General features: G+C 48.4%; 7 protein-coding genes across 15 annotated transcripts; 4 read left to right on the top strand and 3 right to left on the bottom strand.

The window, feature by feature from the left end:
* The first annotated feature begins 3,431 nt into the window (after window positions 1-3,431).
* Window positions 3,432-11,425, top strand: EMILIN1 (elastin microfibril interfacer 1). Of its 2 annotated transcripts, XM_061433022.1 has the most exons (9): window positions 3,432-3,622; window positions 3,853-4,084; window positions 5,023-5,148; window positions 5,586-5,806; window positions 7,142-9,061; window positions 9,439-9,555; window positions 9,933-9,950; window positions 10,101-10,238; window positions 10,665-11,425. In XM_061433022.1, the coding sequence occupies exons 2-9, from the start codon at window positions 3,915-3,917 to the stop codon at window positions 11,000-11,002; spliced, it is 3,048 nt and encodes a 1,015-aa protein (XP_061289006.1). In that variant the 5' UTR covers window positions 3,432-3,622; window positions 3,853-3,914; the 3' UTR covers window positions 11,003-11,425. The 2 variants fall into 2 exon arrangements, with proteins under 2 accessions (XP_061289006.1, XP_061289005.1); XM_061433021.1 differs by having other exon boundaries at window positions 3,432-4,084.
* A 339-nt stretch (window positions 11,426-11,764) lies between these two features.
* Window positions 11,765-24,939, top strand: KHK (ketohexokinase). 5 transcript variants are annotated; one of them, XM_061433040.1, is made up of 9 exons: window positions 11,769-12,401; window positions 15,751-15,867; window positions 19,769-19,903; window positions 20,105-20,239; window positions 22,078-22,150; window positions 22,984-23,130; window positions 24,176-24,264; window positions 24,408-24,565; window positions 24,652-24,939. In XM_061433040.1, exons 1-9 carry the CDS (start codon window positions 12,310-12,312, stop codon window positions 24,735-24,737), a joined length of 1,032 nt encoding a protein of 343 aa, XP_061289024.1. In that variant the 5' UTR covers window positions 11,769-12,309; the 3' UTR covers window positions 24,738-24,939. The 5 variants fall into 5 exon arrangements, with proteins under 5 accessions (XP_061289027.1, XP_061289024.1, XP_061289026.1 ...); XM_061433041.1 differs by lacking the exon at window positions 11,769-12,401 and adding an exon at window positions 12,422-13,451; XM_061433043.1 differs by lacking the exon at window positions 20,105-20,239 and having other exon boundaries at window positions 11,765-12,401.
* Window positions 24,940-25,982: 1,043 nt separating this feature from the next.
* CGREF1 (cell growth regulator with EF-hand domain 1) lies at window positions 25,983-42,444 on the bottom strand. Of its 2 annotated transcripts, none has more exons than XM_061433033.1 (6): window positions 42,343-42,444; window positions 29,116-29,206; window positions 28,009-28,074; window positions 27,861-27,931; window positions 27,597-27,721; window positions 25,983-27,102 (listed from the first exon to the last, which is right to left on the bottom strand). In XM_061433033.1, the coding sequence occupies exons 2-6, from the start codon at window positions 29,193-29,195 to the stop codon at window positions 26,656-26,658; spliced, it is 789 nt and encodes a 262-aa protein (XP_061289017.1). In that variant the 5' UTR covers window positions 29,196-29,206; window positions 42,343-42,444; the 3' UTR covers window positions 25,983-26,655. The 2 variants fall into 2 exon arrangements, with proteins under 2 accessions (XP_061289017.1, XP_061289018.1); XM_061433034.1 differs by lacking the exon at window positions 42,343-42,444 and adding an exon at window positions 37,405-37,513.
* Window positions 42,445-46,502: 4,058 nt separating this feature from the next.
* ABHD1 (abhydrolase domain containing 1) lies at window positions 46,503-53,603 on the top strand. 2 transcript variants are annotated; one of them, XM_061433037.1, is made up of 9 exons: window positions 46,504-46,785; window positions 50,926-51,086; window positions 51,702-51,881; window positions 52,101-52,146; window positions 52,305-52,417; window positions 52,549-52,722; window positions 52,892-52,940; window positions 53,039-53,204; window positions 53,336-53,603. In XM_061433037.1, exons 1-9 carry the CDS (start codon window positions 46,672-46,674, stop codon window positions 53,545-53,547), a joined length of 1,215 nt encoding a protein of 404 aa, XP_061289021.1. In that variant the 5' UTR covers window positions 46,504-46,671; the 3' UTR covers window positions 53,548-53,603. The 2 variants fall into 2 exon arrangements, with proteins under 2 accessions (XP_061289022.1, XP_061289021.1); XM_061433038.1 differs by lacking the exon at window positions 52,892-52,940 and having other exon boundaries at window positions 46,503-46,785.
* On the bottom strand, window positions 53,560-57,687 carry PREB (prolactin regulatory element binding). Of its 2 annotated transcripts, XM_061433035.1 has the most exons (9): window positions 57,291-57,682; window positions 56,294-56,486; window positions 55,886-56,106; window positions 55,616-55,696; window positions 55,391-55,515; window positions 55,031-55,204; window positions 54,828-54,900; window positions 54,481-54,640; window positions 53,560-54,303 (listed from the first exon to the last, which is right to left on the bottom strand). In XM_061433035.1, the coding sequence occupies exons 1-9, from the start codon at window positions 57,423-57,425 to the stop codon at window positions 54,209-54,211; spliced, it is 1,257 nt and encodes a 418-aa protein (XP_061289019.1). In that variant the 5' UTR covers window positions 57,426-57,682; the 3' UTR covers window positions 53,560-54,208. The 2 variants fall into 2 exon arrangements, with proteins under 2 accessions (XP_061289019.1, XP_061289020.1); XM_061433036.1 differs by lacking the exon at window positions 54,481-54,640 and having other exon boundaries at window positions 54,250-54,303; window positions 57,291-57,687.
* A 977-nt stretch (window positions 57,688-58,664) lies between these two features.
* On the bottom strand, window positions 58,665-61,250 carry PRR30 (proline rich 30). The gene is made up of 3 exons (XM_061433039.1): window positions 60,892-61,250; window positions 60,762-60,813; window positions 58,665-60,481 (listed from the first exon to the last, which is right to left on the bottom strand). Exon 3 carries the CDS (start codon window positions 60,117-60,119, stop codon window positions 58,923-58,925), a length of 1,197 nt encoding a protein of 398 aa, XP_061289023.1. The 5' UTR covers window positions 60,120-60,481; window positions 60,762-60,813; window positions 60,892-61,250; the 3' UTR covers window positions 58,665-58,922.
* Window positions 61,251-76,431: 15,181 nt separating this feature from the next.
* TCF23 (transcription factor 23) lies at window positions 76,432-80,666 on the top strand. The gene is made up of 3 exons (XM_061433020.1): window positions 76,432-76,852; window positions 77,556-77,798; window positions 79,671-80,666. Exons 1-3 carry the CDS (start codon window positions 76,631-76,633, stop codon window positions 79,848-79,850), a joined length of 645 nt encoding a protein of 214 aa, XP_061289004.1. The 5' UTR covers window positions 76,432-76,630; the 3' UTR covers window positions 79,851-80,666.
* The last annotated feature ends 26,268 nt before the right edge of the window (window positions 80,667-106,934 follow it).

Raw genomic sequence — 106,934 nt, 5'->3', positions numbered from 1 at the left:
CAGGACTAAACAAAATGCAACCTACGGCCATTATATCTCAAAGCCCACATTTTTAACTTGACACACTTAAGATACAACAGATTTTTTAACTTGAGGGGACAGGCAAAGGAATGGGTGACAACTGGGTGGTGACAAGATGGCTGGGATGACTTCAGGTTGCCAGAGGCTGCTGGAGGGGAAGCAAGTTGGCTTCCTACCGGGGCCAGAGGCCGGGCCTAGAACTTATGTGGAGACCAGGGACAGAGCCGCAGCCTTCCAGTGAAAGTGACTTTGAAATCAGGACCTTCCAAGATCATTTCCTTCAAGTCTCCCTAGGTTTGGGCCCCTCACCTCTAAGGAACATCCACAGATTTCCATTTCTAATGGTTCCAGTGTTTGCTTTCACCATCACGTCTTTATGGCAACATTTCTGCCAGTCATCAGGATCATATTCTGGGCCAAAGGACCCCAGGGGTGCATCATGAAGAGTCACATTGACACGGTGGCACCCATTCTCATGTATGTGCTAAGTCTCTTCAGTCCTGTCCAACTCTTTGCAACCTTTCGGACTGTAGTACACCAGGCTCCTCTGTCCATGAGATTCTCCAGGCAAGAATATTGGAGGGTTGCCATGCCCTCCTCTAGGGGATCTTCCCCACCCAGGGATTGAACCATGTCTCATGTCTCTTGCATTGGCAGATAGGTTCTCTACCACCAGCACCACCTGGGAAGCCCTACCCATCCTCATAGTTTCCAACTATTGCCCTACAAATGATTCTCAGAATGAAGACCCGCTTTGCTAACCATCTCCTTTGGATGTTTATTTCCATCAAGATGTGTTGTTGTTGTTCAGTTGCCCAGTCATGTCCAACTCTTTGCGACCCCATGGACTGCAGCATGCCAGGCCTCCCTGTCCCTCACCCCCAGAGTTTGCTCAAGTTCATGTTCATTGCATTGGTGATGCTGTCCAGCCATCTCATCCTCTGAAGCCTTCTTGTCCTCCTGCCCTCGATCTTTCCCAGCATCAGGGACTTTTCCAATGGGTTGTCTGTTCACATCAGATGACCAAAATACTGGAGCTTCAGCTTCAGCATCAGTCCTTCCATTGACTATTCAGGGTTGATCTCCCTTAAGGTCGACTGGTTTGATCTCCTTGCTCTCCAAGATACTTTCAGGAGTCTTCAGCACCACAGTTGCTGCTGCTGCTAAGTCACTTCAGTTGTGTCCAACTCTGTGTGACCCCATAGATGTCAACCCACCAGGCTCCCCCGTACCTGGGATTCTCCAGGCAAGAACAATGGAGTGGGTTGCCATTTCCTTCTCCAGCGCATGAAAGTGAAAAGTGAAAGTGAAGTCACTCAGTGTCCCCATGGACCTCAGCCTACCAGGCTCCTCTGTCCATGGATTTTCCAGGCTACAGTACTGGAGTGGGGTGCCAGCACCACAGTTCAAAGGCATCAGTTCTTTGGTGTTCTGCCTTCATTACAGTCCAGCTCTCACAACCATACGTGACCACTGGGAAGATCACAGCCTGGTCACTCTCCTCTTAAACTTGGAATGCCCAAACTAAGATCATCTTTCTTCCCTTCAAACCAGCTCCTCTTCTCAACTTTCCCATCCTGGCTCAAACCCTGGAATCTTCTTCCTTCATCTGGTCCCTCATTCCCCAGGCACTCACCAAGCAGCCACAACCTGCTCTCCCAGGTTGGCATCACTTTGCAATATAGAATTTGGAAGGGACCTGAGATGACAGACGGATAGCAGACCCACAGTGGAGTCAGGGGATTTGTTCAAAGTGATAACACTATTTGGAGGAGAAGCCGGAACCAGCATTCTTGTGCTCTAACACTCAGTCCATTGCTCTTGCCGAGAATATCTTCTGTGTGTGTGTTCACCCCCATACTAAAAACTTGTAACCCAAGCTCTTAACCAGTCTTCTGAGGCTCTCTCTGATTTTTTTCACAATTGACTTTCTGACACAGAGAAGAGCTAACACTTATGTAGCATTTACCACGTGTCAGGCACTATTCCAAATGCTTTACATGGATTAACTGAATCCTCACAAAACTAGGAAGGAGGAGAGTACTATTATTCCCATGTTACAGATGAGGAAACTGAGACAGACCGCTTTTGCCAACCTGAAATCTCTCCCCTCCCCTTTTCTCTGTGGTTCACTTTTCCCTCCAACATGGATCAGGTTCTCTTTCTTCAAACAGCTCTTCTCTGACTCCCCGAAGCAGTCAGCTGTCTTTCTCCTCCTCTTAACCGGAGCGCAGTACCCATCTGTCTGGCCCCCTGGCCTTCTGTCCGTCCAGCCTGTGTTCATTCTCTCTTGTGTCCTGTCCACCAACAGGACCAGCTCCTTACTGAGTCCTTCGTGGGCCTTTGCTCCCTGGGCACCTCGTCAGCGCCCACACCCCGCACTCTCCTGATTTCAGTTTAGTACTTCTGCCTCTGTCTCCCAAGTGGCCCACCGTGCAGGGAGACCTGGACAGAACACAGTGCAGAGGGCCAGATGGTGAGGGGGGCCAGCTGACAGATTCGGACATCTCACGAGGAGCCTACCGCACAGGCTGGTGGTTGAGTCAACTTCCTTGCCTGCCTCAGAGGCTATCAGACTTGGCTCCAGAGTAGGGAGTGACTTCCTTTAGGCTAAACAGATAGGGCCCAACTCATCTCCCTGCCTCCCCTCCCCCACTCATGGCTTTCACCAGGACAAGCCTGACACTCATGATCTCTTGGCCTTTGGAGAATGAAGTCTTTCTCCTCTTGCCCATGTCCTCTCCATGTTTGACAGAAGCTGCTCTCCATTGCCGGACTCCTTTCTTCCTCTGGCTTCTCTGAATTTCCTGCCGGCCTCAGTGGAGTCCTTCTCCTTTTGCTCCCTGGTCCAGTAGCTTTTGCTTCTCTCCTCCTCTTTCCTCCCAAGCCTGGGTACTATTTAGATTCTAATCTGAGCCATGCTCTTGATTTGCGGTGTTACCTTGGACAAGTTACTTTCCCACTCTGGGCCTCAATTGTCACATCTATAAAAGGAGGCAGCTGTACTAGATGGAGAGTGGCGGTTCTGCTGAGCCCCTGCAAGTTCATGCTCCCTTTTACGGCTCTCCTCTCCACCTCTCCTAGGGCTCCTCTCCTAGGGGGGGCCCTGCCCTGGCCCCAGGAGAGCTGTGGTTCCAGCTCCCGTTCCCTGTCTAAGCGACCAGCCCTGGGCCTCCTCCCCAGCTCTGGCCCCGGCTCTGCTCCATGTGGCCTGTCTGAGAGGCTGGCCCCAAGCCCGGCGGCAACTCCACATTTCTCTGTTTTTCCTTTTTTTTTTTCTCTCTCTTTCCCGGAGTTAACAAGAAGCAGATGTGGCGCACGATGGTTGGAGAGGTGGGGGGAGGAAGAGGGAGGCTGGACCGCCAGCCAGACAGGGGGGGAAGGGAGGGGAGTGAGGGAGAGAGAGGCAGGAGGCCAGGGCCCGCCCCACAGCCACTCTTGCGCCTCTGAGCAGCCACAGGGGCAAAGCCCTGTCACCCCCAGGATCTGGTCACTGGGGAAAACCGACAGCAGAGACCAGAGGAGGGCCAGATGGAGCGAGGGGGTGGAGGCCCAGGAGGCAGCATCTGAGAGAGCCAGGGACCAGGCGCAGGAGGCCAGGGTGTGTGTAGGGGGGGCACAGAGAACAAACTCCCCTCAGAAGTGGAGAAGAGGAGAGCGGAAGGAATCGAAGGAGGGACAGACAGGAGCCTGAGGAGGAAAGAGGAGGGGGAGAGGGGTCAGGCCAGGCAGCCAAGGAGGAGGCGTGTGGCTGGGGGCTGCCGGCAGGAAGCTGGGGACAGGACCTGCTGTCCCTCAGAGCAGCGGCATCCCCCCCACCCCTCGCTCCAGGCAGAGGCGCCAGTGGTCAGGCCAGGATGTGCCTCTGAGGGCCGCCGCGGAGCGCCCCCACCATGGCCCCCGGAACCCTCTGGAGCTGCTACCTCTGCTGCCTGCTAGCCACCGCCGTGGGGGCAGCAAGCTACCCTCCTCGCGGCTACAGCCTCTACACTGGGAGTGGCGGGGCCCTCAGCTCTGGGGGCACCCAGGCCCAGAGTGCCCCCCGACCTGCCAGCCGCCACAGGTAGGAGTCTGGGTCTCAGCCCAAGGCTGGAGGTAGGTGGGAGGGTGGGTGTCCTGGCCCCTGCCCTGGGTACATTCTTCTGGACTGTCCACACTAAGGCAAAGGAAGGGGGAAGAGGAAACCAAGCCACCAGGTGGCTCTTCGAATGCCCGCCTTCCTTCAGGGCCCCGTGGAGCCCAGGTACCCCCCCACCCCATCTAACCTCAGGGGGAATCACTTCCACGTTAGGTGCCCAGGGAAACTATCCTGAGAGCCACGGGCTAGGCCTTCCTGTCACTGCCAGCCCACACCAGCCTGGGAGTCTCGGCAGACCTCTCATCCCACGCTAGGGCCCCCTCAGCCCCATGCAGTAACCCACGCTTCCCACACCACTTCTCTGCTCCTTTCCTTTCTCCAGCGGACATGGACTGGAGGCTGGTGGGGGGAGGAGGGGGGCCAAGAGTGTAGAACTGAAAGCCCCAGGGTGGGCAGGGCTCATCAATGGCTTATTCTCTCCTTAACCCTGAGCTGGACCCCTGCCTGCTCTGACCACTCCCCTGAGGGGTGAGGAGAAGCCAGGGGATCACCAGGGAACCTGGCCAGCGAGCTCACGCAGGCCACGCCAAGCTGGGGGTTGAGACAGAAAGGGACATGAATGAATGCGTGAATTCAGACGCTCCCCAGGCGCCCCAGCCATGAAGATCAACATCCCCGTAGTTGTGGTTTTGACTTCTGGGCCTCCTGTTCCCATCTTGAAAAGTCTTTATTGCCTCCTACTACACGGGAAGGCGTGGGGGGTGGGGTGGGGTGAGGAGCTGTCCCTGCCAAAGCCCTAGCTCCCCCTGGTCCCCAGAGGCCTTTCATCTTGTGACCCTCCCTCAGCCCCTCTGGTAGCCCCTAGACCTCCCCACGGAATGTGTGTCTCTGGCTCTGAGACCCAGGTGGGGTTGTCCCTGCAGGAACTGGTGTGCCTATGTGGTGACCCGGACAGTGAGCTGTGTCCTTGAGGATGGAGTGGAGACCTTCATCAAGCCTGACTACCAGCCCTGTGGCTGGGGCCAGCCCCAGTGTTCCCGCAGCATCATGTGAGGATGGGTCCTTGGTGGGGCCTGGGCTAGGGCCACCAACCTGGGGGATTTGTACAAAGCAGGTAGCCAGGGGCAGGACCAGGGGCTCCGCTGAGAGCCATTTGAGATGCTGAGGCAACTCTTTGGCTGGTGGGATACTGAGGGCAAACTCATTTGGACCACCCTGCCAGCCTTGGGAATGCATCTTCTGGGCCTGGCCACATTCAAGGAGAGGAGTTCAAAGCTCCAGCACAGGACAAGGGGAGGAAGAATAGGGATTTGGCCTTTGGCCAACCGGCTGACAACTGTCAACTGAGCAAGGCCACATGCTGGCCAGTAAGGGGGACCTAGCCTGAGGGACAGACCTAGCCCACGAACAGCGGCCCATCTCTGAGGACAGGGGCCAGCATCACTGACTGCAGGAGGAGTAAGGGGCCTCCCTCTGCCTCTCCCAGGTACCGCAGCTTCCTCCGCCCTCGCTACCGCGTGGCCTACAAAACGGTGACAGATATGGAATGGAGGTGCTGCCAGGGGTACGGGGGCGATGACTGTGCAGAGGGCCCTGCCCCGGCGCTGGGCCCTGCACCCACCACCCCGCGGCCCCGGCCCCAGCCCGCCCGCCCCAACCTCTCCGGCTCCAGTGCAGGCAGCCACCTGAGTGGGCTGGGAGGGGAAGGTGAGTATGGGAGTCGCTGGGGAGAAGAATGGGGACAATGCTGGGGAAAAGCACGGGGCCAGGCTGTTACAGGGAGACCCCTGCTCCAGGTTAGGGCTGGGGGCTGGGGGTGGAGGAATGCGCAGAACAGAATATAGTTAATGAGATCCCTGAGGTTCCTTTCCATACTTGAGAGCAAGAGACAGAGAGAATGTCTGTGTGTGGGTTGTGTGTATGTGTGTGTGTGTGAGAAAGAGAGATTGAGTGAGACCCAGAGAAAAGGAAGGCAGAGAAAGAGAATGTGCTCGCACACGCCCACGTGTGGCCAAGATACTTCCTAGTTGGGAACAGCTGCGGGAGGAAGGGGGAATTCCTCAGACAAGCTTGGTCCAAGGGGATAGACACTTGGGACTACAAGTCCTAGCATGCACTGCAGCTGACTACAGGTCCCAGGCACCCCAATGGCCTCTAGAGACTGTAGGTCCCAGAATGCAGCAGTCCCCGTTGCCCAGCACTGCAGATGTGTTGTGTTGCCTGCCAGGGAGATAGCTGTGCTGTAATTATGGAAACAGGAACTGCTGGCTGACTCTTCCAACACCCAGCCAGATCCCCTGCAGCTTGCTTCAGAGTTGTGTTTGTCCCTGTGGTGGTGTGAAGAGGGGCCTCCCACATTCACATTTCACTCACCCTGCTGAAGTGATGCATTGTCAGTTCCTTTTTTTCAGCTGCAGAAACAGTTTACATAAAGTTAGAAGGCATTCCGGATGATAGAACCATATTAAATTTGTAATCCATGGCCCAGTTAATTAACCTCTCTGGTCCTCTATCTCCCAGTCTACCAAATGGGAAGAGCTAATGGGTTTCCCTGGTGGCTCAGATGGTAAAGAATCTGCCTGCAACAAGGGAGACCTGGGTTTGATTCCTGGTTTGGGAAGGAAGGAATGAGGAGGAGGAAATGGCAACCCACTCCAGTATTCTTGCCTGGAGAATCCCATGCACAGAGTAGCCTGGCGAGCTACAGTCCATGGGGTCACAAAGAGTTAGACATGACTGAGCGACTAAAACACACAGTCGTATTTGTGCAATGCAGTTGTTGTAAAGGGGAAGGAGCCATGGTGAATATTTGACTTAGAGGCATTCAGTGAATGGAGTTTCTTTGCATCTTTTCTTTTTTGGGGTTTTGTTTTGCTTTCTCTTTCCTTCCATCTTTTCTTGCCCAGGTCACCCAGCTAAGGAATGGCCAAATCAGCTGGGACTCTGCTCTTTCGCTGGAGCTGGGGAGAGAAGGTCCCTAGGAGGTAGGCACTGAACTCTGTGGTCCAGCCCCTCAGCCTTATCCCTCCCCTTCTCTGCCAGGTCCTGGGGAGTCCGAGAAAGTCCAGCAGCTGGAAGAGCAGGTGCAGAGCCTGACAAAGGAGCTTCAGGGCCTTCGGGGTGTCCTGCAGGGACTGAGCGGGCGCCTGACCGAAGACGTCCAGAGGGCTGTGGAGACGGCCTTTAACGGGAGGCAACAGCCGGCAGATGCAGCGGCCCGCCCGGGTGTGCACGAAACCCTCAATGAGATCCAGCAGCAGCTGCAACTCCTGGACAACCGTGTCTCCACCCATGACCAGGAGCTGGGCCATCTGAACAACCATCACAGCGGTGGCGGCAGCAGCAGGGCTCCGGATCCCACCCCGGCCCCTCCTGGCCGCAGTGAGGAGCTGCTGCGGGAGCTGGAGCAGCGGCTGCAGGAGTCGTGCTCCGTGTGCCTGGCGGGGCTGGATGGCTTTCGACGACAGCAGCAGCAAGACAGGGAGCGGCTGCGAGCGCTGGAGAAGCTGCTGGCCTCTGTGGAGGAGCGGCAGCGTCACCTCACGGGGCAAGCCCTGGGCCGCTGGGCCCCTCAGGAATGCTGCCCTCCAGAGCTGGGCCGGCGACTGGCCGAGCTGGAGCGGAGGCTGGATGTTGTGGCTGGCTCGGTGACAGTGCTGAGTGGGCGGCGAGGCACCCACCTGGGAGGAGCATCTGGGCAGGGTGGCCACCCACCAGGCTACACCAGCTTAGCATCCCGCCTGTCCCGCCTGGAGGACCGATTCAACTCTACCTTGGGCCCCTCGGAGGAACAGGAGGAGGGCTGGCCGGGGCGTCCTGGGGGGCTGGGCCACTGGCTGCCTGCTGCCCGAGGAAAACTAGAGAAGCTGGAGGGGCGGCTGACCAATGTGAGCGGGGAGCTAGCGGGGCGGCTGAATCAGCTGGAAGAGCAGGTGGCAGGGGCAGTGCAGGCATGTGGGCAGCTCTGCTCTGGGGCCCCTGGGGAGCAGGACTCCCAGGTCAGGGAGATCCTCAGTGCCTTGGAGCGCAGGGTGCTGGACAGTGAGGGGCAGCTGAGGCTGGTGGGTTCAGACCTGCACAAGCTGGGAGCAGCTGGGGAGGCCCAGCAGGCCGCGCTGGAGCAACTGCAAGGGGCGGTGGGCCTGCTCCATGGTCGCGTCGATGCATTGGGCGAAACAGCTGCAGAGTTCGCACTGCAGCTGAATCTCACAGCTGCACGGCTGGGCCAACTGGAGGGGCTGCTGCAGGCCCGTGGGGAGGAGGGTTGCGGTGCCTGCGGAGGTGTACAAGAGGAACTCGGCCGCCTGCGGGATGGTGTGGAGCGCTGCTCCTGCCCGCTGTTACCCCCCCGGGGCCCTGGGGCCGGCCCTGGGGTTGGGGGACCGAGCCGTGGGCCGCTGGATGGCTTCAGTGTGTTCGGGGGCAGCTCAGGCTCAGCCCTCCAAGCCCTGCAAGGAGAGCTCTCTGAGGTCATTCTCACCTTCAGCTCCCTCAATGACTCGCTGCATGAGCTGCAGACCACCGTGGAGGGCCAGGGTGCTGATCTGGCTGACCTGGGAGCCACCAAGGACCGCATCATCTCTGAGATCAATAGACTGCAACAGGAGGCCACAGAGCACGCCACAGAAAGTGAGGAGCGCTTCCGAGGCCTGGAGGAGGGACAGGCACAGGCCGGCCAGTGCCCCAGCCTAGAGGGCCGATTGGGCCGCCTGGAGGGAGTCTGTGAGCGGCTGGACACGGTGGCCGGGGGACTGCAGGGCCTGCGTGAAGGCCTTTCCAGACATGTGGCTGGGCTCTGGGCTGGACTACGGGAAACCAACAGCACCAGCCAGACACAGGCAGCCTTGCTGGAGAAGCTGCTGGAGGGGCAGGCCGGCTTGGGCAAGCGGCTGGGTGCCCTTAATAGCTCCCTGCTGCTGCTGGAGGACCAGCTTCACCAGTTCAGCCTGAAGGACCTCACCGGTGAGTGGGCAAGAGGAGGCACTGAGGGGAGCGGGGGGAGGACCTTTTTCAAGTCTTCTCTTTCTCCTCCCCTGACCCTAACAACAGCCTAGCCTTAACCTCGTTTACTTGCTCTTTGCCCTGCTCTGCATGAATTGCATACCCACCGCTGTCCCAGGGCTAGGCTTGTCCACAAGAGATGACCCAAGGTCCCAGCTCCCCACCCTCCTTGATGGCTCAGACAGGCCTGTGGGTGGAGGTGGGGTGCTGCTCTGCCGCCTACGTACCCAGTGTGGGCAGCAAGGGGGCCCATCACCCTGTCCCTGGATCCACCACCTTCCTTGTCTTTTGGAAACTCGTTTTTATGGCTCCCCTTCAACCCAGTTTTGTCACTGTAGGGCCTGCAGGTGAAGCTGGGCCACCAGGGCCTCCTGGGATGCAGGGACCCCCTGGCCCTGCTGGGCCTCCAGGACCTCCAGGCAAGGATGGACAAAAGGGGCCCATGGGGCCACCAGGTGAGCGGGCTGAGATTCTTGGTGCAGCCAGGGCTGCCACCCCCCTTGGCAGCCCTGGGCTTGACATTCTACTCTGAACTTGACAGAGAAGAGGGAAAAGGGTGAGGAACTGGGGCTCCTACGTGGCTCACATTAACTAGGAAAGTAACTAGGAGATAGGATAGTCAGCGTGCTGGCCAGTTGACTGTGGGTGGCCTCCCTGCTGTGTTGAAGGCTGTGGCTGAGCCTACAAGGTTGAAGAGAATAGATCCCATCTGTCTCCCCATTTCTGCTTTGGGGGACTGCATAGCACCTGGCACAGTGGGAAAGCAGGTGTTTGCTGAGTGACTCAGCGAGAGCTGCCCTAGTTCTCACTGCTCCCTTTTCTCTCCCCACAGGTCCCCAAGGTGAACAGGGTAAGTTCCCCTCATTCAGCGCTGGAGGGAGGGGACCCGAACCAGGATTTGGAGGATGGAGGGCCTCAGGCAGCCCTGGGTGGGGTGGAGACCGAGGAGTAGAAGGGGGCTGCACTGAGCATCCACTCTGACACCTTCCCCCCACCCCAGGACCCGAGGGGGCACCAGCAGCCTCTGTGCCCCGGGTAGCCTTTTCAGCTGCCCTGAGCTTGCCACGGTCTGAACCAGGCACGGTGCCCTTTGACAGAGTCCTGCTCAACGATGGGGGCTACTATGATCCAGAGACTGGTGAGCCTAGAAGCGGGGAGCTGGGCACTGGGGGGATCGGGGAGGCTGTGTGGTGACATGTCCACATTCTTGCCCTTTCAGACAAGCTGGATTCTTTCATTCTCTGGTTTGGGGAGACCCTGTTCTCTCCTTCATTTATCCCTTCACACCATAACTTGGATTGAGGGGTGGGTGGGGAGGGGAAGAGCCTATCCTTCCACAGCTCTTTCTGGGGACCTGCTATTGCCCAGGCACTCCTCAAGTGCTGGGGATGCGGAAATGAACAAAAACACCGACTTCCCTGCCGTCTGTGGAGCTCAGGTCCTGGTAGAAGAGAGGCAGAAAAGACCCAGAGGGTCCCTCCGTAGTACAGTTCTGGAAGGGCTCCCGGACGCCTTCCCAGCCCCTGCCACCTGTCCCCCTCCTCACTGTCACTCTTGTCCCCAGGCGTGTTCACGGCGCCACTGGCCGGGCGCTACTTGCTGAGCGCGGTGCTCACGGGGCACCGGCACGAGAAGGTGGAGGCCGTGCTGTCCCGCTCCAACCTGGGCGTGGCTCGCATAGACTCCGGTGGCTACGAGCCGGAGGGCCTGGAGAATAAGCCGGTGGCCGAGAGCCAGCCCAGCCCAGGCGCCCTAGGTGTGTTCAGCCTCATCCTGCCGCTGCAGGTCGGGGACACGGTCTGCATCGACCTGGTCATGGGGCAGCTGGCGCACTCGGAGGAACCGCTCACCATTTTCAGCGGAGCCCTGCTCTACGGAGACCTGGAGCTCGAACAGGCGTAGACGGCGGGGTGGGGAAGCTGGGGGGATCGGGTCCCACCCGCTCGAAGTGTCTACGCGACCAAACAGCCAGCCAGGGGGCGGGCTCCCCGGGGTCGCGCCTGGGACGCGGTGCCGACCCCCGGGGAGCCGCAGCAGAGGCGCCCCGAGCCGAGCGGCGTCCTCCCCATGGTTGGAGTGCACCGGGTCGGGGACTCTGGGGTCCCCTCGTCCAGACCGTTGGCCTGATCGCCGTCCCTGCAGGACCCAGACTGCGGAGGGGCCCATCCTGGCACCCTCTGCTCCCCCAACTGGCCTCCAGGCCGAGTCCCTCGGCTCCAGGGCTCTGTCGAGGGGGATCCGGCCCCCACCGCCATACTAAACTATTCAGGAATAAAGACACTTGGTTTTTCTAAAAAAAAAACAAAAAACTAAACAAGCCGTCTGCTCTACTATGTGTTCATGGGTCGACAGGAGTACACAGGGGACGGAGTGAGGGAGCCCCCGACCAGATTCGCGCCCTCAGCTCGGGCCGGAGTAGCTCTGCCCGCACCTGCTCTAGACGCGCGAGCGCGAAGCAACTCCTCCGCTTAGAGCCCCAGCCAGGCCCTCCGCCTGCTCACGCCCTTTCCACCCGAATCCGCCAGAGGGCGCCGGGACCCGCGACCTCGGCGCCGCTGGGCGGGGTCTCCCGTCACGTGACCGCCGCGGCCCACCTTGCGTGCCCCGGCTGCTCCGCGGCAGAGGCGAGGCCTCGGCCTGGGATTGGCCCGACCTCGGAGGCGGGGCGGGGCAGCCGGGACAGCGCGAGCCGCGGCTGGGGATGCTTGCGGGTCAGGCCGCAGCTGCGAGGCCCGACTCAACCCCGCGGGCTTGGAGTCCGGAGAGAGATTGGCTGGTGCGGGAGCGGGCGGCTCACGGGATGCTTTTCTGCTGTACTTTCTCTTGGCGTTCAGGAGGTTGCCTAGCTACGCTTTAGAGAGCTTTGCATCAGCTCCGAGTCCATCTGACAAGTGAGGAAACTGAGGGCAAGAAGTGGAAGACGTAGCCATCTCCTGGGCCACGCAGACTGCCAAGGAGAGGCCGGGTACCGAGACCTTGGGGTCTGCGCTCCCAGGTCCTCTGGAGTGGGTGGTCGTGGGGAGCAAGGGCCCGGCTCCGTCCCCTGCACCCCACGGCACCCCTCGCCGCCGCCGGAGGCTCCCTGGAGGAGGAGTTCCGAACGCGGAGGAGGAGCCAGACTCTGGGAGCCGGGACACCATTCACCCGGATAGGAGGCAGAACCAGGGAGGAACCCCGTCAGCCAGGCAGAAAGCTCCGGGAGCAGCTTCATGGAAGAGAAACAGATTCTGTGCGTGGGGCTAGTGGTGCTGGACATCATCAATGTGATGGACAAATACCCAGAGGAGGACACGGACAGCAGGTAGGGGCGCCCGGGCCCCTTGGTGACCCCAGGGGCCGCTGCAGCCCCGCGTTGTGCCATGCGGCCAAGACTGCAGGGATGCAAAGCCGGGGCCCCGCAGCGAGGTTGTGAAAGTCGCCTTGGGAGCCCGTGTCTCATGCCCTCTGCCCGGGACCTGGGGAAAGAATTGAGGCCTTTAGTATTAAGTTCCAGGCTTTGGATAGCATTGTGTTCTCCACTTCCCATTTCCAACCCTGGGACCTGTCAGACATCATTATCCCCATTTTACCAAGTAGACTAAGCAAGTAGAGACCCTGAGAGACACAGTGACTTAACTGAAGGGCACACAGCTAGGAAGGTGCAAAAGCAGTGCCTTCCTTTTTAACAAGACCTGTGCACGTGCCTATCACCAGCATTTACTTCTAATTTATTTACCACTTATAGATCTCATCTGTTTCTTTTAAAGTGTTTTTGAGGTAGCTTACAATAAGAAGTACGTGCAGTTAGACTGTTCAAAAACATTGAAAACCATGGTCTTTGAGCTTCATCGTATCTCAGGGCTTGCTGGCGCTGCAGGCAAATTTGGAGATGCAATGAGTTATGGTCCAGCTGGTTCATAAGCCATACAGACTTTTTCCTTGTGCTGAATTCCAAAAGGAGCTTACCAGAAGTCCTTTTTACAGTACTCAGTGAACAACATAATGGAAAACATCCTTCATGGTTGTCTGGTGGAAGTTGAAGAGTCATTTTTTGGTTCCTGTGTTTACTCTTGATAAGAACTGCACCATTACACGTCATCCTAAGACACTCCAGTGCAGTGGAATCTGTGACTTTCTCTTGGGGTAGTCTAGTGCTTAGAATACAGAGAAGAATTGCTTCTTGGCTCTCAGTTGTCAGAGCCAAGAACTGGATAAAAGGCGAGTTCAAGACTGAGCTTGGGAAGATGCTGCAGTGCCAGTAACCATGAGGCTCACTGAGGGAGAGCGCCGGGAGTTCTTCAGGCCTTGGATCCATACAGCACTATCACAGGCATTATTACATGCTTTCCTCACAGCAGCCCATGGGAAACATGTAAGGATCAGTCCTGTTCTGTCTTTATAGATGAGGAAGCTAAGGATTTGGAGAAATGAGACAGTTTTTGTAAGGGGCCACATAGCTAATGAGTGGCAGGACAGTAGTAAAACCCACGTGTCCTAATTCTAGGTCTCCAGCCCTCTACCCTCTCAGGTGCTCCCTGTTCCTTTGTTGCTGCCCATCTCATGGAGGTGACCCTTTGCTTTGGGCTGTTTGTTTGCCAGACGTTAGAGCCTCCAGCAAAGGGTGAAGGCACAGTGGGGGCTGGGCACAAGGGTGTGCTGCTATATGTACCTCACCCACCTGCCAAGGTCAAGTCGGCCCCAGGACTTGGTTCACAGTGAGGGATAGGCTTACTCTCAGGAGAACAGTGAATTCTAGGGCTACAGGTTCTCCATGAACTGTGGGGGACCTCAGGGGAACCTAGAGTGCCTGCTTCACTAGAGCTGAGTCCCAGTCCCTTCGAGCTTGCTTGTCAGGAGGCTGGGACCAGAACCTACTAGTCCCCCTGATGGGGGCCGGTTCCGAAGATGGGCACTAAGCAAGGTGCCTCTCTGAAGAGACCCTTCCCATGTCCTCCACGCCCCCTGCCCTTCAGGGGGTGCCTCCCCATCCCCCAGACCCATGGTTCTGCTCCTTTGTGGAGCAGTCTGCTTGTCTTCAGGGCCTCTCTCCCATGCGCCCATCCCACCCAGCCCAGCTCCTGGACTCTGTTGTGCCTCCCAGATGGGCAGACCTGAGTGGGAACCCAGGCCTTCCTAGCGTCTCAGCCCCTCCTGTCCCAGGCTCTCTCCCTGGGCAGTGGAGAACTCTCAGGAGGTGCTACCTGGAACTCGGCCAGGGCCCTGAGGAATGGCCTGGCCTCTCAGAGTCCAAGCATAAAGGCCCTTCCAGAAAGCATCTTCACGCTCAGCAGAGCGTTTCTGCACAGAAAGTTGGGCGTCCGTGTGACTTTGAAGGGTTTCCACAGAGTAAAGCTATAGCCCCTTTCTCTGAAACCTCCTCAGGCTGGGACCCAGTCAAAAATACAAAGCATTTGGAGTGGTTTGGGATCAGGAGACCTGCATTCTGGTATCAGCATTGTCCTTAACTGTTGGTGTGATTCTGAGCAAGTTCAGTCCCTCCAGGCTTCTCCTCTCTTCGCAGCATGAAAATTTCTCTAAAGCTCATAGCTTGAGAAATGTTGGATCCTTTACAGATTAGTATCCTTTTCTCATGGGATCATGGCCCCCTTTTCCAAAGGCTAAAGGGAACTTCAGTGTTAAGTTTTGTGTACAAATATACCTTAGTCTAAAAATTCTCCTTCATTTATTTCTCTTAATCAGTGGTTCTTTGGTGCTTGTCCCCCTTATGGTAAGCTACCGAGTTATTATTGTTATCCTTTTTGAAACTGGAAGAATAGAAACAACAGCCTGCACTGTTTACCTCACAGTATTATTGGAACACAAATGAAAAATTGTTCCAGTGATTTGACTGTATATGTGTGTTATCATTTTTGTTGATGATGACAGCCCATCAGGTGTATCCTGACTTCGTTTCCTTTTGCTAGATTTTCAGTAAAGATGGAGAAAAACAAAGGAAAATAAAAGGCAACTATGTGCTGGCATGGATGTGTTAACTAACCTTATTGTAGTAATCATTTCACAGTATATACATACATCAAATCATCCCTCTCTTCACCTTAAACGTACAGAATGTTATATATTAATAACATCACAATAAAGCTGAAAAAAAGAAAAACAAAGATGGAGAAACACTTGTCTTCACTCAACAGTCTGTTTAACTTTTGACAAGTAAAAGTTACCATGCAACGCCCCCACCCCACCTTCTTAAATGATCACAGTGTCCAGGTTTGCTTCTTGTCTTAATCATTTTAGTCTAAATTGTTACTGAAATGGCCTCTCCTAAGATAGGAGCAGCAGTAGATTTGCCACCTTTGGGAAGAGGCAGCTCTCAAGGAGGAGGCTTGATGGGAGGAGGGGGAAGGTGGGGAACTGGGTCACTGTTACAGAGGAGGAGGTAACCTAGAGTCAGTGGAACCCTCAAACTGTGGTGACACCAAGGGAGTGCTTTCCTGATGTCATAAGAATATTGGGAGACAGATATTAATCACTGTGAGCTTGAATTTAGCCTGGGCTGGGGAACAGATCTCGTCCTCACCTGAGCCTCTTCCCTTCGCTGAGCCTAAGGCTGGCCCGGATGCTTTCTGAGGGGGACCTCCTGGCTTTTTCATTCTGGGGGCCCTACCCAGGGCTCAGTCTGCTGGAGCTGCAGGGACCCTCCTTGTGTTTTGCAGGTGCTTGTCCCAGAGATGGCAACGCGGAGGCAATGCATCCAACTCCTGCACTGTCCTCTCCCTGCTTGGAGCCCCCTGCGCCTTCATGGGCTCGCTGGCCCGGGGCCACGTTGCTGAGTGAGTGGTGGGAGCAGGGAAGGGCGGCCCTCAGGGTGGGGGCAGAAGGAAGCCTTGGCTAGTTTTGGACAGCCTTGGACAGTCTCTGAGAAATGGTTTGTGACCTCTAGAAATGGGTGGTGGTGCGGGGGGCGGTGGGGAGTGGAGGACCAGCATCCCAGACTTTCCCTGGTGTGGCTTATCTGCTGCTCAGTCATTAATGTTGCTCTTGTCAAGGTTTCATTTTCACAGCCTGTTTCCTTGGCCACTCCCTGGAGCCTGCTTCAGCTTCCCACCTTCTCCTTCCTTGCTTCCAACAGACTCTCTGTGGTGGATATGACTTTGCCCTTCTCCTGCCTGTGCTTGTGGCAGAAGGCGGTTAGGGATGTGCTGTACCCACCCTCCCTCCAGGATGTCCTGCATCCGTGGTCCCAGGGTCCAGGCCCACGGTTTCTTTCTTAACTGAGGGGGCAGGGCCAGTGTTTGTGTCCCTGATGTTCACTGAAGCAGCGAGAGCTCCCTGCCCAAGGACACCCTGATGCCACGTGCTAAAAATGGGCCCAGACCCATGCTTCCATTGGCCAGAAGGCTGCCACCCATAGTGGCCCATGCACTTGCTCTGTGTTGGCTGCTGCAGGGACCCAAGAGCTCTTTGACCCCTGGCACTGCCAACTCAGCAAGCGCTTATCAGGAGGTGAGGCCCACACTTTGCCCACTGTGGGCACAGGGGCAGGCTGCCAGGTTGTTGGCCTGGAAAGCACAGCCCTTTGAACGCTGTTAGAGCCCAGCCCCAAGTTGCAGCCAGGTTCCCTTCCCTAGGAACCGGCATGGAGCAAATAATGGGGCTAGAGCCTGCCCTCTGGGGTGGGACAGAGGGACCCAGAGCCAACAGCTGCTCACTTGCCAACCCTCTTCAGCAGCTGCCTTTCCTCCCAGCTAGAGCGAGACCAGCCCTACTTTGAGTAGCAGTCATGCTGATAAGTGTGCCATTCCAAATTCTCCCCACATGCTCAGCAAACACTGTGTGAGTACCTCCCGTGTCCCTGGCACTGTGGGGACTAAAAGGTATGTGGCAAACCAAATCCTATATTCCATCCATGCAGTAGAAAAGTGTCAGTCACTCAGTCACGTTCAATTCTGCAATCCCACAGATGGTAGTCCCCCAGGCTCCTCTGTCCATGGGATTCTCCAGGCAAGAATACTGGAGTGAGTTGCCATGCCCTTCTCCAGGGGATCTTCCCCACCCAGGGATCAAACCTGGGTCTCCTGCATGGCAGGCAGATTCTTTACCATCTAAGCCACCTGGGAAAGCTACTGTTTAAAGGATCCTTAAGGTGTAAGACAAAGAATGATGCCCTGATATGGTACCTTTATACCAATCTGTATTTTCCAGCTTGGGTGTTGCTGAAAGTGGGGTCCAGTCATAGTGAGAAAGGCCAGGATGGTGGCTGCACCACTGGGTGTAGTTGCCAGCTCCTGGTGACAGGACTCTGCATTTCCAAAGAGCTGGGAGGGGCGGGGTGGTCTCCTTGTTTTGCTGGTGCAGTCTTCCTGAAGGACTGCCCCCACACCTCGTTCTGATCAGAGGGGATTCTGAGCAGGAGTTCTGGACCCATACTGAGGGACCTCAGGCACTGGGTGGGCTCACCATCGTGGAAGGTGAGGGCAGTGAGTGGGCCCCCGGCCCCCACCAAGGCAGCACCACCTCCTGGCTGGGCATCATGAAGGCAGGTGTGGAATGAGAGGAATCACATGAGGACAGGAAGGACTTCCAAGAGAGGAGTACCGGGGGATGGGCAGGCAGAGGGAACCGGGGGACAAAGTTCAGTTCAGTTGCTCAGTCGTGTCTGACTCTTTGTGACCCACGGACTGAAGCATGCCAGGCCTCCCTCTCCATCACCAACCCCCGGAGCCTACTCAAGCTCATGTCCATTGTGTTGGTGATGCCATCCAACCATCTCATCCTCTGTCCCCTTCTCCTCCCACCTTCAATCTTTCCCAGCATCAGGGTCTTTTCAAATGAGTTGGTTCTTCACATTATGTGGCCAAAGTATTGGAGTTTTAGCTTCAGCATCAGTCCTTCCAGTGAATATTCATGACTGATTTCCTTTAGGATGGACTGGTTGGATCTCCTTGAAGTCCAAGGGACTCGAAAGAGTCTTCTCCCACACCACAGTTCAGAAGCATCCATTCTTTGGCACTCAGCTTTCTTTATAGTCCAACTCTCACATCCATACATGACTACTGGAAAAATCATAGCTTTGACTAGACAGTCCTTTGTTGATAAAGTAATGTCTCTGCTTTTTAATATGCTGTCTAGGTTGGTCATAGGAGAAGGCAATGGCACCCCACTGAGTACTCTTGCCTGGAAAATCCCATGGATGGAGGAGCCTGGTGGGCTACAGTCCATGGGGTCGCTAAGAGTCGGACATGGCTGAGCGACTTCACTTTCACTTTTCACTTTCATGCATTGGAGAAGGAAATGGCAACCCACTCCAGTGTTCTTGCCTGGAGAATCCCAGGGACGGGGAGCCTGCTGGGCTGCCGTCTATGGAGTCACACAGAGTTGGACACAACTGAAGCGACTTAGCAGCAGTAGCAGCAGCAGGTTGGTCATAGTTTTTCTTCCAAGGAGCAAGTGTCTCTTCATTTCATGGCTGCAGTCACCATCTGCAGTGATTTTGGTGCCCCCCAAAATAAAGTCTCTCACTGTTTCCATTGTTTCTTGTCTATTTGCCATAAAGTGATGGGACTGGACGCTGTGATCTTTGTTTTCTGAATGTTGAGTTTTAAGCCAACTTTTTCACTCTCCTCCTCTTTCACTTTCATCAAGAGTTATTCACTTTCTGCCGTAAGTGTGGTGTCATCTGTGTATCTGAGGTTACTGATATTCCTTCTGGAAATCTTGATTCCAGCTTGTGTTTCTTCCAGTCCAGCGTTTCTCATGATGTACTCTGCATAGAAGTTAAATAAGCAGGGTGACAATATACAGCCTTGACATACTCCTTTTCTTGTTTGGAACCAGTCTGTTGTTCCATGTCCAGTTCTAACTGTTGCTTCCTGACCTGCATACAGATTTCTCAAGAGGCAGGTCAGGTGGTCTGGTATTCCCATCTCTTTCAGAATTTTCCACAGTTTATTTTGATCCACACAGTCAAAGGCTTTGGCATAGTCAATAAAGCAGAAATAGATGTTTTTCTGGAACTCTCTTGCTTTTTCCATGATCCAGCGGATGTTGGCAATTTGACCTCTGGTTCCTCTGCCTTTTCTAAATTCAGCTTAAACATCTGGAATTTCACGGTTCACATACTGTTGAAGCCTGGCTTGGAGAATTTTGAGCATTACTTTGCTACCGTGTGAGATGAGTGCAATCATGTGGTAGTTTGAGCATTCTTTGGCATTGCCTTTCTTTGGGATTGGAATGAAAACTGACCTTTTCCAGTCCTGTGGCCACTGCTGAGTTTTCCAGATTTCCTGGCCTATTGAGTGCAGCACTTTCACAGCATCATCTTTTAGGATTTGAAATAGCTTAATTGGAATTCTGGGGGACAAAGTATCACCTTGTAATTATTAATACTGCCTTGTCTTGCACGGTGCAGGCCACAGTGCCCTCACCTGCTTGGTTCAAACAGGGTACATATCCTCAGTCCCAAAATCCACCCCATCTAGCGAAATCTTTCCTGCTTGAATCAGACTGAAGGCCAGGGTCAGTCAGGATCTAAAAGAATGTCCGTGAGGGTTTTCCTCCCTGAGCTCTAGCCATGCTCTCCCACCTCTCCTACCCCCCTAAGCCTGTGACGAACCCCAGTCCCTTCCTAGCCTCTCCACTTGCACCCCAGGGCCCCTGGTGGCCCCACCACCTACCCTCTAATCCCCAACCCCCCGCCGAACTGCGCCTCCCCGGGTTACTCCGCCCTGGCAGTTTTGTCCTGGACGACCTTCGCCGCTATTCTGTGGACCTCCGCTACATGGTCTTTCAGACCACGGGCTCCGTCCCCATCTCCACAGTCATCATCAGCGAGGCCAGCGGTAGCCGCACCATCCTACATGCCTACAGGTTTGTACACCTGTCTGCACCCTGCCAGCTGCTGCCGCCACCATCACTCAGCCCCCAGAGCAGGACCCTCCTCTCCAAGGCCTGTGTGCTCCCTAGTGGAAGCGCCGCTCCCCACTGGAAGGTCTGGAAGGCCCGGGCCACTTGGAGTCTCTAATCTGTGTCTCCTTGCCCTTCCCTTGGCTCGGGCTCCCCCCCACCAAGCTTCCTGGTGGCTGACTTCAGGCAGCGGGGCGTGGACGTGTCTCAGGTGGCCTGGCAGAGCAGAGGGGAGACCCCGTGCTCTTGTTGCATCATCAACAACTCCAATGGCTCCCGTACCATTGTACTCTACGACACGTAAGGCCCCCTGGCCTGGCCCGCCATAGCCCACCAATCAGCCTCCTCACCTGCCACGCAGGCATCCCAGTTGCCTGCCCTTCGTGGCCTCCCTCTTTGTACCAAAAATTGTCCCTATGCCATACTGTTCAGTGATTTTTGAATTGTTTTCAATTAGGGGACAAGTGAGGTGGGAAGGGGTGAGCTTTGCTCTGCCTGGTGACTTAGCTTTGGTCAACACCAAGGAGAGGCAGGCAGACCTATACAAAACGTAATTTATGATGTGATTCCTCCATAATTAGCCAATCAGAAGCCTGGGTGTGGGGGTGGGTAAGTCGTTCTGAGGGCAGGGGGATGGGAGATGTGATTCAAACCATCTTGATCCCTGAAGGGGGCACACTGGAGTTTCCAGGGTTGCCAGCCTGCAGCATGGCACCAGGAGCTGGGGTTTGGGTATTCAAAAAAGATGAGCCACTCCCAAGGGTCCAGCATAATAAGGCTAGACCAAACGCCACATACCATCCACAGCCATTGCTGAAAGAGGGAAGAGGGACATTGGGTCAGCAGATAAGGGCCATCTGATGATTTGCTTACCTGGTGGCGCGGGGCGGGGGTGGGGGGAGGTCATTTTAGGGTCACAGGCTGCCAGGGAGAGACTTATCTCTCCCAGATTCCCTCCTGAAGAATCTCAGAGGTTTAGTTTCCTGAGAACCTAGTGTGTGTGTGTGCCAGGTACTCTGTTAGGGCTGAGATGGCCCAAGCCCAACTGCCCTGGGGTTCCGGCTGACCCTATTGCCCAGCATAACCACTGGGCCTGGGGGAGGGGCAGTCATTCTAGGACAAGATTTGTAACCAGTGGCCCTGGGCTCTTTGTGTCCCAACGAATGAGTGGGTAGGCATACATCCTAGAGGCAATCTTCATATTGGGCAATGCTTAGTCATCTGCCCATTGAGCAACACTCTGTAGCAACTTTGATCAGGGACACAATATGGCTGTTCACAGGAAGGGATGGAGAGAAGCTCCAAGGAGAACTGTCTATTGCCTACTGGCCTCGGTCCAGGCATAACCACACATGTTATCTCTAGCTGCAGCAGGCCTGTTAGGCTAGGGGTCAGCCCCGTTTACCAATGGGGAAGCACCTCAGAAGGGACACAGTTAGGCAGCTAGTTAAATCGAGGGAGGATTCAGTGCAGAACAGGGAGGGGAGGCCACTGGCTGTGTGTAGGTCTCTGGCTAAGGAAGATCAAGGCAGACCCTTCCCAGGTTTCCACACCTAAGTCAGCCAAAAATCAATTTATCCTCAATCACCAACCTTGATCTCAGGATCATAACATGGAGCTGCCAAACTCAGGACAGTAGTGCTGACACTGCTGGGGCAGCCAGAAGTGAGTAGAACCAGACCCGAGCTCTGGGAAGAATGGCGGTGGCCTTTGTAGTTTCCCGGGACACTGCATGCTGGGAGCTGTGTGGGCTGCTGGCAAGAGGAATTCTGGGAATTGTAGTCCCTGGTGCTCTTAGAGCATTTTGGGAGATGTGGTCTCCAAACCATGTGGGATTGGCTGCTTACTTAACACATGCAGTGGATGAATTTGCCTTTAGATAATATCACAGCCTCAAACACAGGAAGGGGCACCCTAGGAAACTGCCTCCAATTCCCTGTCTGGATGAAGCTCAGTGGAGTAAGGAGTGGTCTCAAGTTTAGCCTGGAACAGGGTAGGGCTGAGCCTCGGAAGCATGTGCTGTAGATCCAGCTTCCTGCCATGCTGCAGGCAGTGCCAGGCATAGGGGCCCTAGCAACAAGTTAGAGATCCTGGCTCTGGCTGACTTCACCTTGTGCCTTCTCTGTTCTGTGACTCAGGAACCTGCCAGATGTGTCCGCTAAAGACTTTGAGAAGGTTGAGCTGACCCGGTTCAAGTGGATCCACATTGAGGCAAGCCCTGCCCTACCTGGGTTTTGAGGGCCTCGACCTTCCAGCCCCTCCGCATGTTCTGCCTCCTTAGTTTTCGAACCATGGAGTTCCTTAGAGATAAATGAGCCCAGCACCGCCCAACCCATCCCCTCTCTGTCCTCATTTATGTTTTCAGGTGGGCAACTGAGGCCCAGAAAGATTCAGTGATGTACTCAAGATCACACAGCAGGATATAGGCACCAGAAGCAGGAGGCTGGCTCTAGGCAAAGTCCGGTGCTTTCTGTGTTACAGGCTGCCCCACCTCCTCTCCCACAGCAGGAGCCAGGCTGTGGGAGACCTGATCTGTTAACTCTGGGGAAGGCAGGAATGAGAGGCCCCAACCCAGCTCCCAAATAAAGGAAACTAGAGTCTTCATTCCAAGAGAACTTTTAGAATCTAGATGGAAGGAGATCTTGAGAAGTCCTGAGTTCTAGTCCTAGCTTTGTCATTTAATTTATTGTAGTCCTTAGGAAAGTCTCTCTTTTTGGTCACACTGTGTAGCATATGGGACCTTAGTTCCCTGACTAGGGATTGAACCCATGCCCCTTGCATTGGGGGTGCTAAGTCTTAACCACTAGACTGCCAGGGAAGTCCCAGGAAAGTCTCTTTTATTCTTTAGTCTTCTCATCTGTGAAATGGGAGGGCTGGTTGATAAGGTCTCCAAGGTCCATAACAGCATTGGAATTCTGAGACTTAGGATGAGTTCCCGCTCAGCAGCCCTGGCTCCTCTCCCCCCACCACCCATAGTTCCAGCGGGAAGGGACGAATGAGCCCGGCTGGTCCTGAGCTTCCTGCCCTGCCCTGCTCTGCTCCAGGGCCGGAACGCATCAGAGCAGGTGAAGATGCTACAGCGGATAGAACAGCACAATGCCAGGCAGCCTCCAGAAAGCAAGATCCAGGTGTCTGTGGAGGTGGAGAAGCCACGTGAGGAGCTGTACCAGCTGTTTGGTTATGGAGATGTGGTAAGTGTCCCCTGCAGCACCCACCCCCCACCCCACACACTCCCCCCAGCTCCCAGCCACATCCAGCTTAATTTGGTTCTTAAATGGAGTCTGAGTATTCCCTTGTCCTGCCTTTCACACATGGTGATGTTGGCAGGTGGGGGCAAAGCAAAGAGACAGAGGTCTGTGCTTTGGGCTCTTGCACAGACCTCCAGAGTAGCCAAGAAGTAGAATTTCTCCACCCCAGGGGGCTCATGGGTATGTCCAGAGGGATTGGACAAGGCCAGGACAGCCAGCCACAGGGCCAGCCTCTCCTCAATGGGCCTCCTGTCTTTTCCTCTTGTCAAATGACAGGATGGCACCATTCTCCAAGGTGCCCTCCAACTATGGGGTGGGAGCCACTAGGGGGTGAGGGAGGGTGGGAAGGGGACTTGCCCATATAAGCTTGGAACATAAATGGAATCTGGGTGATAATCCTAGCACCATTGTGAAGCAGGTTGGGCTCTTGGCTGCACATTAAAAAAATGTGGATGCCTGAACCCCACCTTCATTTTTTTTTTTTTCAATTTGGTTGATAGAGGTGGAGCCTGAAGTATTTTTTAATAAAACTCCTTGGTGATTCTAATGCGTAGCTGGTGTTAAGAAAGCTCTAGAACCCCCCAGCCCTTTGTTTTAAAGATGAAGAAATCAGACTTAGAGGGCATAGTTGTATGAGGAAAGCCAAACAAAACCAAAACCCTCCTGAGAGCCGTGATTTAACCCGCTTATGGTAGACTGCACCCCAAGATGGCGCTCAAGACCCACCCTGGGTTTTCAATTGTGAGGAGATTCGTTGATCTTAGAACAAATAGGCTGGGACTTTTGTGTCACAGCTTACATGGCTGCTTTCCAGCATGTCTTGAGCGAGTGAGAAAACCTTTCGTGAGGTACGGCGGGGTACTACCTGAGGGCTTAGGCGGCCATGTTGGAGGAACAGCGTTATAATATCAATGCCAGGCGGCTGGTGGTATGGGACAGCTGGGGCTAGAGCTCAGATAACCATCAGCCTCTCTTCCACTGCCCACAGGTGTTTGTCAGCAAAGATGTGGCCAAGCACTTCGGGTTCCGGTCAGCAAAGGAGGCCCTGAGGGGCCTGTATAGCCGCGTGAGGAAGGGGTGAGCGAGCTCGCAGAAGCCAGGCTGTGCCCCGGTGCGGGTGTGAGCAGTGAGGGAGCCTGGCATCCAGGGTCTGCCCTGGGAGGGGGACAAGGCTGGGGCCAGGGCTGGGCTAACAGCTCGCTGAGAGGAGGGTGTCGCAGGGCCACGCTGGTCTGTGCCTGGGCGGAGGAGGGTGCCGACGCGCTGGGGCCTGACGGACGGCTGCTCCACTCCGATGCTTTCCCACCGCCCCGCGTGGTGGACACTCTGGGGGCCGGAGACACCTTCAACGCGGCGGTCATCTTCAGCCTGTCCCAGGGTGAGTACCCCAGCAGGAGGCACAGGGCTGGGGCCTGCCCCTGCCCCGAAGACCCGGCTGACCTGGCCACTTGTCCCTCTCTCCAGGGAAGAGCATGCAGGAGGCACTGAGGTTCGGCTGCCAGGTGGCCGGCAAGAAGTGCGGTCTGCAGGGTTTTGATGGCATTGTATGAGTGCCCTGTGGCAGCGGGCACCAGCTCACACCCCGCCCCAGGCTGGCATCACTGGCTCCTGTTGCCTTCTCCTCTGCGGCCAGCCTGGCATCGGGCTACCCTTCTCCCTGGGCTGATCCGGGTTGCGGGAGGGCTCCACCTGTGACCTGGCATCTCACTTGGCAGAGTCGCAGAGCAAATAAATCTTCCCAGAGCCAGCTTCTTCCTGGCAGTCTGTGGGTTTTCAATGACTGAGCTGCTCTGGCTGGGGATTCCAGAGGTTTTGATCCAACAATCCTTTGCCCTCTTTTTCTCTATTTCCCCAAATTCACCTCTTGTCCAAGCCCAGAGGAGGGCCTGCGGAGACCAGAGCAGCAGGAAGCGACCCAGGCTTGCCATGAGCTGTGCCCTTGCTGGAGGCCCAGGTCTTCCTGGTGCAGAGCAGCCACCAGTGTGGGTGTCAGTGCCCAGGAGGCAGGGATAGAGGGCCTGACTTGGAGCCTTCCTAGTGGGAGGGGAGACTTAACCCCTTCCACCCCAGGGAGCCTTCCCAATAACCACAAGCTATGAGACAAGCTCCTCTGGGTGCTGGTGCTGTCACAAGACTCCAGTGGCCACAAGCATGTCCACGTGGCTGAGGCAACCTGACAGGCCAGCAGGCAGGGAGCCTACTCTGTGGTCTGGTGGAGCCTCTGCAATCCAAAAATATCTCCCCAGTAACTTCCCCCAAGCCCCACCCTGGAAGTTGCCTTGGAGTCAAGAAGGTGCCTCGGCCACAAATGTGACCCAGGATACAGTGGTGCCTTCCCTGGGAGAGACCCAGACTGAAGGCATGTGGGAATCAGCAAATGTCCATGTGGGAGTTGGGGCAGCAGGGTGAGGCCATAGAATGTGATCAAAGATATGGGTTTTAGGGTCAGACAGATCTGAATTCAAATCGGCCACTAATTAGCTATGTCACCTTAGGTACCGGTTTCCCTGATAGCTCAGTTGGTAAAGAATCTGCCTGCAATGCAGGAGACCCTGGTTCGATTCCTGGGTTGGGAAGATCCCCTGGAAAAGGAATAGGCTACCCACTCCAGTATTCTTGGGCTTCCCTTGTGGCTCAGCTGGTAAAGAATCCGCCCGCAATGCAGGAGACCTGGGTTCAGTCCCTGGGTTGGGAAGATCCCCTGGAGAAGGGAAAGGCTACCCACTCCAGTATTCTGGCCTGGAGAATTCCATGAACTGTATGGGGTTGCAAAGAGCAGGACACGACTGAGTGACTTTCACTTTCACCTTGGGTATGTTACTGAATTCCATCTTCCCCAATTTCTTTATCATCAAATAGAGATCATTGCACCTGGTCATACAATTATGGTGAGGGTGAAATCACAATCTATAAAATGCCCAGCATGATGCCTGGTGTGCACTAGGCACTCTAAGTGGCAGTTATTATTAATATTTTCAGGTGTGGGGAGCGATACAGGGTGATGGAGCAGACCTGCCCTGAATACAGGAGGGTGCATCAGCGGTTGGGCCCTGGGGAGAGGCTGAGCTCCCTTCCCCGGTTGTCTGCAGCTGGCTGGGGCCTAGTGCTGAACTCTTCTGTGTCTCATCTAGGAACACTGGGTAAACTGAATTCCTGCCCTCCCAAGAGGCCTGTCCGGTCCCTGACCCCTGCAGTCTGAGGCCAGGGCACGCTGGGCCAGAGGATCAATGGCCCAGGGGGATGGGTTCATTCAGTTCTTTATTGGTCATCTGGGCCCTAAAGCTGCCCTTCAACTTAGGGTCTCCCTGAACTGCACAGACTGAACTGAACTGCACAGAAAGACCTACCACCTACTGGGGCCAAGGAGGGGGCACAGAGGTGGTCGTCATCCTAATATACACACCCTACCCTTAGAGCTTATGTTCCAACACTGAGACTTCTAGTGGTGCAAACCTGTACCCTCAAGGTTTACATCTCACTATTCTCCAGCTGAATAGCATGAACCTCAAGCTCATTTGGGGAGTTCTTAGACCCCAGTGTTTCTCCTAGAAGTTCTTCTGCTCTCTCTCCAGCGTCCCCAGTCTCTACCTGTCCCCCAACCTCCCCTCCAGGGCCTGGGGCTTCTCTTACAGCATCAGCCTGTCCCCCAGCCTCCTGTACAGGCTCCAAGAACTCCCTTCTGGCCTCTGCCTGTCCTCCAGCTGCTTCTCCAGGACTCAGAGCGTCATGTTCTTCTTGTCTCGATGGGCTTTTAGCCAACAGAGGCTGCATCTCAACATCTTGTGGCTCCGGAGGCTCTCTGGGCTCTGTGTGCCTCGGAGCCTCTCCAGGGAAATTGACAAGCTCTGCAGGGGTCATAAGCCCATCCCCATTCAGGTCCTGAGTCTCCAGCACCTTGTCCACTACCAGGATCACCTGTGGAAGAGTCTGTAGTGACGGGATGCTCCCAGGAACCCTGACCCTCCCCATATACCCTACATCCCTGCCATGCGGGCTCTAAGCCCTCCTTTTACAGGGGATTCACTAAAAAAAAAAGTCATGATGACAAAAACAAAAGCAGACTTCCCTGGTGGTCTTCCCTGGTGGTCAGTGGTTAAGAATCCCCCTGCCAATGAAGGGGACATGGGTTCAAGCCCTGGTCCAGGAAGATTCCACGTGCCTGGGGGTAACTAAGCCCACACACCACAACTACTGAAGCCTGTGCACCCTAGGCAGTGCTCTGCGACAAGAGAAGCCACCACAATGAGAAACCCAAAGACCACAACTGGAGAGTAGCTCCTACTTGCCACAACTAGAGAAAGCTCGCCTGCAGCAATGAAGACCCAGTGAAGCCAAAAATAAATAAAAAAAAAAAAAACCCAAATCCCCAAGGAGCTGGGTCTTCTTCATGGAGAAGAAGAAGGGCTTACCGGGTTGGTGGTGGGAGAGTCAGAAGCTCCAGGGGCCAGAGCGGCTGTCAACATGGACAGCAGCTCCAGGCCATCCAGCTGTCCACTCTGGTCATAGTCGTGGAGAGCAAAGAGGTAGAGGAGAACTAAGGAAGAGAAACTGGATCAGAAGAGGCATCAGGGGACAGCTGGATCAGGCAGGAGTCACGGGATCGCCTGATGTCAGTCCCAGCTCTGGTTGCCCTGAGCCTCCCGTCCACTGGTCCCATCGGCCCAGCCCCTTACCCTGCTCTCGGCTCATGTGCTCTGGCTCCTCTTCCATCCTCTCTAGTCCCTTTAGGTAGCTCTGTAGAAGTCTGGCAAAAAAATGGAAAATCAGCCCACTAGACACCAGTCTGCAGCCCCAGGCCTGGCTTCACCCCAGCCTACTCACCGAAGTTGCTCCTGGCCTGGCTCGAAGGGGTTGGGCAGAGGCAGATGCTGTGCTTCAGGGTCTAACCTGGAGAGGGAGGGAAGGACTGGCCTTGCAAAAAGCCTCCCCGAGGGCCCAGCCTCATAGGCTTCTACTCCCAAGCTCCTGATAGAGATCACCTCCCAGGCCCAAAAGGAGCTGCTTCTCCAGGTCCCCAAAAGCCTTGGGGGGAGCCTCAGGAGCACGACCTTACTCCCCAGATTCTGCCTTTGCAGATTCCTAGCTTAGATGTTAAGTGAAAATCCCAATAAAATATCTGGTTAGGTGGTGGCTGGAGGAGGCCACACCCAGTAGACACAAGGTGGAGCCCCAGGAAACCAACACAGTGGGTGGCAGGACGATGTGGATTGTGGCAACTCTTCTCCTGTGATGTTGGTTGTTAAGGGACAGGTCTCTAGCTGAGCCCTGGTACTGCCCAGTTTTATATAGACCCAATGTGCTCTATAACATAAAATGGACCCTTTTCACCCACCACGTTGAGGTGTAGACATTGGTTTTAGAGTTTCAATCTGCTCAAGGGTTTTTATAACGCTCAAGATTTTCTCATAGTTCTGGACAGGGATCCCTGTTTGCTCAAGTCACTCCAGACGTGTGATGTCAGAGAACTGTCAGGAGCTGTTACAGCAACTTTTGTCACTGCTGCCAGCCCTCGCTGCTACTCGTGTATCCATCCCCTGACCACAGCCCGCATACCCCCTGCATAGTATTAATACACAAAACCTCGAAGAAGATACTCAAATAAAACACAAATGATATGCTAAGGATCTCTATTTCTTTGGAGCTTCTACTGTTAGAAGCTCCTCATAAAAGCAGCCCCTTCCGAAGCGCATAACCTCACACCTCATTGGAAATGAGCTCCCACTTCCAAGTGAGTCTAGAAAACAGGTGTCGATGCCCACTTTGGAGAGGACACTCCGACAAGCACAATGCAGTGGTTGAGGTGGTGGGGATGACACAGAAATCAAGGAGTGTATGCCCACTCTCCCAGCTCCCAGAGGGGCCCACACCACACCCTCCTGAGACTCCCCCTGCTCTCGGCCCATGGCCCTGCCCTCTGAATGCCATTACCTCATGGTGCCATCTTTGGGAGCAGCCTGACTCAGGGGCAGGAGCAGCAGCAGTAACGTTCTCATCTTCACAGGTAACATCCTTCCTGTAACTGGAAGTAGGAACAGGAGTAGGGAAGCAGAGGGAAGGGGTCTGCCACAGAGTGGGGATCGATGGATTAGACAGCAACGCCTCCCTCTGCCTCTGCCTGCCATCCAGGGAACAGGACTCCTGCACAGGGAGGAGCCACACAGGACATCAGCGATCCCCAATACATCTTATTTCAGATCCAGCATGTAAAGGGCATACTGCAGACCTGTGCTGGGTGAAGCTGAGCTGCAGACAGGAGCCTCTCCCTGCACCCAACTCCTGTTCCCCCCAGAGAAGTGCATGCCCAAGTCACTCCAGACATGTGATGTCAGAGAGCTGTCAGGAGCTGTTACAGCAACTTTTGTCACAGCTACTAGCCCTCACTGCCGCTCCTATAATCATCCCCCACTCCATCCTGCATACCCCTGCAGAGTATTAATGCACAAAACCTCGAGGAAGATACCCAAATAAAACAGAAACGATATGCTAATAATCTCTATTTCACAGGTAACATTAATGTGTGGCAGGGGGAGTGCTCAGAGAAGTGAAGTTTAAGCATGTCTGATTTAGTTCAGTCCAATAATTTTACAGGTGGAAACTAGTTCAGAGAGGTTAAGAAAAAGGCCGAACTAGACATGCCAAGAGTGGGACTTCCCTGGTCGTCCCGTGGCTAAGACTCTACGCTCCCAATGCAGGGGGCCTAGGTTCAATCCCTGGTGGGGAACTAGATCCCACCAGGCCACAACTAAGAGTTTGCATCCTGAAACTAAAAGATCCCACATGCCGCAATGAAGACCTGGTGTAGCCAGTTAAATAAATATCTTTTAAAAAGAAGTGCAGAGAGTCACAAAAAGCCTTAAATAGGAAGGGAAACAAATTGTTGGTTTGCATTAATTAAAAACTCACTGAAGAACAAATCAAAAGAAACTCAGACTCTTTGAAATAGGTCAACGCTCAGGTAGGGTTTGAAAACACAACAAATCAGGGTCAATATAACAGTGGTCCCAAGAACTGCTATTTACTAAACGCAATTGGGGAAACCAGATCTCAGTATAAAGGAAAAAAACAAAAATGTTCTTTTAGGCCTACATTGCGTAGGTCCATTGGCAGCACAATCAATTGATTAAATAAAAACAGTCAAATAGAGGATCAACCAAAGCACAGAGCAAGAAGCTTTCTCATTAGTTCCAGGATCGTGTACATATCATGGGAGTTTCTGAGGAAGCAGAAGCCCTCCAGAGCTGAGGCCTGAAACCTCAAACTCCTTTCTAGGAAGATAAATCAACAGGTCCTTAATCATCTACAGCAGACAATTAGGAACCCTCTGAAATAGTGCCCTATGTTCTGACTGGCATTGAATTTTCCTGGAGAAAGGAGCATAGCTTTCAGCCAATTCTCAAGGAGTTCCATGACCCTGACAAGGTTCAGAACCACTGTAAAGGAAGATATCATCTTCCTAAGAGATCTTCCTAAAGCTGGTGAGCATCTGGCCAACAGGTAGATGCTTGTGTAGCTATTACACAAATAGAGCTGTCTTGAGCATGGAAGACCACAAGTAAGTGAAGCTACAGAAAGTCATAGACACTGTCCCCATTTTTCTATGCATAAGTTGGCCCGAAAAGATACAGTAAATCTACATGGTTTGTTGGTGTGGTCAAGTAGATGCACAGCTGCCTTAAGGCTGTTCATGGGGACTCCCCTCGTGATCCAGTAAAGAATCCATCTTCCAATGCAGAGGACATGGTTTTAATCCCTGGTCCAGGAACTAAGATCCCACATGCTGCGGGGCAACTAAGCTCACATGCCTCAACTACTGAGACCAAGCACAACAGAAGTTCCTTTGTGCTGCAGCCAAGACCCAATGTAACCAAAAATAAGTAAATATATAGATTTAAAAAAAAATAAGAATGTTCATGAACTTTGGCTGGCAACGTAGATCCTTGGGCTTTAGTTGTTGTAGCCAGGAGAGAAGATAGGTCTTGGACCCATCCAAGGGAGACAGAACTGAGCTCTCTATACTGCTTGGGGACCTTTAGCGGTCCCGCCACAGGGAACACACCTCAATGAAAGGATGGACTAGAAAAATATCCAGGCTTCCATGTCTGGGAGTATGAGAATAAACATTCCAATGAAAGTAACTACAAAGTTAGATAAAAGTAGAAAGTATATTTTTAAATGCATTTAGTTGGCAAGAAAGTAAGAAATACCCAGAGCATAAAGGCACAGTGGAAACAGTAATCCCTGGGGGAAAACTGTGCTTGAAGTCAACTTTTGCCTAGGGTATCTGCCAAACCAAGCCAACTGAACATGAATTATCAGCTGAATGCTTCATGCAATAGCAAAGACCAGAGATAAAGAATGCTTGGGCCCATTCAATGTGAAGAGACTAACAGGAGATTCCTTACATATCTTTGGGATTCAAATAGCTATCCTCTCAAAATGTAACTTATACAAAGAAAAGATTGATTCTCTTTTAAATGCAATGAGTGAGTTAAATAAATTAGACACAGATGATGTAAGAATTAGTGAACTGGAGAATAGATCTAAATAAATGGTCCAGAGTACAGTTAATTGAGTCAAAGACATATAAAATATAAAACAAAGTAGCATGGAGGAGATAATAGAGAAAATTGGATTAAAAACAGAATTTGAAGAAATAGTAGCTGAGATTATTCTACTATGTTGCGAAACACTAACTCCCATCCAGGAAGCCCAACAAGCCCAGGCAGATTAAATAAACAGAAATACACATCTAGAATTGCTGTTCTGAAAAAACAGAAAACCAAGAAAAAGAGAAGATCTCAAAAGTACTCAAACTGAAAAGACAAATCACCTAAAAGGAAGAATAATTAGATGGACAGCTGATTTCACAACAGCAACAGTGATGCCAGAACACAGTAGTATAATATTTCAATGTGTCAAAAAAGGTGGGGGAAATTGCCATTTTAGATTTTTATTCTCAGCAAAATTATCTTTTAAGAATGAGATTAAACAAAAAATGTTTGACAAATTTTAGATAACAGAATTTACCACCAACAGTTCTCTATTAAAGAAAATTCTAAGAGGTATAACTCAGGAAGAAGGAAAATGATCCCAGAAGGAACATTTGGAATGCATGGGAAAAGGGTGAAAGAAGAAATCAGAATGGGACTTCTCTGGTGGTACAGTGGATAGGAATTTGACTACCAATGCAGGGGACACAGGTTCAATCCCTGGCCTGGGAAGATTCCACACTGAGCAGAGCAACTAAGCCTGTGAACCATAACTATTGAGCCAGCGTGCAGCAACTACTGCAGCTCATGCACCTGGAGCCTGTGTTCCACAGAGAAACCATCACATCAGGAAGCCAGTGCACTCCCATGAAGAGTAGCCCTAGCTTGCGCAACTAGAGAAAGCCTGCTCGCAAAAATAGACCCAGCGCAACCACACACACACACACACAAATCAGAATGTGGGGAAATCTAACAAAGATTGTTAAACAATTATAATTATATTACTATATGGGGCAAAAAAAGATGGTGGGAGCTACATTATTGGACAACATTAAGATATAAGGTGAGGACAGTTTTTTGGGAAGACAGTGGACATAATGATCAACTGTTAACTATGCATGTAAAATTTTTCTAATAACCGCTAAAAGATAGAAATGAAATGTTTGACCTCAAACAAGCAGGAAAAAAAGGAATGGAAATTTTTTAAAATCATTCCAAAGGAAGGCAGGAAAACAGAAAAAAGAGAAGCTAAAAATGAATTAAATGATTAAAAAGGAAGACAAGTAGAAAGCATAAAATAAGATAGTAAAATAGATCCAAGTGTATCAGTAATCATAATAAACATAAATTGTATAAATTCATCAGTTAAGAAATAGAGATTATCAAAATTACATAAAACAACATACAAATCACATGCAATTTTCAAGAGATTAAGAGATTAACACAGAAAAGTTGAAAGCAAAATGGTGGGAAAAGGATACATAAAGCAATACTAGAGAAAAGAAAACCAACATAGCTTTATCAATATTAGAATAAATGGACCTTAAGGTGAAAAGCATTATTATAGATAAAAGCATGTCATTATAAAATGCATGAAAATTTAATCCCCTAGGAAGGTATAATAATTCTGAACCTGTAGATACCTAATAACATAGCCTAAAAACATCTAAAATGATAAATGGCATAACACTACACACCTATTGTTATTTAGCTGCTAACTCATGCCCAACTCTTTGTGACCCCATGGACTGTAGCCTGCCAGGCTCCTCTGTCCATGGGATTTCCCAAGCAAGTATACTGGAGTGGGTTGCCATTTCCTCCTCCAGGGAATTTGTTCAAACCCATAGAATGTACAACACCAAGGATGAACCCTGTGGTTGACTGTGGACTTTGGATGATTATGCTGTGTCAGTTTAGGTTCTCAATTCATCATGTACCATTCTGGTGGGCGTAGTGATAATGGACAAGGCTGTGTGTATATAGGGAATTATATGGGAAACTTCTCAGTTTTGCTGCAAACTTAGAACTGCTCTAAAACAAAGTCTTTAGAAAAAAAGCTGGCATAAACTCAATCAGAAAAATCTAATCTGCTATTATGGGGGAGAATTTAACATATATCAAACAGTATCTGAAAGATTAAATAGACTACAAATTAGTAAAAACGTAGACAGATGATTGGATAAAACATTTACTAAACTTGAGCTAATGGACAAATAGAAAACCCAACTCCAGTCACTTAGCAAATGCATATTCTCAACACATGTGGATTATTTATAAAAACTGAAAAGCAGAAGGCCAAAGAATGTGACTCAACAAGTATTAAAGAATCAGTCTCATACTGTTATGAGATTAAAAGCAATTACATTAGGAATCAGTAACAAAAATGATGTAAAAAATCTCATTTAGGGAATTCTCTGGCAGTACAGTGGTTAGAACTCTGGGCTTTCACTGATGAGGGTCTGGGTCTCTGGTTGGGGAACTAAGATTCCACAAGCTGCATAGTACAGCCAAAAAAAAAAAATTATAAGTTATATAAAAACTGTAAAAGGCACATTTAAATATACATCAGAGAAAAATATCATAATGGAAATTTTTCAGTACTTAAAATTGAATAATACTGGAAACATTTACATCAAAGCAAGATACATAGCTAAAACAGAGGGGAAATGAATTGACTTAAAAACTTAAAAGAAAGGCTAAAAGCTAATGAGTTAAGTTTCCAACTCAAGAAGCTAGTAAAAGAGAATAAACCTAAAGAAATTAAAAGAAATGAAATAACAAAAGATAGAATAAATTTAAAATACAATAGAAAGGAGTATGCATCTATCTGTGTGTGCTAAGTCACTCCAGTCATGTTTGACTTTGCAACTCCACGGACTGGACTATACGTAGCCCACCAGGCTCTTCTGTTCATGGGATTTTTCAGGCAAGAGTACTGGAGTGGATTGCCATTTCCTTCTACAGAGGATCGTCCAAAGCTAAACAGCTGTGTTTCTTCAAAAGGAGTAATAAGTTAGAAAACGTCCAACAATTTTCATTAAGAACAAAGAGAAAAGGCACAAATAAACAACATTAGGAATTAAAAGCAGACATAACTGTAGAAATAGAAGACAGTTGTAAACTTAGCAGATATAGCCATTTTCCTAGAAAAACTTAACATCAAAACTGACATCAAAAGAAATAGCAAATTTTGCTTTTTTTTCAAATTCTAAAAGTCCTACAACCCTTGAAGAAATTGAATTATGAGTATTAACCTATATTGTTTTAGGAGCTATAAACTATAAACTAAAGCTATAAACCTGAACTATTTCTAGAGTGTTGGGGGCCAGAGTGAGGCACTCGGCCCGTGGCAAAGGTCATGAGGAAGGAGGCTTGACATACGCAAAGGTGGGATCGAGCCTCAGGAGTCCCCCTGGAAATTCTCGAGCATCCACTCCCAAAACCAGAGCCTGCCTACTTTACTACTTTGTGCTCTCACCTACACCTCTGACTTTACGGGGGGCTGTCCCCCACCACCTCTTTCGGAGAAGGAGTTAACTTAGAGCTCCAGTTAATAAAAACTCCTGGGCATGACAAGAGTGTTTTAACCTACAAACTCCTCTGAAGGTTCTCTAGCCTGCCTGACAGGCTTGTCCGGCCACATGTGATTGCTCACAGCCTCCCAACTGTGAGAGGCACGAGAGGCTTTAAACCTTCTAAAAACAGGTTCCTTAGAAAAGTTAGAAAACCATTAGTATAAGTATAGTGGGCTGATTAGAAACTGTATTGGTGAAGGGTTTTTCATTTGTTGAGCCAATGTTTGTTGCTAAGTCTCCACATCCCCTGCCCTTACACACATTAATGAATATATAGAAGAAATAAGTATTAACCTTTGATATAAATCACGTTAGACCTTAGGCTAAGTAAACTCTTTCCTTAACTAAAACCTACTATACCCTCACCCTATAGGAATGTAACTTTATTTGGGTGGCGTCTGTTTTAAGAATAATCACCCCTGGAGAAATAAGTGTCCTGGTTGACTGACTGCTGTCACAAGGAGAGGGTCATAAATTGTCAGCAGGCCCCCTGGCCAGAAGATGATGTAACACCCCTAAGACCTCTGTATACATTTGTATGAAGCACCTGACTTTGATAAAAGTCAGGACTGCTGACCCCGCGTGACTTTTGCATAACATCTCAGTGTATAAAAGTAGACCATGGAAAATAAAGAATTGGGATCAGTTTCTCAAAATACTGGTCTCCCCATGTCGCTGTCTCTCTTACACTCTGGCTGAGTCTCCATCTGGAGTGCGGAACCCACCAAGCTTACTAATTTTGTCTGGGCTTCTAAGATCTGACCAGGGAGGCCTCAGTGTCTCCTCTCCTTCGGGAGAACGGAAGGACGCCTGCGACCTACGTAAGTGGTGCAAGCTTCTTGTCTTGAAGATTTATTGGTCTCCCGCGTAAACCAAGCTACTCAGCCTCTTTTCTCCACTGATTTTTCCTACTGAGCTATCCTCATTCTATTACTCTTTACATCTTTAATTAATATCTAATTGAAGCTATTGTATCCTGATCCTCGCTGACGCCGTCCCCGCTTCGAACTCCCTGGATCAGCCGGGGCTGGACCCCGGCAGTAGAGCAACCTGCCAATTAATTACCATAAAACTCTGATCTAACAGTGTCATCCTGAGGATTACATAAGGAAGAACACAAATAGATAAAGATATTTATAGCTGTGCTATTAATAGCAGTCAAAGCACTGTAAACAACCTGAATGTGTAACATTTAGACAGGCTAAGCAAATCATACTATGTGACAGAGCCATTAAAAATGATAAATATTTCTAAATTTGTTTTAAAGGGAAAAAATGGACAGATTTGAGTATATTAAAAGTATGAACTTCTGTATTATGAAAGAGATCATGAATCAAGTTCAGAAGACAAGTGATGAAGGACTGGAGGGAACAGCGTTCAAAGCTATTAGGGTTTTCAGGATGTGCTGTTCACCACCACTCCCAGCAGGGGCTTTGAGATAGAAATCTCCATGGAAACCCCATGGAGACTGAGTGAAAATCCAAGAACTGCAGCATTATGTGAGGGTGAGGATCAGAGAAAAGGCCCTGCCCACAGTGGGTTTCTGGTTAGGAAGCAATGGCTTAGCAAGGGTCTAGGTGAGTGGACAGGAGGGCTGCCTCACCCAATTCTTGGTACCCAGTGTGCTACGGGTTTGAAGATAGGAGGCTGAGGGCTCCAGGCTCTAGGGTAGAAATAGGGGCACAAAATGGTTGAATAGGCCAGCTGGCCAGAAGAGGCCAAAAGGAGAACGACAGTAGGCATAGACTTTGGTCTGGATGAGGCAGAGGACGCCATGGGAAGCAGCAGCCCAAGTCAAGACCTTTGGTGACAAGGACAAAGGAGGTGAGCCTTCGTAGGGAAGGCAAGTGTCAATATAAGTCTATAGAATAAGGGCTAGTTCTATTCAATTCTTATATTTAATGAGCACACTACTATATGGTAGGCACTAACTTGTAAGTAAGATGATAATATTAGGTAAAATTACTCATTCTTTTTTCTCCATAACACTACATATTTATATAAATAGGAAAAGATACAAATGTTAAAACGACAATTTAAGAGAAAAACAGAAACACAGAATTGCTAAGGAATAGGGGATGTAGCCCAAAGTTTAACGGTATGGGCCCTAACCTCAGGCTGGCCTAAGTTCAAATGCAGACTCTGAAACTCACCAACTGTGTGACTTCTGTGTTTTGGAACCTTGATCTGTAACATGAGGATGATGAGAGCATCTCTCAGGGTGTGGTGAAGGTTCGATAAGACAAGATGTGTAAAACGCGGCACCTGGTGATATTATACAATAAGGCAATTTTCCTCCCAGAAGTTTTTCTGGACTGCTCTGCAGGGGCTTCACACATACCTACCATTCTGGTCTCCCCACCTGGATATCTTTAAATTGTTTTCTCCTCCCCATCTGTTTACTGTCGAGACCTGGGCCAACAGGAGGCACAGGAATAATTTAAATCCCCCAGAGCTGCCAAAACCTATTATCCAGGCTTAATGCATTATCACCACTAGGAGTTGCCTTTTGGAAACTACAAAGAATGACTGGTGGGAGCCGTTCAGGCATAAAGGAGAAGCACCCATCAGATCCAGTCACTCATTAGGTCAACGGTGCTGGTTTGAAAAACCTGTCTACCCTCAGTGAGGGAAGGGGAGGGTGGGATGAGTTGGAAGAGTAGCCTTGGTGTATATACACTACCATAGCTAGCTAGTGGGAGGCTGCTGTACAGCACAGGGAGCTCACAGCTCGATGCTCCGTGATGACCTAGAGAGATGGGATGAGGGGGTAGAAGGGAGGTTCAAGAGGGAGGGGATACATGTATATGTATGGCACTGTGGCAAAGAACCTGCCTGACAATGTAGGAGATGCAGTTTCGATCCCTGGGTCGAGAAGACCCCCTAGAGAAGGAAATGGCAACCCACTCCAGTATTCTTGCCTGGAAAATCCCAGGGATAGTAGAGCCTGGAGGGCTATAGTCCATGGGGTCGCAAAACTGTCAGTCACAACTTAGCAACTAAACAACAAATAGCTGATTTACTTCATTGTACTGCAGAAACTAACACAACATTGTAAAGCCATTATACCCTAATAAAAATCAAATAAAATACAGAAAAAAAGGAAAGGGAAAAAAAAGAAAAACATATCTACCAAGTCTTTCTTTCTTTTTTTTTTTTTTTACCAAGTCTTTCTTGTGAGAAATAGCTGAAGTCAAATTTGCCTTTCCTTGTATGTGATCCAGACTTAGGAACTCACTTATAATGAACAGCGGAAATGATGCCACGTGACCTCCAAGTCTGAGTCATAAAAGGCAACAGGGTTTGTGCCTGGTTCTGGCTCTCTCTCTCTCCCTCTCTTGACATGCAGTTACACCTTGAACCACTGTGGAAGAAGTCTGCTGTGCTGAAAAGACCACTCGGAGGAAGCACATAAGGAGAGGGATGCTTGAGAGGTCCTGGTTGTGATTCCTGCAGCTCCCAGCTGCTCACTTCCCACCCAAGGGCCAGGCAGGTGAGAGAGCAAAACTGCAGATGATTCCAAGCCCCAGCCTTCCAGCTATCCCAGCCAACACTGCCGGAGCAGAACTGAGCTTGTCTTCACAGTCCTGCACAGAATGTACACTCACAGGTATAGTCAATGCTATTGTTTTCGGCCACTAAGCTTTGAGGCGATTTGTCAGTTGTCATAATGATAGATTGGCTTCTTGGAAGTCACACAGGGCTCTGCTCTCAGAAGGGCCCTGGGCTTAGACTAAGGTTCTGCTGTCTCTGTCTTGAAATTCTCAATATTTTCTTATATTGGGCCCTGAAAAGGATGACCTGGTCCTGAACCCTGCCCACATGAATTACTCTTATTTTCCTCCTCTTGGTCCTATGTATTTGTCACATGCAGTGTGTCACATGTGCAGTGGACAGGGCTATGGAACCAGCCAGACCTAAGTTCAGATCCCAGCTGCACCACAGACTGTCCCTGTGACCTTGAGTAGGTTAATTATCCCTCAGTAAACTTATCTGCAGGATGGAGATAATAATAATACTTACTTCACAGAGTTCCAGTGAATACTAAGTGGATAACGAATTACTCCTTGCACAAGGAGTCTTATTCTTGTCCCTGTCTCTGATAGCTTCTTGTTTTAAAGAACCCTCCATAGCCACATCCGCTTCCCTGGTGGCTCAGTCAGTAAAGCATCTGCCTGCAATGTAGGAGACCCAGGTTCCGTCCCTGGGTCGGGAAGATCCCCTGGAGAAGGAAATGGCAACCCACTCCAATATTCTTGCTTGAATATTCCATGGACAAAGGAGCCTGGTGGGCTACAGTCCATGGGGTGGCAAGAGTCAGATTCGAATTAGTGACCAAACCACCACCACACCCACATCAGAGTAATCTTTTGCTGGAACTCCACTGCTCCAAAACTTTCAGTGGGTCCCTATTTCTATTATAGTTCAGTCTTCACCTGGACATTCAAGGCCTTCTCTGATCAGATATCATGTTACCATTTTTAGACTCATCTTCCCAATTTCCATCATCCTAACATTTTGCTTCAAACAGATGGGTTCAGGAGTATGTGGAAATACTTTTCACTTTCACCTTGCAGTTCTTTTGCCCAAGCTGTTTCATCCCTTACCTGAAATATCTTGGGCCTTCCTAACAACCTTAACACTCTGGTTGCAGTCCACTGCAGAAGCAAATAACTGCATATGGGCTTTCAGTGTCATCTCAGTAATATTCTCCTAAGTCATGCTTCCAAATGGGACATTTTTAGTCCAGATAACTCACCTCTATGATTTAAAGGAAGCCAGACTAAGACATGCTTCCCTGCTGGCTCAGTCGGTAAAGAATACACTTGTAATGCAGGTTCGATCCCTGCATTGGGAAGATTCCCTGTTGAAGGTATGGCAACCCACTCCAGTATCTTGCCTGGGAAATCTCAAAAACAGAGGAGCCTGATGGGCTACAGTCCATGGTGTCACAAAGAGTCGGACACAACTGAGTGACTAAACCACCAGCACCACCAGGCTAAGGCAGCTCAAGTAACATTTAATGAGGTTGGTGTAATGTGATTTCTTCACCCTTTCACATTTCTAACTATTTATTGAAGAGTTGTTTGCCATGTCCTTCTCCAGGGGATCTTCCTGACTCTGGGATCAAACCTGGGTCTCCTGCATTGTGGGCAGATTCTTTACCATTTGAGCTACCCGGGAAGCCCTTGTAAGCAACAGAAATAAAGCAGTTATTGAAAACTTCCTGTCAAATAAATATGTTCCTAATAATTTTCTATAACTACAATGTGGTTAAACACAATTTACCCTAATGACCACAGAAAAGCCACCACAATTATTAGAGTTGTTATATAATCCAATAAAGTTATTTACATCACACACACACACACACACACACACACACACACATTCACAATGACCCTCCAGTATTTGATTTCTTCCAGCCTTTGCATCAGTGCATAGGAGGAGAGCCTGGCCTTGGAGTTGGAATTCCAATCAAATCCAGTCTGTCATAGTACTAACAGTGTGATCTCGGCAGGTGTTGTGGGGCCTCCACTCTAAAAAATGAGGATAGGGACTTCTCTTGCAGTCCAGTGGTTAAGACCTTGTGCTCCCAGTGCAGGGGCCTTGGTTTCCGGGGACTCAGATTTGATCCCTCGTTGGGAAACTAATATCCCTCATGCCCCATGTGCATGCTAAGTCGCTTCAGTCGTGTCCGACTCTGCCTGACTCTATGGACTGTAGCCGCCAGGCTCCTCTGTCCATGGGATTTCCCAGGCAAGAATACTGGAGTGGGTTGCCATGCCCTCCTCCAGGGGATCTTCCCCACCCAGGGATGGAACTGGTGTCTCTTACCTCTCCTGCATTGGCAGGCAGGTTCTTTACCACTGACCACCTGGGAAGCCCCTCATGCCCCATACTGCTACTGCTACTGCTAAGTCACTTCAGTCGTGTCCGACTCTGTGCGACCCCATAGACAGCAGCCCACCAGGCTCCCCTGTCCCTGGGATTCTCCAGGCAAGAATACTGGAGTGGGTTGCCATTTCCTTCTCCAATGCATGAAGGTGAAAAGTAAAAGTGAAGTTGCTCAGTCCTGTCCGACTCTGAGCAACCCCATGGACTTCAGCCTACCAGGCTCCTCCATCCATGGGATTTTCCAGGCAAGAGTACTGGAGTGGGGTGCCATCGCCTTTTCCGTCATGCCCCATAGTGAGGCCTAAAAAATACAACCCCCCTCCCCCCCAAAAAATGAGGATAACGTTATCTATCTGGAAGGGGCTCAGGGAGGATGCACTGGAAAATGTAGGTAGAGTGATTGGCAGTGAGTATTGCTCCCTGAATATTTCAGAGACTCTAGGATGTGGGAGAGCCTTTTCATTGCTTGACTTTCCATCTAGTGCAAAACTACTTGCACAGCACCCCTGTCAATGGCCATCAGCCTCCACTGGACTTCCCAGGACAGGAGCCTGGCACCTCACAGGGCATCCATTCCATTTCCAGCTCATACTGTTGGAAGTTATTTGGAACTCAATCTTCTCCCTTAACTCTTCCCTCCAGAGCCGCCTGTGACTCTAGCACAACCCCACCCCCTCGCAAGAGAAGAGGCAATGGCTATACAGACCAAGAAGTCCCACACCTTAGAGCTGGGCTCCCCTGCCATTTCCATCAGGGTGATAACCCTCGGTTCTTCCTTCTCCTCCTCTGTCAAATGAGGATGAAACTCCTGCCAGCCTCCCCTCCCTCCGGGATTGTCAGAGCAACGAATAAGACCAGAAGGGAAAAGCCTTTGGGGGGATGATGAACTTCACCCTCCCCACCCCCACCCCGACCCATCGTCGCCAAGGAGCTCAGGGCTCAGGTCTCAGGTCTCCCTTTCCAGGCCTTCCCTCTACCTGCTCTCAGGGGTAACCTCGGAGAGGGGCCCAGAGGCTGGAGCCGGCGCTCCTGCTGCGTCCGAGCCGCAAGGGATGCGGAGGGACTGCGCCTTCAGCATCCGGCCCGGAGCCAGGAGGCCACCCCCGCCCGCGGTCCAGCCCCGCGGCGCGCAGCATCGCCCGGCTGCCCGCGGCGGGATCCCAGGCCACCCACCGGGCGGGGCTCGCACCCACCTGCGGCGGCGCCGGTCCGTCTGGGTCGTCGCTGGAGGCTGTGCGCCGCCGCCGCCGCCGCGCCTCGGCTCCCGCCGCCCGGCCCTCCCCCGGACCGCTCCACGTGGCCGCTCCACGTCGCCGTCCGGGTTGCGGCCGCCGCCCTGGCCCGGGCAGAGTCCCGAGCGCCAGCGCTGCGGGCAGGATCCCTGCCCCGCCCCGCAGACCCCGGCCCACACCCGGCGAGAGTGTGTGGTGTGTGTATATATATGTATGTGGGTGTGCGCGCGTGACAGATACAGACAACTAGAGAGGCAGAGAGACAGATGATGAAGTTGATGTATATAAGAAGCATATTTAACTGGGGGGCCCACTCCCTGCTGGGACCCAGATGTGTGTGACAAGACAGAAGGTAACTTACTGTTAGCCTGTGGGATTGTGACTGTGTATGTAGCTGTGTGGATGAGGGGCTGGTGACACCGTAGGGAGGGGTGTTGTGTGTGGCCGTGTATCCAGTATGACAGTACTTGAGAGAGTTTGGTCGGTGCATGACTGGCTGACTGGGTGTGTGACAGTACAGGATGTTAGTAGTGTGTCTGTTAGGGTATCTGTGTGAACTCTTCCTGTTTGTGATGCTCAGGTGACACTTGCAGCTGTCGGCTTCCAGTGAAGGTATCATTGTGTGACTGTGACTGCACATCCCTGAGAGGTCGCGCCATCTGAGCCACGGTGGGGGGAGGGGACCTGGGAAAGCATCATCTTAAGGGCGATGGTTTGCCGGTACAGTGATGCAGTGTGTGTTTGTAGCTTTGCGGTTAAATGGAGTATCCCCAGTTATCTCACAGTGGCCAGTTCCTCCAATGAGGCTTCAGACTACTTTCTCACTCACTGGGTCAGGACCTTTTTAGTGAATGACTTATCTCCCTGGAATCTTCAACTTCTCCCTCTCCGGATCAGCTCCTTCTCATCAGAGTCCATTGCAACAACAAACTCACTCTCATCAAAGTCACCTGGTCCTCCTTCCTGTGGTGGACACTGCTGGACACTACCTCCTTTGGTCATGGTATCATTGGTTTTGCCGACACTATTCCTCTCTCTCCAGTCATTTCTTTTTAGTTTCTTCTGTGTCATGGAGTTCCTCTGGGCTCTTTCCTCATTCCCCATCTGCTCATGTGTTCTTCCATTCACATAGCTTCCATCACTATCTCTCCTGGGTTGAATTCTGTACCTCAAAAATTCGTATGTTAGAGTCCTAACCCCTAGTACCTCAGAAGGTGACTGTATTGGGAAATAGGGTGGTTGCAGATATAATTAGTGAATATGGGGTCATACTGGAGTAGGTTGGGTCCCTAATCCAATATTTTTTTTCCAATAAAAAGTGGAAATTTGGACACACATACACAGGCATGTGCGCATACACACACACACACATACTCTCTCTTTCCTCCCTCCCTCCCTCTCTCTCTCTCACACACACAAACACACACAGGAAGAACAGCATGTGAGATTTGGGCAGAAATTAGAGTGAAGCTTCTACATGCCAAGGAATGCTGGAGATTTCCAGGGAACCCCCAGAAGCAAGAAGAGAGGTGTGGAATAGAGTCTTCCTTATTGGTCTCAGAAGGAACCAATCCTTCTGGCACTTTGATCTTGGATTTCCAGTTTCCAGAACTGTGAGACAATAAGTTTGTTTTTCAAGATACCAGTTTGCAGCACTTTGTTATGGCAATCCTACAAGTTAATGTATCATCTGAATGCTGATAACTACCATATCTCAAATGCAATCTCTTAGCCCCAGAACACTTCTGGAGCTGAACAGCCTACTGACTTGTGTCAGATTTTAAGTTTTAAAGGTGACTGAATGACAGCACAGAGAGGTCAATGCCAATGAAAGAGAAATTTAATGTTACAGTTCCTTTAAGAAGAAGAGGCACAGCTTACCAAACAGGACCACAGAGGGAAGCACCAATGTAGGTCAGAGGCAGAAAGGAGCAAGGGGAAGGCACAAGCCACAGCCTTTATTATGCTAGAAAAGCGAGACAGGGCAGGGTGAACAGTTTAGGGTTGACCAGCTTGAAAAACTTCAGAGGGCTTTGGGGGCACAGAGGCCGTCCCTAGTTGACGAGTTGGTTGGTTTAGGAAAGGGAGAATATTGGTTTGGTGTGTGAGAGTTGGATAAAGGAAGTGGTTCAGAGTATGGCCTCTAAGTTTTTTTTTTTTTTTTTTTTTAATCTTTTGGTTGCACCGTGTAGCATGTGGGATCTTAGTTCCCCAACCAGGGATCAACCTCTCACCCCCTGCAATGCAAACTTGGGAGTCTTAACCACTGGGCCACCAGGGAAATCCCAGAGGATAGCCTTTGGATTGCAGGAGGGAGGTGAACAACTCTGGCTGTTAGTTTGGCCTTGTGATTAATTGATGCCAAATAGACAAATTCAGAATCTAAGAAAACACAATTAGAACACCTATCAGCACCCCAGCCTCTATGTGTCTGAGTCAGAATACACCATCTTCCTCTTCAAAACTTCCCCTCCCCCCATATCCCTATCCCAGGGTCAAGTCCCATATGCATCCCTGAATCTACATAGTCAGAAAACTGGGGGTCATTCATGATTCCTCCTTCTTCCCCCACCTCCAACCTACTACCAAGTCCTATCAATTCTGCCTCCTATCTTAATAATCTTCAGGCTTCTCCTGAGCTTCCCCCAGGCCAGGCAGCCACGCTCCATGCCAAAGTTCTGTTAACAGCCTCTAACTGACCTTCTGTTCTCATCCCCCTCCAGTCCATTCTCCAAGTAACCTGAATGTTTCTTCTAAAACATAACTCTGATCATGTCACCCCTGCATGCTAAGTCGCTTCAGCTCATAACCCTAGACTGTAGCCTGCCAGGTTCCTCTGTCCATGGGATTCTCCAGGTTAGAATACTGGAGGGGGTTATCATTTCCTTCTCTGGGGGATCTTCCCCACCCAGGGATTGAACCTGCATCTCTTATGTCTCCTGCATTGGCAGGCAGGTTCTTTACCACTAGCAGCACATGGGAAGCCCAATCAAGTCACCCACTAAAACTCTTGGATGGCTTTCCTCCACCCATGGGATAAGCTCTAGCATTCTTTATGCAGCTGTCCACACCAGATTCCTGACCATCTCATATGCTCCAGCAACACCCAGTTTATTTTGGTTCCTTTCAGAAGCCTCACATCCAGGCTTTGGTTTGTGCTGTTCTCTCTTTTGGAACAACTACTCTGTCCCCTCTTCCACCTTGCCTTGGAAACTCCTTAAAAAAAAAAAAAAAATTCACCTTAAATGTGTTGTCATTTAACATCTGGGTATGCTTTCTCAGATTCATGGAGTCTGGGCACCTTCCCTAGGGCTCCCACAGCAGCTAGTACTTCCCTTATCTAGCACCATACCCTATTGCAGGGGTTCAACCCTGACTACACATTAGAGTCTTCCAGAAAACCTGTGAGTTATATTACTACCTAGGCTCCTCTCCAGACCAACCATATCAGGAGGTGGGGCCTGGGCACTTCCAGTGTTAGAAACTCACACACAATTTCAATCTTCAGTCAGGATTGAGAGCTATTGCTCTAGTAGATTACTGACTTGTTTCCATCTCCCAGTGAAGACAGGAACAGCATCCCAAGCGGTAGAGTGATGGGTAAATATCTACTTTACGTGTGGACAGCACAGAGTGACACTATGCGTGGCTTTAACCCATGTGAATGTGACAGTGTGGAACGCCACTCATTCAGTAGCGGAACCCTAAGTGACACCGTGTGTGTCACAGTGTGAATGTGTCCTAGGACACTGTGTATGGTTGAACACTGGGACGGGAAGGATGTTACCACACGAGTGGCTGTGCCCTTTGTGTGTGACTGATGGATGGCTGGGGGACTCTAGCCAGGCTGTCAGCCTCGCCGCGCCGCCAGGGCAGGGTTTGAGGAAAAAGGAACTGGAGCTGCCCTTCACTAAGATGGCGACTGCAGGTCGCTAGTCCTCACAAGAGGCTGCACGGCCGGTGACCGTGAAGCGGAAGGAAGAGGCGCAGAGGCGCGAGACCAGGGCCGCAAGTAGTAAAGCCACTCGCAGGTCAATCGGGTCAGCTCCACGCAGAGTGGCCGGCGCAGCCCGACCACCTACTCGGCGCCCTAGCACCGCCCCTCGCCACGCCCGCCGCCGGTGGGCGGGGCCCACATCCCCGAACCGCCAGGCGGTGGAGGCCGAACTTGCACAGGCCGTCCAATGGCGTGTAACGGGCGGGGCCCAGCGCGCACCTGCGCGTCTATTAATCGAAGTTCAAGCTCCGGATCCAGTCAAGAACTTGGGAATCGAAACTCGGCAACACAAAATGCTGAGCTCCTCTCAAAGCCCCCAGGACGACACCTGGACAGAGTCCTTCTCTCTGCTTTTGGGACTTGGCGCTGCCCTCTACTTGGGCTACTACTGGACATGGGTACCCCAGGTGGGTGCGGGTCCAGAGCTCTCGCTGGCGGGTTTAGGTTACTGGAGTTCAGGGGCCACTTCCAATCGGGGCTCGAGCCCTTTGTGGGAGCTGGCTTGGTTGGCTGTCCAGGTCCAGGTGAAATTTTGACGCCACAACCCCACCACTACTCCTGCCCTGCGCTCCAACCAGGCTCAGCTTTGCTATTAACACGGAAAAGAGAGTTGATTCTTTGTCTGCCTAGATTCTCTGCATTCTCCGCGTACTCCCTATACTCGCTGGGCCTCTCAGGTATCGGACCAACGCTTGCGGAAAGGCGGGGTGGAAGATATCCTGAGGTGACAGGGAGATACACACACTGTGGTTTTCTTTTTAGGCAGTCTACTGACTTCCTCGTTAGTTGCACTGAATGAAGAAACCAGTCTGTGGGGTGGTAACTCCCAACATCACCCCATCAGTAGGACCTTGCTTCTCTTAAGGACTGGCAGAGGTTCCTGCCTATCTCAGGAATACCCTAACTGTCCTTGCTCATTGAGCCCTGTTTTAAGTTCTAGGCTCTCCATGTATAGTGCAGTGGAAAAATCTGAAGAGGATGATTTTAATGAACTTGGAGAGTTGATTCTTACTGAAATTTGCATATCCCCCCAATCAAAATCTTTTAATTTTCATTAAACTCACAGTAGCTGAGTCTCGGAGAAGGCAATGGCAACCCACTCCAGTACTCTTGCCTGGAAAATCCCATGGACCGAGGAGCCTGGTGGGCTGCAGTCCATGGGGTCGCGAAGAGTCGGGCACGACTGAGCGACTTTACTTTCACTTTTCACTTTCATGCATTGGAGAAGGAAATGGCAAGAACTCCAGTGTTCTTGCCTGGAGAATCCTAGGGACGGGTGAGCCTGGTGGGCTGCCATCTATGGCATCGCACAGAGTCGGACATGAATGAAGCGACTTAGCAGCAGCAGCAGCTGAGTCTAACAAGAACTCAGCTTGACTGAAGTTTGATTGAAGCCCTTTAAAAAGATCTATAGGGAAATTTAATGTTACCTAAATTTTCCTATATTTGCAGAGCTTTATACATCCTATGTATTGTTTATAAAATATTTCTGCCTTAATAAAAGCAATTTTAAAAATCAAAACTTTACAATACCCTATAAACCTTACATGTCTGATTTGAAAAGTCAGTTAGAACACAGTTGTCCTTAACTAAACACTTTCCTTTGTTTGCAAACAGCCACAGAGAAATCAGAGACCTCTGCCACTATATACTACAAGCCCTTCTGTGAGTTCCAAATCCTGGTTAAAATCCAGGGCAAATATCACTCTGGAGGCTCTGAGGACATGCTGTTCAGATTGTCCAGCTTGGCAATGGATTGGTATTGATTCACCAACAGTGATTAATGGCATCTTATTCATTAATTCTCAGGGATAAGTCAGGAAACACTTTAATAGAGTTAAAAGGAAACTCACACACATCAAACCTGTGATTTTATTAGCACTTGTTCTACACCTCTGAGGTGATTGACCAAATATTTAATAGATTGATGACTCAAAATCTTGGCAACTAGGAGATAATATAGTATAATGATTAAGAGCACAAGCTCTTGAGTCAGACAGACTTGGGTTTCAATTCCCAGCTCTACCACTAACTGGCTTTGGCACATTTTGTGCCCTGTGACACATATTCATACACATTTCCACAGGGGGATCATAGGTAAGGTTTATAGGGTATTGTGAGGTGTGGATTTTCAAAGATATCTCAAACAGCTGTTGTGAAGGTTACAGGATATAATCATGTACAGTGCTTAGCACAGTATCTGGCACATAAGGAGCACTCAACAAATCTTACTAGTATTAGAGATAATACATATTTTTTACATTTTTAAATTGAAGTATAGTTGATTTACTTTGTTGTCTTAGTTTCTGCTGTACAGAAAAGTGATTCAGTTATATTATATATATTATTTTTTAAAATATTCTTTTCCATTATGGTTTATCATAGGATATTGAATATAGTTCTCTGTGCTATCCAGTAGGATCTTGTTGTGTATCCATTCTATATATAAATGCTTACATTTGCTAACCCAACCTCCACTCCAACCCTCCCTCAGGCCCCTCCCCCTTGGTGACCACAAATCTGTTCTTTATGTCCATGAGTCTGTTTCTCTTTTGAAGATAGGTTTGTTTGTGTCATATTTTAGATTTCACATATAAGTGATATCACATGGTATTTGTCTTTCTCTTTCTGACATACTTCAGTCAGTATGATAATCTGTAGTTGCATCCTTGTTGCTGCAAATGGCATTATTTCCTGGGTTTTTATGGCTTAGTAGTATTCCATTGTATATAGGTATCGTATCTTTTTTATCCATCTGTCAATGGACATTTAGTTTGTTTCTATATCTTGGCTATTATAAATAGTGCTGTTGTGAACATATGAACATAGAATATATCTTTTTGAATTAGAATTTTTTGTGGCTGTATGCCCAGGAGTGGAATTGCTGGATCATGAGATTTAGTTTTCTGTGGAACCTCCATACTGTTTTCCATAGTGGCTGTACCAACTTACATTCCCACCAACAGTGTAGGAGGGTTCTCTTTTTACCACATCCTTGTCAGCATTTATTATTTATAGAGCATTTAATGATGGCCATTTTGATTGGTAGTAGTTCACTATACCTCACTGTAGTTTTGATCTGCATTTCTCTATTAGACATGCTGAGCATCTTTTCATGTGCCTATTAGCCGTTTGCATTTCTTCTTTGGAGACATGTCTATTTAGGTCTTCTGTCCATTTTTTGATTGGGTTGTCTATTTTTGTTGTTGCTGAGTTGTATGAACTGTTTGTATATTTTGGAAATTAAGCCCTTGTTGGTTGCGTTCTTTACCAAATATTTTTTCTCATTCTATAGGTTGGTTTTTCATTTTGTTTATGGTTTCCTTTGCTGTGCAAAAGGGTGTAAGCTTGATCAAATCCTATTTGCTTATTTTTGTTTTTATTTCTATTGCCTTGGGTAACTGACCTGAGAAAATATTGGTATGATTTATGTCAGAGAATGTTTTGCTTAATATCATTATTAATTCCACTTTGCCTTTTGCTTGCTGTGTGACTCTGGGCAAACAACTTAACCTTTGTCATAGTTTCTTCATTTATAGTAAGGTTACTATAGAACCTTACTATAGTAAGGGTTTAGCCTAGTGCTAGCAAATAGCATATAGTGAATCACAGATGTTATTATTCCAGGGCTTAAGAACCAAGGTATGAGTCACAACAGTCATACTACCAACCTGGCCTCTCAAGTTCATCACTTACTTAGCCCCTTTTGACTACAGGAAGAGACAGGAGTCTGGTCCTCAGGTCCCCTCAGGCCTGCAACAGAAATGCCATTTCTGTTTTTTGATTCTGAGACCTTTTGTCTTTGTACAGCATACTCCCCATTTACAAGCCTTCTATGTGACAAGGCCCTCTCATTTACTTGATGTATATCCAGAAGAACCAAGCAGAGGGGTTGAAAGTTAGGGCTAAGCGCCCACTGACCTCATTTGCCCCCTCATCCTATCCCTGTTACCTTCCCCCTGGCTGGCAGGAAGAGAAAATCTGTTTACACTGGGACTATTCCTCCATTAAAGTACAGTCAACAGCAGGGGCTGTTAAGAAAACGAGGTGTTGTGGTAAAAAGAAGCCCTTCAGTTGCAAGCATGCACAGTAAGGGATGGGAACATATGACAATGGAGTGCTAAAATCAGGAGCCAGTGTGGCCAGAGATGGTTTTGAGATGATAGTGTGGGTAATTCAACTGCAAGGCAGAAGTCACAGGTTGAATGGTACTGCATTTCTTCAGCCTCTGCTCAGGACCCCAACCTTTCCTGCAGGAGATCAGCTGGGTAACTTATATTACTTGCTATCTCCAAAATGGGTTTGGGGCATGGATAGGCTGAGTGTGGAAGCTGGTTCAGGGTCAGTTCTGGAGACGTGGCACTCTAGGTCTGGAATTTCCAGAGCTCTAGTGGGACTCCAGATTGAGGTATGCTAGATTTCTCACCCCCAGATGAGGCAGTGCCCTCCAGGCTGGCCTCTGGGAAGAGGTCTCTCTGGTGTTGGGCACCTCACTGGCTTGGTGCAATTATCAGGGGAGTGAGGCCGATGGTTTTGTGTGGTTACAGAGGCCACAGCTGGTGACTGGGTCTCGATTTCTGGCCTTCCTGGAGCAACACTGTCCAGTCACTCTGGAGACTTTCTATCCTACACTCTGGTGTTTTGAGGGGCGGCTACAAACCATCTTCAGAGTCTTACTGCAGTCCCGGCCGGTAGTCCCTTACTCGAGGTAAGAGAAACAGATGGAGTGAATAGGAAGCTGCAAATATTAGGAAATCTTTATAGGGAATAAAATTATTTGGCTGTGTAAGGTCTTAATTGTGGCACTCGGGATCTTTTGTTGCGGCACACTAATTCTCCAGTTGTGCCAGGCAAGCTCAGGTTGTGGCCTGCAGGCTCCAGAGTACATGGGCTTCAGTAGTTGTGGCACAGAGGCTAAGTTGCTTCATGATATGTGGGATCTTAGTTCCCCAACCAGGGATCGAATCCACGTCCTCTGCACTGGAAGATGGATTCTTAACCACTGGACCACTAACTTAGTCCCTCATCTACCTCTTTTAAAATGGAGGTAACCTTCACTCCATCTACCTCAGTGTGCTGAGGGTAACCAGGGTGGCTATATGGAAGAGCTTATGTACAACCATGAGGTAATTTAATATTCAATCTTTTATGTCCCCATTATACCTTGTTATGATCTTCAGGTTTTGTGCAATACGTGCCCTCAAATGATGAGAAATTGTGGGAGTTGATTGGGGAGGGAGAGGAAGGTAAAAAAATCTTTTGAAGTACATGGAGTTCCTAATCCTAATAGTATCTTTGTGTGCCCTTTTCTCCAAAACCACAGTGAAGTTCTCGAAACTCCAGATGGAGGCCAGATCCTCCTAGACTGGGCCAGCCAATCTAACAGTCAGTACCCCGACCCTAGCACCCAGCCCACTGTATTACTGCTTCCTGGCATCACAGGCAGTAGTCAGGAGACATATATCTTGCACCTAGTTGATCAAGCTTTGAAGGATGGCTACAGGTAAGGATGGGAGCAGCCCAGAGAACTGGGTGATGTCTAATAACTTGTAATTGTGTGTGTGGTGGGGTGGGATGGGGGCGGTGTCAATTCAGACCCTGCTAGCTCTGGGGAGGTGCCATATGAAGGGCACTTTATGACTGAGGTCTTTCTGAAAGGTACCAGGAGGGGAGAAGAGCCTGTAGGGAGGGTCTGGCTAACATGTACCTGTGTGTGCCACAGGGCTGTTGTATTTAATAACCGGGGCTGCCGCGGGGAAGAACTACTGGTGAGTACCCTCCTTCCTCTAGTAGTCCTTCACTCCGCCCCTTCGGATATCCTGGGTCCTGCACCTCTACCTACCTGTCTTCCATTTCTTGAGTCCTTTCATTTTTCTGCCTTCTGTCCAAGGCCCCCCTCTCTACCCAATGATCCAGTTTGCCTCAGACCCATAGGGCCTTCTGTGCCAGCAACACTGAAGATCTGGTGACAGTCATCAACCACATAAAGAGTCGCTACCCCCAAGCCCCACTGCTGGCTGTGGGCATCTCTCTCGGAGGGTAAAGATTGCCTCACTTAACCCAAAGGCCCAGTCTTCCTTCCCCCCTTCCCTCCTCCACATCCTCTCCCCATCTCCAGTCCTGACTCCCCAGTGCAGACCCTTCTCTCACGGCCTGGTCCAACCCTGCAGGATATTAGTGCTGAATCACCTGGCTCGGACGGGACGGGCAGCAGGCCTGGTGGCAGCACTGACTCTGTCTGCGTGCTGGGACTCCTTTGAGACCACCCGCTCCCTGGAGACCCCCCTGAACTCCCTGCTCTTCAATCACCGCCTCACTGCTGGGCTCTGTCAAGTCGTGAACCGGTAGGGTCCTGATGAGCAGCAAAGGGCAGAGAACAGGGAAGGATGGCACATGCCAGGCCCTCCCAGTGCTCGGGTCAGCTCCGTGTGTGTACTTTTCTCCATTGAGATAAGACCGAGGGTGGCTCTGGGTCGGGTCTGGGTACAGAGCCAAACCTCTGTTCTTTTGTAGAAACAGAAAGGTGATGGATAACGTGGTGAATGTCGACTTTGTCCTACAGGTGTGGTCTTCCAGCTCTCCCCTTTGCCCCATATTGTTCTTCCCACATCTTATTCCCTTGTCCTCATCCTAGCCTATCCCGCCTTCTACCACCTGCAGGCCCGCACCATCCGCGAATTTGATGAGCGCTACACAGCTGTGGTCTTTGGCTATCAAGACTGTACTGCCTACTACCAAGCAGCCAGTCCAAGAACCAAGGTCAATGCCATCCAGATCCCTGTGCTCTGTCTCAACGCAGCTGATGACCCTTTCTCCCCCGTTGACGGTGAGCACCGGGGATCCAGATGCTTTAGGCCCCAGGGGAAATGGGCCGTGTGTGAGGTGCAAGTGGAGAGCACCTGGACCCTTGGCAGAGGCCAGGGCTCCTAACCTCCTTTCCGACTCCTCTCGCCCCAGCTCTTCCCCTACAGGCTGCCCAACACTCTCTCCACGTTGCACTGCTAGTCACGGCCCGGGGCGGCCACATCGGCTTCCTGGAAGGACTGCTTCCCTGGCAGCATTGCTACATGAGCCGCCTCCTGCATCAGTACGCCGAAGCCATCTTCCAGCACCCGGCGGAGTTGCCGGGCCCCAGGTCACCTACCCCTTCAGAGGCAGGCAAGAGCTGACAAGAGTCTTAGTTCAGTCTTCCCTTGTTTATTAAATATCAACTTTTCATGCCAAATGGGCTGAAGTTCCTTTTCCCTTTCCTCAAGGCTAGGGCAGACTCTCCAGGAACTTACTGCATATGGCCTGGTGGGCTTGGAGCTACCCAGTGGAACCCAAAGATTACTGCCTGCATCTTCATTCTGCTCCTTCCTTCCCTAATAGCAAGTCCCAGGCCACTGCAGGCCCCCAGCAAATCCCAGGGCCTCATGTGAAGAGCAACTGGCCATAAGGCTGTGGGGTACGAGGAGAAAATGATTGTTTCTGCAGGAAGGACAGCACAGCAGTGCCTCCAAGTTCTTGGGCATCTTCACATATTTCTGGAGAAAAAGTTCAAGCTCTGGAGCCCCTGGTAGACAGTGGGAAGGAGGCAAGTGGTACGGCCTGGCCCTTAGACACCACTGTCCTGGGCGGATCCACAGATGATGAACACAAGGTTCCCAGGACTCAGGGTTGCACAGGGCCAGAGCCAGGCTTTAACTGGGAAGGGCAGGCACTGCCCATCAGTCTCATCGTGGCAACCTCAGCTGTGGACCCAGGTGGAGTGAGCAGTGGGCTCCAGGCCCCTGTTCTGGTCTAGAAGGTGGCAGTGTCCAAGCCCCTGGTTCCCTGGGAGCAGGGAGGCTAAAGAAAACCTGGAAAGGCACTCTGGAGCAGCAGGATAGTCATAACAATAAGCCCAACACACAGCAGCAGCAGCAGCCACACAGGAGCACTTCCTGCAGGAGGGAGAAGGGAAGAATTCAGAAGGCAAAGGAGTGGCATTGCAGCCCAGAGAACAGAACCATTCAAGGAGGGGACAGGTGACTATAGACAAGCATCCTATTCTCCGGGGGGGCAAGTTTCTGCTCCAGCTAAAGGGGGAGTGGTACTCCTACCCCACCTCAAGGACTCACGTCGTGAGGGCAGCAGGTGCAGCTGGCAACGACTATCCACAGCCACAGAGAACAGAGCAGTTTCGTGGGACCCAAGGAGCTCTGGACCACGACCTTTCTCAGGCAGAAAGGCCACATCTGTCACCACAATGCCATGGGCCTCCTTCACATAGTACAGACGCTGGGGACAAGAGGAAAGCTAGTGAGGGAAAGACCAGTTGGGAAGATTCCTTCTGGAAAACATACCCTCTGCCCCCAGACTTTCCCTCTACAGGCTGGGCCCGACACCTTCGTGCACACTCAGTGAAGGAGGCCTAGAATCTCTACCCCAGAGAGCCCTCAGGGCTGTGCCCAGGTCCATCCATTACCTGGAGCGAGAAAGCTATGTAGATGGCAACAGAGCCCGTGACCGTGCCCAGGCCCAGAAAAGTGCCCGATTCACTGCAACAAAAAAACGCTCACTGTCCTGGAATCCTGTGCAGCAGCAACAGCCCCCAGGGATGTGGGCAGCATGTCTCCTTAAGCTGCCCCGGGCACCCTCACACCCAGCCAAGCCACCGCTGTCTCATACCTGACACTAAGGCAGGAGATGACTTCATGGCCACAGGGCCTGGTCCGAAGGGGCAGGAACGTGGAGCCATCCCAGGCTGTGAGGTAGCAGGGCGGGGGCTGGCGCAGACGCTTGTGGGGAATCTGCACCGTGAAGAGTCGCAGACCGGCAGGCTGGTCTGGAACCTGCCCAAACCTTGGGGCCGGGCGAGAGGCTGTTCAGCTCCCGGGGCCTGCCCAGCCCTCCTGTACCCTGGTCAGGTCTGGGGTAACACCCAACAAGGCTCCGATCCCCTCCCCACCAGCTTCCCCCCGGCCTTTTCCCACTCCCCCACCACATCTAGGCTGTGCCTCTTTCAGCCACCCTCTGGGGTCTTCACACCTGCAGGCCTGGTAGCGATAAGGCGTGTTAGAAAACGTGGGTCCGTTCTCTTGCCAGTGCAGCTGTGTCACCAGCTGATCCTTCTGCCACACGGAAGCCTTAAGGTCCCAGCCCACAGTTACCAACTAGTCAGGGATCAAGATTCCAAGGATGGACAGTTAGGGGGATCCACTTACTGGACAAGCAGCATAATCACCTACTTTCTCCACCCTGTTACCTCCTCACCTTGCCATCAGGCCCCAGAGCTAGGTCTTCAATCTCCCCTTCGTGGGCTTTGAACTCCAGAACCTTCTCTAAGGTGGGTACCTGCAGCCAAACCACCACCACAGTCAGCCTAGGCACCCAGCAAGAGTGCAAATGATACCCACTCCTCTTCTCTACTAATGGCCACTCGGTGCAGGCTTTACTCACAAGCTTCCCAGGACCCAGGTTCAGTTTCTCACAATTCTGGCCTTGCCGTTACTGACACTCATCCTCTACCTCCCCAAACCACACCTTCCAGACACGAACGCAGCCATCTGTCCCTCCAGTGGCAAGCAAGGTATTATCATGGTTGAAGCACACAACTTTCTGCAGTGGATCACGGCTGAAGTCTGTCTGCACTTCGTGCAAATTCTCTACGCTGAATTCCACCCCCTCCTGGTGGGTTTCAGCGCCAGACTTCTTCTCTGCTGGGGCTGCCCCTTTCCTTTGCCGAGGCCCCTGCTCCTTGGAACCTGCAACACAAACAGCCTGCCAGGTTCCAGGCTTCTAGAGTAAGTCCTACTGGCCCTTTCCAGTGGTGAACATCAGCTTCTCTCTTGCTACCATAATCCTACCTCCAGCCCCACTTCTTCAGAGACCAAGATGAGCAAGAATTCACTAATTTAACCCTTTGCCCAAAGCTAGCGGGGAGGCTCTCACCTGCCTTCTCTGCCTTGTTTTTGCCCTTCTGCTGATGGATCTGGAAGCGCAGGAGCTGACAGTGGGCATCCTGCCCTGCAGCAAGGATGTTACCAGCCAGCGCCAAGTTCATGGTGGCCCGTGTCTCTGTGTCATGAGAGTGTAGTAAAGAGGCGCTGAGGCGCCCATTAATCTGCTCCAGCTGCAGAAAGTGCTGTGGGAGAGGGAACCAGGACAAGCAAGGTTCAGAGAGCACCTCAAGGGCAAACTTACATCCTGTAGTCAGAAGCCCCAACCCCTCTGCTACCTGCATTTTCTAGTTTAAAGACTTTTTCCAAACTTTTTTCTTTTTTGAGCCTCACTCATGTGTACTGGTCTTCGCTGGTGGCTCAGACGGTAAAGAATCTACTGCAGTGTAGGAGACCCAGGTTCGACCCCTGGGTTGGGAAGATCCCCTGGAGAAGGGAATGGCTACCCACTCCAGTATTCTTGCCTGAAGAATTCCATGGAAAGAGAAGCCTGTCGGTCTACAGTCCATGGGGTAGCAGAATCGGACACGACTGAGCGACTATTATTTTCACTTTTTTTTTCACTTTCTTGCGTACAGCAAACAAGGCTGGGATTATCATGTCTAGTCTGCAAAACAACATGGTAACTCTCAAACGAGTGAAGAATCCTCCTACCTTATATTCCACTCTCGCCGCTACCAGTGGGCAGACAGACAAGTCTAATGCAGCCTCCACAAGAAAGCCAGGTTACGACCCCTGGAGTTGATTCCTGAGATCGAATTGAAGCGTTCCTGCCTAGGCAGCGCTGTGTGCAGTTTTCACTTTACTTTAGGAGCCTCTCAATTCACCAGTGAGTGGTTCAAGACAAATTCGCGCCGGGACGCCCGGCACGCCGCGGTTCCCACCCGGGAGGGGCAGGGTCCGAAGCGGGGATGCGGCCCGCTCCCCGACCTCCGGGAATCGCCCTCAGCCCGCTGTGCGACCCGGCCCCAGCGGGCCTATATACCCACCACGCCATTCTTTATGCCGGTCTTGGCGGCACCTCCTCCGCCCGCAGCGATGAGCAGCCCCGCGCTGGGGTCGACCCGAAGCGCATACAACGGGAACGGGGCCCGGTACAGCTCTGGCGTCCGGCGCCGACCCATCCCGCTCGCCGCGCGCTTCACTGTCGGCGCCAAGGTCCCCGGGACATGCCGCGCCCGGCCTTCGACTGCTGTCCCGGCCGCTGTGGACCTTGGTCCGGTCCCTGCCGAGAGGACTCCAGACCCTCTCACACCCGCCGAGCTGCCGAAACTCTAATCACACTGTAAGTATCCCTAACACTGCCCGGGGCCGTATAACCCGGTCTCGCAGACGCGCAGCGCGCAGGCGCACGCAGACCGCTCTCTTCGCGCAGGCGCAGAGCCACCGATACGCGTCAGCACTAGCCGGCATCTGGCTGGCGGAACCCGGCCGTGTGAATTCCGTTCTCCGCTTTCAGATGATGGCACACTACGCCATCTTTCTGCGGGGCGGTGGAGGCGGGCGGCTGCTTCACGGAAACGTCTGGCTCGGGGCGGGGGCAGGCTAAAAGATTAAGGGAGGTTAATAAGCCTTTAATAAATCCTCGGATCAGGGCTGTCCACACTTCAAGAGTGACATGCAGACTCGTCAAGCAGTAGCCCTTAGGTTTACCGCCCCGCCCTGAGACAAAGTGATTTAATCCAAGGTCACACTTCTGGCTTTCTTGCCTCTTAAACGGAGGCAGCGTGGACTTGAAAAGAAACTTGGCTTCAAATCCCGATGCCACCGCTTCGTAGTATGAGGAAGCTACTATTTACAATGAACACCAGTCCTACAAAGTTTGCAGAGGTGGGAGCTGGCTATTCTCTACGCCCCACACCCTCTCCAGGCACCTCAGGGTTCATGGGTAGATAGGCAACTTGACCCCCAGGCAGTTGAAGGTCTCTGCCTAGCCCCCATCCTCCTGAGAGGGCCCTTGGGTTTTTGATCTCCATCCAATGTGGGGATTCCCTCTTTCTCTGCAGTGAACCCTAGGCCTGCCCTTCCCTTCAAGGAAACATCTTCTGCTGCTCCCCTGGCGACATCAGCATGAGTCTTTGTTAATCTGAAGTGTAACCAGAGGAAGGGGCCCAGTGGCTTCATCTCTGGGGATGCCATTAACTGTCCCATCAAATTGAGTTAAATGTTTGAAGGGCCTGGCAGAGCCTTCTGCACCTCTCAGTTGCTCAGGTCTTGTGGGTCCCTTGACCTCTTCAGATATACTGCATGCACTATCCTTGACCATTCTGTTAACTTTGACTCTCCTGCACCCCTTGTTGGGTTCTGGTCACCCTGCAGGTACAGCCACCCACAGTATCTGCTCAGCAAGATGCAAACACAAGTTTTGCAGGGTCAGGCTTTTTTTTTTTTTTTTAATTGGTTACACAGAAGGCTGAGTGGGGCCTCAGATGCCCTTGGTCCTCTTCAGCCAGGAGAAAGCAGACTCCACAAGGGGCTCCCAGGGTTCAGGACTGGAGAACACACCTGACCTCCAGCCAGCCAGCCCTTCAGAGTGTCTCGGGGGCTCCCTGAGGTCTGGAGCCGAGCAGGGCTGGTGGGATTCAGAAGAGGTGCTCCAGGGGGCCTCCGTGGCTCTGGAACTAGAGTGGTGACTTTTGGGGAATGGGCCCTAGAGAGGCAGGTCTCTTTGGGGCAGAGGAAGGCCTGGGCTTCAAGTGGACCGTAGCCTGCTTTGGTGCCTGAGTTAGAGACTCTGAATGGCGTGTGGAGTTTAGTGACTGGCGGTCTACAGACCTGAAGCTCCCGTTCTGGGACAGGGTGCCTGCCCCTAGATCTGCCTTGGCTGGAGCTGCTGGGGCTTGAGCTACCTGGGCTTGACACCCACTGGCCTGAGCAGCCTTGGCCTGAGGCCCTGCTTCCTCCGGCCTTCTTTTTGGCAACAGATGTAGAGCCTTGGCCTGGCCCTGAGGCAGGCGGAGGCCAAAGCCAATGCCCATGCGGAGTGGCCCAGATTCCTTGCCCTGGGCACAGGGCAGCAGCTGGGGGAAAGCAAGCAGCCTGGGTCCAGTCCTGTACCTGGGGATGGGGCAAGAGGGGGTGCGGAGCCGGAGACACACCAGGCATACAGGGTATTCCACGACCGGGGCCTTGTCGGTTTGGCCTAGCCACAGGCGCTGCAAAAGCAGTAGCTGCAAGTCGTGGGCGATACGACGGTGCCCCAGATGGAGCACCAGGGCTTGGGCCAGGGCTCCTGGGTCCTTGAACTCTGCAGGGTCCTTCCCGCTTGCCACGCATACCCCCTCCGCCCCAGGGGACCTGGTGTTCCTGTACTGATGCGAGTGCCATGCCTGGCTGTTAGAGTGGACCCCACGAGAAGGTGGGCTGGGGCTCGGGGACGTGAGAGTGGAGGTAGGTAGATCTTCGAGGTGGAAAGGTGACTGGCAAGGTGAGTGGGGGAAAGAGGAATTCTGTGGCTGAGAGGGCGAGGAGTGAGTGAGGGTAGCAGAGGGGTATAGCCGGCGGGAAGGTGAGGAAGAACAGGGAGGGGAGAGAGAGAGGCAATTCTGATGAAAGAAAGTGGGGGAATTTGAGAGAGAAGAAGAGTAGGGATGTAGGACAAAGTCCGAATTTGAATCAGAAGAGTAGAGATGGGACCCCGCAGAGTGGGACCGTGGGGGAGGAGAGCAAGATGGCTGGGTGGAGCGGAGTGATTGTTGGCGAGGCTGAGGTTGTAGGTTATAGAAAAGGGAGTCTTCAGTTTGTGAGGGGCCCTGAGGGGGCCGCCCAGGGGACGCTGTGTTCCGTAGCAGCACCTGGGCCTTGTTTGGAGGCAACATTGCCTTGAATCCGGAAGGGACTGGGGCCTCAAGACCAGAGACGAGAGACCTCGCAGACGCAAGACCAGTATCTCTGAAGCCTGAAGTGGCTGAGAAATCAAAACCTTCTGTGCACAGAATGTGGCTCCAGCCTGGTTGTTGGTGTGGCTCTTGGTGGCATACGAAGGAGCCACCCAGCCCTGGAGCAGCAGGTTCTCTGAGTGTTCAGGCAGGAGCTTGGCTCTAAATGTGGTCTCTCACTTCTTTGCAGCCGGCCATTGATGAGGGGTGGAGGGCACGGAGGATCTGAACTGCCTCTTGGGAGCTGAGGGGCAGCAACAGTTATCTGGGTGGGCCAGGGAGGAAGACACAGCCCATAGGATCTGTAGAGAAAGAAACAGAGCCCATGACACGGGGAGACTGGGTCCATTTCTGGCTCTGGTTTATGTACTGTGTATGGGCTGGTTCACCACGATCCTAAATCCATACCACCCCTGGGGTCAGAAGAACTGGCAAAAAGCTCCAGAGAAGGTGAGAATGGAGGAGGAGAGGAGAGGCAAGGGAGGGTAGGGTGGAGAGGATGGAGTTAGAGGAGGGGAATTGGGAGATGGAGACTGAGATGGAACTAGGAATTGAGGGTGTTCTGGTCCTGGGAACTCTTACCAATAAAGGTTCCTCTGGGCTGTTTCTCAAGGCACTTCAGCAATGAGGGGACCTTGGAGAGAGGGAAATAGAGTCAACAAATGGTGGATATGCCCCTCTCTGCCCCCAGCGTCTGTCACCCTAAACTCACTCTGACTCAGATTTTGGTCTGAGTCTTGCCCTCAGTCCTTGTTCAGCCAGGAGGAGGTCTTCTATTACGGGTTTTCTTTCTCTTAAATCCAAATCACAGATTCTGCAAGCATCCTGGTTTTGTGGCACTCTGGTGGCCCTAATCCCTGTCTTCCCTAATGCTGATGTCCTCTGACTCAGCCTGGCCCCAACCCAGGTGGCTTTTCACACTCAGTAGCAGCAGTAGCAGTGGGGCCAGCTGGTGAAAGCCTCTGGGAGACAGAGACTATGTCTAAGGGGCGGCGTTGCCGCCCCCCTTGGGAGCTGGGAGCCCCATTTCCTGGAGCAGTTCTCCCTGGCACCTAGTGCCTATGTCACAAAGGCCGGGTGCCGACATCATAGGCTCTCCTCATCAAGGCTCTGGGACCTTCTCTCAGAGATCATTCGAAGCCTGGCTCTTGGCGAAACTGAAGCAAGCACAATTCTTTGGGGCATTCAGTCTCTCCTTCTGGGCCTAGTCCCCACCTCTGCTCTCTGTGCTTGTACTTTACAGCTCCCAACACCTCCTCCAGCCAGGTTGTACAGACAACTGTACAGCCTGTCTGGGCTGGGTGCTCCCTTCAACTTCTTGTTTTCCTTTGCTTTCTGACTGTGGTTCATGGTCCACACCTTTCCCCCCTTGGATATGCTTATATGTTTTTTTTTTTTTTAAATAAAATAAAATCAGTTGTATTTTATAATTTTTAGCTTTATCGCAGTATAATTCATAAATAAAATTATAATACATTTTAAGTGTATATAGTGATATTTGATATACCAGGAAAGGAATTTTCCCAACTGTTAATGAATACATCCTTTACTTCATATATTTCATCTATATTTGGTGGGGAGATGAGAACAGTTAAGTTCTACTCTCTTTGGATATGCTTATATGGGTTTTTGTTTGTTCACTTTTTTTGTTGTTAAATTTTTAGGCCCTGCCACATGGCATGTGGGATCTCAGTTCCCCAACCAGAGATCAAACCCATGTCCTCTGCATTGGAAGCATGAAGTCTTAACCACTGGACTGCCAGGGACATCCTGCTTATATGCTTTTATATCTATTTTCTTAATGGCTTTACTGAGATATAATTCACATACCATACAATTCACTCATTTAAAGTGTGTGATTTACTGTTTTTTTGTTATACTCACAGGGTTGTGCAACTATCACCACAATATAATTTTAGACCATTTTTATATTCCCCCAAAGAAATTTCATACCCACAGTCACTCATTCCCCCTTCCCCCCAGTTCCTTAAATCTACTTTCTGTTTCTTTGGATTTGCATATTTTAGACATTTTATATGAGTGGAATCACGCAATATGTGGCCTTTTGTGTCTGATTGCTTTCACTTGGCATTATGTTTTCAAGGTTCCTACATGTAGCGTGTATCATTACTTTATTCCTTTTCATCGCTAAATAATATTTTATTATATGGAAATACCACATTTTGTTTTCCCATTCAGTTTTGTTGGTTTTACTTTTTTTGTCAATTACGAGCAAGGCTGCTGTGGAAATTCTTGTACAAGTTTGTAAGGACATATGTTTTCATTGATCTTGAGTAGATACCAGTGATAGAGTTGCGGAATCACATGATAAGTCTATTATTAACATTTTGAGAAGCTGCCAAACTGTCTTCCAAATTAGTTGTACCATTTTCGAATCCCACCAGCAAGGTACAACGCTTCCAAGTTTTCCTATCCTCACCAACACATGCTGTTGTCTGTCTTTTTTGTTTTAGCAATCCTAGTGGGTACGAAGTCGGAGAAGACAACGGCAACCCACTCCAATACTCTTGCCTGGAAAATCCCATGGGCAGAGGAGCCTGAGTAGGCTGCAGTCCATGGGGTCGCTAAGAGCCGGACACGACTGAGCGACTTTCCTTTCACTTTTCACTTTCATGCATTGGAGAAGGAAATGGCAACCCACTCCAGTGTTCTTGCCTGGAGAATCCCAGGGATGGGGGAGCCTGGTGGGCTGCCGTCTCTGGGGTCTCACAGAGTTGGACACGACTGAAGCGACTTAGCAGCAGCAGCAGCAGAAGTGGGTGTAAAGTAGTATAATATTAGGACTTTGATTTACGTTTCACCACAGGACTGGAAAAGGTCAGTTTTCATTCCAATCCCAAAGAAAGGCAATGCCAAAGAATGCTCAAACTACCGCACAATTGCACTCATCTCACACGCTAGTAAAGTAATGCTCAAAATTCTCCAAACTAGGCTTCAGCAATACATGAACCGTGAACTTCCAGATGTTCAAGCTGGTTTTAGAAAAGGCAGAGGAACCAGAGATCAAATTGCCAACATCCACTGGATCATGGAAAAAGCAAGAGAGTTCCAGAAAAACATCTATTTCTGCTTATTGACTATGTCAAAGCCTTTGACTGTGTAGATCACAAGAAACTGTGGAAAATTCTGAAAGAGATGGGAATACCAGACCACCTGACCTGCCTCTTGAGAAACCTATATGCAGGTCAGGAGGCAACAGTTAGAACTGGACATGGAACAACAGACTGGTTCCAAATAGGAAAAGGAGTACGTCAAGGCTGTATATTGTCACCCTGCTTATTTAACTTCTATGCAGAGTACATCATGAGAAACGCTGGGCTGGAAGAAGCACAAGCTGGAATCAAGATTGTCGGGAGAAATATCAATAACCTCAGATATGCAGATGACACCACCCTTATGGCAGAAAGTGAAGAGGAACTAAAAGCCTCTGGATGAAAGTGAAAGAGGAGAGTGAAAAAGTTGGCTTAAAGCTCAACATTCAGAAAATGAAGATCATGGCATCTGGTCCCATCACTTCATGGGAAATAGATGGGGAAACAGTGTCAGACTTTATTTTTGGGGGGCTCCAAAATCACTGCAGATGGTGACTGCAGCCATGAAATTAAAAGACGCTTACTCCTTGGAAGGAAAGTTATGACCAACCTAGATAGCATATTGCAAAGCAGAGACATTACTTTGCCAACAAAGGTCCGTCTAGTCAAGGCTATGGTTTTTCCAGTGGTCATGTATAGATGTGAGAGTTGGACTGTGAAGAAGGCTGAGAGCTGAAGAATTGATGCTTTTGAACTGTGGTGTTGGAGAAGACTCTTGAGAGTCCCTTGGACTGCAGGGAGATCCAACCGGTCCATTCTGAAGGAGATCAGCCCTGGGATTTCTTTGGAAGGAATGATGGTAAAGCTGCAACTCCAGTACTTTGGCCACCTCATGCAAAGAGTTGACTCACTGGAAAAGACTCTGATGCTGGGAGGGATTGGGGGCAGGAGGAGAAGGGGACGACAGAGGATGAGATGGCTGGATGGCATCACTGACTCGATGGATGTGAGTCTGAGTGAACTCCGGGAGTTGGTGATGGACAAGGAGGCCTGGCATGCTGCGATTCATGGGGTCGCAAAGAGTCGGACACGACTGAGTGACTGAACTGAACTGAATGACTAATGATGATGAGCATTTTTTATGTGCTTATTGGTTATTTGTTTATCTTCTTAGGAGAAATATCTATTCAAATCTTTGGCCCTTATTTTAATTAGGTTTTTTTGTGTTCGTATTGTTGAATTTTTAATGTTCTTAAGGGAATGGATACCCATTCTAGTATTCTTTCCTGGAGAATTCCATGGTCAGAGGAGCCTGATGGGCTACAGTCCAAGGGGTCACAAAGAGTCAGACGTGACTGAGCAACTAACACTTTATATATTTTGGATAAAGAAGTCTCTTATCTGGGTATACAAGTCTCTTATCAGATACATGATTTGCAAATATTTTCTTCTATTCTCTGGATAATCTTTTTAATTTCTTGATGGTCTCCTTTGATTCATGAAATCTTTTAAATTAGAGTCCAATTTATCTATTTTTTTCTTTCCTTGCTTCCTTTAGGTATCTTACCTAAGACATTGCCTAACCCAGGGTCATAAAAATTTATTGTTTTCTTCCAAGACGTTTATAGATTTACCTGTTAAATTTAGATCTATGATCCACTTTGAGTTAATTTTTGTATGTGTTTCAAGGTAGGGGCCCAACTTCATTCTTATGCCAAAGAATTGTCCCAACACTGTTGAAAAGTCTGTTCTTTCTCCAGTGAATTGTCTTAGTATCCTTGTCAAAAATCTGTTGACCATTGTTCCAGTTTCCTGTTGTTCCTGTAACAAGTTACCTCATACTTAGCTTCTTCAAACAACAGAAATATATTACCTCATAGTCTTACAGATTAGAAGTCCAACGTGAGTCTAACTGGGCTAAAGTCAAGATGTTGGCAGGGCTGTATTCCTTTCTGGAGGCTCTCAGGGGAGCCCATTTTCTTGTTTCTTCTTCCAGCTTCTAGAGGTTGCCCAAATTCCCTCTCCTCTTCAAAGCCAGCACTGTCATATCTCCATGACCATTCTTTATATATATATATATATATATATATATATATATATATAATTTATGTATTTATTTTTGGCTGTGCTGGGTCTTTGTGGCTGCAAGGGCTTTTCTCCAGTTGCAGTGAGCAGGGGCTACTTTCTAGTTGTATGGGCTTCTCATTGCACTGGCTTCTTTTGGGGAGCACAGGCTCTAGGGAGTGGGGGTTTCAGTAGCTGCGGCATGTGGGCTCAGTAATTGTGGCTTCCTGGGCTCTGGAGCACAAGCTCAATAGTTGTGGCGCAGAGGCTTAGTTGCTCCATGGCATGTGGGATCTTCCTGGACCAGGGATGGAACCTGTGTCTCCTGCGTTGGTTGGCAGATTCTTTGCTACTGAGCCACCAGGGAAGCCCTCCATGACCCTTCTTCTGACTCTGAACTCCTCCGCCTCTCTTTTCAATTTATAAATACCTGTGTGATTCCATTGGGCCCAGCTGGATAATCCAGGATAATCTATTTTAAAATCAGCAGATTAGCAATCTTAATTTCCCCTTCCCAGGTAGCCTAACATTTGCACTGATTACAGGGATTAAAAAACGGACCTTTGGGGAAGGCATTACCCTGCCTGCCCAAATCTTGACTAGTTGCCTTGCTAGAATCTGCAGAACGACATTGAATAGAATTGATGAGAGCAGATATCCTTTTCTTCTCCCTGATCTTATGGAGAGCCCTCTTTTTTATTCTTGGTCAGTCTAGATAAAGTTTTGCTGATTTTGTTGTTCTTTTTAAAGAACCAATTTTTTTTTTCATTTTCTCCATTATTTTTCTGTCTATTTCATTTGCTTTTGTTCTGATTCTTATTATGTCTTTTCTTCTACTTGCTTTGAGCTTAGTTTGTTCTTCCCTTTCTGGTTTCCTAAAATGTGATTAGATCATTAGTTTGAGATTTTTCTTCTTTTTAAAATGTAGACATTTACAGCTATAAATTCTCCCTTTTCCCCACTGCTTTAGCTGCATCCCATAAGTTTTAGTGTGTTGTTTTTTCATTTTCATTAATCTCAAAATAATTTATACTTTTGCTTGCAATTTCTTCTTTGACTTACTGATTATTTAGAAGTATGTTATTTAATTTCTACATATTTGTGAATTTGCTAGATTTATTCTATTATTGATTTATATTCCATTGTGGTTGGAGAACATACTTTGTAGGATTTTATTTATTTATTTATTTTAAATGAAACAAAGATGAATATTTTTAATGATAAAAGGTATAATTCACAAAGAAGATAGACATCATAAACCATTAGACACCTAACAATAAAGAAACAAAGATACATAAAGCAAAAAATCAGAAGAAATATAAGGAAAAAACATGTAATCATGCATAGATATATTAATATTTCTCTGAGAATATTTTATAAAGTGGAGAAAAAATAAGAATAGCATCTTGAATGATGTCATTAATAATTTAAATAGATTTATATTTAATTAATATATATTCATCTTATATCCTACACAAATCTATTTAAAATTTTGTATCTCATGCATTGTTATTAGATGTCCATAGGACATTTAGAAAAGCTGGCCAAAAGATAAACATTACAAAATTTCAAAAAGTAGAATTCTTTTTTGTGTATGTGATTCAGTTATACATATACACATATATTATTTTTGAAATTATTTTCCATTATAGATTATTACAAGTTCCCTGTGCTATACAGTAAACCTTTGTTGCTTTTTGCATATCTATTTTTGGATTTTTTTTTTTAGTTTTAAATCCACTATTATCACTCAAGTTCCATGTTATTATTATCTAGTAGTAATTAAATTAATGTGATCATCTGTAACCTAACAAAACCTCTGAATGAAGTTTTTCTCTTCTTTTTTTTTCTCCTGTGCAATTCCAAGCAAATGTGTAGTGTGCAGTATTGATTTCTAGTCTCTTTAAACTCCTTCAAGTCTGTGCTATTAAACTGAGACAACTGTATCAAGATAGAGTCTATCATAGCATTCCCTGAAGCACAGAATGAAGAGGCGATTGAGCAAACAGGACACGGGAAGGCACCAGTTGAACCAAGACAACTCCGTGTGATAAAATGTGAGAAAAAACAAGATACTCCCATGAATGTATTACTTAAGTGACAACTCCACAAGTAATTCCTTCTGGAACTGGGTAGACAGTTTCCACAAAAAGCTCAAAAAATGTAGGTATACTGATATTCAGGAACACTCCCAGGAGAATACAGGTGTCCATAGCACCGAAGAATTGATGCTTTTGAACCGTGGTGTTGGAGAAGACTCTTGAGAGTCCCTTGGACTGCAAGGAGATCCAACCAGTCCATTTTGAAGGAGATCAGTCCTGGGTGTTCTTTGGAAGGACTGATGCTAAAGCTGAAACTCCAGCACTTTGGCTACCTCATGCAAAGAGTTGACTCATTGGAAAAGACTCTGATGCTGGGAGGGATTGGGGGCAGGAGGAGAAGGGGACTACAGAGGATGAGATGGCTGGATGGCATCACTGACTCAATGGACGTGAGTCTGAGTGAACTCCGGGAGTTGATGATGGCCAGGGAGGCCTGGCGTGCTGCGATTCATGGGGTTGCAAAGAGTCGGACACGACTGAGCGACTGATCTGATCTGATCTGATTGTCACTGCTAGTGTCGGAGGGTCTCCTGAGGAGGTGGGGTCGGCAGTGGCTTTCTGTGGGGACTGGGGCACTGGCAGCAGCCTACTTTGTCGGATTTTTATCTTTTTAAATCTACCGAGGCTAGTTTTATGCCCTAACATATGTTCTGTTCTGGAGAATGTTCCATGAACACTTTGGAATACTGTTTATCTGTTGTTGTTGAGTGTTCTTTGATGCCTGTTAAGTTTTTTTTTTATTGCCTGTTAGGTTTATTTAGTTTATTGTGTTGCTCGAGTCTTCTATATCCTTATTGATTTTTCTGCCTAATTGTTGAATGCTGCTGTTTACTCACTGAGTTGTGTCTGACACTTTTGTGACCCCATGGACTATAGCCTGCCAGGGTCCTCTGTCCATGGGATTTCCCAGGTAAGAATACTGGAATGGGTTGCCATTTCCTTCTCCAGGAGATCTTCCTGACTCAGGTATCGAACCTGCATCTCCTGCTTGGCAGGTGGATTCTTTACCACTGAGCCACCTGGGAAGCTCAGTTGTTGAATACTATAAATTTAAGATAGATTGATAGACCAGGCATGAGCTTTTCCATGAATTTGCCCATGAAAGGAGGGACTGCAGGCTTCAGTGAGGTTCTAAGGACTCTCGCTCTCAGAAGCAAGCCTTCTTTAGAGAGTTGCCTTCTAGAAGTGGCATATATATTGTGTCATCAAGGAGGGCAGTTATATCTGAACTCTCACTTTCCAGGATAAGAAATGAGCTCTTGACCCTGCCAACTGAAACACACAGCCTGAGGTAAGTGCCAGAATGCCAATTTATAAATTTACCCTAAAAAAATAGCTCACATGGGCAGGAAATAATTCACATATTCTCCCTTTATAGTCTATTTGGGAAGTCAAAAAGTAATCAGGATCCACATAATTAATTTACCATGAGAAATCATAGTTGCAGGGATTGACATACTGCTTTCAACATCACCGATTCTCTCAAATCATGCAGACAGAACTGCCTGGTGGTCAGGAAGAGGCTTGATGCGTGGTCTCAGAACCAGGAAAGTTGGGCAAACTAATTAATTGATTGCCTGATAACACCAAGCTAAGAGGTTAGTTTCATTTATCTCAACAGAAATACTTAAAGTCTGCTGAGCAAAGCATTATCTTTTCTGGCCAGTGCTGGCGTGAGTATTATCAGATTTGTCTCTATGATTCTTCTTTTCTTGCTCTTCCAAAGCTGATCGATATATTCTCTCAAACTAGCGGCTGTGGAGACTTGGCAAGTGGGAACTATAATTTGCACTCCTGTGTTCTGACCCTCTGTGAGTTGCTCTTGTAATTCAGCAACGTGATTTGCCTTATCCTCGAGTGCTTGTTTGTATCTAAATATAGTCTTTCAGTTCAGTTCAGTTCAGTCGCTCAGTCGTGTCCGACTCTTTGCGACCCCATGAATCGCAGCACGCCAAGCCTCCCTGTCCATCACCAACTCAGACTCACGTCCATCAAGTCAGTGATGCCATCCAGCCATCTCATCCTCTGTCGTCCCCTTCTCCTCTTGCCCCCAATCCTTCCCAGCATCAGAGTCTTTTCCAATGAGTCAACTCTTCGCATGAGGTGGCCAAAGTACTGGAGTTGCAGCTTTACCATCATTCCTTCCAAAGAAATCCCAGGGCTGATCTCCTTCAGAATGGACTGGTTGGATCTCCTTGCAGTCCAAGGGACTCTCAAGAGTCTTCTCCAACACCACAGTTCAAAAACATCAATTCTTTGGTGCTCAGCTTTCTTCACAGTCCAACTCTCACATCCATACATGACCACTGGAAAAACCATAGCCTTGACTAGATGGACCTTTGTTGGCAAAGTAATGTCTCTGCTTTGCAATATGCTATCTAGGTTGGTCATAACTTTCCTTCCAAAGAGTAAGCTTCTAGAGTTCGAAAAAAATATATAGTCTTTAGTTACTTACATAAAATTTCCCACATTACTCTTTTTGTGTATGCTCATTTTAGTTATTTACATTAAAAAATTTTTTTACAATGTTATGTTGGTTTTTTGCCACACAACAATGCAAATCAGCCATAATTATACATTCATCCCTTCCATCCTAGGCTCCCTCCCCTCCCCTCATCCCATCCCCCCAGGTCATCACAGAGCACCAGACTGGGTTCCCTGTGCTACATAGCACATTGCTCTTATTTCCTACTTTGTAAATGAGTTTTCTAGCCTAGGAATTATAATTATCCCCTTATACATTGATTTCAACAAGACTTTGACAGTACTGTGGTGGAAATACCTGAACCAGCCAGTTGAACCAAAGGCTTGTTTGCCTTTTAGCTCTTCTTGTTCTTTGAAGTAAACAATGCACAGATAAATGCCATTATTAAAAAATCCAAACAATGCATACATATACAGAGTAAAATTTATAAGTTGGCCTTGATACCCTATTTTTACTCTCTCCAGGAATGTCCAGTGTTTGTCCTCTATTTTTTGATATATCTAATATTTGAGTTTACCAATTATAATTCAGTGTCTCTGCTTATGTATCTCTAATCTATCATTTTCTAAAAGAGATGTGTTAAGTTTGGTTCAGTTCAGTTCAGTTGCTCAGTTGTGTCCAACTCTTTGTGACCCCATGGACTGCAGCACACCAGGCCTCCCTGTCCATCACCAACTCCTGGAGCTTGCTCAAACTCATGTCCATTGAGTCGGTGATGCCATCCAACCATCTCAACCTCTGTCATCCCCTTCTCCTCCTGCCCTCAATCTTCCCCAGCATCAGGATCTTTTCCAGTGAGTCTGTTCTTCACATCAGGTGGCCAAAGTATTGGAGCTTCAGCTTCAGCAGCAGTCCTTCAAGTGAATATTCAGGACTGATTTCCTTTAGGATTGACTGGTTGGATCTCCTTGCAGTCCAAGGGACTCTCAAGAGTCTTCTTCAACACCACAGTTCAAAAGCATCAGTTCTTCAGTGCTCAGCCTTCTTTATGGTCCAATTCTCACATCCATACATGACTACTGGAAAAAACCATAGCTTTGACTAGATGGACCTTTGTTGGCAAAGTAATGTCTCTGCTTTTTAATATGCTGTCTAGGTTGGTCATAGCTTTTCTTTCAAGGAGCAGTGTCTTTTAATTTCATGGCTGCAGTCACCATCTGCAGTGATTTTGGAGCCCAAGAAAAGAAAGTCTATCATGGTTTCCTTGTTTCCCTATCTATTTGCCGTGAAGTGATGGGACCAGATGCCATGATCTTCTTTTTTTGAATGTTGAACTGTAAACCAGCTTTTTCACTCTTCTCTTTCACTTTTATCAAGAAACTCTAGTTTCTCTTCGCTTTCTGCCATAAGGGTGGTGTTATCTGCATATCTGAGGTTATTGATATTTCTCCCGGCAATCTTCATTCCAGCTTGTGCTTCATCCAGCCCAGATTTCTCATGAGATGTATTAAAATCAACCATAACTGTTGATTCATATATTTCTCCTTGCATTTCTGTCAGTTGTTGCTTTATGTCTTTTTGAGGCTGTGTTATTAGGTGCGAAGCTATGTTTACAATAATTAAGTCTTGTTCTTTTGTTCCTCTTATCATTTAGCAAATCACAGTGAACTTTAAAGACAAACCAACCCAGCTTTCTTCTCCTGAAGTTGGAAAATGACCACTAAGGCAAAATGGAAGACATGAGACAGAAGAAAATAAAAATAAGGCTAAAAATTAGTGAAATGGAGACTTTAAAAGAATAGGGATTCATATTCATTAAGATGGCAATTATAAAACAAAACAAGACAGAAAATAAGTGTTGCAGAGGATGTGGAGAAATTAGAACTCTTGTGCACTGCTGGTGGTAATGTAAAATGATGCAGCTACTATAAAAAACAGTATGGTTGTTCCACAAAATATTAAAAATAAAATTATCATATGATCCAGCAAGTTCACTTCTGGGTAAATACCCCCAAAATCAAAAGCAGGATCTCAAAAAGATACTTGTACACTAATGTTCTTAGTAGCATTGTTCACAATAGCCCAAAGGTGTAAATAACCCAATGTCCATTGACACATAAATGGATAAACAAAATGTGATAAATGCATACAATGGAATATTGTTTCACAAAAGGACAAATATTGCATGATTCTACTCATATGAGGGACTCAGAGTAGCCAGATTCTCAGACACAGAAAGTTCAGAGGTGTTAGGAGTAGGGAAAATGGAGAATTATTGTTTAATAAGTATGGAATTTCAGTTTTGCAATATGCAAAATGCTCTGGGGATGGATGGCAGTGATGTTTGCACAAGAAAGGGAATATACTTATTGCCACTGAACTGTATACTTAAAAATAGTTAAGGTGGTACATTTTATAATAATTTTTAAAGATACAGAATATTAAAAAACAAAACAAAAGCTGATCTTTGAGCAGGTTGATAATCTAGGCATATTTCCAGCAACACTGATCAAGAACACAAAAAGAGTTGTGTGTGGGAATTCCCTGGAGTCCAGTGGTTAGGAATCCACACTTCCACTGCAGGGGCGTGGGTTCAATACCTGGTTGGGGGATCTAAGATCCCTAATGCTGAGTGGCACCAAGAGAAAAAAGAGTTGGGTGCAAATAAAATACAAAACAAAAATAAATGGGAATATATCTGGAGACATAAGATTGAAAAAGAATAAAAGTGCATTTTTCCTTTGGAGTGGAAGTAATCACACTTCCAGGTCATTTCTATAGCACTTGAGGCACTGAGAGAAATATAAGTGACTGTTCCAGAAAGAGAGGGAGAAGGCTACTCTTCTTGTCCTTTCACACTGGTCCCCTGGCCATGCAGATAGATTCTGAGCTTACTGAGTACTTCTTTCTCAAAGGGACCTCAAATATGAATAGTATTCAAGAGGTCATTGTTCCAGGTGTAGATGACAACTCCTGGGAGGTGGAGCTCAAGTTCTTGGTTGAAAATGATCCTACTCCATCTATATCCACTTCCTCTCCACATCTCTGTAGACAGAGCCAGTCCCAATGTGAACTGTGAAGGGGCTTCATCCTCAGCCTGAAATAGTGGAGGCTGGTGGTGCTGTGCTGAAACAAAGCCCAGGAAGAGGAGAATCTGTCATCAGTACTAGAGGCCAAGATAGGAACCATTAGGCCCGACTTCCATTAGTTAGACCAGTTCCTGGGACCCTACCTGTTTCCTACTCAAGAAACAGATGTCCCGGACCAACTCAAAAGAGAATACTGACTTCCTTGGTGGTTCAGTGATGAAGAATCCACCTGCCAATACAGGAGACACAAGTTCAATCCCTGGTCCAGGAAGATTCCAGGTGCCACGGAGCCAGTAAGCCCTGCACCACAACTATTGAGCCTGTGCTCTGGAGCCTATGCTCCACCATAAGAGAAGCCAGCACAATGAGACGCTCATGCACAGCAGCTAGGGAGTAGCTCCCACTCATGGCAACAAGAGAAAAGCCAATGCAGCAATGAAGATCAAGCAAGGCAAGAATAAATAAGTAAATTAAATTACAAAATACTTTAAAAAGAGAGAGAGAACGCATGGCAGAAGCTGTGCCTTTACCCATCGTCTGTGTTCTCCATGAAGCCCATTTGGACCAATGTGCCAGAACCTGCCCTGCCATATCCATGGCCTGGCTGTTAGGGACGAAGCCCAAGACTGGGACAAAGCTGTACTTGACAGGACTGTCCACACAGGTGCATGCAGGGAGTCCCGTACCAGCAGAGATAGCCAGGCATGGCATGAACCTGAGCTGTGCCCTGTAGATGAGTCTGCAGCCTGATAGGAAACTTGTGCAAGACACTGGAGCAATAGAAACGTCCCCTGGACTTTTGACCTGGGAAACACCACCCCTGTACATGAGGCTTACCCTGTCTAGGTTCACCTCCTGGGGCTTTGTGGACACTGTTTTTCATTGTGTAAGTTTTCCTTTTCTTTCTAACATCTCTGCTGAGGATGCAAATCTGAGAAGTGAAAGTCTTGAGGTGAGTTGAAAGTCTTGAGTCCTGAAGTGAAAGTCTGAGAAGTCCCAGGTTAAGCTGGCCATGACTTAGCAGTCCTGAGGACTGAGCATATGGGTAGAAGAGCTCCTTGAGAGTGTAGGAATGCACTTGGGCACAAGGAGATCTCTTTCCATGTGGCTGCAGGTGTAGTTTTAATTTTTTTTCTTCCTTCCTACCTGTGTCCTGACTCAGAAAAGCTGGAGCCAGAGCTCCTTCCTTCCCTGATAGGTAAGTTCCTCCAGAAGGAGAGAGATCATACCATTTACCATCTGCCAAGGGCTTTCATGAGTTCCCTTAGAAGTCTGGCTTTGGCATTGACCTGATTACATTTCAGATGGGCTCTGGATGGAAGCTTTTGGGAGAGGCCTGCCTTAGCCACACCCGAATGCCTTCTGAGAAAGACAATATTGAACTGAAAGTCTGAAAATACTTCCTACTCATTCTATGGGCCACTCCTCATCTCAAGGATGGTTAGATTTGGAATGCCCAATTTATCTGTTTATGGCGGTGGAGTTCTCTGTAGGGAGCTTTTCAAAACTGAGGGCTAAGGGTCTTGGGATGAGCGTCCCACTGATTCTTAGTTCATCACTTGAAGGTTGGCATCTGATAACTTTGGAGAAACTACACGTATAACACAAGATGGTTCTGTTATGTCTGAAAAGTATGCAGTTACTGCTTTTTCCATCCAAATGCCATTCTTCTGTCCTGAGGGCACAGTGAACAGGTATTTCAAGATTGGTATGACCTTTGACCCCAAAGAGGATTGCCACAATAGTTTCTGATGATCCTTAGTTTCAATAGCAGAGAGGTTCTTATATAAGGCAGGGTTCTTATGCCCCTGAGAACGTGTATATTTCTCAGGTAAAGCACAGAAATGTTTCATATCAGTCTCATCTTGCAAGCCCTGAACAGGATGGTCACCCTGTTGGAGTTGTTGAAACTTTAGGCTTTAGGTTTTTCCCATTTTCTGAGCCAGATGTTGCTCTTAGACAGTCAAACTGCCTAGTTGGGATCTTATTGTACATAGTGATCTACAGCTAGGTTTTGACACTTCACTGTGTATTGTGGAGAGATTTTTCAGGTCACTATACACATGGCACCCCACTCCAGTACTCTTGCCTGGAAAATCCCATGGACCGAGGAGCCTGGTGGGCTGCAGTCCATGGGGTTGATAAGAGTCGGACATGACTGAGCGGCTTCACTTTCACTTTTCACTTTCATGCGTTGGAGAAGCAAATGGCGACCCACTCCAGCGTTCTTGCCTGGAGAATCCCAGGGATGGGGGAGCCTGGTGGGCTGCCGTCTATGGGGTCGCACAGAGTCGGACACGACTGAAGCAACTTAGCAGCAGCAGCAGCATACACATGTTTGCTTCTTATTACTGCATATCATTCCACAGTATGAATATACCTGAATCAATGTCATCACCTCTTTACTGATGCACATTCAAGTCAGTACTACTTCGCCTCTGTTTTCCTTTCTCTGGTTGGCTGAATGTCTGTCCTTTGTTTCTCTGTCCTCTCTATACTTTCCCTCTACTTATTCTGTCTCTGTTGGCATTTAAGACTGGGGGATAAGGGACTTGCAGTGATTCTGCTGCAGGGAGGGGTGGTAACTCAAGGTCAGGGGTGACCCTGGCAGGCTGGCTGTTCCTTTAGCTTGTCCCCTCCTAACCAGCTGTATGAAGGATTTGAGGCAGCTCAGCAAACAACCTGGTCCTTGCCTTCAAAGACCTCAAGTCTTACAGGGAAACAGACATGTGAGTGATCCACCCAAGGCAGAGCGGCAGAGGGTGAGGGGCAGCATTCCAAGTCCCACTTGACTTCCTAGGCTTTCATCACCTCCATCACTTGCTCAGTGTTTGACATTGCACAAGTTATTTCACTTCTGAATACCTCAGTGTTCCCTTCTTAAAGTGATGATGTAAGAGTCTTTTTTTCTTAAAAGGTTGATCTTGATCTAAGAAATAAGATAATATGTGTGAAGGACTTACCACAGTGCTTGGCCTGCACTGATCTAGAACAGTGAACCCTTAGGAAGCTAACAGGGTGTGGCTGTGCATAGAATGGGGTACCAATCAAACAGGGAGACGTGGGCTTTGGGTTCAGTGGGGTTGAAATCCTTTGGGCAACACCCAAAGGATGGGTAGCTTTTCCCCTGGCAGAGCTGGAGGGGGGTATTCCAGGGGACAAAGAGGTAAGAGTTACAGTACTGAGTTGGAAAGAGGAGGCAAGCTTGGGGTAGGGGGCGGAGGACCTGTGGCCAGAAGGTCATGCTCACAGGCAAAGGTGAGGGAAAGTCCTTTCAGGGATGTACACAGCCAGGCTTCTGGCACTGGGAAGGGAGTTCAGGGCCCTTGCATGGACTTGAGCCCCAAAGCTGAAGCTGCAGGTCTATCCCAGGACCACTGGTGGCGTCAGGCAGGGCTCGGGAAGGGTGCTCCTTTCCCACTGTCCTCCTGTCTTGTTCGGCAGGGGCCTCCTCCCAGGGCTTGGCCACTCCCCGCGCCCAGCACCCCCACCCCTCAGCCGGTTGGGAGGCAGTCAGGAGGCTTTTTGCGGGGGCTGTGCCGGGTGGGCGGTTTTCCCAGAGCAAGGAACCGAGCAGGACTGAGTTGGCGCCAGCTCCCTCAGATATAGACGTTGCTGGCTGGATGACCAGCCTGCCCTGCTAGCGAGAGCCCAAGGGCTCCCTTGGGCACTGTATCTCGGAGCTGGAGGCTGCACCACCACACCTCAGGGGTGTGGCATGTCACAGAGGGAGGCCAGAGGGGCACGGGCCATGCCAGGACTGGGGCAGAGCCCGGCCAAGGCCACACCGAGGTTGTTAGCAGGCACTGAGAGGAAGAGGAGCCGCCTGAGCAGGAGAGGGCAGGACCTGTGGGAAGAGTCCAGCTGGAGCAACCAAAGATGGAGCCGAACAGCCCCGAACCCTCGAGGAGCCAGGGCCAGGAGCCTGGCTCGGGGTCGGGTAAGAAAGTCGGGGCCTGAAGAGGGAGCTGGGGGAGGCAGGCATGGGAGGTGCTGCAATGTCATCTCTGATGGCAGAGTCTCATTCATGGTTAATATCCTGCCCAAGAGAGGGGCCACTGGTCAACTTCTGCTCCAGGGCTCCATGCTTGGGTAGTTGGGACAAGTCAGAACAGCCTTCACCACAGTGCGGCTCAGAGAGCTGGCCCAGCTGACTTCTCTTGAGGAAACTGAGACCCAGAAGAGTGAGGTGCTTCCCAAGGTCCCAGAGCAGCCATCAGCAGCAGGGCCAGCGGGCTTTGCTGTCCTTTCCTCTTAACCACAGCCGTGTCCTCATCTCAGGACCTGGCTGGGCCGAGGGTCAGCCCTACAGAGCAGGGCAGGGCTGTGTGCTTGCTGTGGACCCAGGGCATCCTGATAAGCAGGATTCAGAGTTAGGTGTCAATGGAGCAAGAGCCAAGGGAGGCCCAGTGGAGAATGGGAGAGGCCAGGACTCACAGTTCTGAGCCCAGGTAAGGTCTTCTCTCCATTTCCTCCACTGTAAAATGGGGCTGGGTTGAGAACAGACAAAGAGGGGACGAGGCCCTTGAGTCTCTGCCTATTGGCTTGCTACTACTCTGCCAGGAGACCTTGCCCCAGGATACACTTAGCACCCGGGGCGATGGGGGTCCGGTCAGACCCACTCACGGGGGTCCTCTGTGCAGAGCGAGGCCAGTCCTGAGAACGCTGCGCGGGAGCGGAGCCGGGTGAGGACGCTGCGCCAGGCCTTCCTGGCCCTGCAGGCCACCCTGCCGGCCGTGCCACCTGACACCAAGTTGTCCAAGTTGGACGTGCTGGTGCTGGCCACCAGCTACATAGCCCACCTCACCCGCACGCTTGGACAAGAGATGCCCGGCCCCTCCTGGCCGCCTTTCCTGCGTGGACTCCGCTATTTGCACCCTCTCAAGGTAGGTTGCAGGCCCAGGGCCTTGGGGAAGGGGGTTTGGGATGGGGAACCCTGGACTCAGCCCCCATCCCTTGGGCAGAGCTGACATTGGGACCAGCTGCTTCCTGCTCTCTCAGAGGGAAAGAAGCTGAGGCAGGCTCTTGGGACTGGGCTGACCCTGTGTTTCTCATGGGATGCAGTGGGGATGATGATTAGAAATGACTTCATGAGAATGTGGTTCCTCCAAGGGGAGGGAAATTCTTAAGAGGCCCCAAGACTCTGGGGCACTTAGTGGTCGAGGAGCGAAGTGGGCAGTTTCCAGGGCTGGGGTCTGGAGAAGAAAACCACACTTTAGGGAGATTCCTAGATTCCAGGGCCCTCATGCCACCATACAGGGCCTTGGTGGCCTCTGGACTTCTGTCTCAGGAGGGGTTGGCCTAAGAAAACATCACTTTGGAAGCCACCCAGCTGGGTAGGGGACCAGCAGGGGCTGAGAAATCAGGGAGGAGGGCATACTGCATCCAGAACTTACCAGGCTGCCACCTACCTTTCCCGAACTTCTATTTTATTATACGTAAAAAGGAAGATAATGTGAGTCTGACTTCGCTTCCAGGGAATGAAATGAGATCATGAAGGAAAAGTATGATTAATAATAATCATCATTGCAATAACAGTTAACATTGTGTTAACATTGTGTTAACATTATGTTAAGTTATTCCAGGAGCTGGACTAAGGGCTTTAGAGCATTTTCATCTTTTAATCCACACAGGAACCATATGAAGGTTTGTTTGTTTGTTTTTAATTGAGAATTACTTTACAGACAAGGAAAACAAAGCTTAGGGAGGTTAAGTATCTGAATGCTGTTTAAACCCTAGAGTGTCTGACTTTAGACCCTGGGCTCATAGCCACTAGGCAGGCTGCCGGGGTGGAGGTGGGGTGGGGGGTGCAGAGTAAGTTGCCAGTTGCAGAGTGTAACTGTGATAAAGGGTCATCTTTGCTCTCTGAGGATAGCAACTTTATTTTTATGGCGGATACTTGTCACCATCTCTCTCCCTTAAACATCATTAGTTCTGAAATGTCTTGAGACTTAAGATATTTTTTTTTTGATGTAAATACAGCTAAAATGCAAGAATTTGAAACAAAAAGGGGTCACTCTGAAATGCCAGTGGTGGCACCTGGTGCAGAGTCCCTGGGTGGCACTGTCATTCCTTAGCTGAGGGGAGGCCATTGCATGAAGTCAGTGATGGATACATATGTTGAAAAATGAATACACGAGAGCCCGGCTAGGGCTCGAACCCTTGCAGCTTGGTGGGGTGGGGTAGCTACCCAGGAGCAGGGGCCCTCAACCACTGGGTTAGAGGGCTGTCAAGAGGAGGGCAGATCTTAGGGCAGAGTCAACCTGGCATTTTCTGGGACTGCCCACGTGCCTGCTGCAAGGACTGACAGGCCTGAGAGGCCTGCTGCTTTTAGAGAGAGTGGGCAGCACTGATGTGTGCGTCCACAGGCACTTGGGCGGGCGCGGGGCGAGAGAAGGAGCCAGGACTGTTCAGTGTCAGGAGGAGCCTCTCCCTGCCCCACTCGGCCGCCCTCCCAACAACCCAGCCCTTGGCAGCTGCCCACCTCCCTCCCCACCATGGTGGGGGTGGTTTCCTCTTGTGGCCATTGCTCTCCTCAGACAGCTCCTCCTGTGCCTCTCAGCCAGGCTCAGGTGGTCAGGAGAAGGCATGAGGCCAGGAGTGGTGGTGAGCCCAGGACCACTGTCACAGTGCAGTCGTGGTGGTGGGAGGGGGTGGTCCCAGGGAGGGAGGCTAGGGAAGGCCTAGTTTTGGGTGCCAAGGGCTACAAGGGGCTTTGCTAGTGAGCTTGACTCTCGTGCCCTCCCTGTGTCTTGCAGAAGTGGCCAATGCGATCTCGTCTCTACGCTGGAGGCCTGGGGTGCTCTGGCCTTGACTCTACCACAGCCTCCAACTCGGGCCAAAGAACAAAGGAGGCAGAGGCTGGGCCCCAGGTCTCTGGAGAGCCAGGTGCCCTTCTTTCCACCAGGCCACTGTCACCAGCACCCAGTGACAAGTGATCGTCACAGTCACCCCCTTCTCCTGGACTGCGACTCAAGCCTTGGGACCTGGATTCTCTGCCAGGCCTCACCTGTCTTCATTCTGTCTCTCACCCATCGGATCTGATTCAGGCTCAGCTCTGGGTCCCAGCAGAGCAGTGGGCACCTCTGTGATGAGAGTACTCAGGAGGACCAGGAGCAGATAGAGCCTCAGCTTGCCACCCACGGGTGACACCCCAGGGGCTCCCTTGTGGCAGTTACAAGGAAAGGGTTTGATTGAGTTGGAAGTTGAATTCGTGCATTGTCCCTTGCTTTTCTCTCCTGAGGTTCCTCCCACAAAGCCTGGGAGATCGCAAGACAATGGCACAGAGGTAGCACCTGAGGCTGAGGTAGCCGCCGAGGCTGGCAGAGGCTGCAGGGGCTGATGGGAAGACCAGGGGCCAGACTGGCTTTTGGCAGCTGTGAGTGTAAACAGAGCTGGGCTGGGGTCATATAGACAGAGGGGACACTGAAGAAGGGAACGTGCTTTGCTATTTGCACTGCAAGATGCTCACCTGACGTCAGAGGCAGGGAGGAATTTAGGAGTCTTGTATCTGCATCACGGTCTCTCCAGCTGCCCCTCATCACTACTTTTTCTCCCTCTCTGGGCCCTGCAGCCTTCCACTCTTTTCTTGATATGAGTTATATTTACAGGTTAAGCCAGAAAGCTTACATTGCTCACATTCCAGGATGCAGAGAAATCTGTACGTGGTCCTACCTGCCTGGTTTGAAATTTCATCCCAACACCTTAAAGCCTTATGTATGAAGACTCAATTACATCCTTGAAGGACCTTAGAAGGAGAATGTGTATCTTTTCCAGGGGATAATAATGACAATCTGCCATTGTGTTAGACACCTAACCTCCAAGATAGGCCCAGGTTCACTAGGTTCCTTCCATGATTTTGGCTGAAGGCCTCACTGGCTCACGAGTTATTTCCACAGTCTGTCTTCGAATGAGCTCTCTCTGGCCAGCTCCTCCCCACAGGCACTGCCCTCCCAGGCTCTCTCCCTGTCCTGCCATGGGGTGCCAGAAATCAGATAGTGCTCTGATGGAATTTATCTCTGGCCCTGTAGAAGTTGTTTGAGGAAAGATCACAGAGTCTATACATACAGAAAGGAACTTTCCAGATTAGGTGTGGCTTCAGATCAGACACCTAAAGCCCAGACAGAGAAGGAACCACCTTTTTGTTAAACTTCAGTGCCTTGGAGTGGAAAGGCAGGGACCAGGCCAACTAGAGTCCCAAAAGGGATGGATAGCCTTAGACAGAAGCCGCTGTTGCCACCATGAGAGCAAATGAGATTCCGACTGGCTGGGAGCATCCAGGAGCCTGAGCCCTGGTGTGCGGAGTGGCTATTCCTCCACAGGGCTGGCTAGAACAGCGGGAGAAAGGGGGCTGAGGGAGTGACTCAGCAGACTGGGGCGGAAGCAGGAAAGGAGACACAGAACGTCCCAGCCGAGGCAGCGTGAGACGTGGGAGAGCAGCTGGACCGGGGCTGGGAGCCATGGGGAGAAGGCCTCGGCCAAGGCCAGACTCGTAAATCTCCCGAGTCTCCGCTGAGGGGCCCGGAGAGCTTGTGCAGAGCCGTTTTGGGCAGCTGGACGGGGCCAGGCAGGGCAGAGACCAGGTGTGGGTGGGCACGAGCACAGCGTTCTTCACAAGACCATAAAAGTCCAGCTTGAATGTTCTATTTTTAAAGCCAAATAGCAGTATCTTCCTTGTTGAGTTTGAGCATGATCGGAAGAGGAACAGATGAATTTCTTCATGAGCTGGTAGCACACCATCTCTCTGGGAATGAAGCTGGGAAAGCTGGCTTTGAGGGTGTGTTGGGTCCCTGTCCCCCACCATCTGCCATAGCATAGGGCTTCTTCTGCTAACTCAGGGTTTGGAGCTTGCTGCATCCACCCAGTTCACATCCAGCCTTTGCCTTGTAATGTCACATCTTTTGTGGGCAGAAGGATCACATTACCCTGGTAGAAAAGACAAGGACGGCCAGAGAGGGATGCAGCTGGTGGGAGCTGGGGAGGGCAAGTGCCATCATGATGAGTTGCTAAGTCTGTCTCGGGATCCTTCCAGGCAAAGCTGCTTTCCTTAGTGCTCTAGACAGGCCCTGTGGGCTCCAAAAGCCTTCTCCAGTCAGACAGCACCCAGCACAGCCCAGACCAGAGGGCAGGCATTGCCAAGGAAAGGACCAGGGGATGAATGGGAATAACCAGAAGAGATGTCAGCTTGGAAACTTTGACCCATAAATGAACCAGAACCAAGAGTAGGCCCTTTTTCCTCTGTAGCAGAGAAAGAAAAATACCCTCTCACTAGGAGACCCTAGGGGAAAGGGTATGTGGGAAAGAAGCTCCAAAAGGAAACAGGAGCCCAGACGACAAAATGACACTCAGGTGTCCTGGATCAGGAGTGAGAAGGATGCTGGTCCACTGGGGGGTCTTTTACCTCCTGCCCCATCCCCAGGTGCCCACTCACCGTAGGGGTGGGGCATTGATGGCCAGGACGGCTTCCCTGGGGCCTGATGTGTGATATGCCTGTGCTTTCTGAGGGGCAACAAAGTTAGAGGGCAGTGGCTTAGATGAGCTTTGGGAAAAGCAGAGCTGGCCAAGGGATACCTAAATATTAAGGTGGAGACTGCGGATTTCACTGAACTGAGAACTAAGTGATTAGAAACAGAATTTAGTCTTGTCTGAGAAATTCCCTTTCTCTTCCTCTGGATGGAGCCGGGCAAGGATGAGTCAGATGGCCCTGATAGATAAGATGCATGTCCTCTCCCTTGTGTGGCCCAAGCCCTAAACCCAGGGCCCCTGCAACTTTGGTATTCGAGAGCAGAGGTTGGCAATCTATGGCTTGCAAACCAAATGCAGCCCCAGATTTTGTGCTAAGTCACTTCAGTCATGTCTGACTCTTTGTGACCCCATGGACTGTAGCCGGTCAGACTCCTCTGTCCATGGGATTATCCAGGCAAGAATACTGGAGTGGGTTGCCATGCCCTCCTTCAGGGGATCTTCCCAACCCAGGGATTGAACTTGAGTCTCCTGTGTCTCCTGCATTGGCAGGCACCATCTGGGAAGCCCAGATTTTGTAAATAAGTTATTGGAAAACAGATACACCTATTTATTTACATACGATCTATGGCTACTTTCCTGATACAATGGCAGGGTTGAATAGCTGCCACAGACAGAAAAGCCCAAAATATTTAGAGTTCCTGTGAAGGAACTCTAGCCCTCTATAGAAAAAATTTGGTCCTGATCACAGATATTCGAAGTGTTGGTCTAGGAACACTGAGGGTCCCTGAGACCCATTCCATGCTCTAAGTGGCCAAAATTATTTTCATAATACAAGATGGGATTTGCCTTTTTTCACTCCTAGTCTCTCATGAGTATATGGAATTTTCCAGAAGCCAAACAACATGGGATATTGCAACAGCAGATGGAGTGTAGAAGCAGATAGGAGAATCCAGCTCTCAATTACAATAGACATTAAAGATATTTGCAAAAATGTAAAACAATGCCCCTCTTCTCATTAAATATTTTCCAATACAGAACATAATTCTTTTTCATAAAAATGGTATGTATAGTCACATATAGTGGGTTAATTGATGTTATTTTTAAATAAATATTTAAGTCTATTTTAATTTCTAATATGATAAATATCAATAGAAATTACCCACAGCAAAAGCTTCTCAGAGTCCTACGTTTTAAAGAATGTAATGGGATCCTAAGACCAAAAATTCTTAGAATCTCTACTCTAGAATAGATTGGCAATGGTCAAGAAAAGCTCTCACCTCATCCTCCTGACCCTGTATGTGACAACTCTACCTTCTGCCTGGGGCAGACACAGTGATTCAGTCCTGGCCTTCAAGACAAGGGGCTTGAGGTAATGGGGGGCAGGGTGTGCCTGGCAGAATGTGGACAGAGGGTCCCGAGTCAAGATCACAGTGAGGTCTCCTGGAGGATGAAGGTGGGGCTTATCCCCGGCTGGGTCGGGCCTTCCTCAGGCACAGCCATGGCCTCCTTTTCTCTGCTGCCCCTCAGCATCCCTCTGCTCATCTTCTCTGGAAAGATGGAGGAAAAGCCAGCAGCCACCAGGGAGATCATGGGGACAGAGCAGAAACTAGGACCATTGAATTAGCTAAGAAGCTATGACGGGGAAAAGCTATGAAGCTATGAGAAGCTGGGTGTTTTTTAGCCTGTAAGAAAATAACAAATTATCAGATTAGGAACACTCCTCCACATTAAGGAGGCTGGAAGGAGAAAAATAAGTTGAGTAAATCAGGTTGGCCTAAATACCAGCAGGTCTATCAAGGTTTCAGTGGGTCAAAACCTCTGGGTTGGGTCCAAGTTGGATGAAAATAGGTTCTGTGTCACACATCCCAGAAACCACCGCTGACTGCATGGTGGCAAGCAGAGTCTTGGAGAAAATACAGGTACACTCTCTCTACAAATGCAAACTTTGAATAGGGCTTAGAGAGGGAGCCATGTGAATATAAAACTGTCAAGGTGTGCTGTGCTCTGAGAATGAGGGTAGTAGCATGAAGCAGAAACTGAAGTAAAGCTCAGCTCTAATCCCCAAAGTGTGGGTTCGTGCCAAGCCTGCAGAGAAGGGCTATGTCTCATCACAAAAGGCCACTGGCCCTGACGCTGGGAAGGCAGCCAGATGTGGCAAGTGCTGATCAGCAAAGCTCCTCTTCCTTCACCCACCAGGGCTGGTTTAATGTGCTTCAAACATGTGGTGATACTTCACCAACGGGCCAAGGAGGTTCTTTCTTGACCAGTCTTACCAGGTATCTGTTGGCAACAACACGCTGCCAACATCATTTCCCTGGACAGGACAGACCAAGGCAGACCTGTTTTGCTCTCAGAAAGTTGTCATAAAATATGTCAGTAACCCAGACAGGCAGGCCTCTCGTATGTTCCTACAAAAATGAATATTTCCTGGCGCCTTTGAAAGGTGGAGCTCCACATGAGATTTTAAAAAGTGTTACTAAAAAATTGTGAAATCCTAGGTTGTATTTTGATGACTAACAGGGCCCAAAGTTAACAGCTTTTTATGGGGCTCCTGTTACATGTGAGCCATGGGGTGGGCGTTGGGCGAGAAGACTGGATAGCCCTTTTTGAAAGGCAGCGGCACTTTTAGAAGAGAACCTTATATTGCAAATCCTCTTAAGAAACCAACTGTTAAAAACACTACCAGTGAAGTGATGGGATATGTTATTAACACCAAGCTTATTTAAGACCTAGAATGAAAAGCAGCCAGTCTCCTGCATATTAAAAGAAGCCAAAAAAAAAAAAAAAAAGAAGAAGAAGAAGCCAGAGCCATCCACAGCCTCCCAGGAACAGTAAAAATCCTAAGTTGGTCCTCCTAAAGCTCTTTTAGGAAGGAGAAAAATGTCTTTTCTGGCTTAAGGAGACACAAAGATTGGCTGGGCTTTCTGCCCACCACACCTTTACTAGAGGATTTTTTTTCTTTAAAGCATTTCAAGGATGATCTTTGTATAAAGCCAGAACTTGAATTGTTCACAAGCCACCCGCTGGCTTCTTTACCAGAACTTCTCCACTTAAATTTACATCTCAAGACAGGAAGCTCATCTATTTTAAACAACTCCAAGCTCTTTGTAAATTGAAAAATTGTGAAAGAAGATGGCTCTGATCTTGACAGGAGGGTATTATTTGGGTTGATCAGTTCTTCCATAGCTTTTAGTGTTTTTCCCAACTTAATAGGTCCTGGATGATCATCTCATTACCTGGTGCAATAACTGCTATTCTTAGGGAGCTTTCATTCGATTTGTTCTCAGTTATGGCAACCATGCATTTACTGAAGGAATTTCTCCTGAGATACCCTAAGTGAATATGAAAAAACACATCAGGAGAGAGAAAACTTGGGCTTGTAAAAAATCCTTAACTGACTGCTGAAAAGAAATTATATGCTTTATGGGACTCCTGCATGAGTGCCATATTTTCTAAGAAACATTATTGGGCTTCTATTGCTGACATTATGGTAGACTAATGTGCAGGAAATCCCTTCTGGTACAGAACACGCAGAATGATGGATAAAAATTTTTTAATGTTTAAAAATGCATTGCTGGGCTGGCAGAAAAGTGAGGGAAAGGAATAACAAAGTATAAAACCAAAATTGGTAGGCCAGCACTGAAGCCAGGGTAGCCCTGATGGTATATGCAGGCTCCTGGTTTTAAGAGGCCAAATCTAGGGACGAGAGACAAAAGCCCAGGGGCCATACAAAGTGTGAAGTTGGATCAAGGACTCTGTGATCAACCTGGGATCCCCAAATGCCAACATCCTTTGTGAGTAAAAGAGAGATAAGAATACATGCCCAAATAGGACTGGACTTGGGGTAGAAGTGGGGGAGAGAGTCTCCCACAGATTTCCAAACCCTTAAAATTTGGGGGGAGAAACCAAAAACCCCTATTTTAAGTGATTTCAATTTAGAAGTATTTCTAAGCACAAGAAAGTACAATTCTTTTCTGGAAGAACATACTTTATTTTTTTTTTTTTTGGAAGAACATACTTTAAATCAGGCTCTGAAGAAGTTCCATGGGTAAAAACGTGAGCTCATAGCAAACAATTATAAAAATCAGAAGGAAACACGGAGCCATAAGCAGTGAGAGCAGAAGCCCTGAACTTGTAAGTGGTAGGACCACACTTGCAGTGGCCACAGCTACTGTGATATTCAGGTGCAGAATGCACGTTAGACATGTTTACGTTATGTATAAAGAAATAAAGAGGATTTTGAAAAGACAAAGCAGGAACATGAGGCTGGCAAACATGACCAGGCAGAACTGGAGGAAAATATAGAATTTCTATAAATTAAAAATATAATATTTTAATTAGAAATCCAGTAAATGATTCAAAACTGCTGAAAACGGAACTAATAGGAACAGATCTGAAGAAATAACTAGAATTCAGTATATATGGACAAAGAGACAGAAAACAGAGAAAAGAAGAATATCAGAGAGCATTTTCATCACCTTAGAATAGGAATGTCCTTTAAAAAGACACAGACAGCACTAACTCTAAAGGAAAAATTGATGCATTATGCTACATGAAATTATTAACATCTGTTTGTCTTAAGATGCCTCTGAGAGTGAAAAAGGCAAGTTCACAGACTGGGAGAGAATATTTGCAATATCTAGGATTAGAAGAATTGTATCAAGAACTTTTACTGAAAAATCCTATAGTACAATAAGAAAAAGACTGACCACCCAATTGTAAATGGTCTAGAGATGATCAGAAACCTTTCTAAAGAGGATACCCAAGTGACTGAAGATGTGTAACCTCAATAGTAATTCAGTTCAGTTCAGCTCAGTTCAGTCGCTCAGGTATGTCTGACTCTTTGCGACCCCATGAATTGCAGCATGCCAGGCCTCCCTGTCCATCACCAACTCCCAGAGTTCACTCAGACTCACGTCCATCGAGTCAGTGATGCCATCCAGCCATCTCATCTTCTGTCGTCCCCTTCTCCTCCTGCCCCCAATTCCTCCCAGCATCAGAGTCTCTTCCAATGAATCAACACTTCGCATGAGGTGGCCAAAGTACTGGAGTTTCAGCTTTAGCATCATTACTTCCAAAGAACACCCAGGGCTGATCTCCTTTAGAATGGACTGGTTGGATCTCCTTGCAGTCCAAGGGACTCTCAAGAGTCTTCTCCAACACCACAGTTCAAAAGCATTAATTCTTCGGCGCTCAGCCTTCTTCACAATCCAACTCTCACATCCATACATGACCACAGGAAAAACCACAGCCTTGACTAGATGGACCTTTGTTGGCAAAGTAATGTCTCTGCTTTTGAATATGCTTTTGAAAAGTTGGTCATAACTTTCCTTCCAAGGAGTAAGCGTCTTTTAATTTCGTGGCTGCAATCACCATCTGCAGTGATTTTGGAGCCCCCAAAAATAAAGTCTGACACTGTTTCCCCATCTATTTCCCATGAAGTGATGGGACCAGGAACAACAGACTGGTTCTAAACAGGAAAAGGAGTACGTCAAGGCTGTATATTGTCACCCTGCTTATTTAACTTATATGCAGAGTACATCCCCACCCTTATGGCAGAAAGTGAAGAGGAACTAAAAAGCCTCTTGATGAAAGTGAAAGAGGAGAGTGAAAAAGCTGGCTTAAAGCTCAACATTCAGAAAATGAAGATCGTGGCATCTGGTCCCATCACTTCATGGGAAATAGATGGGGAAACAGTGGAAACAGTGTCAGACTTTATTTTGGGGGGCTCCAAAATCACTGCAGATAGTGACTGCAGCCAGCCATGAAATTAAAAGATGCTTACTCCTTGGAAGAAAAGTTATGACCAACCTAGATAGCATATTGAAAAGCAGAGACATTACTTTGCCAACAAACATCCATCTAGTCAAGGCTATGGTTTTTCCGGTGGTCATGTATGATGCGAGAGTTGGACTGTAAAGAAAGCTGAGCGCTGAAGAATGGATGCTTTTGAACTGTGGTGTTGGAGAAGACTCTTGAGAGTCCCTTGGACTGCAAGGAGATCCAACCAGTCCATTCTGAAGGAGATCAGCCCTGGGTGTTCTTTGGAAGGAATGATGCTAAAGCTGCAACTCCAGTACTTTGGCCACCTCATGCGAAGAGTTGACTCATTGGAAAAGACTCTGATCTGGGAAGGATTGGGGGCAGGAGGAGAAGGGGACGACAGAAGATGAGATGGCTGGATGGCATCACCGACTCAATGGACGTGAGTTTGAGTGAACTCCGGGAGATGGTGATGGACAGGGAGGCCTGGCGTGCTGTGATTCATGGGGTCGCAAAGAGTCGGACACGACTGAGCAACTCGACTGAATTGAACTGATGGGACCAGATGCCATGATCTTAGTTTTCTAAATGTTGAGCTTTAAGCCAACTTTTTCACTCTCCTCTTTCACTTTCATCAAGAGGCTTTTTAGTTCCTCTTCACTTTCTGCCATAAGGGTGGTGTCATCTGCATATCTGAGGTTATTGATGTATCTCCTGGCAATCTTGATTCCAGCTTGTGCTTCTTCCAGCCCAGCGTTTCTCATGATGTATTCTGCATATAAGTCTTTGTTGTACCATGTGAGATCTAGTTCCCTCACCAGGGATTGAACCCTGGCCCCCTGCTTTGGGATCAAGGAGTCTTAGCCACTAGACTACCAGGGAAGTCCTCCCAATAGTAATTAGAAACATGCAAACTGAAATCATAATGAGATACCACTACATATTTGCCAGAATGGTTAATACCTGTGTCCAGCAAGTACACATCTAGGTATATACCCCCAAAATATGAGCGCACAAAGGACATCAAAGCTGTATAAGAATGCTCATAGCCAGGGTTTCCCTGGTGGTCCAGTGGCTAAGACATCATGCTCTCAATGCAGGGGGCCCAGGTCCAGTCCCTGGTTGGGAAATGCAACTAAGAATTTGCATGCTGTGATTAAAGATCCTGCATGCTACAACTAAGACCTGGCACAGCAAAATAAATGAATAAGGAAATTAAAAAAATAATAATAATGCTCATAGCAGCATTGTTTGTGATAGTCCCACAATAGAAACTTGTATTCCTTTCTTACAGCTGCTGAGGCTGCACTCCTGCAAACCAGCTGTCACCTTGTTAGGTTCTACCAGTAGGGAGTGCTAGAGGAAACCTTTGAGGCAGGAAGAGAAAAAAGGGATTTGCTTCTTACAGTTTGCTTCCTCCCCTGAGTGTCATGGCGGCAACTGAAGTTTGGGTTTGCAGCCACCACCCCCCACCCCACCCCCCACCCCCCTCTTACTCTAACTGGACTCCTTCCTCTCCTTCCTGAGTTCCTCCACCTCCTCTAGGCTTCTGGATTCCTGGAACTCCCACCTCTTGCCTTTGTTAACCACCACCCATCTGAGAGCTTCCTCCTGTTGCCACATCTATGTTTCCCAAACTCTTTCCTTTGGCCTTTGCAGTCCTTATAACAAGTTCCCTCTGTTAAAAAGAACTGGTAGGGGGATTTCCCTGGTGGTCCAGTGGCTAAGGCTCCATGCTCCCAAAGCAGGGGGCCAGGGGTTCAATCCCTGGTCAGGGAAGTAGATCCCACATGCTGCAACTAAGACCTAGCACGGTCAAAGAAATAAATAAAAACAAATATTATTTTTAAAGTGGTATGGTTTTTATGTTTCTGACTAGACCCTGAATGATACTACAGCCAAGTTTCAATTCTTTTTGGCAAGTTTCAGTTCCGACTCTCCTCCTGACCAGGAATGCATTGAATTCCTCTTTTAAATAGGAAAGCTGAGGGCCTTGACAAGTTTCACAGATCCTCAGAGCCTCGCTTGTTGGTTGTCGATGGCGTCTTGACGTGGTCACAGAAATCACTCAGCCAAAGAGCAGAGCGTCTTGGATGTCCACCAGTATGACTGCCTGCCAGGAGGACAGGGAAGGTCACACCAACGCTGTGAACATTGTCTAGCTGCGTGTTTTTATTTGCTGTGAGCGTGCATGAGAAAATTTCTTTCCCAAAGTCTTCACCACCCTCCTCCGATGTTGCTGAGGAAACTGAGTTTGAGAGCGTCAGACTCCAGACCCTCCCTGCTGTTACTATGGCCACCATTGTGTACTCGCATGTTTAATAACGTCATTGTAAAGGCTGATTCTTTAACCAGATTGTAAACACGTGTGCAGAGCTTGCCCAGCAAACAAACAAGAAAGTTGTGTAATTTGTGACCAAAATAATGTGAGTTGAGACCTTGACGGGCCAAGATCTTTCAGCGTTTTTCCCCTAACAGGCTTATACCAAACATGAATTATCATGAAGTCACTCCACCCTCTGTTCCCCCCAAAATAACCTCATAGTATATAATTTTCCTAACCCACTTAAGTACACATCTCCATAGTTCCCACCATTTAAATCTGTGTCTAAGTAAAACAAGTTGCTTATTCAAAAAATCTATTTTTATTTACACTTTCATCCAGAATATTCCCATAAGATTTTCCTATTGCATATAATCTAAATGCCAATCCTTTGGTTCTGCCCAGAGGTGTTATCCAACATCTTGGAATCTCAGCTCCTAACCTCCTCAAGTGCAATTTCCTGGGACTTCCCTAGTGGTCCAGTGGTAAAGAGTCTGCCTTCTAATGCAGGGGACACAGATTCCATCCCTAGTTTGGGAAGATTCCACATACTGGAGAGCAACTAAGCTTATGTGCCACAACTGCCTCGCCTGAGTTCTAGAGATTGTGATTGGCATCAGGAGAAGCCACCACGTGGAGAAGTCCACACACCATAACAAAGAGTAGCCCCATTTCACCATGACTAGAGAAAGCCCTCACACAGCGAGGAAGATCCAGCACAGTCAAAAATAAATAAAATTAAAGTCCCTAAAAAAAAAACCACCTCTGCACTTCCATTGCAGGGGGCACAGTTTCCATCCCTGGTAGGGGAACTTCAACAGTACGTGAACCGTGAACTTCCAGATGTTCAAGCTGGTTTTAGAAAAGGCAGAGGAACCAGAGATCAAATTGCCAACATCCACTGGATCATCGAAAAAGCAAGAGAGTTCCAGAAATATATCTACTTTTGCTTAATTGACTATGCCAAAGCCTTTGACTGTGCAGATCACAACAAACTGTGGAAAATTCTTCAAGAGATGGGAATACCAGACCACCTGACCTGCCTCCTAAGAAATCTGTGTGCAGGTCAGGAAGCAACAGTTAGAACTGGACATGGAACAACAGACTGGTTCCAAATAGGAAAAGGAGTATGTGTCAAGGCTGTATATTGTCACCTTACTTATTTAACTTATATGCATAGTACATCATGAGAAATGCTGGGCTGGATGAAGCACATGCTGGAATCAAGATTGCCAGGAGAAATATCAATAACCTCAGATATGCAGATGACACCACCCTTATGGCAGAAAGTGAAGAGGAACTAAAAAGCCTCTTGATGAAGGTGAAAGTGGAGAGTGAAAAAGTTGGCTTAAAACTCAACATTCAGGAAACTAAGATCATGGCATCTGGTCCCATCGCTTCATGGCAAATAGATGGGGAAACAGTGACAGACTTTATTTTGGGGGCTCCAAAATCACTGCAGATGAATGGTGACTGCAGCCATGAAATTAAAAGATGCTTGCTCCTTGGAAGAAAAGTTATGACCAACCTAGACAGCATATTAAAAAGCAAAGACATTACTTTGCCAACAAAGGTCTGTTTAGTCAAAGCTATGGTTTTTCCAGTAGTCATGTGTGGATGTGAGAGTTGGACTATAAAGAAAGCTGAGTGCCGAAGAATTGATGCTTTTGACCTGTGGTATTGGAGAAGACTCCTGAGAGTCCCTTGGACAACAAGGAGATTCAACCAGTCCATCCTAAAGGAAATCTGTCCTAAATATTCATTGGAAGGACTGATGCTGAAGCTGAAACTCCAATACTTTGGCCGCCTGGTTCGAAGAACTGACTCATTTGAAAAGACCCTGATGCTGGTAAAGATTGAGGGTGGGAGGAAAAGGGAATGACGAGATGGTTGGATGGCATCACCGACTCAATGGACATGAGTTTGAGTAAACCCTGGGAGTTGGTGATGGACAGGGAGGCCTGGAGTGTTGCAGTCCATGGGGTCGCAAAGAGTCAGATGTGACTGAGCAACTGAACTGAACTGATCTCTTCAGTCTTATTGAGACCTCTGATTTTTTTTTTTTTACCACCTTCTGTTTTACTAACCATCTTCCCTTTACTACCCTTACTTCCTCTTCATTCATCTCCTATTCCGTGTTCATTACTATAATTGCTCCTTTGCTGCTCCCCTTCTCCCTCGCTCCCTCCCCCTCCACTGGTTTTGCCTGACACCATCCTGACCCCGAACTAACTTCCCACTCCAGGCCTTGCTTGAATAAGGGGCTGGAGATGAAACTACAACCGTGCTCCCTGGCCTCCCTTGAAATTCTCACCATAAATTTCAAATGGGCACTCAGCCCTGCAGCAACCTTCCCACATATGTTTCCTTTCCCACATCCTAACACATTGATTTCCCACTTTTTCTTTTTTTTTTATAGAGGCCTCTCAGCTTGCCTTCACGACATACTCATGAGAAAACAAGAGCAGTCAAGCAGGAACTCCTCCATCATCATACCCTCGACCACACCTCCCACTTTCCCAGCTGAGCCCACGCTCACGATGGATGAAGCATGTCCTCTATATAGGCCTGAATCCCACCCCTTCTTGCCCTTCTGAAGGGCCTCACTCTTAAAAGTATTCCCTCTGTTTCCTCTGCATCCTTGGCTTTTTTTTTTTCTCACCACTGGATCATTTCTTCCATTTTTATCAGCCTACAAATGCTCTCTAGTATAGCATCTCCCACTAAAACATCCTTCCTTGAACCTGTATCCCCATCTGCTACCACATTTCTCTGCCCCACCTCAGAACAACACTTTTTCCAAGTTCTCTCCGTTGTCCTTCCTCACTCACTTGCTCCATCGAAGTGTTCATCTCTACTTCTAAAATTGCTCCCCTTTTGCCAAATGCGATGTTCATTTCTATGGCCTTGTCTTGGATTTTGTTTTGTTTTTAGTATCATTTGACCCTTTAGAAAACCCTGTCTTCTTGAAGGGTTCTCTAGATTCCTTAACCAGCTGTTCCTTCTCAGTCTTCTTCCTGGCTCCTCCTCCTGCATTCTAATTATAAATATAAAAGTAGCATGGAAGTAGGGGAGAATGGATACATGTGTATGTATGACTGAGTTCCTTTACTGGCCACCTGCAACTATGACAAAGCTGTTCATCGGCTGTGCTGCTGCTAAGTCGCTTCAGTCGTGTCTGACTCTGTGCGACCCCATGGACGGCAGCCCACCAGGCCCCCCGTCCCTGGGATTCTCCAGGCAAGAACACTGGAGTGGGTTGCCATTTCCTTCTCCAATGCATGAAAGTGAAAAGTGAAAGTGAAGTCGCTCAGTCGTGTCTTAGCAACTCCATGGACTGCAGCCTACCAGGCTCCTCTGCCCATGGGATTTTCCAGGCAAGAGTACTGGAGTGGGGTGCCATTGCCTTCTCCGTCATCGGCTATACTCCAACACAAAATAACAAGGTTTTTTAAAAGTAGTATGGGTAAAATTAGCAAGGCAAAAGTCATTATAAGTAAAGTCAGAAGGCAATTGACAAACTGAACAAGAGTATTTAACAGTTCAGGTCATGGGCATAGTGAAAATATCAGTAATATTCATAGACCTCCTAGAAATTATTAAGAAAAGGCCAACAACCCAGTAGAAAAATGGAAAAAATATAAACAGATCTCTGAAAAGGGAATCAAGCACCCTTTAATATACAAAGAGACAGACACATTCATTACTAATAAAAAGAAATAAAGATTAAAGCTACAGTGAAATACCATTTTCAACCATCATACTAATAAAAATCCCAAAGGTTGATAATATGCTCTATGGAAAAACATATATCGTATATTGTAACATTAATGTGAAAATATCTCTGAGACAGAAATAAATGAAGAAAAAGTACAAAATAGTATGTATTTTATGCTCCCAGAACATATATGGTTTCTGTTTGTATTTACATAAGGAAACACACACAGACACCAAAGGAAAGCAGATACTTATTGAAGGGGGAACTGGGATGGATGGGCATAAGGTGGGAGTGAATCCTTTTTTTGGGGGGTGGGGGTGCTGCACTGTGAAGCATGCAGGTTGTAGTTCCTTGACTAGGGATCACACATTCCTAACTACTGGACCACAAGGAAATTCCCAATAGTAAGTCTTTTAAGGCTATGCATTTTTAAGTTATTTCGCTTTTGAATCATCTGAGTGTATTATTTATTAAAAAAAAAAGAAAAGAAATAAAAACAGTGGTCCAAACTGTGTCTTAGTGCAATTTTTCTATGCATTGCGTTAGTCGCTTCAGTTCAGTTCAGTTCAGTCGCTCAGTCGTGCCTGACTCTTTTCCACCCCATGAATTGCAGCACGCCAGGCCTCCCTGGCCATCGCCAACTCCTGGAGTTCACTCAGACTCACGTCCATCGAGTCAGTGATGCCATCCAGCCATCTCATCCTCTGTCGTCCCCTTCTCCTCCTGCCCACAATCCCTCCCAGCATAAGAGTCTTTTCCAATGAGTCAGCTCTTTGCATGAGGTGGCCAAAGTTCTGGAGTTTCAGCCTTAGCATCATTCCTTCCAAAGAAATCCCAGGGCTGATCTCCTTCAGAATGGACTGGTTGGATCTCCTTGCAGTCCAAGGGACTCTCAAGAGTCTTCTTCAACACCACAGTTCAAAAGCATCCATTCTTCGGCGCTCAGCCTTCTTCACAGTCCAACTCTCACATCCATACATGACCACTGGAAAAACCATAGCCTTGACTAGACGGACCTTTGTTGGCAAAGTAACGTCTCTGCTTTTGAATATGCTATCTAGGTTGGTCATAACTTTCCTTCCAAGGAGTAAGCATCTTTTAATTTCATGGCTGCAATCACCATCTGCAGTGATTTTGGAGCCCCCAAAAATAAAGTCTGACACTGTTTCCACTGTTTCCCTATCTATTTCCCATGAAGTGATGGGACCGGATGCCATGATCTTTGTTTTCTGAATGTTGAGCTTTAAGCCAACTTTTTGACTCTCCACTTTCACTTTCATCAAGAGGCTTTTGAGTTCCTCTTCACTTTCTGCCATAAGGGTGGTGTCATCTGCATCTCTGAGGTTATTGATATTTCTCCCAGCAATCTTGATTCCAGCTTGTGCTTCCTCCAGCCCAGCGTTTCTCATGATGTACTCTGCATAGAAGTTAAATAATCAGGGTGACAATATACAGCCTTGATGTACTCCTTTTCCTATTTGGAACCAGTCTGTTGTTCCATGTCCAGTTCTAACTGTTGCTTCCTGACCTGCATACGATTTCTCAAGAGGCAGGTCAGGTGGTCTGGTATTCCCATCTCTTTCAGAATTTTCCACAGTTTGTTTTGATCCACACATCAAAGGCTTTGGCGTAGTCAATAAAGCAGAAATAGATGTTTTTCTGGAACTCTCTTGCTTTTTCCATGATCCAGCGGATGTTGGCAATTTGATCTCTGGTTCCTCTGCCTTTTCTAAAACCAGCTTGAACGTCAGGAAGTTCATGGTTCACATATTGCTGAAGCCTGGCTTGGAGAATTTTGAGCATTACTTTACTAGCATGTGAGATGAGTGCAATTGTGTGGTAGTTTGAGCATTCTTTGGCATTGCCTTAGTCGCTTGCTGCTGCTGCTGCTAAGTCGATTCAGTCGTGTCCGACTCTGTGCGACCCCATAGACAGCAGCCCACCAGTCTCCCCCGTCCCTGGGATTCGCCAGGCAAGAACACTGGAGTGGGTTGCCATTGCCTTCTCCAATGCAGGAAAGTGAAAAGTGAAAGTGAAGTCACTGAGTCTTGTCCGACTCTTAACAACCCCATGGACTGTAGCCCACCAGGCTCCTCCATCCATGGGATTTTCCAGGCAAGAGTACTGGAGTGGGGTGCCATTGCCTTCTCTGGCCTTAGTCGCTTAGTGGTGTCCAACTCTTTGGGATCCCAGGGACTGTATCTGGCCAGGCTCCTCTGTCTATGGAATTCTCCAGGCAAGAATACTGGAGGGGGTAGCCATTCCCTTTTCCAGGGGATCTTCACAACCCAGGGATCGAAGCTAGGTTTCCTGCATTGCAGGCAGATTCTTTACTGTCTGAGCCACCAGGGAAGCCCATTTATTTTTTAAAAAGAGAAACAAAGAACAGTGGTCCAGAGTGATTCTATGCATTAGCTTAAGGAACACAAACACGTGTCTTTCATCTTCACAGGGAGTTAGGACATTATTATAAGCAAGCTGTGTGGATCTGAGTTGTACTTCAGTCCATAACCCTTCCAAGATGGTCATAATGGCTTGAAATGACATTTGCTATAACAAGCAAGAGCATCACCAGGCTTATGATAATCTATTTGAATACATTGGATCTATGACTTGCCTAGGTACAGACTCAAATTTTTACCCAGGCACCAGTTAAACTTTTATCTGCTTCAATTACTACCTTCACCAAAAGCACCAGCATTCCTTGGATGATTTAGTTGCTAGAAAGAAAGTGTCCAAACCAAATACCCCAATAATAACTAATATCATTAGTCATTAGGGAAATGCAAGTCGACTCACTTCACATCTACTTAGGATGACCATAATTAAAAAAACAAAAGCAACACAGAAGATGACTAATGTTGGCAAGAAAGTGGGGAAATTGAAACCCTCATATGCTACTGGTGGGAATGTAAAATGGTATAGCCACTGTGAAAAAAAAATTGGGGATTCCTCAAAAAGTTAAACAGAATTACAAAATAACCCAACAGTTCCACTCTTGGTATGTACCCAAAAGAATTGGAAACAAGTGTTATTTATTTGGCTGCACCAGGTCTTAGTTGAGGCAGGCAGGATCTTTTTTTTTTTTTTTTTTTCCAGTTGTAGCACATGGAATCTAATTCCCTGATCAAGGGTGAAACTCAGGCCCCCTGGACCCCCTGCTTTGGAAGCACAGTCTTAGCTACTGGGTCAACAGATAGGTCCCTGAAACAAGTGTTTAAATAAAAACTTATCCAGGGGACTTCCCTGGTGGTCCAGTAGTTAAGAATTTGCCTTGCAATGCAAGAGACATGCGTTCAATCCCCGGTCCAGGAAGATTCCGCATGCTGCAGAGCAACAAAGCCCATGCACCACAGCTACTGAACCTGCCCTCTAGAGCCCCTGCTCTCCATCAAGAGAAGCTACCGCAGGGAGAAGCCCCTGCACTGGGATGAAGAGTGGCCCTGGCTCGCCCCACCTAGAGAAACCCCACACACAGCAACAAAGACCCAGCACAACCATCCATAAATAAACTTATTTTTTTAAAGAAGCTTATACAGGAACATTCATAGCAGCCCTATTCATATCAGCCCTAAAGGGAAACAACCCACATATCCACTAAATGATGAGTGGATAAACATAATGTGGTATATCTACACAGTGGAATGTTCTTTGGCAATAAGAAGGAATGAGGCACAGGTATGTGCTACAACACACATGAAGCTTGAAAACATTAAGTGAAAGAAGACAAACACAAAAACCACATATTGTATGATATCATTTTTGCACTGACGACACTAATCACTGAGAAATCTTAGAGAAAATAGAGACCACTTCATCATCCAGAAGCTATGTTGACTATATGTTGACTGGATGAGCTGTGCAGACCTACGTTCAAGAAAGAGATTCTGTTGTGAAATTTTTACCTGTTTTCCTGTTCAGTAGCCTCTTGTTCTTTTCGTGTAATCATAAAAAATGTCTTTCACTGTTACTTGTTACAACTTTCTTGTAGACATTAGGCCTCCCAAAATTTTGTACTATATCACTTGTAAAGTGCAACTTGAAAAGTTGCACTTTTCATAAGACAATATAAATTGTCTGATAAAATAACAGGGGAAATTCCCTGGCAGTCCAATGATTAGGGCTCCTCACTTTTACAAGCTTCACAGTGTGCCCCCCTCCCCTAAAACAAAACAAAACACCACTTGGTCTTGGATCTATACCTCAGCCACATAAGTTTCTGGATTTTGTTGTTTGCCAGAAAGGTGTGTAGTTTTATTTTCTCTTGCCAAAAAATGATTAATATAATCACTAAAAAGCATATTTGTTGTCTTAAAATGGTATGTTGGGTTTTTCCTATTGTAGTGTAATGAAATGCATGGGAAGAACCTTTTCCTCTTAGCTGCATGAAATCATGTCCTCATGCATTGTCTGCAAATTGCTGCAGCCATCTTGAAACCCCAAGTGGAAGCATCACCAATATGCTGAGGCTGGCAAAGCAGAAAGATGGACTGGTTGGTCTTTGGGGATCTGTAATGACCTCATTCAGGCTCTGAGCTGATCTTAGACCACCTAGCCCCTAGAAATCTTGGTATATGAGAAAATGACTGTCCTTAGGGCTGATCTGTACTTTTATTTTCTTGTGATGTATTGAATATTTGTTTGAAGGGGACTCATGAACAAACTCTCAACAGGGGAACACTTTCATATTTGTTTCTGTTTCCCCCTAGTCACAGAATTATGAAAGGAAAGGTGGTAAGAATGTGATCAAGATATAAGAATTCTTATTTAAATGTTGGATGTGATACCAAAGGTAAATTTTGTCAGCTTAAAAGACTCTGTGCTTAAGTACTGCTCAGTTTGGGAAGCTGAATCAAGCAGATAGTCATGCAATAGAGCAACATCAGCTATGATAACAGGCCAATTATTATTTATGATAAAGACAGAATACCACTTTTTTAAAGTTTTCAACTGCACCCTTATGGGTTGCCATTTCCTTCTCCAATGCATGAAAGTGAAAAGTGAAAGTGAAGTCGCTCAGTAGTGTCTGACTCTTAGTGACCCCATGGATTGCAGCCTAACAGGCTCCTCCATCCATGGGATTTTCCAAGCAAGAGTACTGGAGTGGGGTGCCATTGCCTTCTCCGATGGGCTACTGAGTTCTATATGGCCAATTGCAAAAATATTTTGTGTGTCTGTATCCTGTCATGGGGCTTCCCTGGTGGCTCAGTGGTAAAGATCCCACCTGCCAATGCAGGAGATGTGGGTTTGATCCCTGGTTTGGAAGATCACCTGGAGAAGGAAATAGCAACCCACTTCAATATTCTTGGAGAAGGAAATGGCAACCCATTCTGGTACTCTTGCCTTGAAAATCCCATGGACAGAGAAGCCTGGTAGGCTACACTTCATGGGGTCGCAGAGAGTCCGACACGACTGAGCAACTTCACTTTCACTTTCAGTATTTTTGCCTGGGAAATCCCATGGACAGTAGAGCTTGGAGGGCTATAGTCCATGGGGTTGCAAAGAGCCAGACACAACTTAGCAACTACACAAGAACAATCCTTTCATAACCTCTTATTTTAGAGAAAAACTGATTGGCAGGTTTTTTTTTTTACATCAATAGGGTGATTAAAGAGTCTCTAAAGTGCCAGAAAAAAAGAATATGGTGCAATGGCTATTGGGCAGCCCCTGTACAGGATGTTACAACACATTTCACAAACATTCTGTTGGTGGGAATCGTCCTGGCAACATAGAAGGACAGTGAGTTTGTTTCATGAGAAATGTGTGAACACAGTGGTTGTGTATGACCCGAGAGGCAGAGCACTGGGTGGAGATTAAAATGAAATGCTGTCACTAGACATTTATAGCAACAGAATTTGGCATCCTTCTCACTGTTCACAATGAGCTATGACGGGCAAGAGAAGTCACACGATCCATCAATTTGTAACGTGGAAATCCCTCAGAAGAGAGAGCTGGAGAAGTAGCTCTGATTTTTTCTATGACCTGACGCAAGACTCAGGCTCACCCTCAAGCTGTTCATAAGCAAGACACACCCAGAGAAGCAGGCAAAGCATTAAGAATGGAACTATAACCTATATATATATATAGATACACATCCAAGTCCCAGACTAACCCCAGAGTAGGACATGAACAGACAGATCCACACAGTATAGCAAAGTCTTTGAAAGTTGAACTGATGTGGAATTGCTTTCTTTAGGAGATGAGCCAGAACTTGTGGTCTGAATCTCATTGGATCGGTTGCTTGTTAAAACAACAACAGAATAATCAGCATTATTCAGAGGATTTACTAGGACCCAGAACCTCACTTCTAGGTGTTTACCCAAGTGAAATGAAAGCCTCTGTTGACAAAAAAAACTGAAAAACCTCTACACCAATGTTTACACAAGAATCTGGGACCAACTGTGGCACATTTATCAAACAGATGGCAAGTTAGCAATTAAAAGGAAAGAAGTATTGATACTACAACAACACAGAGGACTTTGAAATGTATTGTGCTGAATGAAAGAAGCGAGGTTCAAAACAGTACCTAATTCCTTTTAAGTAAAACCCTGGAGGAATTCCCTGGTGGTCCAGTGGCTAAGACTCTGCACTCCCAACGCAGGGGGGTAGGTTTGATCCCTGGTCAGGGAACTAGATCCCACATGACACAACTAAAAAAGAGTTACATGCCACAGCTAAAAAAAAAAAAAATCCTGCATGCCATAATGAAGATGGAAGATCTCCTGTGTCCCAACTAAGACTAGTGCAACCGAATAAATATTTTTTAAAAAACTGAAAAAGGCAAAAATAGAGAGATGAGGAACCACTCTATTGGTTGCACTTTGATTCCTGACCGTTTCCTGTGTTCTGCTGAGCTCGCTGATTTCTCGTTATTGCTGCCCTCCACTACCCGCCCCCCGTGCCTGCAGCCCTCCTTCCACCAACTCCCTTCCCTTTAAGTCTCTCCATCTTGCTACCTCAGTTATCAATCATCCATTGGCTTTCATTTTGCAATATTATGTTGACACCTCTTAACTCCTGTCGTCATTTCTCCTTTCTCTTTAACCTTACGGGTTTATGGTCTTTTTTTTTTTTTTTGTTACTGTTATTACAGTGGGGATTTAGGAAGAAACAGATAAAACATATTCAATCTTTCATGTTTACCCAACCTCTCCTTTAATCAAGTCTACAACATACATGTAGTTTAGGAAAAGGATATTACTTTTTTCATGAAAAAAAAATATATATACACATAAGTTTATTTCTGGCCAACCTCAGAAAATTTAGGTGTTTACCAGACATGCTCCCAGTATGTATCTCCAGGCACCCGTTTTGGGTTTTTGTCTCCCAGGAGAGACACTTTAAAAGCACTGTCACATGCTTTCCAGTCTGACAGCCAGAATTTCTGAGCTGCCCAGGTTGTGGGCCAGAGTTCACAGGAGTCTGACAAACCAGTGATCTCACAAAAGGCTGTGGAAGCCCGGCAGCTGCTAATAGTGTTAAGCTGGTGACTTGCAGAGGAGTTGTGGGTCTGTGTATGTCTTTGAGCAGCCTCCCAGTAGTCACACTTGTAATCAGGACCTAGAAATGCCTTTTCATTACAGACATCATAATCACCCCCTGGCATAAAAGCATAAAAATAGTGTTGAATTGGCACTGACACCCATAAGAAATATTCCTGTTCTCTCACATCATTTCTATGGCACCTTAATCTTCAGTCCCAAGTGGTCTTTGAAAAGGCAGTGATACTCATCTTCCACACACTAAACTCCAGGGTTCCAGGAAGAAACGGGGCTTCTGTGTCCTCTTCTTTAGATATCACAGCAACACTGAAGAGCACTGGGTGGTTGGTGACTTTGAAAACTTTGGCTCTAGTGTATTGAAAGTCGCTCAGACGTGTCTGACTCTTTGCGACCCCATGGACTATATAGTCCATGGAATTCTCTAGGCCAGAATACTGGAGTGGGTAGCCTTTCCCTTCTCCAGGGGATCTTCCCAATCCAGGAATCAAACCCAGGTCTCCCACATTGCAGGTGGATTCTTTATCAGCTGAGCCACCAGGAAAGCCCCAAAATACTTTGGCTCATACAAGTGTAAATTATAGATGGTAACTTGTCCTGCACACATATTATCTTTAACAAATCTGTCAGTTTGTCTGACCATGCCATCTGACCCTGAAATTTGGGGGTTTATTCTGTAATATTATAAAGCTATAATTTTAAAGCTCCCCTGCCCCACCCAATTCCCCCACCCCACCCCCCCACACACAAAAACCCTGGGCTGCATAAATCAGGATTTTCTTCTGGCTGGGGGGAGGATGTATTTTATTGATGGCACGTGACAAATTAGAGCTCTCTGGGACCCCCCCCACCCCCTTCTTCAGGGAGTCTAGGGTGGAAACTGTATCAGTTCAGGGAGATTCACATTATGTTGGGGGACAGGATCAGGCCAAGGGCTCCCCAGCAGCTGAGACCCTCTCTCTCCCTCTTGTTCTATCACTGGGGATGCTGGCTCAGGTCCACCACCCTGTTGCTGTAGGCAAATTCACTGTCCTAACGGGAAATGAGCTTGACCACGTGGTCATTGAGGGCAATGACCACCCCAGCATTGATAGTGGCTGTTGGGAATTCCCTAGCGGTTCAATGGTTAGAACTCCACATTTCCACTACAGGGGGCACTGGTTCCATCTCTTGTCTGGGACCTTAGATCTCACGGACCAAATGGAGCTGCAAAAAAAAAATAAATAAATAAAGCAAAACAAACAACAACCAACCTCATGGGTGTAACTGTTAAAGTCACAGGAGACAACCTGGTCTCCAGCACAGCCAATGGGTCACCATGACATACTGCTCCCTTTGTACGTGCAGATCTGGATTGTAAACTGTTAATATCCCTTGTATCAAAAACTTATGTAATTGGGCTTACACCTCCAGTGGGAGGGACAGTCCTCCAGAATTTCCTGAAAGACCATCTCCCAGGTTATAATCCTCACATTGGTTTGCATAAAATTTTCCATTTCTTTCTTAAATCAACTGTAGATTAATTTTGGGGGTGACATTAGCATGGCCTAGGGGCAGGATTATCAGCGATACCCACCAAAGAACCCCTGGCATGCGTGCGTGCAAAGTTGTTTCAGTCGTGTCCAACTCTTTGAGAGCCTATGGGCTGTAGCCAGCCCATCTACTCTGTCCATGGGATTCTCCAGGCAAGAATACTGGAGTGGGTTGCCATGCCCTCCTCCAGGGGATCTTCCCGACCCAGGGATCAAACCTGTGTCTCTTATGTCTCCTGCTTTGGCAGGCAGGTTCTTTACCACCAGCGCCACATGGAAAATGGGGACCCCTGGAGTCCACCCTAAACTGGCGCTCAGTTCCAGGGCCCATTGAGCCCCACTACCTCTCAGTACTCCTCAGGTGTTCCAGTGAGTTCTCCTGATATCTGGATCTCACAGTTTTTAAGTGATGATCCTAAAAAAATGTTATTCAAGCTGTTTTCACTTATGACTTGGAGTCTTAATGGGCATCAGTACATGTCCTTAGAGGATTTGAGCAGTAGGCTTAGGGAAAACAGAGGTGGATGGATTTTTGTTAAATGTGACTTTAAAAAAAGTCAATATCTGGTCTGAACAAATCATTTGCTAGTGAAATGAGAGACAAATTTTCAGCTCTGAAGAGCAAGGGACATTTGCTTCTTCTGGCCACAAGGTGTCCTCGGTGACTGAGAATTTAGCAGAAGTAGGCACTGGCACCCCACTCCAGTCCTCTTGCCTGGAAAATCCCATGGATGGAGGAGCCTGGTGGGCTGCAGTCCATGGGGTCGCTAAGAGTCGGACAGGGCTGAGCCACTTCACTTTCACTTTTCACTTTCATGCATTGGAGAAGGAAATGGCAACCCACTCCAGTGTTCTTGCCTGGAGAATCCCAGGGATGGGGGAGCCTGGTGGGCTGCCGTCTCTGGGGTCGCACAGAGTTGGACACGACTGAAGTGACTTAGCAGCAGCAGCAGCTGAGGATCAGCCCTCGGGACTGCAGTGGCCCTTCAGGGGAGTCCCACTGAAACCATTAAGGAGATACCAGTACATCAGTCCTTTGATATCCTTGTGGTGGCCACCCAGTCCTTTGAGGAATTAAAGCCAGTTGTTTTACAAGTCTAATCTTTACAGGATCAGAGGTGTGGCTCCAGAAACAAGTCCAAGTCTGCCAATCTTTGTACCACACCCCAAACCTCCCTTATTTATCTAGGAGGCAAGTAAAAACTTCTGGCCTTTAGGGAACAAAAGTTCCTCCAAGGAGGAATTCCCTTGTCTCCTCTTTTTGCTTGTATTTCTGAGTATTTATATAAGCACTTAATTTCCTTTAAGTCAATTACATAGATCTCTCTGTGTACGCGCTTTGCAACCCATGGACTGTAGCCTGCCAGGCTCTGCTGTCCATGGAATTTTCCAGGCAAGAATACTGGAGCAGGTTGCCATTTTCTACTCCAGGGGATCTTCCTGACCCAGGGATCAAACCCAAGTCTCCTGCATTGGCAGGTGGATTCTGTACCATTGAGCCACCTGGGAAGCCCCCTTATCTAGGCCATCTGTTTAAAAATGCAGATTTCAGAACTATAATTTATTGAAAGAAAAAACAAAAAGGGGATAGGTAATTTGGAACTTGACTTGTCAAGGGCTAATACAAATCTTAAACATCTTCTCCATAAATACTAGTAAAAAGGATTTAGTCATTGAAACAGATGACCTTGATTTTTTCCATCAGGCAGAAACCCAGTTTGAATTGCATCTCTTTTGTAACATCTGGGTTTTGTATTGTCATACCTGAATCACAGCTGAAATTTTGAAATGGGAACTGTGGGGTCTCTGTTTTGTGTTTGTATGCATCTATATATGTGTGTGTGGTAGATGTGTGACATTGTCAAAACTGGTTTGTAAAAAAGCTCTACATAATTGACTTAAGGAAATTAAGTGCTTATATAAATACTCAGAAACATAAAAGAAACTAACCCAAATCAATTCCAGGATCACATGATTTAGGATTAATTTTTAATTAATGAAAACACGCTTAAGTTTGCTGGTTTAATTAACTAAATTAGATGTAAATGTGATAAAGAATTTTTTAGGTGAACTCTTTAGGAATAATTATGCTTTATAGTGTGCCTACTCAAAACCAGTTTCCACTGAGCTGGGTAAGAAATCAAAAAATTAAAGAAAACCTGATGGCTTTATAACACTTAACAGAAGATAAGATCAAGAATTAGTCACATAGGATTGAGTGAACTATTGAATATGGTTGTAATCTGGGGTGGTGTAAGGGTTGTTGAAATATTGCTGGTTTTTAATCTGTGATTTCCAGATATAAAGAACCCTCCCCCTCAAGCTAATTATGACTTACAGCAATTTGGTAAACTACACCTTTGTAAGTAGAATTGAGACCTTTTTTTCTTTTCTTTCTACCTGCTCCCTCCAGGAACTGGAGACACAGGTTTGCAGAAACCTTGTCAGTTGGATGGGCTTCCCTTGTAGCTCAGCTGGTAAAGAATCCGCCTGCAACGTGGGAGACCTGCGTTCCATCCCTGTATTCTGGCTTGGAGAATTCCATGGACTGTATAGTCCAAGGGGTTTCAAAGAGTCAGACACGACTGAGCGACTTTCACACTACCAGATGAACAAGGAAAGCCACCTCTTGCCCCTTGCAAGAATTTCAAGATATTTTGGGACCTTGAGAAGAGAGGAATCCATCCAAATCCATAGATATCTCAGGCAGAATCTGATGGCAGCCCTTTGGTATGGCTTTCCCAACCTTCAGACATCTTCTGAAAGTTCAATTTGAGATTCCTTATAAAAAGGTCCCAGCATAGCCAATTTTTAAAAGCCTAAAGAATCAATTACACTTATGTAAATAATCAGGCCAACTTTACTGAATCAATTACACTTATGTAAATAATCAGTCCAACTTTACTGAAGTCAGAATTCTTTTTCAGACAAATTAGTCTTAATTTGGGTATATTTGACAGAAGTGAGGGTAGCTTTAAAGAGAAAGACATATGTTTCAATGAAAATTGAAAGTTCTAGTGTTGTCTTTGAGGTTTTTAAAATTTACTGCCTGAGGCTCAGTTCCCCAATGACTCCGTATTGCTCTTCAGATCAGATCAGATCAGATCAGTCGCTCAGTCGTGTCCGACTCTGCGACCCCATGAATCATAGCACGCCAGGCCTCCCTTGCCATCACAACCCCCGGAGTTCACACAGACTCATGTCCATCGAGTCAGTGATGCCATCCAGCCATCTCATCCTCAGTCATCCCCTTCTTCTCTCACCCCCAATCCCTCCCAGCATCAGTCTTTTCCAATGAGTCAACTCTTCGCATGAGGTGGCCAAAGTACTGGAGTTTCAGCTTTACCATCATTCCTTCCAAAGAAATCCCAGGGCTGATCTCCTTCAGAATGGACTGGTTGGATCTCCTTGTAGTCCAAGGGACTCTCAAGAGTCTTCTCCAACACCACAGTTCAAAAGCATCCATTCTTTGGTGCTCAGCCTTCTTCACAGTCCAACTCTCACATCCATACATGACCACAGGAAAAACCATAGCCTTGACTAGACGAACCTTTGTTGGCAAAGTAACGTTTCTGCTTTTGAATATGACTTCTAGGTTGGTCATAACTTTCCTTCCAAGGAGTAAGCGTCTTTTAATTTCATGGCTGCAGTCACCATCTGTAGTGATTTTGGAGCCCAGAAAAATAAAGTCTGACACTGTTTCCACTGTTTCCCCATCTATT

This window comes from Bos javanicus, chromosome 11, assembly GCF_032452875.1.
Source record: "Bos javanicus breed banteng chromosome 11, ARS-OSU_banteng_1.0, whole genome shotgun sequence".
In the NCBI taxonomy this organism is placed as follows: Eukaryota; Metazoa; Chordata; class Mammalia; order Artiodactyla; family Bovidae; genus Bos; species Bos javanicus.
This window is presented reverse-complemented; position numbering and strand designations above follow the sequence as displayed.

Coding starts and splice junctions, on each gene's coding strand:
- ABHD1 (XM_061433037.1), top strand. CDS start 46,672: ATGCTGAGCTCCTCTCAAAGCCCCCAGGACGACACCTGGACAGAGTCC. Junction 46,786..50,925: donor ACTGGACATGGGTACCCCAG/GTGGGTGCGGGT, acceptor GTGTGGTTACAG/AGGCCACAGCTGGTGACTGG. Junction 51,087..51,701: donor CCGGTAGTCCCTTACTCGAG/GTAAGAGAAACA, acceptor CCAAAACCACAG/TGAAGTTCTCGAAACTCCAG.
- CGREF1 (XM_061433034.1), bottom strand. CDS start 37,447: ATGTTACAGATCAAGGTTCCAAAACACAGAAGTCACACAGTTG. Junction 29,207..37,404: donor ACACAGAAGTCACACAGTTG/GTGAGTTTCAGA, acceptor TCCTACTTCCAG/TTACAGGAAGGATGTTACCT. Junction 28,075..29,115: donor CCCAAAGATGGCACCATGAG/GTAATGGCATTC, acceptor CTCCCTCTCCAG/GTTAGACCCTGAAGCACAGC.
- EMILIN1 (XM_061433022.1), top strand. CDS start 3,915: ATGGCCCCCGGAACCCTCTGGAGCTGCTACCTCTGCTGCCTGCTAGCC. Junction 4,085..5,022: donor CGACCTGCCAGCCGCCACAG/GTAGGAGTCTGG, acceptor TTGTCCCTGCAG/GAACTGGTGTGCCTATGTGG. Junction 9,062..9,438: donor CAGCCTGAAGGACCTCACCG/GTGAGTGGGCAA, acceptor TTGTCACTGTAG/GGCCTGCAGGTGAAGCTGGG.
- TCF23 (XM_061433020.1), top strand. CDS start 76,631: ATGTCACAGAGGGAGGCCAGAGGGGCACGGGCCATGCCAGGACTGGGG. Junction 76,853..77,555: donor GGAGCCTGGCTCGGGGTCGG/GTAAGAAAGTCG, acceptor TCCTCTGTGCAG/AGCGAGGCCAGTCCTGAGAA. Junction 77,799..79,670: donor GCTATTTGCACCCTCTCAAG/GTAGGTTGCAGG, acceptor TGTGTCTTGCAG/AAGTGGCCAATGCGATCTCG.
- PREB (XM_061433035.1), bottom strand. CDS start 57,425: ATGGGTCGGCGCCGGACGCCAGAGCTGTACCGGGCCCCGTTCCCGTTG. Junction 56,487..57,290: donor CCGGCATAAAGAATGGCGTG/GTGGGTATATAG, acceptor CCTCTCCCACAG/CACTTTCTGCAGCTGGAGCA. Junction 56,107..56,293: donor AAACAAGGCAGAGAAGGCAG/GTGAGAGCCTCC, acceptor TTTGTGTTGCAG/GTTCCAAGGAGCAGGGGCCT.
- PRR30 (XM_061433039.1), bottom strand. CDS start 60,119: ATGTTGCCTCCAAACAAGGCCCAGGTGCTGCTACGGAACACAGCGTCC.
- KHK (XM_061433040.1), top strand. CDS start 12,310: ATGGAAGAGAAACAGATTCTGTGCGTGGGGCTAGTGGTGCTGGACATC. Junction 19,904..20,104: donor ACCATCCTACATGCCTACAG/GTTTGTACACCT, acceptor CCCCCCACCAAG/CTTCCTGGTGGCTGACTTCA. Junction 24,566..24,651: donor CATCTTCAGCCTGTCCCAGG/GTGAGTACCCCA, acceptor CCCTCTCTCCAG/GGAAGAGCATGCAGGAGGCA.